This window comes from Triticum aestivum, chromosome 4B, assembly GCF_018294505.1.
Source record: "Triticum aestivum cultivar Chinese Spring chromosome 4B, IWGSC CS RefSeq v2.1, whole genome shotgun sequence".
Taxonomy (NCBI): domain Eukaryota; kingdom Viridiplantae; phylum Streptophyta; class Magnoliopsida; order Poales; family Poaceae; genus Triticum; species Triticum aestivum.
This window is the reverse complement of record NC_057804.1, coordinates 95,473,646-95,617,824: the sequence shown is the minus strand read 5'-3', so window position 1 is coordinate 95,617,824 and position 144,179 is coordinate 95,473,646. Positions and strand designations below refer to the sequence as shown.

Genomic DNA, 144,179 nt, shown 5'->3' with positions numbered 1-144,179 from the left:
GAATCAAAAGCAATAAAACATGATTACTACAGTAGCATAATCATGTGAACACACAAAAACAGTAGGTAAAAATGTTGGGTTGTCTCCCAGCAAGCGCTTTTCTTTAATGCCTTTTAGCTAGGCATGATGATTTCAATGATGCTCACATAAAAGATAAGAACTGAAACATAACAAGAGCATCATGAATCATAAGTTACTCTCTCATAATAATTTTCAGTAGCATCATGAATAGATTCGTCCATGTAACCATCACATACAACACTCTTTTAATGATGCACAAGCATAGAAGATTTATTACTCTTTATGGCATACATGTCATCATAATAATCATCATAGATAGCAACATTATTGTTATAGTCAACTGAAACCTCTTCCAAAATAGTGGATGTATCACTAAATAAAGTCATGACCTCTCCAAATTCACTTTCATCAATATTGTAATAAGATTTAACACCCTCCAAAATAGTGGGATCACTACTACCTAGAGTTGACACTCTTCCAAACCCACTTTCATCATTGTAATCATCATAAATAGGAGGAATGCTATCATCATAATAAAAAAATTATCGAAAGTAGAAGGAATCAAAAGATCACATTCATTATGCAAAGCATCTCCAATCTTAATTAGGACAATCATTATTTTTAGCAAATAAATCTTCAAACATTTTCATACTCATCAAACATAGCATCCCCAAGCTTGTGGTTTTGCATATCAAAATAATCATTCTTATCAATAGCATGAACGGAACCAATAGTATAGCAAACATTATTATCATACTCTTCCAAGCAAGTGCCAAAAAGATTTTCAAGATCATAAAAGACATCATTGTCTTCCCAAACATAATCATTACAACAAGTATTAGGCATCACAAAATCATGCTCAATATCATCATCCTCCATCAACATGTCTGATTCACTTTCACGAGGCACAATGGTGATAGGAGCAATATTACTTGGGAGAGTTACCTTTTTACCTCTACCTTTTCTTCTTTTCTTCTTCTTCTTCACCACCTCACGTGTGGTTTTAATCAATTTTTTCGAGCTTCTCGTTGAAGAGATTGATTGAATAGGAAGATCCTCCTCGTTTCCTGATTCATCATAAGAAACACTAGGAGGGTATTGGGAAATATTTTCCCTTTCATTAGTACTCTCTTCATATTCTATTTGTTTTCTTGTCTTAAGATAGTTGGCAATATAAGGATTCTCAATGCAATTTACCGCACAAAACATACAAATTTCCTCTACATCAAAATCAAGAAATCTCTTAGGGTTATACGGAATATTCTTAGTTATACGTTTCATTTTTTCATAACCCAGAAGCAAACTAAGTTCATTATGATGCGCAAGGGAAATCAAGTCATCACAATTTTTGGACACGATTCGATCATGAAACAATTTGCATTGGAGATTTAAATGACCACGTTCATTGCAAAGTTCGCAAGGATGGCAAAAAAAATTAAATTTTTCAGCACAACCATCTAGCTTCTCTTGCAACCATTTTGTTTCTAAATACTTATTCCTCTTGCAAAATCTATCATCCCTTTTTGATGTGCTTTTGCACTCCCAATTCACTCCGCAAAAATTGACATTCTTATAGGAGACATCATTATCATGACCAATGCAATCATCATTAACATCATGGATATTCAAATAATTTATACTAGTGATATTGCAATCATGCTCATCATCCAACGTTTTTGTGCCATAAATTTTGTTGAATTCTTTTTCTAGCAATTGAGCACAATTATCAGAATCCTTATTCTCAAGATAGACATTATAAAGATAACAAAAAATTTGAGGTAAATCAATCTCCATCTTTTTTAGTTTTCTTTTTATAAACCAAACTAGTGATAAAACAAGAAACTAAAAGATTCGATTGCAAGATCTAAAGATATACCTTCAAGCACTCACCTCCCCGGCAACGGCGCGAGAAAAGAGCTTGACGTCTACTATGCAACTTGTTCTTGTAGACTTGTGTTGGACCTCCAAGCGCAAAGTTTTGTAGGACAGTAGCAATTTTCCCTCAAGTGGATGACCTAAGGTTTATCAATCCGTGGGAGGCATAGGATGAAGATGGTCTCTCTCAAACAACCCCACAACCAAACAACAAAAAGTCTCTTGTGTCCCCAACACACCAAATACAATGGTAATTTGTATAGATGAACTAGTTCGGCAAAGAGATGATAATAAAAGCATAGTAATGATAGTAGATATAGATTTTTGTGATAGGAACAATAAAAAACAGCAAGGTAGCAATTGACAAAAGTGAGCACAAACGGTATTGCATTGCTTGAAAATGAGGCCTAGGGTCCGTACTTTCGCTAGTGCAATCTCTCAACAATGCTAATATAATTGGATCATATAGCCATCCCTCAACGTGCGATGAAGAATTGCTCCAAAGTTCTTATCTAGCGGAGAACATAAGAAGAAATTGTTTGTAGGGTACGAAATCAACTCAAAGCTATTCTTTCCATTCGATCTATTCAAGAGTTCGTATTAAAATAACATAAAGCTATTCTTTATATTTGATCTATCCAAGACTTCATACTAAAATAACACCATATGATACACATCAACCAACTCTAATGTCATCTAGATACTCTAATGTCACCGCGAGTATCCGTGAGTTGATTATACGATATGCATCAAACAATTTCAGATTCATAATACTCAATCTAACACAAAGGACCTCAAAAAGTGCCCCAAGATTTCTACCGGAGAAACAAAGAGGAGAACTTGCATCAACCCCTATGCATAGATTACCCCAATGTCACCTCGGGAATCCACGAGTTCAGTGCCAAAACATATCAAGTGAATCAATATGATACCGCATTGTCACCACATGTATTCATAGCAAGACATACATCAAGTGTTCTCAAATCCATAAAAGTATTCAATCCGATAAAACAAAATCTCAAAGGGAAAACTCAATTCACAACAAGATAGAGAGGGGAAAACACCATATGATTCGACTACATTAACAAAGCCCGTGATACATCAAGATCGTGACATCTCAAGAACATAAGAGAGAGAGAGACTGAACACATAGCTACTGGTACAAACCCTCAGCCCGGAGGGTGGACTACCCCCTCCTCATCATGGTGGCCGCCGAGATGGTGAAGATGGCCACAGGTGATGATCCCCCCCTCTGACGGACTGCCGAAACGGGGTCTAGATTGGTTTTTCGTGGCTACAGAGGCTTACGGTGATGGAACTTCTGATCTAGGGTCTCCGTGAGGGTTTTTGGAATATTTGAGAATTTATAGGGCGAAGAGGGGGTGCAGGAGGCCACTAAGGTGGGCACAACCCACTGGTGCGCGCCTGGGGGTCAAGGCACACCCTGGTGTGTTGTGCCCCCCTCGGGGCACCCCCTAGGTGCTGCTCTGACCCATTGGTAGTCTTCTGGTCCATAAAAATCCACAAAAAGTTTCGCGGTGTTTGGAGAACTTCCATTTCTGCATAAAAAACAACACCACAGTAGTTCTGCTGAAAACAACGTCAGTCCGGGTTATTTCCATGCAAATCATACCAAAACCATATAAAATTATTATAAACATGGCATGAATACTTCATAAATTATAGATATGTTGGAGATGTATCACTATGCAGGCATGAAAGTCAATAGTTATGCAGTTAAATTACATATTATTTGTGGTGCATTATTCGGTGTTAGTTATGCTTATTGCTCATTTATGAGATTTGTTGTTTATTGGTTGGATGCTTCTCAATCTATTTGCTAGCCTTCGTTTGTACTAAGTAGAAATACTACTTGTGCATCCAAAATCCTTAAACCCAGTTTTGCCAATGTGTTCACTATACCTACCCATATGTGGTATTTTCATGCCGTTCTAAGAAAATTTGTATGTGCCATCTCTAATTTTCAAAATGAATTTCCTTTTTTGTGCTTGTACCGCTGATGAAGCGGCAGGAGGTGGCCAATATTTTCCATGCTAGATGTGTTATTTTCAAGATGAGTGTTTATTCACTTGTCATTTCACGAGAGTATGGCGGTAATAGGGATGCCCAGTCCCGAAATGAAAAATAAATTTACTTTATGTTGTCAAATAATAAATTCCTTGGAAAGTGTTGGTATGGAAGGCACCCGTGGATACGGCTAGCCATGGATTGTGAAAGAAAGGTGGAAAAAGGAATAAACTTTATTTTCTATTTGGGAACCGCTTATGATATATCTAGCATCGAAAGTGTTGGGAATTACTTAGTCGTTTTCGTTGACGGGAAAAGTATGCCTCTCAACAAACTTTATCTCTCAATTTAATATTTGAACTCTGTCGCCTATACAAATCCCTACTTTCCTCTACGAAGGGCCTTTCTATTTACTTTATGCAATTTTTAATTTTATTTGAGACTCCACATTATCTTATAAAGCACCAACTAGGGAGCACTATGATCATACTAAGCATTGGATGTAGCTAATATGCGAGTGTGTTTCATGAATGGATCGATGATTGAGCATCATGGGCTAGGGATAACTTTCTTCAGTGTTGATATTTTAAAAGACATGGTTGCTTGTTGATATGCTTGAGTAGTGAAATCTTCATGTCAAAACTAAACTATTGATTTGAACCATATAAAAGTCCAAATGTCAGGGCTACAAAAGAAAAGAATGTGTGATTAACATGTTAGGCAGCATTCCACATCAAAATTTCTATTTTTATCATTTACCTACTCGAGGACGAGCAAGATTTAAGCTTGGGGATGCTGATACGTCTCCAACGTATCTATAATTTTTTATTGTTCCATGTTGTTGTATTATCATTCTTGGATGTTTTACAATCATTTTATAGCAACTTTATATCATTTTTTTGGACTAACCTATTGACATAGTGCCCAGTGCCAGTTGCTGTTTTTTGCTTGTTTTTTACTTCGTAGAAAATCAATACCAAACAGAGTCCAAACGTAGCGAAACATTTTGGAGATTTTTTTCTGGACCAAAAGACACCCACTGGGCCAAAGAAGTACTAGAGGGGGCTCCGAGGGGAGCACAACCCACCAGGGCGCGCCTGGAGGCCCAGGCGCACCCAGGTGGATTGTGCCCACCTCGGTGGGCTCCCGCACTACCTCTTCACCCTATAAATTCCCAAATATTCCAAAAACCCTAGGAGAGTCGATAGACCAGAAGTTCCGCCGCCGCAAGCCTCTGTATCCATGAAACACCAATCTGGAACCTATTCTGGCACCCTGCCGGAGGGGGAAATCATCACTGGTGGCCATCTTCATCATCCCGACAGCCACCATGATGAGGAGGGAGTAGTCCACCCTCGAGGCAGAGGGTTTGTACCAGTAGCTATGTGATTAATCTCTCTATCTCGTGTTCTTGAGATGGCACGATTTTGATGTACCGCGGGCTTTGTTAATATAGTTGGATCATATGGTGTTTTCCCCTCTCTACCTTGTTGTGATGAATTGAGTTTTACCTTTGAGATTTCATTCTTATCAGATTGAATACTTTTATGGATTTGAGAACACGTGATGTATGTCTTGCTATGAATACCCATGGTGACAATGGGGTATCATATTGATTCACTTGATATGTGTTTTTGCACTCAACTCGTGGACTCCCGAGGTGACATTGGGGTAATCTATGCATAGGGGTTGATGCATATTCTCGTCTTTGTTTCTCCGGTAGAAATTGATGTCTACTACACAACCTTCTTCTTGTAGACGTTGTTGGGACTCCAAGTGCAGAGGTTTGTAGGACAGTAGTGATGTCTACTATGCAACCTTCTTCTTGTAAACGTTGTTGGGCCTCCAAGTGCAGAGGTTTGTAGGACAGTAGAAAATTTCCCTCAAGTGGATGACCTAAGGTTTATCAATCTGTGGGAGGCGTAGGATGAAGATGGTCTCTCTCAAACAACCCTGCAACCAAATAACAAAGAGTCTCTTGTGTCCCCAACACACCCAATACAATGGTAAATTGTATAGGTGCACTAGTTCGGCGAAGAGATGTTGAAACAAGTGCAATATGGATAGCAGATATAGGTTTTTGTAATCTGGAATTATAAAAACAGCAAGGTAACTAATGATAAAAGTGAGCACAAATGGTATTGCAATGCTAGGAAACAAGGCCTAAGGTTCATACTTTCACTAGTGCAAGTTCTCTCAACAATAATAACATAACCCGATCATATAACTATCCCTCAACATGCAACAAAGAGTCACTCCAAAGTCACTAATAGCGGAGAACAAATGAAGAGATTATTGTAGGGTACGAAACCACCTCAAAGTTATCCTTTCTGATCGATCTATTCAAGAGTCCGTAGTAAAATAACACGAAGCTATTCTTTTCGTTCGATCTATCATAGAGTTCATACTAGAATAACACCTTAAGACACAAATCAACCAAAACCCTAATGTCACCAAGATACTCCAATGTCACCTCAAGTATCTGTGGGCATGATTATACGATATGCATCACACAATCTCAGATTCATCTTTTCAACCAACACAAAGTACTTCAAAGAGTGCCCCAAAGTTTCTACCGGAGAGTCAAGACGAAAACTTGTGCCAACCCCTATGCATAAGTTCACAAGGTCACTGAACCCGCAAGTTGATCACTAAAACGTACATCAAGTAGATCACGTAAATATCCCATTGTCACCACAGATAATCACATGCAAGACATACATCAAGTGCTCTCAAATCCTTAAAGACTCAATCCGAGAAGATAACTTCAAAGGGAAAACTCAATCCATTACAAGAGAGTAGAGGGGGAGAAACATCATAAGATCCAACTATAATAGCAAAGCTCGCGGTACATCAAGATCATGCCAAATCAAGAACATGAGAGAGAGATCAAACACATAGCTACTGGTACATACCCTCAGCCCCGAGGGTGAAATACTCCCTCCTCGTCATGGAGAGCGCCGAGATGATGAAGATGGCCACCGGAGATGGATTCCCCCTCCGGCAGGGTGCCGGAACGGGCTCCCGAGAGGTTTTTGGTGGCTACAAAGGCTTACGGCGGCGGAACTCCCGATCTATTGTGCTCCTAGATGTTTTTGGGGTATATGGATATATATAGGTGAAAGAAGTTGGTCAGCGGAGCCACGAGGGGCCCACGAGGGTGGGGCGCGCCTAGGGGGGTAGGGTGCACCCTGGACCCTCGTGGCTTCCTCGAAGCTTCCCTGACGTCTACTCCAAGTCTCCTGGATTGCGTTTGTTGCAAAAATAACTCTCCCAAAGGTTTCATTCCGTTTGGACTCCGTTTGATATTCCTTTTCTTCGAAACACTGAAATAGGAAAAAATAGCAATTTGGGTTGGGCCTCCGGTTAATAGGTTAGTCCCAAAAATAATATAGAAGTGTATAGTAAAGCCCATTAAACATCCAAAACAGGTAATATAATAGCATGGAACAATCAAAAATTATAGATACGTTGGAGACGTATCAAGTAGAAAATTTCCCTCAAGTGGATGACCTAAGGTTTATCAATCCGTGGCAGGCATAGGATGAAGATGGTCTCTCTCAAACAACCCTGCAACCAGACAACAAAGAGTCTCTTGTGTACCCAACACACCCAATACAATGGTAAGTTATATAGGTGCACTAGTTTGGAGAAGAGATGGTGATACAAGTGCAATATGGATGGTAGATATAGGTTTTTGTAATCTGAAAATATAAAAACAGCAAGGTAACTAGTAATAAAAGTGAGTGAAAACGGTTTTGCTATGCTTGGAAACAAGGCCTAGGGTTCATACTTTCACTAGTGCAAGTTCTCTCAACAATGATAACATAACTGGATCATATAACAATCCCTCAACCTGCAACAAAGGTCACTCCAAAGTCACTAATAGCAGAGAACAAACGAAGAGATTATTGTAGGGTACGAAACCACCTCAAAGTTATTCTTTCCAATCAATCAATTGGGCTATTCCTATAAGTGTCACAAACAACCCTAGAGTTCATAGTAAAATAACACCTTAAGACACACATCAACCAAAACCCTAATGTCACCTAGATACTCAATGTCACCACAACTATCTGCGGGTTTGATTATACGATATGCGTCACACAATCTCATATTCATCTATTCAACCGACACAAAGAACTTCAAAGAGTGCTCCAAAGTTTCTACCGGAGAGTCAAGACGAAAACGTGTGCCAACCCCTATGCATAAGTTCACAAGGTCACATAACCCGCAAGTTGATCACCAAAACATACATCAAGTGGATCACGTGAATATCCCATTGTCACCACAAATAAGCACATGCAAGACATATATCAAGTCTTCTCAAATCCTTAAAGACTCAATCCGATAAGATAACTTCAAAGGGAAAACTCAATCCATTACAAGAAGGTAGAGGGGGAGAAGCATCATAAGCTCCAATTATAATAACAAAGCTCATGGTACATCAAGATCGTGCCAAATCAAGAACACGAGAGAGAGAGAGAGAGAGAGAGAGAGAGATCAAACACATAGCTACTAGTACATACCCTCAGCCCTGAGGGTGAACTACTCCCTCCTCATCATGGAGAGCGCTGGGATGATGAGGATGGCCACCGGTGATGATTCCCCCTCCGGCAGGGTGCCTGAACATGGTCCCGATTGGTTTTTGGTGGCTACAGAGGCTTAGGGCAGCCGAACTCTCGATCTAGGTTCAGTTCTGGAAGTTTGGGGATATATAAGAGGTGTTGCCGTCGGGAACAAGTCAGGAGGGTCCACGAGGCAGCCACATGGTAGGGGTGCGCCCAGGGGAGTAGGGCGCGCCCTCCACCCTCGTGGTGGCCTCGGGACTCTTCTAGTCCATCTCTGATGCTTTGTGGGCTTCTTCTAGTCCAAAAACAATCTCCATAAATTTTCAGGTCAATTGGACTCCGTTTGGTATTCCTTTTCTGTAAAACTCAAAAACAAGGAAAAAATAGAAACTGGCACTGGTCTCTAGGTTAATAGGTTAGCCCCAAAAATCATATAAATGCATATAAAACATCCTAGGTGGATAATATAATAGCATGGAGCAATCAAAAATTATAGATACGTTGGAGACGTATCAAGCATCCCCAAGCTTAATTCCTGCTCGTCCTCGAGTAGGTAAATGATAAACACAGACTTTTTGATGTGGAATGCTACCTAACATATTTATCAATACAATTTTCTCTATTGTGGGAAGAATATTCAGATCCATAAGATTCAAAAAAAAAGTTTAATATTGGCATAAAAACAATAATACTTCAAGCATACTAATAGAGCAATCATGTCTTCTCAAAGGAACATGGCCAAAGAAAGCTTATCCCTACAAAATCATTTAGTCTGGCTATGCTCTATCTTCATCACACAAAATATTTAAATCATGCACAACCCCGATGACAAGCCAAGCAATTGTTTCATACTTTTGATGTTCTCAAACTTTTTCAACTTTCACGCAATACATGAGCGTGAGCCATGGATGTAGCACTATATTTGGAATAGAATATGGTGGTTGTGGAGAAGACAAAAAGAAGGAGATAGTCTCACATCAACTAGGCGTATCAACGGGCTATGGAGATGCCCAACAGTAGATATCAATGTGAGTGAGTAGGGATTGCCATGCAATGGATGTACTAGAGTTATAAGTTTATGAAAGCTCAAAAAGAAACTAAGTGGGCGTGCATCCAACTCTCTTGCTCACGAAGACCTAGGGAAATTTGAGGAAGCCCATCATTGAAATATACAAGGCAAGTTCTATAATGAAAAATTCCCACTAGTATATGAAAGTGACAACATAGGAGACTCTCTATCATGAAGATCATGGTGCTACTTTGAAGCACAAGTGTGGTAAAAGGATAGTAGCATTTCCCCTTCTCTCTTTTTCTCTCATTTTTTTGTTTTGTTTTTGTTTTTTTGGGCCCGCTTTTGTTTTGGCCTCTTTTATTTCATTTATTTTATTTTTTGTCCGGAGTCTCATCCCAACTTGTGGGGGAATCATAGTCTCCATCATCCTTTCCTCACTAGGACAATGCTCTAATAATGAAGATCATCACACTTTTATTTACTTACAACTCAAGAATTACAACTCGATACTTAGAACAAAATATGACTCTATATGAATGCCTCCGGCGGTGTACCGGGATGTGCAATGAATCAAGAGTGACATGTATGAAAGAATTATGAAAGGTGGATTTGCCACAAATACGATGTCAACTACATGATCATGCAAAGCAATATGACAATGATGAATCGTGTCATAATAAACGGAACGATGGAAAATTCCATGGCAATATATCTCGGAATGGCTATGGAAATGCCATAATAGGTAGGTATGGTGTCTGTTTTGAGGAAGGTATATGATGGGTGTATGGTACCGGCGAAAGTTGTGTGGTACTAGAGAGGCTAGCAATGGTGGAAGGGTGAGAGTGCGTATAATCCATGGACTCAACATTAGTCATAAAGAACTCACATACTTATTGCAAAAATCTATTAGTTATCAAACCAAAGTACTACGAGCATGCGCCTAGGGGGATAGACTGGTAGGAAAAGACCATTGCTCGTCCCCGACTACCACTCATAAGGAAGACAATCAAAAAATTAATCATGCTCCGACTTCATCACATAACGGTTCACCATACGTGCATGCTACAGGAATCACAAACTTTAACACAAGTATCTCTCAAATTCACAACTACTCACTAGCATGACTCTAATATCACCATCTTCATATCTCAAAACAATCATAATGAATCAAACTTCTCATAGTATTCAATGCACTTTATATGAATGTCTTTATTATATCCCTCTTAGATGCCCATCATATTAGGACTAAATTAATAACCTAAGCAAATTACCATGTTGTCTAGATACTCTCAAAATAATATAAGTGAAGCATGAGAGTTCATCAATTTCTATAAAATAAGGCTACCACCGTGCTATAAAAAGATATAAGTGAAGCATTAGAGCAAATGACAAACTACTTCGAAAGATATAAGTGAAGATCAATGAGTAGTCGAATAATTATGTAACTATGTGACGGCTCTCTAACATTTAAGAATTTCAAATCTTGAGATATTATTCAAACAACAAGCAAAACAAAATAAAACAGAATGACATTGCAAGGATAGCACATATCATGTGAGGAAGCAAAAACTTAGCCTCAACCAAAACTGACCGATAGTTGTTGAAGAAGAAAGGTGGGATGCCAACCGGGGCATCCCCAAGCTTAGATGCTTGAGACTTCTTGAAATATTAATTAAGGATGCTTTGGGCATCCCCAAGCTTGAGCTTTTGTGTCTCCTTAATTTCTTTTATATCACGGTTTCCCTAAATCTTAAAAACTTCATCCACATAAAACTCAACAAGAACTCATGAGATAAGTTAGTATAAATCAATGCAATAACCTTATTATTCTCTACTGTAGCAAATCACTAAAATTATTATTTGATATTTCCTATTAAATGCCTCTGCATATTTAACACTCCTATCCTCAAATAGAATCATTAAACAAGCAAACATATGCAAATAATGCAAACATAACAGCAATCTGTCTAAACAGGACTGTCTGTAAAGAATGCAAGAGGAATCATACCTCCCTAACTCCAAAAATTCTGAAAATTACCACACTGTAGAAAATTTGTTGTTACTCATTGTTTCAAAATTTCAAGATTTTATCATGTTTCGACTATTCACCAATATTCAAAACATAACAACGAACTTTTAGTTTTCAAAACAGCAACATATAGGCTTGTAAAATGAGCATGGTAAAGGCTATACTTGACTTTTTTATTGAACTAAAAAATATAAAACATGTCTCTAAATAGAATAAAGAAAATATAAACCAAAGAAAATGACGCTCCAAGCAAAACACATATCATGTGGTGAATAAAAATATAGCCTCAGGTAAAGTTACTAATGAACGAAGACGAAAGAGGGGATGCCATCCGGGGCATCCCCAAGCTTAGGCTCTTGGTTGTCCTTGAATATTACCTTGGGGTTTGTCCTTGAATATTACCTTGGGTTGCCTTGGGCATCCCCAAGCTTAGGCTCTTGCCACTCCTTATTTCATAGTCCATCGAAACTTCACCTAAAACTTGAAAACTTCACAACACCAACAGAAAATCTTATGACATTCGTTAGTATAAGAAAGCAAATAACCACTTAGGTACTGTTGTGAACTCATTCTAAATTCATATTGGTGTTATATATTCTTTATTACAACTTCACCATGGTTCATACCCTTCGATACTACTCATAGATTCATCAAAATAAGCAAACAACACATAAAAAACATAATCTGTTTAAAACAGAACAGTCTGTAGTAATCTGGAAACTTTCCATACTTCTGTAACTCCAAAAATTCTGAAAAATTAGGTAAATCTAGACAATGTGTATATCAATCTTGTGTCAAAAACTCAGATCAAAATCACGTTCCAGTGAATTTTCAAATTTCCTGTACTGAGCGCAAAAGTTTCTGTTTTTGCACAGAATCAAGTCAACTATCATCCATACTATCCCAAAGGCTTTACTTGGCACTTTATTGAAACAAAAGTTATAAAACATGATTACTACAGTAGCTTAATCATGTTAACACACAAAAACAGTAGGGGTAAATATTGGATTGTCTCCCAACAAGCGCTTTTCTTTAATGCCTTTCTAGCTAGGCATGATGATTTCAATGATGCTCACATAGAAGATAAGAATTGAAACACAAAGAGAGCATCATGAATAATATGACTATCACATTTAAGTCTAACCCACTTCCTATGCCTAGGGATTTTGTGAGGAAATAATTTATGGGAACAAGAATCAACCAGCATAGGAAGGTAAAACAAGCAAAACTTCAAGATTTTCAACACATAGAGAGGAAACTTGATATTATTGCAATTCCTACAAGCATATATTACTCCCTCATAATGATTTTCAGTAGAATCATGAATTAATTCAATAATATAACTATCACATAAAGCACTCTTTTCATGATGCATAAGCGTATAATTTGTATTACTCTCCACATAAGCAAAACTCTTCTCATTCGGAATAGTGAGAGTATCATAAGAAACTCGGATACTATAAATTGTTTCCACATTGAAAGAATAATGTTCAGAAAAAGGGTATTCATAATCATGACAAGTTTTATAAATATAATCATCACTACTTTTTGTAACATAAGTGTCATCACAATAATCATCATAAGTAGCAACTTTGTTCTCATCAAAATCAATTGAAACCTCTTCCAAAATAGTTGAATAATTACTAAATAAAGTCATGGCCTCTCCAAATCCACTTTCATAATTATCACAATAAGATTCAACACCCTCCAAAATAGTGGGATCATTACTTCCTAAAGTTGATACTCTTCCAAATCCATTGTCATTAGTATAATCATCATAAATATGAGGCATGCTTTCATCATAATAAATTTGCATATCAAAACTTGGGAGGCTAAAAATATCATCTTCAATAAGCATAGCATCCCCAAGCTTTGGACAAACATTAATTGCAGCAAATAAATTCTCAAACATGTCATTCTCATCAAACATAGCATCCCCAAGCTTGGGCCTTTGCATATCATAAGCATAATCACTCTCATCATTAATAGTATGGATAGCACCAATAGTATAGCAATTATTATCATCACAATGAGTAATAGGCATAACAATAATAGGAGCAAAATCATTTGGGAGGGATACCTTTTTACCTTTGCTTCTCCGTCTTTTCTTTTTCTTCTCCACATTATGTGTGGGTTTAATCCTCTTTTTGGAGCTCCTTATTAATGAGATTGGTTGAATAGAAAGCTCCTCCTCGTCACCTGATTCATCATAAGAAGGAATAGGAGGATATTGGGAAACCTCTTACCTTTCATTAGTATTCTCTTCATCTTCTATTTGTTTTCTTGTCTTTATGTAATTGGCAATATAAGGATTTTCAATGCAATTCACCACACAATACATATAAATTTCCTCTAGATCAAAATCAAGAACTTTATCAAGGACAAATTCTGGGATATCCTTAGTTATACGTTTCATTTCTTCATAACCCACAAGCAAACTAAGTTCATTATGATGCGCGAGGGAAATCAAGTCATCACAATCTTAGGACACGATTTGGTCATGAATTTTTTTTTGCATTGGAGATTTAAATGATCACGTTTATAGCAAAGTTCACAAGGATGGCAAAGAAATTTTAAATTTTCAGCACAAGCATCTAGCCTCTCTTTCAACCATTTAGTTTCTAAATACTTATGCCTCTTGAAAAATCTATCTTCCCTATTTGGGTGTGTACTTGCAAACTCTATGCACTCCACAAAAGTTGGCATGCTTATAAGAGACATTTTTATCATGACTAGTGCAATCATCATTAGTACTATGGATATTCAAATAGTTCATGCTAACAACATTGCAATCATGCTCATCATTCAAAGATTGTATGCCAAACATTTTATTGCATGCTTCTTCTAACACTCTAGCACAATTATCGGAATCCTTATTTTCACTAACGATATTAAAAAGATGAAGCATATGAGGCAACCTCAATTCCATTTTTTTGTTTCTTTTATAGACTAAACTAGTGATAAAACAAGAAACTAAAAGATTTGATTGCAAGATCTCAAGATATACCTTCAAGCACTAACCTCCCCGGCAACGGCGCCAGAAAAGAGCTTTGATGTCTACTACACAACCTTCTTCTTGTAGATGTTGTTGGGCCTCCAAGTGTAGAGGTTTGTAGGACAGTAGCAAATTTCCCTCAAGTGGATGACCTAAGGTTTATCAATCAGTGGGAGGCATGGGATGAAGATGGTCTCTCCCAAACAACCCTGCAACCAAATAACAAAGAGTCACTTGTGTCCCGAACACACCCAATACAATGGTAAATTGTATAGGTGCACTAGTTCGGCAAAGAGATGGTGATACAAGTGCAATATGGATGGTAGATATATGTTTTTGTAATCTAAAAATATAAAAACTGCAAGGTAACTAGTAATAAAAGTGAGCGAAAACAGTATTGTAATGCTTGGAAACAAGGCCTAGGGTTTATACTTTCACTAGTGCAAGTTCTCTCAACAATGATAACATAATTGGATCATATAACAATTCCTCAACGTGCAACAAAGAGTCACTCCAAAGTCACTAATAGCGGAGAACAAACAAATAGATTATTATAGGGTATGAAACCACCTCAAAGTTATTCTTTTCGTTCAATCCATTGGGCTATTCCTATAAGTGTCACAAACAGCCCTAGAGTTCGTAGTAAAATAACACCTTAAGACACACATCAACCAAAACCCTAATGTCACCTAGATACTCCAATGTCACCACATGTATCCGTGGGTTTGATTATACGATATGCATCACACAATTTCATACTCATCTATTCAAACCAACACAAAGAACTTCAAAGAGTACACCAAAGTTTCTACCGGAGAGTCAAGATGAAAACGTGTGCCAACCCCTATGCATAAGTTCACAAGGTCACATAACCCGCAAGTTGATCACCAAAACATACATCAAGTGGATCACGTGAATATCCCATTGTCACCACAGATAAGCACATGCAAGACATATATGAAGTGTTGTCAAATCCTTAAAGACTCAATACGATAAGATAACTTCAAAGGAAAAAATCAATCCATTACAAGAAGGTAGAGTGGGAGAAGCATCTTAAGATCTAACTATAATAGCAAAGCTCGCAGTGCATCAAGATCGTGCCAAATCAAGAACACGAGAGAGAGAGAGAGAGAGAGAGAGAGATCTCAAACACATACCTACTGGTACATACCCTCAGCCCCAAGGGTGAACTGCTCCCTCCTTGTCATGGAGAGCGCTAGGATGATGAGGATGGCCACCGGTGATGATTCCCCCCTCCGACAACGTGCCGGAACAGGGTCCCGATTGGTTTTTGGTGGCTACAGTGGCTTGCGTCGGTGAAACTCCCGATCTAGGTTATGTTCTGGAAGTTTGGGGATATATAAGAGGTGTTGGCATCGGGAACAAGTCAGGGGGTCCACGAGGCAACCACAAGGTAGGGGGCGCCCAGGGGGTAGGACACGCCCTCCACCCTCGTAGTGGCCTCGGGACTCTTCTGGTCCATCTTCGATGCTTCGTGGGCTTCTTCTGGTCCAAAAACAATCTCAGGTCAATTGGACTCCGTTTGGTATTCCTTTTCTGTAAAACTCAAAAACAAGGAAAAACAGAAACTCGCACTGGGCTCTAGGTTAATAGGTTAGTCCCAAAAATCATATTAAATAGCATATAAATGCATATAAAACATCCAAGGTGGATAATATAAGATGATCCCTTAGTTTATGTTTTACCGGCGCAGGGCTTCGCCTAAGCACTACGACGATAAATGGTGGCGCACCCAAAGAGGGGGGAGTCATACTCCAAGTAGGAATCGCCGCCCCTCCTTTCCTATTCCCACAAGGAGAAGGGGGGAAGGAGGAGGAGGAGAGAAGGAAGGAGGGGGGCGCCGCCCCCTCCCCTTGTCCAATTCGGACTAGGGCAAGAGGGGCGCATGCCACCTCCTGGCCGGCCCTCTCTCTTCTCCACTAAGGCCCATGAGGCCCAATAGCTTCCCGGGGGGGGGGGGGGGGTCCGGTAACCCCTGGTACTCCAATTTTATCCAAAACTTCTCCGGAACACTTCTGATGTCCGAACATAGCCGTCCAATATATCAATCTTTATTTCTTTACCTTTTCGAGACTCCTCGTCATGTCCGTGATCACATCCGGGACTTCGAACAACCTTCAGTACATCATATCACATAAACTCATAATACCAATAATCATCAAATGTTAAGCGTGCGGACTCTACGGGTTCGAGAACTATGTAGACATGACCGAGATACGTCTCCGATCAATAACCAATAGCGGAATCTGGATGCTCATATTGGTTCCTACATATTCTACGAAGATCTTTATCGGTCAAACCGCATAACAACATACGTTGTTCCCTTTGTCATCGGTATGTTACTTGCCCGAGATTCGATCGTCGGTATCATCATAACTAGTTCAATCTCGTTACTGGCAAGTCTCTTTACTCGTTCCATAATACTTCATCCCGTGACTAACTCATTAGTCACAATGCTTGCAAGGCTTATAGTGATGAGTATTACCGAGAGGGCCCAGAGATACCTCTCCAAAACACGGAGTGACAAATCCTTATCTCGATCTATGCCAACCCAACAAACACCTTCGAAGACACCTGTAGAGCACCTTTATAATCACCCATTTATGTTGTGACATTTGGTAGCACACAAAGTGTTCCTCTGGTATTCAGGAGTTGCATAATCTCATAGTCTGAGGAACTTGTATAAGTCATGAAGAAATCAGTAGCAATGAAACTGACACGATCATAATGTTAAGTTAACGAATGGGTCATGTCCATCACATCATTCTCCTAATGATGTGATCTCATTCATCAAATGACAACACATGTCTATGGTTAGGAAACATAACCATCTTTGATTAACGAGCTAGTCAAGTAGAGGCATACTAGGGACTATATGTCTGTCTATATATTCACACATGTAATAAGTTTCTGGTTAATACAATTCTAGCATGAATAAACATTTATCATGAATTAAGGAAATAAATAATAGCTTTATTATTGCCTCTAGGGCATATTTCCTTCAATATGCTACAGATGATATAGAGTGAGGGGAGCATCAGTGAGTTAATTCCTATCACCGGTCATACGATTCGTGCAACCATTGCCCATGAACTATTCAGTGGATTTGGCTGAGTCTTCTTGCAGAAGAATTACCCCAACTTACTGGTGCCTGTAAGCCAAACATGGTTATGTAGCACTTTCATGGAAGTATCCCAATTAGTTATCGCCCCAACGAAGAGCAGAGGAGAGTATTTATATTGGCATTTCTATCACACACAAAGTGTCCAATTCTTGTGTGAAGTAACTTCTTGAGCTTCTGCAAATACTATTGTTGTCCTAGTGAACGATTAACCAGACTGACTAAGATAAAAGGGTTTATGGTAATGGAGGTAAAAACTCTCAAAAGTAAATAACATAAATAAAGGTAGGAGTTGAGTTTCCTACAATGAAGAGATTAGGCGTGAAGAGAATTCATTTCATGGTAAGAATGTATCAAGTGTGCCAGTGCGATTGTAATACCAGTTACCCTATATCATATTCATAATATTTGATATATTTGTTCGGTAGGCGGATCACCCTAAATTTATGAAACTCCTCCTCTCGGGATTATATTTATTCTATGGTCCTGATTCGCCGTTGCCACAAAGTGGTCGTCTCCACAATTAAGGTCCTTGGACCGGAACCAAGCATTAAGTTTTGTGGATCAGTGTTATCTCATATTGTGTTCGGTCCTCATAGATATATCCACCTGTCACGTCAGAAGTCACATATTCCTAGAACAATATGTGTTACCTGTGAGGTCTTTAGATCATGTTGTGTGGGCCCTTAAATTGGACAACATGCATAGGGTTCACCGCAGTGTAACAACATACTAAAGAGATCATACTACTATGAATACAAATGATGACATATATATTAGGCACAGATGAATCTTACCACTCACCTACATCTCCCACACCTATAGGGGATTACTCATGCATCATAATAGAGAAACCAATCACACCAGAGATTAAACCCATGAAAACCATATCGATAATACCGTGAGGATCCACAATAAGATGAAAAGGATTATTCATATAGTGTTGACCTCCATAATGAGATTGAATAGAGTTGCAATTGTTCTCACAACTTGGAATTCCTCTTACAATAGTGAAGGGTGAGATGATGATGGAGATGAAAGGACAAAACTCAGAAGATCTCCAAAGGTTCTTCGGATCTCCTCTTCTTCTGTTCTGGACGTGGTGGCAGCGGCTAGGGTTCTCTTCTCCCCTGGGTCCCTTCATGAAAGTGTCTTGTATAGAAGCGAATGGGTTGTCGGCAGTCCATACGACCACTCATACGAGCGTTTGCAATCGTATGGAAGGTCGTCTTTTGGTCTGCTACGCCTGATGGCTTGGCTCTTGATGCGGAGCATCCTTCGGTCATCCCCATGGACCTTCCGTCGTCTCAGAAAGAACCAAGAGGACCCATGACTAGAGCACGAGCTAGAGCTCTCGAGACCGAGGTGACTTCTCTCCTTAGTGACATATCATATGATCCTCTCGAGATATGGCTACTACCTCAATCCGGAATGTTGTGCATGATTAGGTACCAAGAGAACCCTCCCGAGGATGCACATGAAGAGGGTCAAGACCCCAAGTCCAAGGAAGAAAAGAACCAATGGAAGAAGGCAAGAGCAGCCTCCAGGCACTGGACATCCGACTAGGACCCCGGACATCCGGCCCCTGGAGATCTACACGGCCAGCCCTCTGCAGAACAAACTACAGTGACCGGACATCCGGCGTCCCGCCCGGACATCCGGCCCCTCACCGGAAATCCAGCCTCCCGCCCGGATATCCGGACATGGCATACCGAATGCACTGAACCTGGTCCTGACAGCCCGGACATCCGGCCTCCCCACTGGACATCTGGCCCTTCCGGAAGCACCGGACATCCGGCCCCTCCGAGCGGACATCCGGCGCCTCACGAGACACCGGACATCCGGCCCGTCACCCATACATCCGGCGCCACCCTGCCTGCGCGCAGCTCCTTTGGGCCATGACCCATGTATCCCTTTGCCCCTTTGACTATATATACTCCCTCATCCCGTACGTTTTAGGGTTAGCATTGGTTTAGCTCATATTTGTGTGAGAGCCTTGCTCATCCACTTGGTTACTTCTCCTCGGAGCTCACGACCTCTTCGGAGAAGATTCCCCGAGCGGATTCAAGACCCCTTTAAGGGAAGACCTGATGGGGTCATGTACCTAGGGTAGGGTCACAGACCTGATCTAAGTACCCTGCCCAAGGACACCCTTAGAAGAGGTCACCTTCCAGTCGACCAATGAGGGATTCACTCGACTGACTTGAAGGACTCGACCACGAAGACTCACTCGACTACCAGGAGGTCAAAAGGCACTCTGCACTGCAACAGCCTGTAGTTAAGTAGACTTTATGATAGTTAAGACACTTTATGTGGGACGTTACCAGTAACGCCCCGGACTAAATACACCTTAAACCCTTCATTACGTGCGCTGGCTGGGGTCCTGGCGCACTCTATATAAGCCACCCCCCTCCACAGGCAGAAGGGTTCGGCACCCTGTAACTCATATACACATAATCCACTCGACCGCCTCCGGGCTCCGAGACGTAGGGCTTTTACTTCCTCCGAGAAGGGCCTGAACTCGTACATCTCTTGTGTTACAACCTCTCCATAGCTAGGACCTTGCCTCTCCATACCTACCCCCCACTCTAATGTCAGACTTAGAACCACGACAGTTGGCGCCCACCCTGGGGCAGGTGTTTTAGCGATTTTGTGGAGAAGTTGCGGTTCTTCCGAGTACTTTTATCATGATGACTGCTGGAGTTTTGGTTGAGGGTCGAGAGATCCGTCTCGGTGCTCTCACCTTCGTCGCCGACGACTCCGCCTGGCTCCAGGAGGCTCCACTCGACGTCGATGCGCTCCCCGTCCGCGGTGCGACGCATTTTCGCGCATGTGTCCGCGGCGTTCTGCTGCGGCAACCGTCGACTCCGTATCGGTCGACTCCCCCATCGACCACCCTCCCGGTCTCCCGCCAGCGCAAGCGCTCGGGCCGGTCGAGACTTCAGGGGTGGGTGAGGCACGCGGTGGCTCGCCAGACGGCCACCACCCAAGTTGCGGCAATCGAGCCCGACGAATCTCTCTATGGCCTGTTCGATCTGTCGACTGGCTCCGTAGAGACTGCATCCGAGTGCGATAGCAGTGATCCAGCGGCGGAAATCCTGATGGTCGACGGGCCCCGCATTCCCCCTGGCTTCGCCCGTGATGGTGGGGCAGGCGACGGAGGCGACCCCGCACGAGACCACGAAGAGTACCAGCCCGAGCCACTCGACTCTCTGCAAAGAGAGGAACTTCGCCGCAGGAACGTGGATGCCATGCGTACTCCCATCGCAGGAGAAACCCCCGAGGCTCGCGCCTTGGAGGAGGCACGTTTGGCCAATTTGTCCGAACGCACTCGACTGGAGAATCTTCAGCGAGCACTCGACGAGCGCGCGCGGCAACGAGTTCCCGACACCAGTCGACGTCAACTCTTCCCGCCGACTCAGGTATATCGAACCCAATCCAGAATTTAGCAGCTGCGACCCGTATAGCAGAGTCCATCCAGCCCTCTCAGTCGGAAGCTGGCAGAGGGTTGATGCAGATCAGGGATCTGCTCCGGGCAGCAGGAGATCAGAATTCGGCCGTGTCACAGTCGCACAACAGAATTCATAGTCGATCCGTCGCTGTGAATACAGTTCAGTCGGCTCACAGCCCCAGATCACCTCTGCGGCGTGAAGGGCGCGAGAATCGGCGAGACCAATATGGTGACCGACTCGACCGAGACGATAGGCGTCGAGTGCCCAATTCCCCTCCGAGGGGTGGGTCTTACGCTCCTCGGCAGCAAGATGACAGGCGTCAGCTCAGTGCGGGACGAAGAGTTCCAGTCGACCCCAGAGAACCAGGCTTTGATGCGCGATCCATTATCGTGCAAGGCTTAGTCGACCGGAACAGAGCCCATCGAGGTGGACTCGACAGAGATGCGCCCACAAGCAGTCGAGTGCATGTTTTTGGTCCTGAATGTTTCAGCAGAGCTATCAGAGCCGCAGTTATCCCTCCCAATTTCAGGTTGGCATCAGGAGTCAGCAAGTTCACTGGTGAGTCTAAGCCTGAAACTTGGCTTGAAGACTACCGAGTGGCGGTTCAGATTGGTGGTGGGAACGACGAGGTGGCCATGAAGCATTTGCCCCTCATGTTGGAAGGTTCTGCCAGGGCATGGTTGACTCAATTACCTCCTAGCAGCATTTACACTTGGGAAGATCTGTCCCGAGTGTTCATCAGAACGTTTGAAGGAACTTGCAAGCGACCGGCTGGACTGACGGAGTTGCAAGTCTGCGTGCAGAAGACCAATGAGACTCTCAGAGAGTATATTCAGAGATGGATCACTTTGCACCATACTGTGGAGAATGTGTCTGATCATCAGGCAGTCTGCGCCTTTAAGGATGGTGTCAAGAACAGAGAATTGAGTTTGAAATTTGGTCGAACCGGTGACATGACCTTGAGTCAGATGATGGAGATTGCTACCAAGTACGCCAACGGCGAAGAAGAAGACCGACTCTGAAGCGGCAAGCACAAGCCGAGTCAGTCAGAAAAGGGAAACACCAGTCGGAAACAAAAGCGGAAGGCTGAACCGGCAGCTCCTGGAGAGGCTCTGGCCGTGACTCAGGGAAAGTTTAAAGGGAAACCAAAAGGATCCTGGAACCCTAAGAAGGTGAAGGATAAAGAAGGGAACGATGTGATGGATATGCCGTGTCACATCCACACGAAGAAAGACGAAGAGGGGAATATCATCTACCCGAAGCATACCACTCGCCAATGTCGACTCCTGATCCAGCAGTTTCAGGGAAAACAGTCTAATAACAAGGAGAAGGAGTCGGACAAGGCCGAAGACAAGGAGGACAGTGAGGAAGGATATCCACATATCAACTCCACTCTGATGATCTTTGCAGATGTGGAAAGCAAGAGTCGGCTGAAAGTCATTAACCGAGAGGTGAACATGGTCGCCCCAGCAAAAGCAAATTATCTGAGATGGTCCCAAACACCCATCACATTCGACCAATCTGATCACCCGACTCATATTGCCACCCCTGGGAGGCAAGCTTTGGTGGTCGATCCAGTTGTCGAAGGCACTCGACTGACAAAAGTGCTGATGGACGGTGGTAGTGGGCTGAATTTGTTGTATGCAGACACGCTGAAAGGAATGGGCATTCCGATGTCCCGACTGAGCACCAGTAACATGAGCTTTCATGGAGTTATACCAGGGAAGAAAGCCGAGTCACTTGGCCAAATAGCTCTGGACGTGGTGTTTGGCGATTCGAAACATTTTCGCAAAGAGAAGTTGACGTTTGAGGTCATGGATTTTCAGAGTGCAAATCATGCCATTTTGGGGAGACCAGCTTATGCACGGTTCATGGCTCGACCATGTTACGTGTACCTCAAATTGAAGATGCCCGGCCCCAAAGGAGTGATCACTGTCACCGGTGATCGGAAAAAGGCAGAAGAGTGCTTTCAGAAGGGCTCAAAGATTGCCGATTCCCAGGTGACAGCGGTCGAGTTCGAAGAATACAAGCAAAACGCAGATCCGAGTGATTTGCTGCGATCCAAGAAACCCGCCACAGAATCTGCATTTCGGTCGTCCGGTGAGACAAAGTCTGTTCACATTCACCCGACCGACCCCGATGCAGCTCCGACCCACATCTCCACAACACTCGACCCGAAATAGGAAGAAGCGCTCATCCAGTTCCTCCGTGAGAACTGGGACATTTTTGCATGGAAGCCCGCTGACATGCCAGGTGTTCCCAGGGGACTGGCTGAGCATCGCCTAAGAGTCGACTCATCTGCAAAACCAGTCAAAGAGCATCTTCGGCGGTCCGCCGTCCAGAAGAGAAAAGCCATTGGTGAGGAAGTGGCTCGACTGTTGGCGGCAGGATTTATCCGAGAGATATACCACTCCGAGTGGCTCGCTAATGTCGTCATGGTTCCTAAGAAGGACAAATCACTCCGAATGTGTATTGATTTCAAGCACATCAACCGGGCCTGCCCGAAAGATCATTTTCCTCTCCCTCGCATAGATCAAATTGTTGACTCGACCGCGGGATGTGAGAGACTGTCTTTTCTGGACGCCTACTTTGGGTACCACCAGATCCGTCTGTACGGACCCGATGAGGTAAAAACAGCTTTCATCACTCCATTCGGGTGCTTCTGCTATATCACCATGCCATTCGGCCTCAAGAATGCCGGAGCCACATTTATGCGAATGATTCAGAAGTGTCTACTCACTCAAATCAGTCGGAATGTGGAAGCGTATATGGATGATATCGTCGTCAAGTCACGAAAAGGTTCCGACCTGCTCGCTGACCTCGCCGAAACATTTGCCAACCTCAGAAGGTATGATATCAAGCTCAATCCATCAAAGTGCACATTTGGAGTTCCTGGTGGCAAGTTACTCGGTTTTCTCGTTTCCGAGCGAGGAATCGACGCTAATCCAGAGAAGATCGGCACTATTCTCCGAATGAAATGCCCTGTGCGAGTGCACGATGTCCATAAGCTTACTGGATGCTTGGCCGCATTAAGTCGATTCATCTCACGACTCGGTGAAAAGGCATTGCCTCTTTACCGACTGATGAAGAAGGCAGACAAGTTCGAGTGGACTCCAGAAGCTGATGCAGCGTTTGCCGAGCTAAAAGCTCTGCTCTCCACCCAGCCGGTGCTTGCTGCTCCAATCAGCAAAGAGCCTCTGTTGCTCTATATCGCAGCCATAGGACAAGTCGTCAGTACTGTGCTTACGGTCGAGCGGGAAGAAGAAGGAAAAGCTCTCAAAGTTCAGCGCCCAGTGTACTATTTGTCTGAAGTCTTCACTCCATCCAAGCAGAGATATCCTCATTATCAGAAGCTTGTGTATGGAATATACATGACCACAAAGAAGGTTGCTCATTATTTCTCTGATCATTCCATCACAGACGTCAGCGACGCTCCACTATCAGAGATTTTGCACAACAGAGATGCAACTGGTCGAGTGGCTAAATGGGCGATTGAACTTCTTCCCCTTGATATCAAGTTTGAGGCAAAGAAAGCCATTAAGTCCCAGGCAATAGCAGATTTCCTCGCCGAGTGGATTGAACAGCAGCAGCCGACTGAAGTTCACTCGGAGCATTGGACCATGTTCTTTGATGGATCTAAGATGTTGAATGGTTCCGGTGCTGGGGTTGTCCTGGTTTCCCCCAGAGGAGATAAGCTCAGATATGTGCTCCAGATTCACTTTGATTCCTCCAACAATGAGGCAGAATATGAGGCCCTCTTATATGGGTTGCGCATGGCCATTTCACTCGGCGTCCGTCGCCTGATGGTTTATGGCGACTCGGATTTAGTGGTCAACCAAGTGATGAAGGAGTGGGACGTGAGAAGCCCAGCCATGACTGGATACTGCAGTGCAGTGAGGAAGCTGGAAAAGAAGTTCGAGGGGTTGGAGCTCCATCATTAACCAAGTGATGAATGAGATGGCAAAGGAGATAGTGGATAAGTGCGAGGGATGTCAGTTCTACTCGAATATGTCGCACAAGCCTGCATCAGCCCTGAAGACCATTCCACTCGTCTGGCCTTTCGCAGTATGGGGGTTGGACATGGTCGGTCCTTTGAGAACAGGGCGAAGTGGCTTCACGCATGTACTGGTGGCAGTCGACAAGTTCACCAAGTGGATCGAGGCTAAACCAATCAAGAACCTTGACGCCGGTGCTGCTGTTAGCTTCATCAGAGAACTAATATTCAGATATGGAGTCCCGCACAGCATCATTACGGATAATGGGTCGAACTTTGACTCGGAGGAATTCAGAGATTTCTGTAACTCTCAAGGCACACGAGTCGACTACGCTTCAGTCGCTCATCCGCAGTCGAATGGACAAGCAGAGCGAGCCAATGGCCTGATTCTCAAAGGACTGAAACCCCGACTGATGCGTGATCTCAAGCATGCAGCTGGAGCTTGGGTCGACGAACTTCCCTCGGTGCTTTGGGGGCTGAGGACCACACCTAATCGGTCGACCGGAAGAACTCCATTCTTCTTGGTCTACGGAGCTGAAGCAGTCTTGCCGAGTGATCTTCTCCACAATGCTCCTCGAGTTGAAATCTACAATGAAGCAGAAGCTGAACAAGCGCGGCAGGACGCAGTCGACCTTTTAGAGGAAGAAAGGGAGATGGCTCTGATCCGGTCGACCATCTACCAACAAGATTTGCATCGTTTCCACGCCAGAAATGTGAGAGGTCGAGCCTTCCAAGAAGGAGATTTAGTTCTCCGAGTGGATCAGAAGAAACAACACAAGCTTGCTCCTTCTTGGGAAGGACCCTTCATCGTCACCAAAGTTCTCCACAACGGGGCGTACCGTCTCTACAACATCGAGCATAATATCGACGAGCCCCGAGCTTGGAACGCGGAACTACTCCGCCCATTTTACACTTAAGTTTTATCACTCGGATTAGTTGCAATAAAGTACTTCTGTAGTTCATGGACCTCAAAATAATAGTGTCATAGTTCCTCCATAATTTTTGTCACTTTTTATTTTGTCCAATGAAATTTCCCCCCAGTGGGTGACTTAGCCGCGAATCCGTTTCGCCTAAGTTTGTAAAAATCCTACCGAGTGGTGAGCGAGACTCCCACTCGGAGGCTTAGCTGCGAATCCGTTTCGCCTAAGTTCGTAAAAATCCTACCGAGTGGTGAGCCAGACTCCCACTCGGAGGCTTAGCTTCGAACCCGTTTCGCCTAAGTTATCGAAAATCCTACCGAGTGAAGAGCAAACCTCTCACTCGGGGGCTTAGTTGTAGTCCAAGTACTCGCCTAAGTTATGAAAATCCTACCGAGTGAAGAGCAAACCTCTCACTCGGAGGCTTAGCTGCAGTCCAAGTACTCGCCTAAGTTACCGAAATCCTACCGAGTGAAGAGCAAACCTCTCACTCGGGGGCTTAGCTGCAGTCTAAGTACTCGCCTAAGTTACCGAAATCCTACCGAGTGAAGAGCAAACCTCTCACTCGGAGGCTTAGCTGCGAACCCGTTTCGCCTAAGTTATCGAAAATCCTACCGAGTGAAGAGCAAACCTCTCACTCGGGGGCTTAGCTGCAGTCCAAGTACTCGCCTAAGTTATGAAAATCCTACCGAGTGAAGAGCAAACCTCTCACTCGGGGGCTTAGCTGCAGCCCAGTGCTCGCCTAAGATATAAAAATCCTACCGAGTGAAGAGCAAACCTCTCACTCGGGGGCTTAGCTGCAGCCCAGTGCTCGCCTAAGTTATGAAAATCCTACCGAGTGAAGAGCAAACCTCTCACTCGGAGGCTTAGCTGCAGCCCAGTGCTCGCCTAAGTTATGAAAATCCTACCGAGTGAAGAGCAAACCTCTCACTCGGGGGCTTAGCTGCAGCCCAGTGCTCGCCTACGATATAAAAATCCTACCGAGTGAAGAGCAAACCTCTCACTCGGGGGCTTAGCTGCAGCCCAGTGCTCGCCTAAGATATAAAAATCCTACCGAGTGAAGAGCAAACCTCTCACTCGGGGGCTTAGCTGCAGCCCAATGCTCGCCTAAGTTATGAAAATCCTACCGAGTGAAGAGCAAACCTCTCACTCGGGGGCTTAGCTGCAGCCCGGTGCTCGCCTAAGATATAAAAATCCTACCGAGTGAATAGCAAACCTCTCACTCGGGGGCTTAGCTGCAGCCCAGTGCTCGCCTAAGTTATGAAAATCCTACCGAGTGATAAGCCAGACTTCCACTCGGAGGCTTAGCTGCAGCCCAGTGCTCGCCTAAGTTATCGAAATCCTACCGAGTGAAGGGCAAACCTCTCACTCGGGGGCTTAGCTGCAGCCCAGTGCTCGCCTAAGTTATGAAAATCCTTCCGAGTGATAAGCCAGACTTCCACTCGGAGGCTTAGCTGCAGCCCAGCGCTCACCTAAGTGGATTAAGGAATAAGTTGATTGCAGTAAGCGCCCTACTTTGAACCTGCAAAAGACATTTCGAGCCAAGAGCAATCATATTCAAACGACAAATTCAAGTTCGGATCGATACCTAAAGGAACCGGAAGTGCTCAGGCGCTAAGCCCGTTAAGGTTTATCGGTTACAATTCCACTCGGCATACCGAGGCAAATTTAAAGCGTCGAGCTTAGAAGAAGTTTTTTACCCCTCCCGTGGAGGGCTGGAAGGTGCAACAAACTCATCAAGATCAATCCCATCTGCCATCCGAGTGGCAGCCGCAAGGAAAGTTTCCATAAAGGACCTGAAGTCGTGTTTCTTGGTGTTGGCCACCCGGAGGGCCGCCAGCTTGTCTTCTCGCGCATCTTTGCAGTGAACTCGAGCCAGACATAGAGCAACATCTGCACCGCACCGAGCCGAGGATTTTTTCCACTCCTGCACTCGACCAGGGATCGTGTTCAAGCGAGCCATCAGCGACTCGAGGTCATTCTGAAGAGTCTCCCCGGGCCAGAGCGTCGAGTCGATGCGAGATGTGGCGACCTTCAGCCTTGCAACATAGTCCACGACAGCTGCAACACGGGACTCCAGTCGGAAAACATTCATGGCAGCTTCGTCGTCCATCGGAGAATTGACGGGGTCAAGGTTTGGTTCCAGCCGGCTAGTTTCTTCTTCAAAGTTTTGACAAAATTCTGCAAGGATGATCACCGAGTCAAGGCAATGGTTGAATGGAAAAACCACGGTTGGAAATGATCGCCGAGCATAGAGATTTACCTTCAAGCATAAGAAACAGCTTCTTGGCAAGACCATTCAGGAAGGCCTCCAGATCTTTTTTCTTCCCAAGAGCAGCTTTCAGATTGGCATTTTCTTGCTCAAGCTTGGCGACTGAAGCTAACTTCTTGTCAACAAGCTTGATCTTCTCAGCTAGTTCAAGGTCCTTCTTCCGTTCGGCCTCCCTCACCTTACCTGCAAGTTACAGCAAGATCAGATTTTGAAACAAATAAAGGGAAAAAGCAGTCGTCAAGGTCTCACCAAACATACCTTCGGTCTCCTCCTTTGCCTTAGTCAGATTCTCCTGAACCAGCTTCAAATTCAGCTCGAGCTGAATGTGCTTGTTTTCCAGCTCAGAGTAGCGAGCCACAAGATCACAGGAGTTCTGCGAAGAACCAATCGACTAAAATGTCAAATATAATTCACTTCCGAGTGAAAAAGGAAAAATCACGCGTTTCTAAGACTACAGCCGAATATGAGCATTCGACCATAGTCTCAAGGACTACACCCAGTGGGTGCACTCAGCGTGCCCCCACTAATCGACCAGTCGAAGACAGAGTCGACCAGTCGACCGGTTTGTGAAACCCAGTCGCCTTAGTCGAATGACGGAAAGACTGAAATTATAAAGCCTAAGGCCGACTGCCAGCAGTCGACCTTAGCCTTGGGGACTACACCCAGCGTGCCCCCACTAATCCTATTTGAAGACAGAGTCGACCAGTCGACCTCAAAAAAAAAACAAGATGTATTCTCTAAGACTGTAACCGACTGCCAGCAGTCGACCACAGTCTCGAGGAATACACCCAGTGGGTGCACTCAGCGTGCCCCCACCGATTTGAGAAATCCATTCGCCGTAGTCGAATGACGGAGAGACTGAAATTATAAAGCCTAAGGCCGACTGCCAGCAGTCGACCTTAGCCTTGGGGACTACACCCAGCGGGTGCACTCAGCGTGCCCCCGCTAACACGGAGTTTAAATCAACACACCCAGTGGGTGACTACTATAAATTCTGGAAAGAAAAGTTTTTTGATAGCATATCCTAACAAAACAAGTGGTGGTCGACTGACCTGAACATTCCTTTGAAGGGCGGAACTGGCGTCATAAGCTGCCTGGCTCGCATCCCGGATGGTCTTCAACTGCTCCATCATGATCCCTGCCTGGCGTATCACCTCCTTCGCGGCGCCAGCTTGGTCCTCTGGGACGTGGTGCGTCGTGAAGAGGGAGGGCTGCGGAGCACTCGTCAGCGGATCTGCGAAGGACACAGTGTGTCGAGTGGTGTTCTCCTCCTCCGCGACCAGAGTCTCAGGCACCGTCACATCCTGGGGCACCCTGCTGGCAGACGCTTTCCTTCTCATTCTGTGCTTTAGTGGTTCCTCGTCTTCATCGTCATCAGGGAGAGTGATAACAACATTGGATGGAGCTACAGAAAAGAATCAGAATTAGAGATCATGAGTCAGTCGACTAGAAACGGTGTTAAGAGTATAATACCAGGTTTTGAGGTTGCTGCGTCCTCCATCGCATGGTCGTCAGCCCGAGCTGAGGTCTCAGAAGTAGCAGCACTGCAACTCCAAAGAGTCAGTCGACTAACTCCAGCACCAACCAGAGATAAAGTTCACACAAAACAAGAAGACGTAAGCAATATGATTACCCTGATATGGTGGGGATGGACACCTTCATCTTCCGCAGGTGCTTGGTCGGCTTCGACGGGGCCTCCCTGGGCTGCTTCGGCGCCTTTTCAGTCGGCACCGGAGAGGTGGTCCGGGGGCGCTTGGTCGACTGAGTAACAGTCGCGACCCCCTCGCCGCGTTCAGTCGCAGGGTCATGAACAAGTTTCGACCGCCTTTCCGAGCGCGGTGGTGCGACCTCCTCCTCCTCCTCCTCTTCGCCGTCCTCATCGTCATCATCATCATCGTCATCATCATCGGCCTCGGCAGCGTCCGAGTCCCACTCCTCCTCCTGACTCTTGCCCCCGCTCGCTTCTCCCTCCTTAGTCGGAGCCTGCGCTCCGTTGGGCATTGAGTACAGTTCAGCGAGGGCCTGATGGACAACAAGACAAAGATCAGTCGACCGATTGGCAGAGAAAACAGAAATAAATACGACAAAAATACAATGGGAAGTGGAGCAGACATACCTTGTTTGGGTCACTGTGGCAGTCGAGTGGAGGAATCCTTCTGGCTCCGCGAGGGTTATCCTTGTTCCCAGTAACAGCGGCCATCCACCTTTCCAGAGTGGCATCGTCGACTGTTTCTGGGTTAACCCGAGTCACGTCCTCAGTCCCACAGTACAACCACATGCAGTGGCTCCGGAACTGAAGAGGCTGGATTCGGCGCCTAAGGAAAACTTCCAGGAGATCCATGCCCGTCACTCCCTCCTGAACCAACTGAACTACGCGCTCCATCAACATCTTCACGTCAGCTTTCTCCTCCGGAATCAGCTTCAGGGAGGAGGGCTTGTTCACTCGGTCCATGGTAAATGGAGGGAGCCCACTCGACTGCCCCGGTGTCGACTCGTCCTGGCAGTAGAACCAGGTCGACTGCCAGCCTCTGACTGACTCGGGAAATGTCATAGCTGGGAAGGTGCTCTTGTTTCTCACCTGGATCCCCAGACCTCCACACATTTGGACCACTCGGGTTCTTTCGTCGCCTGGACTCGCCTTCTTCACAGTTTGAGAGCGACATGTGAATATGTGCTTGAACAAGCCCCAGTGTGGTCGACAGCCCAGAAAACTCTCGCACATGGACACAAACGCGGCAAGATAGGCGATAGAATTCGGGGTGAAGTGGTGGAGTTGCGCTCCAAAAAAGTTCAAGAAACCACGGAAGAAAACGCTCGGCGGCAAAGAGAATCCGCGGTCGACATGGGTAGCCAGAAGCACGCACTCACCCTCTTCCGGCTGGGGCTGCCACTCTTTCCCCGGAAGCCTCGCAGCTCCATGGGGGATCAGGCCCTCGTTGGCCATGTCGAGGAGGTCCTTCTCCGTGATGGTCGACTGGATCCAATCTCCCTGGACCCAGCCTTTCGGCAGGCGGGATCTGGACGAAGACCCACCGCGGCTGGTGGATCTCCCCTTCGCCTTCTCCGTCGCCGACGCCTTCTTCGCGCGCTCCAGCGCCGCCGTCTTCTCCTTGACCATGGCTTCCGGCGGGGCGCGTGAGGAGAAGTGGTGCGGGGGCAAGAGCGAGCGCGTTGGGCGGAGACGAAGGAGGCAGAGAGAGAATGCTGAGGCACTGTTCAAAAAACCCCCGCCGGGCGCATTTATAAGATCCCTTCCGAGTGGATGACAGGTGGACCCGGCAGATCTAATCATATCCTGGAACTGTTACACGGGCGAGATACGTGGCGAAGAAAGCGGCACGAGAATCGAGGCGTCTATGTCCCGTCCCATCCGAACGCCGCAGTCCACTCCGCTTCGCGCGTTTCCCCAAATTTCGCATCCCGCGGAATCCGCTAACGGCAGATCAGTCTGTCAGGCGCGGGATTTCCTGCGATCCGTCGCTCGGAAATCGACGAAGCCCGAAAGATCACTCGACGAAAGAAAAGATTGGATCGAGTCGACTGAAGATAAGTTGCTCACTATCAACAAAGAGATTCTCTAGATTCAGGACAACGCACGACTAGTGTGCAAAGGTCAATCGGAAACAGCATCAACTCCTCCGTCACTCAAAGCCTCAATCCATTCGGGGGCTAATGATGGGGTCATGTACCTAGGGTAGGGTCACAGACCTGATCTAAGTACCCTGCCCAAGGACACCCTTAGAAGAGGTCACCTTCCAGTCGACCAACGAGGGATTCACTCGACTGACTTGAAGGACTCGACCACGAAGACTCACTCGACTACCAGGAGGTCAAAAGGCACTCTGCACTGCAACGGCCTGTAGTTAAGTAGACTTTATGATAGTTAAGACACTTTATGTGGGATGTTACCAGTAACGCCCCTGACTAAATACACCTTAAACCCTTCATTACGTGGGCTGGCTGGGGTCCTGGCGCACTCTATATAAGCCACCCCCTCCACAGGCAGAAGGGTTCGGCACCCTGTAACTCATATACACATAATCCACTCGACCGCCTCCGGGATCCGAGACGTAGGACTTTTACTTCCTCCGAGAAGGGCCTGAACTCGTACATCTCTTGTGTTACAACCTCTCCATAGCTAGGACCTTGCCTCTCCATACCTACCCCCCACTCTACTGTCAGACTTAGAACCACGACAAGACCCCCAAGACCTCCTCAGGGAGAAGATCGGTTCCCTTTGTATCCTTACCTTTGTTGATTTTGGATCATGTATTACCTTATGCTTTCGGTGATCTAGCACTCGTGTGATTGATTCCTTGTCGGTTGAGTGTTTCTCTTGTTTTCCCCCGTGATTCCCTTTGTTTTCTTCCGCTCATTCTTCGTGTCTCCCCGTAGGATCCACTCCAAACGTGAAAGATCGGCACCTAGGGTTCTGCCCTACATCATCTTGGTATCATGAGCCACGTTGATCATGTTTTTGGATCCCCTACCCCGTGTTTTCTAGCTTGATTTTGTTGATTTCCTCCTAAATCCGAAAATTCCCCACCAAAAATAGCCCCAAAATTTTTGTGATTTGTTGGTGAGTTGAGATTTTATTGGATTTGGTCCATGGATTTGTGTTGCTTGCGTGTGGATCTAACTTTCCCCACCCTCCCCACCCTTTTCCATCCACCAATTCATCCGAATTTTGCCCCGGAGTTGTGATTTTTCCCGCGGAGTTCATCGCGTTCGTCCCCGATCCAGGAGCCCGGACATCCGCCGAGTCCACCGGATATCCGGCCGCTGGCAGCAGCAACTCCACCCCCGCACCACCATCCACCATATCTTCGCCCAATTTTGCCCGGAGCCCACGCCTACTTCCGCATACCCACACCACCACCGCTAACCGCTACCTCCTATGTCGATTTTGACATGTTTTGGTCTTTGAGAGTTTTGGTTGTGGTTCCCGTATCCTATTGTGTTTCGGCTATCTAGGTACGGTTCGACTTCAACATCACCACCGCTCGTCTCCATCGACTACTCATCATCACCAAGGACGATAACCTCGACGACATCTTTGTCATACCTTGCAATTGCATTGATACCCCACATGTCCCTACTTTTGCGTAGCTTACCCATCGAGACTAGCCATTGAGTATTACCGGCAACGTGACTTGTGCACATTAGTGATCATACTCCATAGCATACATACCATACCGTAGTGGTGCATATCTTGAGATCAACTTGTGTGTTACAAAGTTGTCATCGCATACACAATTGCTATCTTGGTTCGTGAAATTTTGCATGAGAAAAGAGCTCAAAAGTGAAAGAGCCACCCAAGCTTTTAAGCAAAGAGGAAAGATAAGCAAAGAGCTTATAAGCAAGAACCATAGCATCATACAACATTAAGATTGTCATATAAGATCATCTTGGATCATACCACCGAAACACCAAACATATAGCATACTTGGGATAGAGGTCGTTGCATTTTTGCCTAGTAGGTTGTGCACAAGTTTCGTATCCGCCTATTGTGCAATCGTGCTACCGTCTCTCTAGTATTGTGCAACAAGAGCATTTTCGTGGTTTCCACATTTTGGCTCACTTTTGGTTTGCACAATCCCATCTATCTATTTGCGTGTGTGTTTCCGTGTACAACAACTTGCTTGGTCTACTTGTTGCATTTGCAAATTTGTGAATCTTTTCCAACATTATTGAAGCTCACTTACAATTGCATCAAATTTTGTGCCACCATCCTAACCAAGCTCCACCATAAGCTTCTATTTGTGTAGGTGTGAGAACCGACAAGAATCAGTACCAAAAGTGCTATTTCATTGTCCCCATTTGAGTGAACTTGATTCATCTTCAACTTCGGTCAAGGTACATTTGGTATACGTTCTTCTCCGTCTACCACTTACATTTTGTTTGGAATGATGGATAGGCCAAGTTCTTCTACCAATCCACCACTCATCGAGAACGACGATGACATGTCATCATTCGTCACCAAGAGCCACCTTTTTGGAGCTCAAAGGGCGTTGCATCAAGAGCAACAAGCAATGAGCGACCGCATCGTCAACCTCGCCACCGACTTGCGACTCTTCGAGCAATGTACAAGATACTACTTCGACAACAAATTCGACGCTCAAAAGCAAGAGAATGATGCAAGAATGGACGAGATCCGCGCCTTAATGAGGAACCGCCATCCTTCCACTTCTTCATCCTCAAGACGGAGCCGCTCAAGTGGACACTCCGACGACACCTTCTCCGACTCAAGTACACCGTCATCGAACACTCTTCGATGAGCCGCGCGTCAAGACCGCCATGCAGCTCGCAATCCGCTACATGACAAGCATTCACAAGAGCAAGTCGATGAGCATCTACCTCATCCTCCACTACATCAAGTTGCTTTTGCACAAGCTCAAGAACGACAACGTCTACATCGCCAAGAGGAAGAACGAGCGCGTCTACACCAAGAGGAACAAGACGCCGAGGCTCAACGTCTTCAACAACAAGAACGTGAAGCGCAAGCTCTTGAGGCGCACCGTGCCCTTCAAGAATCAAGTCGAGCCATCGCCAACCGCAATCGCGAAAGGTGCAATCAAGAGGAAACCCTTCGAGAAGAAATCCAAGAGAGGAACTACCACCCGCGAGTACAACGTCAAGTTCCTCAAGCCCCTCCACAAGCTCGTCAAGCTCCACTTCAACCTCAAGTTCAACAAGAGCAAGTTGATCATGGACTTCCCCCGCGCAAAGAGCAACATGAGGACGATTATCCTCAACGTCAAGGGCGTCATCATCACCATCGCCAACAGCACAATGAATAGCAATGCTATGGCAAGTCAAGTTCACAATGCCCAAGTTCAATGGAAGCAATGATCCCGAAGAGTACCTCTCATGGGCATTGAAGGTCGACAAAATTTTTCGTTTGCAAAACTATGAGGAAGAGAAGAAGATTGCAATGGCATCACTTGAGTTCCAAGACTATGTGCTCATATGGTGGGAACAAGTCATTGAGCGCCGACAAGCAAGAGGTGAACCTCCAATCACCACTTGGGCCCAAATGAAGGATGTCATGCGAGCACGCTTTGTGCCAACCTACTACAACCACGATCTTTTCAAGAAGCTACAACTCCTCAAGCAAGGAACAAAGAGCGTTGAAGAATACTACAAGGAAATGGAGATAGCCATGATTCGAGCCAATGTCACGGAAGATGATGAGCAAACTGTGGCACGTTTCTTGAATGGACTCAATCATCCCATCAATAAGATTGCCAACTTCCAACCATACTCCAACCTCATTGAGCTCGTACATCAAGCTACCAAGGCCGAATGTCAAGTGCAAGATGACTTCAAGTACGCAAAGTACTCATCCAAGACCTACGGTCTCTCCACAACCAAGCTTCAACGACTCCTCCAACATCTACTTCAACCAAACCATCTACAAGCAATGACGACAAATCAAGTTACAAGAAAACTTCAGCAAGTTCAAGTCGTCTAACTCCTACTACAAGCAACTTCGAGCCGCATGCTTCTTCATCTACTCCGACCGATGAGATCGTCAAGACAAGATCCTTCAAGTGTTTCACTTGCGGCGGCCGAGGCCACAAGTCCTATCAATGCATGAACAAGCGCACCATGATCCTCAACGATGATGGTACATATGACTCCATGAGTGATGAGGAGATGGAAGCTCTTGAGCAAGTGGCCATGCACCGGTGCGTGAATGAGGATGAAGATGATCAAGTCTTTTGTGATGAGGATTCGAGCCTCGCTCTTGTTGTCTCCAAAGTCTTGACTCTTCAACATCAACAATAAGAAGACCAACGATGCCACATCTTCCACACAAAGGCCGGCATCAATGGAAGGTTGATAACCCACAAGTATAGGGGATCGCAACAGTTTTCGAGGGTAGAGTATTCAACCCAAATTTATTGATTCGACACAAGGGGAGCCAAAGAACATTCTCAAGTATTAGCAGCTGAGTTGTCAATTCAACCACACCTGGAAACTTAGTATCTGCAGCAAAGTGTTTATTAGCAAAGTAATATGATAGTGGTGGTAACGGTAACAAAAGTAAAGACAGTAAAAGTAATGTTTTTGGTATTTTGTAGTGGTTGTAACAGTAGCAACGGAAGAGTAAATAAGCAAGAACCAGTATATGGAAAACTTGTAGGCACCGGATTAGCGATGGATAATTATGCCGGATGCGGTTCGTCATGTAACAGTCATAACATAGGGTGACACAGAACTAGATCCAGTTCATCAATGTAATGTAGGCATGTATTCCGTATATAGTCATACGTGCTTATGGAAAAGAACTTGCATGACATCTTTTGTCCTACCCTCCCATGGCAGCGGGGTCCTATTGGAAACTACGGGATATTAAGGCCTCCTTTTAATAGAGAACCGGAACAAAGCATTAGCACATAGTGAATACATGAACTCCTCAAACTATGGTCATCACCGGGAGTGGTCCTGATTATTGTCACTTAGGGGTTGCCGGATCATAACACATAGTAGGTGACTATAGACTTGCAAGATAGGATCAAGAACACACATATATTCATGAAAACATAATAGGTTCAGATCTGAAATCATGGCACTCGGGCCCTACTGACATGCATTAAGCATAGCAAAGTCATAGCAACATCAATCTCAAAACATAGTGGATATTAGGGATCAAACCCTAACAAAACTAACTCGATTACATGATAAATCTCATCCAACCCATCACCGTCCAGCGAGCCTACGATGGAATTACTCACGCACGGCGGTGAGCATCATGAAATTGGTGATGGAGGATGGTTGATTATGACGACGGCGACGAATCCCCCTCTCTGTAGCCCCGAACGGACTCCAGATCAGCCCTCCCGAGAGAGATTAGGGCTTCGCGGCGGCTCCGTATCGTAAAACGTGATGATTTCTTCTCTCTGATTGTTTTCTCCTCGAAAGCCAATATATGGAGTTGGAGTTGGCGTCGGAGGGCCACCAGGGGCCCACGAGGTAGGGGGCGCGCCCAGGGGGGCGCCCCCCACCCTCGTGGACAGGGTGTGGGCCCCCTGGTCTTCATCTTTGGAGAGGATTTGTTATTGTTTTTTCTAAGGTGTTCCGTGGAGTTTCAGGTCATTACGAGAACTTTTATTTTCTGCACATAAAACAACACCATGGCAATTCTGCTGAAAACAACGTCAGTCCGGGTTAGTTCCATTCAAATCATACAAGTTAGAGTCCAAAACAAGGGCAAAAGTGTTTGGAAAAGTAGATACGACGGAGATGTATCAAAGGTCCGTCAAGGTCATCATCGATGGAGGTAGTTTCACAACTTGGCAAGTGAAGAACTATGCTCCAAGCTTCAATTGGTCAAGAGGACGCATCCTCACCCCTACAAGGTTCAATGGCTAAGTGACTTCGGCACTATACGAGTTGAGCATACGGTCGAAGTATCCTTCAAAATTGGTGCATATGAGGACACTTTGGAGTGTGATGTGGTCCCAATGACCGTTTGCCACCTCCTTCTTGGTCGACCATGGCAATTCGACTGTGGTGTCATCCACAATGGGCGTACCAATCACTATAGCTTCAAAATGAAAGGGAAGGAATATGTGCTACGACCTATGTCCCCTAGTCAAGTGATAGCCGACAAGCAAGCCACCCATCATGGAGAGAAGAGTGAGAAAGTGATCCACCAAAAAGTGAGTGAGAGCCACAAGCCAAACTTGAGCGCCTCTTCGCCTAGAGAGAAAAACCTCATCATATTTGCCACCAAAAGTGAGATGAGAGAAGTGTGTGAGAACCCATCGAGTGTGATGCACTTTGTCCTTGTGTGCAAGGATGGAGAGCCAACAACTAACACCTCTCACGAGCTACCTTTAGTGTTTCAATCTCTTTTGCAGGAATTCCAAGATGTTTTCCCCGATGAGCTACCTCCGGGTCTACCTCCTTTACGAGGCATTAAGCATCGAATAGACCTCATCCCCGGAGCGCCACTTACAAACAAAGCTCCATACCGCGTCAAACCCGAAGAAACCAAGGAGATTCAACGACAAGTACAACAACTCATCAACAACGGTCATGTACGTGAAAGCTTAAGCCCTTGTGCCGTTCCCGTTATACTTGTGCCTAAACCCGATGGAAGTTTCCGCTTGGGTTCCGATTGTAGACCTATAAATGCTATTACCGTTCGCTATAGGCATCCCATTCCTCACTTAGATGATATGCTTGATGAACTTAGTGGAGCCAACTTTTTCTCAAAAATTGATCTTAAAAGTGGCTATTATCAAATCCGCATACAAGAGGGTGATGAATGGAAAACTGCTTTCAAAACAAAATTTGGCTTATATGAGTGGTTAGTGATGCCTATGGGTTTATCGGAGGCTCCCGGTACTTTTGTGCGTTTTATGCATTATGTGTTTCGCCCTTATATTGGAGTCTTTGTTGTGGTTTACTTCGATGATATTCTTGTGTTTAGCAAAACCATGAAAGAGCATATTAATCATGTTAGTGATGTTTTGCAAACCCTTCACAAGGAACGTCTTTATGCAAACTTGAAAAAAATGCACGTTTGGTGTTGACAAAGTGGTTTTCTTGGGTTTTGTTGTATCTTCCAAGGGTGTCCATGTTGATGAATCCAAGATTGAGGCAATTAAAACTTGGCCCCAACCAACCAATTTGCAAAAAGTGTGCAGTTTTCTTGGCCTCGCAGGATTTTATCGCCGCTTTGTGAAACACTTTAGCACAATTGCCGCTCCTTTGCATGCCTTGAGTAAGAAGAATGCTCCTTTTGTTTGGGGATCTTTGCAATCCACCGCTTTTGATGAGCTCAAGTCTTTGCTTACTCATGCTCTGATTCTTGCTTTGCCCAACTTTGAGAAAACTTTTGAGGTTCATTGTGATGCAAGTGGTACCAGAATTTGGCGGAGTTTTAATGCAAGAAAAGCAAGCCATTGCTTATTTTAGTGAAAAACTCTCCGGTGCTCAACTTAACTATCCCATCTATGACAAAGAATTATATGCTTTAGTGTGTGTGCTACATGTTTGGGAACATTACCTTATACCTCATGAATTTGTCATCCATACCAATCATGAAACGCTTAAGTACTTAAAAGGTCAAACTAAGTTGAACAAGCGTCATGCCAAATGGAGTGAATTTATTGAATCTTTCCCCTATGTGATCAAGTACATTAAGGGTAAGGAAAATGTAGTTGCGGATGCACTTTCACGCATTTCCACACTTGTCACTACACTTGAATTGAATGTTGTAGGTTTTGAGCATATAAAAGACTTGTATGAGCATGATCCTTCTTTTGCTACTCCTTATGCTAAATGTTTGACACAAACGTCTTGGGAATGATACTCAATAAAGGATGATTATCTTATGAGAGCTAACAAACTTTGCATTCCCGAGTCTTCTCTTCGTTTGCTCCTTTTGCAAGAGGCTCATGGAGGCGGACTCATGGGACACTTTGGACACGACAAGACATTCGCCACGCTCTCCAAGAACTAATTTTTGCCCAAGATGTTCCGCGACGTCTCACGCTTCACCAACCGTTGCTCTACATGTCGCAAAGCTAAGTCTAAAGCTCAATCCCATGGTCTTTACATGCCCCTTCCTATTCCTTATCAACCTTGGGAAGACATTAGCGTGGATTTTGTACTTGGTTTGCCTAGAACGCAAAACGGAAAGGATTCCGTCTTTGTTGTTGTGGACCAATTTTCTAAGATGGCACATTTCATTCCTTGCAACAAGATAGACGATGCTTCACATATTGCAAATCTCTTTTGTAGGGAAATCTTGCGACTACATGGAGTGCCAAAGACGATTGTCTCGGACCGCGATGTCAAGTTCTTGAGTTACTTTTGGAAGACGCTATGTGCCAAGCTAGGGATCAAGCTCTTGTTCTCTTCGGCATACCATCCTCAAACCGACGGCCAAATGGAGGTGAGGAACCGTACACTCTCCACTCTACTTCGTGTGTTGATCAAGAAGAACATCAAGGAGTGGGAGGCATGTCTACCCATCGCCAAGTATGCCTACAACCGTGCAAGACATTCGACGACTGGCAAGTCCCCCTTCGAGGTCGTCTACGGCTTCAACCTGTTGTCACCATTGGACATTCTACCTCTTCCTCTACAAGAGCGCACCAACCTCGACGAAAGTGCCCGTGCAAGCTACATCAAGAAGATGCATGAAGATACAAGGCACACCATCGAGCGCCAAGTACAACGACTCGTGACCAAGCTCAACGTCAACAAGCATCCCATGATATTCAACATTGGAGACCTCATGTGGCTACACCTTCGCAAGGACCGCTTCCCCAACGAACGCAAGTCCAAACTTCTCCCTCGAGCCGATGGACCCTTCAAGGTGCTAGCGCTCTACAACAACAATGCTTACCAGATCGACCTCCTGTGCGACAAGTACAACGTGAGCGACATCTTCAACGTCTCCGATCTCTCCCCGTACCATGGTGATGAGGATTTCGATCCGAGGTCGGATCTTTTACAAGGGGGGGGGGGAGATGATGCGGAGCATCCTTCGGTCATCCCCATGGACCTTCCATCGTCTCATCAAGCATCAAGAGGACCCATGACTAGAGCATGAGCTAGAGCTCTCGAGACCGAGGTGACTTCTCTCCTTAGTGACATATCATATGATCCTCTAGAGATATGGCTACTACCTCAATCTGGAATGTTGTGCATGATTAGGTACCAAGAGAACCCTCCCGGGGATGCACATGAAGAGGGTAAAGACCCCAAGTCCAAGGAAGAAAAGAACCAATGGAAGAAGGCAAGAGCAGCCTCCAGGCACTGGACATCCGGCCAGGACCCCAGACATCCGGCCCCTGGAGATCTACATGGACAACCCTTTGCAGAACAAACTACAGTGACCGGGCATCCGGCGTCCCGCCCGGACATTCGGCCCCTCACCGGAAATCCGACCTCCTGCCCGGATATCCGCCGGGATATCCGGACAAGGCGTCCCGAATGCACAGAACCTGGTCCTGACAGCCCGGACATCCAGCCTCCCCACCGGACATCCGACCCTTCCGGAAGCACCGGACATCCGGCCCCTCCGAACGGACATCCGGCGCCTCACGAGACACCAGACATACGGCCCGTCGCCCGGACATCCGGCACCACCCTGCCTGCGTGCAGCTCCTTTGGGTCGTGACCCATGTATCCCTTCGCCCCTTTGACTATATATACTCCATCATCCCATATGTTTTAGGGTTAGCATTGGTTTAGCTCATATTTGTGTGAGAGCCTTGCTCATCCACTTGGTTACTTCTACTCAGAGCTCACGACCTCTTCGGAGAAGATTCCCCAAGCGGATTCAAGACCCCTTTAAGGGAAGACCCCCAAGACCTCCTCACAGAGAAGATTGGTTCCCTTTGTATCCTTACCTTTGTTGATTTTGGATCATGTATTACCTTATGCTTTCGGTGATCTAGCACTCGTGTGATTGATTCCTTGTCGGTTGAGTGTTTCTCTCGTTTTCCCCCGTGATCCCCTTTGTTTTCTTCCGCTCGTTCTTCGTGTCTCCCCGTAGGATCCACTCCAAACGTGAAAGATCGGCACCTAGGGTTCCGCCCTACATCAGCTCTCCACATGGAAGTTGCCCCATTTGACTTTGTTTGTAGTAATCCTCTTTGGCTTCCTTCCATATATGATATTTCCTACCAAGCAATGAAAAAATAGATTTTCTTCTCTTCCGAGGGATTAGCCTAGAAATATCCGAGAAGTGGCAATGATCCGTTGAAACCAAATAAGAACCATACGGAAAACTTCACAATTTCTCGATCCATCACTTATGTACTCATATACTTCAGAGTGAAGAATATGAAAATCAAATTTCTCAGAGAGGATTTCATCAAGTGATAGTAATTTCAGTGACATAGAGGACGTGAGAAATGAACAGTTCATTTCATCATGATTAGCTTGCATCCCATCAAGCATTTTTCAGGTCTCCAACAATTTCACCAGACTTTAAATTTCGTCTGGAGACCTGACCCTGTAGAATAAATTAGTTCTTATTTACCACCCACATCTATAGGGGTGGCTGAGAAGCAATGTATCAAAGTATGCCAATTGAGAATTTAGGCATTGAAGAGAATGCATTTATCCTCACAAGGGGGTTAGAATATTTAAATGAATATGTTGAGAAATTCTTCGAAGATTTCTGAACATAATGGTACAAAGAATAATACACATATTCATCAGAACATTGATTGTTTCCCTGCGAAACAGAGGCATTAGGACGACCATAAGTTGGTCTGCGACCATTTGACGACTTTGGTCCATATGAAGAATTTGACCTGGGGTTTTTCTTCTTCATAGGTGGTGTCGTGACGACATTCACCTAAAGATTTTTTAGAATACTTTAGGGTTTTCAAATTTTCTTCATTGGAGGACCATTCCTGTAGTTAGCTCCAATAGACCTGGCAAATACTTCACCATTCTAATTTTTGAATAATTTATAGTTGGAGTTAAATGACTCATCGGCAGAAAATGAAGTACCACAGTGATAGCCAGATATTGCAGTTTTAGAAGCATTTGAACATTCAGCTGAAGAATTTGCATTATCACGTTCAAGGCATTTCAAGCAAGGTGGCACAAATTCTTCCTGAGCAGTATTGATCTATTGAGCAAGCAATGAATCATTTTCCTTTTAAAGATCATCATGCGACTCTCTGAGTTTTTGAGATATTGCTTCCTTTGAAGAAATTCATAGGAAAGCTTCTCATGATTGGTTGAGAGACCCACATGACAAATTTGAAGTTCGTCATATTTTGATTGAATACATTTAAGATCATCAGTCAAAGATTGACTACGATCTATTTGCTCGTTCAACAGGTCATCACTTTTGTCTAGTAGTTTTTGAATCTTTTCCATGGCATGTTGTTGCTTAGTTGCAACGTTGGCAGGTTTGGAATAGCTAGGTGTGAAGATTTCATCAGATTCACCATCACTAGAGGAAGATGAGGGATGCGAGAGTATCTTGACACCTCTTGCCATGAGGCATAATGTTGAAGCATTTGTATCGAGACCAGTCTTCTTAGGATTGAGGGAATTCCTAAATCATCAATCAGAGAATATTGACGAGTATAGGCTCCCTCAAAGATGTCAGAGATCCTGTCCCAGATAATTTTTGCATAGCTCAGGCTGTATTCACGAGTGAACTGTGCTTTCGATAGATGAGCACATATGATGTACTTAGCCCAAGCATCCATTCGAGTGTATATACGAATGTAAGCAACAATAGCATTTTTACAGAGCTCTAAAATGCCCTGCTTAGTGGCAGTCCACGGATCATAATATAGCTTGGATACGTTTGCACAACATAATCTTCCAGTAGGGGTAGTCCATGCCTTCGAAGATGGGGCACGCAACGGAGACTTTGATCATACCTATGGTCGACGTAACTAAAACTCCAGGTGGTTAAACCAAAATCACATAGAACAAGGGAGTACCTTGCTCCGGTACCAATTGAAAGCGCAAGTTATCTCCTGGGGTGAATAAGAGCTTTTTAGAAATTCGTCAAAGTCAGGAGATTTTGACGAAAATTAGAGAGACAAAATAGAAATAGTGGCAAAACTAAATCATCGCAGAGAAATAAAAAAAGCATACAACATAGATGTAGATGAAGAACATGCGGTCATACATACATTCAAGCATAAACATGATGAATTGAAGAATTGAGAGGCATCGTGATGAAAATCTTCAGTTCAAAGTTTTCAGAATGTAGAACGCAAATTCTCCAAGAACAAAAATACTGAAAAAAAGAGTTGAGGAATTTGAAATCAGGTTGGCTCGGTGATGACACGACAATTTTTTATACCAGTTTCAGTTGTTGTATAAACTATACGCCTGGTTGGAGCGGCTTGAGATTCAACCCAGAAGACACTTAGTCTTCATTGTATTCTCCTTGAGCTAAGGTCACTTAGACCCCGCCCAATCACTCGTGGTAGGTCTTCAGGGTAGACTTCCAAAATCCTCACAGACTTGTTCTATGGCACTCCACAAATTCTTCTTGGGTGCACAGAACTTGACGCCTAACTGTCTGGAAGAATGATAGTCTTGAAAGGTAACAGACGTCAGATCACATAGATCAATCTCTTCAGTGATGCTCAATCACTTTGGCTCTGGTTGGGTTTTTCCTCACTTGGGTTTTCTCAGGTTCGCCAGAGGATCGGTTACTCTCAAATGACAAGTGTCAATCTCTCTCTTGGAGCAGCCAACCAACTACTGGTTGGGGGGTTATTTATAGCCAGGGAAACCTGACATGATAAGACATAAATGCCCTTTGGACAAGAACGTTGTCAGGTTACGATCCACTCGACAGCTAGCACAAGTGTAGCAACGGGCGGAACGAAAAATTCATCGGTACTCTCATTTTCCTCACTGGGTAGGTGAAACATACCGACGAAACCCTAACTCTTCAGTCAGACCAATTTCATCAACGACTAGAAGAACTTCGTCTCTGTCACTGAAGAACTCGACTGCACTGCAAGAGCTTTTCACAGTCTTCACTCGAAGAAATATGTATGGTTTGGGTATGAGAATCACTTCAAAAATACGCCTATGTATCATCTAGACCCCCTTTGACAGTAAGGTGTTTCCTATGACTCAAATAAATATGAAAGAACGAGTCACCAAGGTTCCAATTCTTCACTTCAATTTCTTAAAAGGACGCACCAAATTCTTTACTTGAAGGAATACATTTTTAGTGTTCGTCTTTCGTCGGTTAAACCAAATCTTCAAGGACTATAACTCATGTGTACACTAGTAAACACATTATTACCTTAACCTATTTGACTTCAATACTCCAAAACCACTAAGGGGGCACTAGATGCACTTACAAGATATATTGCCTTCTTTCTGTTTGAGTATAAATGTGTGTGTGTGGAAGTGGAACCAGTGGTAAAATTCATGCTGGCAATTGCTAAGTAAGGCTTTGGCTGTTTTGTGCCTCTGAGTTTACTTTGAAACGAAGGCAATTTTTTTGCCTCATCCATTAATTAAGTAAAATAGAATTGTCAAGTTAATTACAGACAATCGGGAAAAAATGACTGCAAACACAAGCACATGAAGACTACTCCCACACTATAAAAGCCCACGACCACAAAGACGGTCCGACGGACACTACCAACACACTGCAACTTCAAACCACCAACACATAGATCATAACATGAAAAGCAACCCCCAGTGAGAACCCTACAACCAAGACATCGGATACCACCAAATCCATGATGACAACCAAAGCCATGACAACTGGCCAAGAGACCGAAGGTCATCCATCAAGTAATCGCGGAACATTCTGTTACGTGTATGGTGCGAGAAGTATGCACTTTCAAGAGAGACCTGACATTCCCACAACTAATTCATTCTATCGATTTGAGTTCTATGCCAGAAGTTATTTTTTTTTCTGCAAACCAGATTGAAGTATAACTATGAGTTTGCACGGTAAGAAAATGCCGAGGGGGCAACAATACAAGACCAAAACTTAGTTTCTAAGCAACTCAAGAAACATATGAAAAATAGATCGTAGTGAAGAATTAGCATGAAAATTGGACTAGGACGGGCATTTTTTTAGCAAAAACTGTAGGGAAGGTCCCTACTATAACTCTTTTTCATTATATAAGATGGAGTATTTACAAATGGGGACCATAGCATATGCTAGTTCATGTACAGATTTACATGCAATCTAGCCATGATTGCATTCGCTCCTTTAGACTTGGCTTAGATTTCTTAATTATCATAGCAAACTAATCCTTGAAGCAACTAATGCAATATTCTAGGTTTCTTTGTGTGTGGTCAAATATCATCCCTATCCATCACAAGCCGAGACCATTGATTTGACTTACATTTGGCCTCAAGATTTGAAATTGGTATACATATACTTCTTCTGTTCCAAATTATTTGAATTCTCGGTTTTTTCTAAGTCAATCTTCTTTAAATTTGACTAAGTGTACAGTTTTTTCTTCTAATATCTACAACATCAAGTATGAAAATATATTTTGTATTGAATCTAATAAGAATAATATGTGTTATAAATGCTTGCAAAATTTTCTATTAATTTGGTCAAAATTAAAGAGGTTTAACTTAGGGCTAACCTAGAATTTTAAGCATTTTGGAATGGATGGAGTATTTCATTATTCTCTTTTCAACTGCTCCCTCCGTTCCTAAATATAAGTTTTTTAGAGATTCCAATGCGGACTACATACAAAGTAAAATGATTGAATCGACAATCTAAAATATGTCTATATACATCAATTGGTAGTCTTTATTGAAATTTCTAAAAAGACTTATATTTAGGAACGGAGCGAGTACTTATTTTTCCACTTTTTAAATGTAGGGACTGCTAAAACCTCCATGGGTACACATAATTCAGGTATATTTTAGTCTTACGGATAGCATAACTACTTGACACTTGACAGGAGCCACTTGGGTGACTGGTCAAATGAGTTCCAATCAGATGACGTGCTACTCCAGTTGTTATACAGAGTTTGGACAATCCATTCTTCCATGCCGTTCCAATTGGCTTCCACCGGAGATTGATGGACACAACGAAAACGTCATCTCTATTTAAATGGTGTAAATCAAACTGACATGCGTAGTCTCTCCGTCCCCCACTCACAAGTGTTTTGTTCCACACTAACAAATGCATCATACTTTTTTTTCTGCGAAAAGGGGGAGCTCCCCGGCCTTTGCATCAGAAAGATGCATACGGCCACCTCAATAAATAAAAAGGTTCAACAAAGTCGTATAGTCTTCAACAAAATAAAAGCGAGCTCACCAAGAGCATCACAGCTAAACCAAGATAAACCACAATGGCTACAGCCGGCTGGTAAACAAAATAGGAGCACTAATAGCCTATCCTATTACATGACCGCCAACCAAACCGGTTGAAGATATTCCGCGCTACCATCTCCCACCGGACAGATCCAGTAACCAAACGCTCTCTGGCCTCCGTCGGAGTGAGTAAGGACCACATATGGATCAGTGCCGTAGCACGGAATAAAACCTACACAAAATGAATAGTAGTTATTCTGTTAAAGACCAAATCATTTCTGCAGTTCCAAATTGCCCATAACAACGCATACACTCCTACACGAATATGTCTAGCTGTTTCGGACTCTATCCCATCCAGCCACGTTCCAAATAACGACCCGATCGTACTCGGAGGAGTAATGTTAAAAGCAATTTGCACAATGCGCCACAAAATTGTCGCCAAAGGACAATCGAGGAAGAGATAGGCGAGATACATTAACAATTTCAGCACGTCCTAACAAACACCCAGCCATTTACACTTAGACAGATAGGCGAGATCTACAACAGAGGTGGTTGAGGTTTGTAGTATGCACTTGCATTTGTGTTGGGAGACCAAGGAGATCATTCAAGGATCTAATGGTCTCCATGTCCTGCCATCACAGTTTTATTCTACCCTTGTCAAGCACATGATGTGTGTTTGTAAAGTCTGTGCACTGGTCAAGCAAAGGCTTCTTGTCTGCTGCGTTGATGGTATCAGATTCTGGTCAGTGTTGGATTAGGAATGGCGCGGAGAAAATCATTAAGCTAACCACGTTGGTATTAGGCTCTGATTGCACCGCTTAGCGTAGAGTTTGTTCACAAGTGCAGTTATGGGGTCATGTGTTCTCACTTATGCTATGTTCGCATGGAGGGAACATTTATGCTATTTTTCATGTTTTGACCCACTATTTTTTCACAAAAAAACTACGAATAGACACTGTACATCCAGTTTCCCCTTTGAACTGTTGAGCAAGTAATTAAAGAGAAGTGGAATTGCTTTAACACGGCCACAAGTCTCCAACGTACATACATCAAAGATTTCTCAAACCTATATCTTGTGGAATTGCAGGTCCATACATCAAAGATTTCTCAAATCTTAACCGCTTGGAATAAGCGGGTAGCTATCTCAGAAAACATCAACAACTCAAAAGAAAAAAAGATTTCTCAAATCTTACTCATACTCAAAATGTAAGGTGCTCTCTGAAAAATGTTTATGTAGTGTTTTTTGTTTGCATGCGACCATATCCGAACAACCTTCTCGAGTGCTGATGGTCGCCGACATCCCCTATGCACTATTTCCCCTGTTTTCCCCTTCATTTACATAGGTTTCCACCAAGTCTAGTGGTGGTTGTTTTGAGATACTTCATCTGTCCCAAATTGATTGAAGTTCTAGTTTTGTCCTAAGCCAAATCTCTTTAATTTTGACAAAGTACTCCAAATTAGTTTAATTAGACTCATCATAAAATCAAATATATTTTTGTACTGTGGACATTTGCCTAAAGCTAAATGGAGACTTCTGACTTAGAATAAAGCTAAATTTTAAATTGAATGTAGAATGTAAGCTCGTATTGGTCGGTGTTCATGTGTTCATGTTATCTCTACACACGTTTGATCAGTGAATATCCGGAGCCAATTGAAAGGTTATTGCAAAAAAGGTTATTTCCTGCAAGACCTTACTTGTTGAAATATCAAAACATCTGGACTCCATTGCAAAAAAGAAAGGTCTATTTTATAGTTACAGAGATTTTTTTTTCTGTACCTCCTGGAAGCCTTTAGGCCCTCCTTGGCCTCTTCTCATTTAGGAAAGAAGAGGAGGATCATACATTGCATTAAGTATTGAAGTCTCTTCTCCGGAAAGAAAAAAGTACGAAGTCTCCAGAACCAGAACACTTGTCTGCCTAGCACATATAGAATTCACAGAGATAATAACCGGGACCATCGATGTGGTTGTGGCTAACAATTGGTGCACACTATTTTGTACAAAAAAACTGCATAGTATTTCTGCCTAACAGCTGTGTCCTGGCCACGATCCTATCCACACAGAGGGCAAAGAGACCCATAAGAACCACTCATATGCATAAATTAACACTCACATGCATATGAGCAAGCAGATTAAAAAAGGAGTATGGCTGGGACACATCACCGTCGTTGATTAATGCATGGCTTGGGCCTGATCATGGAATCCTGGATGGCGCGGTGTAGGCATGAATGATTGGCTTGCTCATCGATCCCTGCCGTGCATCCGTGGTGGTCTCCAATTGCAACAGCATGGCCACTTTCTGTAAGGCACAGCCTGTACCAGATGCACACCTTGACATGCATGCCTTCCACATAGCGCATACACAACGTGCCTCTCATCGCATCTCTCGCCAATTATTTGTTGCACAAGCAGAGTAGGGGTAGGGTAGGAGTGTGGCACCAAGATTCTAAGCTCGGATCCCAAGCATCGATCAGTGTCCAAATTGGTAGGGGTACACCTATTTCACAAAATGCCAGAGTCTTCCGCCACAAGAGTGCTCCACCTATTTCACAAAAAGCTTTGGATCACTGCGGGTGCTAGAAAGTTAGGGGACATTATATTGCGAGAATAATTGTCATGCCGTGTGTTCGGCTCTTGTAACAACTCTATCTTCTCCTTATTTAATATATGGGGCAAATCTTTTACCTCCGTTTCAAAAAAAAAAATCGTCCGACGTGGTTTTTGCTTGAATAGCTATTGTGGTAATGACGACATGACAAGAACTAGAGGATAGCACGTGCTTTTCCCTACCGTCCTTCAGTTTGGGATTAATTATATTTTTATCCCAAAGGTTATTATGGCAATTCACATTTCATGCATTAGGTGGAAGCGGTCAAGCAAACGGGGACCCCCGCAGGCACTATTGGGTTGGCCATGTAGGTCGGTCCTTGTGGTTCTGGGAAGGTTTCATTCGTTTTTTCTCTTTTGTTTTTTCCTCTACAATTTTTTACATGTTTTATTTTCCTGCTCATTTTTATATTTATTTTATTTTTCCAATTCATTAATAGTTTTCAAATTTATGGATGAATTTTCAAAGTCAGGAACATAATTTATACTCTTGAACATTTTTCCAAATTCAAAAATGTTTTCTTCAAAATTGTGAATAGTTTCTGAAAATCCATGAAGGATTTTTCATATTGGTGAACGATTATAAAATTCACATAAAATAAGTAAATACATGAATATTTTTAGTAAGTCATAAACATTTAAAAAAATTGTAATCAATAATAAAAGGTGTGAACACCTTTTAGAATTCAGGGATATTTTTTCATATTCATGACATTTTTAAATGTACAAAAAAAATCTGTTTTTTAAAACTTGAACAATAATTAAACTTGTGAGCATTTAAAAAATATGAATATTTTTCCATATTCATGAATAGTTATTAATTTTACGAACATTTTTTAATTCACAAATGTTTTTTAAAGTTTGTCAACATTTTTGAAAATTCACAAAAAGTAAAAATTTCTGAATTTTTTTTAGAAATGTTTTGGTGGAATGTCAGTTCCAATATGCCATGCAGGACCCGCGACCCGACCCGACCCTTACATATGGGGTCCACTTGAAGGAAAAAACTTTGGAGCTCTCCTAGGCCTCTATTCCTAAGGAGCTCAGTAAGTGTAATGATTCATCTGTGATTGCATGGCCCAATCGCGTTTGTAACGTGGTACACATGCACTCACTACTGCACGATGAAATACTGGTACTCCTACTAATTTGCATGCGTCATTTTTAGATTTCTGGATATTCAAGATCGTGGCTACCATGTTCTGCTACAAAGTTATCGCAAGTGTGAAGAGTAATGGAGGTAATTAATCTGTGTTTTTTATGACTAAAACACTATACAAGAAACACATTGTTTGGCCAAAAAGACACAGTTGTTTCACCTAAACATCCACATATACATTTCAGTTTAGTGACACTCTTCAAGTACCGAGAGGTGAGTTGCAGGGCGAATAATCTGAGCCTAATCTTTCATGGATGTATCTGGCAATGGTGACAAATACATGTTCTTTTCCTTGTTGGATTGCTCGGAGATTGTTGGAGAACCTAATGGCTTCTGTATATCTAAAGCAGGGTAGCCTCCTTTCTATTGTGCTTTGGATCGGCTATACATAAATCGTCTGAAAATTTATTTTGTTAAGCCGATCTTCTCGGCCATTAGATTAAGATCTGACGACCGCCCTTCTTTCTTCTTTCGCCCACCTTCTTCCTCCTCCAACGGTTCCTCCGCCAATAAATCGACTTGTCGAAATTGCAAATTCAGTAAACTTACATATAGCTATGTGCCTTTCTAAACATGTGAAGAGGAAAATGCAGGTCAAAGAAAGTGAAGAGAAATGGTGGTAACTAATCTGATTTTGTTTTTTTTTACCGTGGTACTCTATAAGAAACACATTTCTTGGCGAAAAAGCCACAATGGATTTTTACCCTACATATAATCAGCCCATAATAGAAGGCTGTACACGACATGTTAGGATGGAAAGCGTAAGCATGGAGCAAATTTGTGTGTTCACGCAGCATAAGGCACTCTCTAGATCCCAAATTTCCAATCATTCAGCACACATCTACACTTTTGAGTACAGCACAGAGGCAGAGTGATACCAAGAAGAAGAAGAAATGAGAAAAATAATACTAAAATGAAGTCACTGTGGCAGAGGCAGGGGTATATAAAGCACCAGTCCGCCACGACACCAACACATCAACATCTCAAGCTCCTTTTCTGCTCAACGCCATCTCTCCGCTGAGAAACCAAAACAACAGGAGATCACAATATGAAGAAGCCATCGACGCTTCTCCGATCTCTCTCTACACGCCTCTCTGCGCGGCTCGCGCCGTCGCCGGCGGTGGCCCCATGGCCGCCGGTGCGCTCCGCATACGACCGCTGGCTGGCCGCCGAGCTCGATGAGCTCCGCGCCGATCCGATCGCCCCGTGCACCAGCGCCGCCTGGCTCGGCCGCGCCATCGGCCTCGCCGTCGCCGCTCAGAGACAGCTCGTCGCGTCGGCGTCGGCGGCCCCGGCAGCCGGCATTGACCGCAAGACCATCGACGAGTGCGTGGAGGACACGGTGGAGCTGCTTGATGCGTGCGCCGGACTCAGGGGCCGCCTCGACCTGATCAGGAGCTACGCCTCCTCCATGTGCATCGCGCTGCACTGGCTCGAAGGCCGCGGCGAAGGGGCGACAGCGCGGCGCCGCGCGGCCGCGGCATTCGCCGAGTGCGAGGCCGTGGAGCGGCGGTGCGGCGCGGAGCTCGCCAAGTGCGGGTCCAACCTGCGCAAGCTCGGCGAGAGGGCGCTTCACACCAGGCACCCTTCCGGCGGCAGAGCGCAGTGCGAGGAGTCCCTGGCCGGCGCGCGCGCGACGGCGCTTCTTGCCGTGGGAGCCCTCGGCGTTGCGCTGGCGTTCCGGTCGCGCCGTGCCGTTCCCGGCATCGCGCACGCCGGCGGCGGCAAGGGCGGAGCGGTGCCCTGGGAGTGCGCGCTCCAGGAGGTGCAGAAGCACGTCAAGGACGAGTACGAGCGCCGCAGGAAAGAAGGTGTGCCGTGCATGGCCGAGCTCGACGCCGCGGCCGCCGACGGCCGGACGGTGAAAAGCGCACTGACCACGGGCGGCCGGCACCTGTCGGAGACCGCGGTTGCGGCGGCGAAGAGGAGGTGCGACGAGCTGGAGGACAAGGTGTCTGTGCTCGAGGAAAGCATCGGCGAGCTGCATAGGGAGCTCATAAGCGTTAGGATGGTGCTCCTGGAGTGGTCACAGAGTGCAAGAGGGCATGAGGTTCTCAGGTTGTGAAGGATTACCGAACAATCACAGAAACGATCATAGAAAATCAGTGTACATATGGATTTTGAATTTTTGAGAGATATTAGTAATCTCAATTCTGTATCCAAACTCTTGGGAGATTTTTTTTTTTTTGAAACGAGGCAAAAGACTTGCCATTTCATTGATTAAGGGAGAAAGTTTTAGACAGAAACCGCAAAGCGGTGAAAAAAGCACTACTCTCGCGGCATTACACCACCCAAATGCTTCGCTCCAGCCAAAGCCCAAAGCGATACCTCCTGCTTGATTTTGCTGATGATGGTCATGGAAGGGGCCGCTGAGTTGCGGAAGACTCTAGCATTGCGCTCCAACCAAACCTCCCAAGAGATGAGCATCATGAGGGAGGCGAGCGCCTTGGGCGAGCTGAGACGGATCTGCAGGTTAGCGTTCCACCATTCTCTGACCGAAGCCCTTGTCACCCAGGTAGACGTGGTGATGTGATGCATGCCGAGCCATGGGAGGACGTCATTCCAAATGCGCATGGTGTAGCGGCACTGGAAAAGCAGATGAGCCGCGGTTTCTTGGGTTTGCTTGCAAAGAGGGCATAGACCGCAATTAGGCCAACCACGGCGGCTCAAGCGGTCCGAAGTCCAAATCCTATCTTGAAGAACGAGCCAAGCAAAAAACTTGCACCGAGGGGGCGCCCACACCGTCCACACCGAATGGACAAGGTCCGAGGTGGTGAGGCCTTCAAATTGAGCCTTGTAAGCCGAGGATGCAGAATATATCCCATCTTTGGTGAACTTCCAAATAATTGAGTCTTCAACGTCGTCATCGAGGGCCACTGTTGCTAGTTTGTCCCAAAGGTTAGCAAACTGTTGGATGTGTTCAAGGGAGAGGCCATTGGAGCTGTCAATATTCGCAATCCATTGGTTGCTGGCCATAGCTTGCTGAACCGAGGAGTTTTTCTTGCGAGAGAGGTTGTAGAGCCCGGGAGCTATGTCACAGGGGCACAATCCTCCTAGCCAAGATGAGTTCCAGAACATCGCTGTCCTTCCATTTCCAACAGTGACTGTAGTGGCCGCCGCAAAGAAGTGACGGTCGTCATCCGTGCACGGCAGTCCCATGCCAATCCATGGCTTGCTCTTATCTTTCCACTCAAACCATAACCACCGAAGTCTCAGGGCCCTAGCAAATTTATTCAGATTAAGCACTCCCAAGCCGCCCTTGTTCTTTGGTTTGCAAGCGAGGTCCCAGTTTACCTTGCATTTCCCTCCAGAAACCTTGTCCGTGCCCGCCCAAAGATATGCACGGCGGATGCTATCAATTTTCTGAAGGACCTCCACCGGTATGTCAAGAGGAGTGAGATGATATATTGCGATGGCCGTTAGAACAGCCTTGACAAGAACCGTTCGGCCTGCAGCAGCCACATGTCTCCCTTGCCAAGAAGGGAGCTTGCCCGCGATCTTATCTTCAAGATGCTGGAAATGGATTCTCTTGAGACGCTTAACAGACAGAGGAAGGCCAAGATAACGCATCGGAAATGACGAACGGACTGCCGGAAAAGCATGGAGAATGTCGTCCAGATTTACACCATCACATCGAATAGGGGCAACAAGACTTTTAGCACAGTTGGTGACAAGACCGGTCACCTCTCCAAATGAAACCAGAGTGGCAGCCAAGAATTGTATATCCTCCTTAATTGGTTTGACAAAGATGGCAGCATCATCAGCGTAAAGCGAAGCTCGAACGGTTGGGGTTGTACCATACAGGGGATGAAGATGCCCTTGGGCAGTGGCCTTGCTAAGGAGATGATGGAGTGGATCAATGGCGAGGACAAAAAGAAGGGGAGACAGCGGGTCACCCTGCCGAAGGCCGCATCCATGCTTCAGAGGGTCTCCCAGCACCCCGTTGATCAACACTCTCGAGGTGGACGTGGACAGCAAAGCAGCGACCCAATCCCGAAATCTGACCGGGAAGCGAAGATGTTGGAGAAGATCCATGAGAAAGTCCCAACGCACAGAGTCAAATGCCTTCTTGATATCAAGCTTGAATAGGAGAGTCGGGCTGTTTTTTCGATGCAATTTTCTCGCCAAATTTCTGACATACATGAAGTTGTCGTGGATGCTTCTCTTTTTTATGAAAGCACTCTGGGCATTTGAGACAAGGTCGTGCATATGTGGAGTCATCCGGGTAGCCATCATCTTGGCAATTATCTTCGCGATAGCATGGATGAGGCTAATGGGGCGAAAGTCAGAGATGGATTCCGCCCCATCCTTCTTTGGAACGAGAGCAATGTTTGCAGAGTTGAGCCAGTGCAAATTTTTAGAGCGTAGGTTGGAGAAGTGGTTGACCATGAGCATGATATCACCTTTTATGATTTCCCAACATTCCTTGAAAAAGGCCCCTGAGAAGCCATCGGGTCCAGGCGCTTTGTCGCTGGGAAGATCAAAGATTGCCTTTTTCACCTCCTCCTCCGTGAAGGCCGCGCCAAGGTCCGCGAGGTCGCACTCAGGGGCCGGGATGTTGGCCCAGTTGAAATCGGTGTGACGCGGCTGACCGCGTTTTGTGACCTTCGCGAAGTGCTCTTGAATGATGGACTTCTTATGGTCATGGGCAGTAACCCATCCACCGTTGTGCTTGAGGCGGTGGATGAAGTTCTTCCTTCTTCTATGATTGACCCGAAGGTGGAAAAAACGAGTGTTGGCGTCTCCATCTTTGAGGTTGGTAATTCGCGAGCTTTGTCGCTTCCGCGCACGGTCCATAATGGCCAGGGCCACCACCTTCCGTTTGAGGCGTTTCCGTAAATCTCGCTCGTCAGAGCTAAGGGGCCGGAGTTCTTGAGCCACATCCAGACGAAGGATGACTTCCAGAGCCATGTGGAATTGCACCTTAGAATGCGCAAAGATCGTCTTGCTCCATCTCCTCAATTTTTGACTAGTTTCTTTTAGCTTGTGAAAAAGGATGTGGTAAGGATCAGTGTGGTTACTATCCTTATTCCAAGCTTCCTGGACAACCTCCTTGAACCCAGGCATTTTGATCCAAAAGTTTTCAAAGCGGAAGGACTTTGATCTCTTCGGGCCGTTGTCATTTGCGAGGAGGAGGGGGCAGTGATCGGACAATGAAGACGAGAGCGCGTGTAGAAGGTGAGTGCCAAAATCGAGGTCCCAATCTTCATTACAGAAGAAAGAGTCGAGCTTGCTTAAGGTGGGGTCACTCCGTTCATTACTCCAAGTGTATTTTCTGTTTTGTAAATGAATCTCTTTGAGCTCACAAGTGTTCAGTGCATTGCGGAAGCGGACAAGTCTACTCCGGTCGACGTTTGCTCTATTCTTGTCTCTGGCACGGTATATCTGATTAAAGTCACCAGAGACAAGCCACTTTGAGCCATGGGGAGGTTTTTCGCCGACCAACTCCTGGAAGAAAGCATCCTTCAGGTTGCTTCTTGTTGGTCCATAGACCGTTGTTAGCTTAAAGATTGTATTGGATTCTTTGATCGTGACGTTGCAGGAGAGGAAGAAGACTCCGATGGAAACATCCTTCACGTCCACAACATCGTTATCCCAAAGAAGCAAGATGCCACCCCGTGTACCATTAGCAGGGCGCTGGGCAAAATTCTTTAATCTTTGACCTCCCAGGTATGAAGCGATGAAAGGGTCGACAAGCTCTATCTTGGTCTCCTGCAGACAGACCAAATGACATGGAGTAGCGAGGATTGTTTCTCGGATTGTTGATCGACGGCCAGGACAATTTAGGCCTCGGACATTCCAGCTTAGAATACTAAGATTTTGATTTATCATGGGAAACTTGGGATACATCAGAAGTGAAGTAGCAGTTGGCCACAACAAAGCAAACATCAGCCTGGCACTCAACATTCAGCTCACACATACTGAAACGAGACAAACTAATCGGCACAAAAGCCTCGCCAAGGCAGCAGATAGCAGACGCCGACGTCGACGATTGCAAACAGGCGTACACACACATAAGAAGAGGGGTTGACACTATCATGGAAACTAGAGCACTTCTTCTACAGGGGCTGCAAACGCTCCAGTCACTCCGCCGAGCCGGACGCGTCCCCCATCACCGCCTGCAGCTCCGGACCCGCCTCACCACCATGAGCCACCAGGGCATCCTCGACGGCTTGCGCCAAGTCACAGTCGAGGTTGAACAACGCCCGGAGAGCTGCCACTGTGATGTCAGGGAGCTGCCCTTGGAACATGGCCACAAATTTGTCAATGGCTTCCTCTGTGACTTGTTGGCCTTCATCCACGACGCCCATGCGCTGGCATAGCAGCTTCTCCGCCATCTTCGCAATCGGCATCTTTCTCCCCTTGGCTTGGAGACGAGGGCTGGAGCGAGCAAGGTTGAAGCCTACGACTCCAGCCAGCGTCTTCCTTCTCCTTGTCGGTGGTCTTGGCCTTGGGGAGGGCGAGCTTGGTGCAGCGAGCAGGGGTGGCTGGCAGGCGACAAACAGGGGAGAGCACGGCGGTGTCCCCGCATTGCCAGCAACCGGGCTGACAGCCGGGACAAAGATCGGGGTGACCGGCTCAGCCTCAGCTTCGGAGGAAGGAGATGGAGCAGCAGCTCCACTGTCTTGCACTGCAGGAGAGGACGGGATGATCTCGATGATGTCCAGGGTCGTGGTACGAGGAGGTGTTGGCGTCGCCAGAGCAGGGCACACAGCTGCCTGTCGTTGCTTGGTGCCGAGACAGGGAGCGATCCACCGCAGCCAAGAGACCTGGCCTGGCACGGAGGTGAGCTGAATCACATCACAGGAGGTCGAGCGTGGCGAGGAAGGGGGCGAGCGGCCACGGGTGTCTTCGTTGACCGGGCTAGCAGCCTCCCCCCAGAGCGCCCAGGGCGTGTCGGGCAGTCCGCAGGGCGGCGACGGCCGCGTCTACCAGAGGCTGGGATGACGGCGCCGTCCGGGAGGCGCTGGACCAGCTTGTTGTCGATGGAGCGCGCGTCGGGGGCCTCGTGACGGCGACGTCGCCCTTGACAGCTACGGTCGTCCCGGCGGTCCTCTCTGCTGTCTCGGCGCCCATCGTCATGGCGACGCTCAGGGGCGCGAGACCTGCTCCGGAAGAAGCGCTCTCGCCAGGAGGAAGGGCGCTCCTCGCGCCCACGGCGGCCACGGGCACGGTCGTCGTCTCTTCTGTCGCGGTCGTGGTCGCGATCCCTGTCGTGGTCGCGGTCGTGGCTGTCGTGACGTCTCCCAGCTACCTCCATTCTGTCCCGCATCCTGGATTCACCATCGATGACCCCATAGCGAAAGGTGAACGGATGCGAGGAACGAGGCCGGCGGGGGATGTTGCCATTGGCGTCGGGGGTGAAATCCTCAACCAGGTTGAGGTGAACCAGGACGCGCCGCTTGAGCCCACGCCGGCCAACGGCAGCGCTTGGGCCGTTGCTGTAGCCCGCCGGCTGGTTGTTAGTGACCGTCAGCCGGAGAACCTTGGGGATGGCGGAGGGGTTGGCAGACCATGCCCAGAGGTCGAGGGAGGAGGCGTCATCTCTCTTGACTGTGGCGATGTCGAAGTAGTGCAGGAAAGTGTCGGGGCCGAGCACTTGGGTTGCCACCTCGTCGCACCATGCGTTGAGCGGCAGATTTTCAATGCACAGGTGAACATGGTAGTACGCCTCCACCAGATCAGCGTGTGCCTCCGGCCTCCATTTGGCGGTGTGGAAGTCCAGCCCGCCGTGGTTGAAGCGGCCCGGCGAGGCGGTGACTAGGTCGCGGTGGTGCTGGTGGGAGAAGAGGACGAAGAAATCCTCTGGATAGTGCGGCACCACCTTGATGAAGTTGCGGTTGATGACGAATTTGGTGGCGATGGCGTTCCTGACCTCCTCGGCGTTGATGCGTGGTCGACTCCCTCCAAGCCACACCAGCGCACCCAGGGTGGAGAGGTTGACGGCGCTGTCTTCCATGGCCTGGGTGGAGGTGATGACCACATGCCCCTCCTCAGGGCGCAACGATGGGTCTCCAACGAGCGGCATCGCGGTGGGCGGCGAGGCTTGGGTCGGTGAAGACTCTGGCGACCGAGGCGGAGCGGCACAGGTCGGTGGAGACCTCGGCGATGCGGTCGACGCAGCTGGTGAGAGCGAGGGCGAGGGGACGGGCGAGGCGTTGCAGTCACGGGCGCGGTGGCCACACTGCTTGCACGTCCGGCACCTAAAAGGATTTCGGCAGTCGATTTTGCAGTGGCCGACCTCGAGGCATCGATGGCAGGTGCGGAAGCGGTGGTGGACGAAACTTCTTCCCGTTGAAGGGGAATAAGAAGCAGAGACCCTCCTCTGCTTTGAATGCCGGTAGCTGGGCAGCGCACGCCACCAGTACGGCGCCTTGACGAGTTGCCAACCATCCTCGGAGTAGACGCCGGGAGACGCGGCAGGCTCGGGACTCGAGCGACGCGACGTCCGCGTCGGACGCCGGCAGCTCTTGAAGGCGCCTGCAGGAGCAGTCTTGAGGCATGGCCTGTGCGCGCCTTGAATGGGGAGGGGAGGAGTTGAATCCAGCACGACAGCATTCAAGGCAAAGCAAACCGAGCGCTGCAGAACCTCGCCTCCCTCCGCATCGGAGGTCGCCAGCTGGGAGTCAGCGACGTAGGAGGTATTGGAGGAAGCGGGTCACCGTGGCGGCGAACCCAGATCTGATAAGCACGGTGCCAGCAGCGGCGGACACGGGTCGGCAGGAGTGCCTCGCCACACGAGAGGCCACGGAAAGCCCGGCGGGAGGAGCGGGGACGACGGGGGGCTGGCCTGCGGGCTGATCTGGAGCGGGGCAGCAGCGGCGGCGGTGGCTGTGGCCGCCGGAGTAGCGCGCCGCAGGAGCGTGGGCGTGGGTGCGGACATCCTGGGTGCTCTCGTGTTTGTAATGTGCAATGACTTTTTTCCTCTTGGGAGATTGAAATCATAAAGTGAAAGTAACCTTCTACGCTTTCATGGAAACCTTCTACTACTTGAAAGGATGGCCATATTGAATAATGTATTGTAGAATTTATGGCCTTGTTGATTCATAGAATTCTCAAAATGCGGGAATAGGAAAAAATATAAGGTTGCAATGTCATGCTCAGTCAAATCCTATTTGATTTCATCACGAAAAAAAAGGATTCATTTCAAGAGATTTGAGTGGATGATAAATTTCCTATGGAACGACGGTACAAAGGAATCTTTAGGAAATAAAATCCAATATGTTTCGATCTTACAAATCTGTGACAAACATATGAAATTATAAGGATTCTAACCGTCCAAAATTCCTATGTAAGTATTTTATGCCAAAGGAGCCCTCGAGTTATTCACAAAAAAAAAGGAGCTATAACTCCCTAGTACACAAGCAACTTGGTTCCTTTTTTTCATTACCATTTATGGATGATTACTATAACTCCCTATTACACGAGCGACTTGGTCCCACTCACCCTTGTAGGTGGAAAAATCAATTGAACTGGGTTTTATGGAAAAAGTAAAGAGTCACAGAAAAAACCAATTCACACGGCATGTATCTACATTGTCACGAATCCCCAACCATATATATTTTGACCAGCAAAGTGCCAAGCAAAAGTTTAAATTATACTACGTACTAATGGAATCCTAATGTTAGTATTTTTAATGTTAGTATTTTCATTAGGTATTATTCACGACATAATTTGTATTTTTAAATTTCTCGGTAGAGAGAGAGAGAGAGAGAGAGAGAGAGAGAGAGAGAGAGAGATTATCAATTTTTTGTCAAATGCATAAATTGGAATGTTGCTTTGAAAAACAATTAATACGCTCAAAGGACAACTTGTTAGCATCATCATCATATTACAAATGCAACAATCTTTTGATTTTTTAAAGCAGAGACGCTTGCTCGGCCTTAAATTGAAGCCCATGAAGTTTTACAACTAATCAATCAGAATAGAAAAGGTAAATGAAACTACGATGTCAAGATAGTTCGATACATGGCCGCAGAGGAGTGCAACAAATTATTGGTTATCAGAGTTCGGGAGCGTTGGCCATGCATGCCGCTGCAATGAGAGACCACCACGGATGCACGGCCATGATGGTCGCGTTTCGGAATCAATCATTCAAGCTACACACTAACACACACAGACACACCATCCATGATTAGAATGAACCATGTACTCTTAACCATGCATCCGTGTCTCCGTGATGTGTCCCAAGGATCATGCGCTCTTGAATAGAATAGTGTTCGCTATGGTTCGGTTAACCTCTTGTGTGGACAGGACCTTAGCACTAGATAGACAGAACACACAGCTGTTTGACATAAGTTCTATGTAGCTTTGTATAAACGAGCTAAGCTAGCTAGGCACAACCAGATGGATGGTCACTGTTTTTATTGTGTGAATGAATTCTATATGTGGCAGGCAAAACCTGGAAACATCTGTAATTTAAAAGGCAATATATGACCATGTGCAATGAGAGGTGGGAAATATGTGGTTTGTTTTACTTCTGCAAGCTGGGAGTAGCTAACAGCCTAACATGCATCACATATTTTTATGCGCTGTTATTTTTAAAGAAACAAAGTATAGACGCCGACGCTCACAAACACACAATTCACCCATATAAACGCACACATGGATATTATAGATATTTCCTTAACCTATTCCCTCCACTCAGACATGACATGTGTATGTACTGCTTACGTACAAGAGCAGTGCTAATTAGCATTCAGAACCTAATACCCCGGGTTAACTGAACAACTTATTGGCATCATTTAATCCAATGCGAATTATGCAGAATCTAGTATCCTCAAGCCAAGTAGCCCGGAAGACCAACAAAATTCTTCATTTTCAATAGAAAAATAAGCAGTGATCTACGTCTTGGTTGCAGCCATTACATCTCTCAACACCTATCATGTGCCCAACATGGGATAATTAATCACACTGGCGGCAAGATGGAGACCACTAGAATTATGGATGCTCCTTGGTCTCCTAATGCCGATGCAAAAAAGCCCCAACAACCTTTTTATAGATCTCATTTAGTTCCTAATACGGGATTGTACATTGAACTGAAATCATTAACTTTAGGTGATGCATGTCTGTTTATATGACACCAACACTAAGCGAGTGGGAAACGAGGTGAACACGTATATCACTAGGTACAACATCACTATAGTATTCCCTCCGTTCATTATTATAAGATGTTCTAACTTTTTTCGGATGTATATAGACACATTTTAGTGTGTTTGTTCACTCATTTCAGTCCGTATGTAGTCAATATAAAATATCCAGAACATTTTATATTTGTGAACTGAGGGAGTAGCATTTTCTGAAAATTAATTGTGTTTTATCAGTTCTTTAGAGGAATTGTTTTAACTCTATGTACCAGCAGGGGCAATTAGTCATCTGACTGGAGTTTTAGAAAAAATTACCATGACCACAGTGAGTAGGTGAGTGAATCCTAGGCCATATGACAGAAAATCTTAACCATTAGCAGGTCGTACAACAGTATGTCACGTGTAATCAGCCGGGGGGAGCTAGATGAACAGCCACCAACAGTTTTGTAGCGACAGCAGCCGACCACCGGGGAATAACGTTAAAAGCAGACTAATCAAAATGGAGGGTATCCAACCGCACTATCGTGTGCCGATGCTTAACGAGAGGAACGTTTTGGGGCAAAGCAAATCTTATCAGCGATCCTTTTGCTGCTCTGCTGCTAGGCACATGAACGAAGTCTAGTCTTTTGGGTACGACCAACCGTCCTTTGGTGCCGTACTCTTTGGCGAGAAGGCGGAAAGTAAGATCGGGTTGGAACAAAGTAGCTGCTCAAAGTTTCCCTCAAAAAAAAAAGTAGCTGCTCAAAGCTAGTGTGTTTTTTTTATACTAGGAGGATATATCTAAGTACTACTAAATCTTAAATTATACTCTATTTGGCAAAACCATGAAAATAAAAACATAAAACGTTAAACAAAATCATCCCAATTCACCATAATAACAAGCTTATGTTGTTTAGTGACAAGCTAATTATGTGCATTAAAAAAATTGGTGAATGATCTGGAATGAAACATGATATTTATGTCATGTACACAATGTTGAGCATCAATAACTCTAGTCTTCGAGATGATAAAATACGATGACAACAAAAATAGACACAAATGCAATCAAACGAGGGCATTTGCGGCCAAAGTAGGTGGCAGCCAAACATTTTCAGTAGTAGTTCAACAAAGATATTATGACCAGCTGTTAACAATTTTTTTCACAAATGAATGGTTGTTATGGAAAAAATATATGATTTTTTTAGCCATGAGAACAAAGTTTTAAGGAATAATGAACATTTCTGAAATCCTTAATAATTAAAAAATAACAACTGTTTTAGTGAAAATTTGTTTTGTTGGATACGGCAACTACATAATCCAGAGTGAACGCAATTTTTTTGTGTGTGTATGTAAGTAAATGAAGGGGAGAAAAGAGGAACGAGAAACAAATATAGGAAAAGAAAGCGATGGCTAAAGAAAAAAAATAACAACAAACAACAAGAAGAAAACACATGAAAAAAAAGAAATAATACAAAAAGGATCAATGATAGGAAACTAAAAAATAAACTGCCGCGACAAATCATATGTATCTCGAACATCACGAGCTTGTTGTGATATTCAATCAGAAACACTAAAACGCTAGCCCATATAACCTCCATCATAATTGGGGCTTTTCTGCTTACTGTTTGTAGTAATGTTGCATATAGGCAAAAGCAACTTTATTACTAGCAGGGAGCAAAAAAAATTCCACACTTTTATATTAAATGTAAACACAGAAAATGGTAGAAAAAAGCCATGTATAAAAAGAAATAATAATAATATCATATAAGAAAAGCAAATAAATAAATAAGGAATACAACAGAAGCAGGAAAAAGAACGAACGAAAAAAGAAGAAAAAATGACTATAGCTACTAGACACCACGACTACTACTGATTTTCCTGCGTAATCTATCTTTTAGAATGACCTGCAATTTTATTCAAACTCAAAAAAAGTACATGTACAATGATACGGATCATTGATCCGAGAAACTATGAAGTAATCCGTATAATTAAGAACTATAATAAAATTTCTCAAAAATATTTTCTCCATGGTATCAATCTTGTCAACACAAAATAATGACCGGGGTACCAACACCGTCACCCATACATCTGCATGAACTTTTTTTTTTTGAACATGATCTGCATGAACTTGACTACCTTCATATGTTCAAAATGCTCTTAACTCGCCCATCTAAAGAGGAAGCAAAGTTGTGGAAGTTGAATATAGTTGTGCCGAGATGAACCCCTGGGAGTACATGCCTTAGAACCGAAGACATGTTCACCGGACCACCAAAGGACTCCAAGGCCACAACAGATCACACAAACAAAAATAACAGAACACATGAATACAAACTCATCAGACCCATATGAACAAATGTACGAGGTGGTAAACCTAGAATCTGCAAGATACATAATCTCTGCTTCGTGGCACCGCCCGGTAAGACATCACATTGCAGGAGAATAAACAGAGTACCTTTATTCAGGACGGTTCACACCCTCTGTCAGGATGTTACTAATGAAGACCATACAAATCATATTTATTTCATTTTATTTGCGAGAAATTTTTCGATCTATTATCATCAATCATGATAGTACAATAAACATCAAAAATAATAAAAATTACATCCAGATTCTTAGACCACTTAACAATTACTACAAGCAATAGAGCGAGCTGAAGACGTGCCACCATCAGCAAGTTTGATAATAGGATTTAGGGTTTCCCGTGGGGCAAAGCCTCTCCACGTCTTTCTATATATAACAATCAGCATATACAATTACATATGTACAAAGTACGTGTACATGACACGCTAGACCTATTTAACACTCCTCCTCAATCTAAACTTCTACTCTGTACAAGGTTTAAATTGGTACTAAAACGGTCTAGCATCTGTCTAGTGGCTGGTTTAGTAAACACATCAGCCAGCTGATCGTTAGAAGAAATGAACCTGACTTCAAGAGCTCCAGAAGCAACACGCTCGCGCACAAAGTGGAAATCAATCACGATGTGCTTGGTACGCGCATGAAAAACTGGGTTGGCAGTCAGATACGTAGCCCCTAAGTTATCACACCACAGAACCGGAACACGTTGCTGAGACACTCCAAGCTCTTTGAGTAGTGACTCTACCCAGATGGCTTCAGCAGCTCCATTCACCAAGGCTTTGTACTCGGCCTCTGTGCTCGATTTCGACACTGTTGGTTGTTTCTTCGAACTCCAGGGAATGAGATTTGGTCCAACAAATATGGCGAAACCTCCAGTAGATCGACGATCATCAGGACATCCTGCCCAATCTGCATCAGTGAAGATACTAATGCTAGTAGAGACATCCTTGCAAAACTTCAGCCCTGTATGAAATGTTCCTTTCACATAGCATAAAATCCGCTTAACAGCTTCCCAATGAGCATCAGTGGGCTGTGAGAGAAACTGGCACAACTTGTTCACTGCAAATGAAATATCCGGGCGAGTGAGTGTCAAATACTGCAACCCACCAACAACACTGCGATGCCGGAAAGAATCATCGGTACTGAGAGGCTGTCCAGACACTCGTGCAAGCTGATCAGAAGTAGACAGCAGTGTGGAAGTAGGCTTACAATTCTCCATGCTCACACGATGCAAAAGATCCAAAGCATACTTTCGTTGGGTCAAAGTCATCCCCCCCTGAATTGTATGACGCTTCCATACCAAGAAAGTACTCCAACGGCCCAAGGTCCTTGATAGGAAAACTGGCCGCGAGGGCATGAACAAGACCATCAACCGCACGTGGAGAAGATCCGGCAATGACAATGTCATCCACATAGACGAGCATATAGATCTGAACATCACGATAGCGGAAGAAAAACAGAGAGGTGTCTGCTTTGGAGGAGACGAAACCCAACTCGAGAAGACAGGTACTGAGCCGAGCATACCATGCACGAGGGGACTGTTTGAGTCCATAGAGAGCACGCTGAAGCTTGCACACATGCGAGGGAAAGCAAGCATCCTCGAAGCCAGGTGGCTGCTGCATATAGACATCCTCGGAGAGATACCCATGAAGAAAAGCGTTGCTGACATCAATCTGCCGAAGACTCCAACCACGAGACACAGCCAAGGCAAGAACCAGTCAAATGGTGGCCGGCTTCACAACCGGACTGAACGTATCACCATAATCAATGCCAAGCTGCTGAGTGAAACCACGAGCGACCAATCGAGCTTTGTACTTATCAACGGAGCCATTTAGACAGTGCTTGGTCTTGAAAATCCACTTGCTCCCAACAACATTGACTCCGTACGGCCGAGGCACACGAACCCAAGTCTTGTTATGGTGAAGGGCAGCGAGCTCATCAATCATTGCGGTACACTAGGCAGTCTCACGGAGAGCATCACGATGAGAGACCGGCACTGCATGAAACGCACGGCAACGGGGGTCATAGCGGATGGTCCCATCAGTCAGAACAAGGGCACGGTGAGTATGATCGCGGGTGCGGGTAACCATGGTGTGTGCAGGAGCAACTGGAGGTGTCACGGTCGAGGGAGCAGGAGTGCCCTCGATAGAAGGCGACGCGAGCTGCGGTGGCGACGGTGTAGAAGCATCCTCGAGCATCGGGCCAGACGACGGCGCGTCAGCGCGCTGCGGGGAGACCGCCACAGGGCCGGGCAAAGCGGCCGGGGCCGAAGACGGGCCGACCGAGCCGGGCGAGGCGGCAGCCGACGGGCCAGGCGACGCGGCAGCCGACAGGCCGGCCAGGTCGGGCGACGCGGTGACCGGGCCGGGCGATGCGGGAGCCGAGGGGCGGGGGGACGTGCATGTCCCATGCACGTCGATCGCCAGGGAGTGCGGCGCGACGGCCACATGGGAGCGGCTGGCAGAGGGCGTGCAAGCGCCATGCGCGTCAATTGTCGAGGATAGAGCAGCCGAAGGATCCTGCACAGAAGTAACAGGGCCTAAAATAGGCGTGTTAGTAGACAAATAGGACAAGTCGTATTTGCGCATATGGTCACCCGTAGCCGGTTCAGTGGGAGGAAAAGAGAGAACATCAACCAAAGAAGAAACATCGACGGTGACCCCAGGAGTTGCATAGGAAAAACAGACTCATCGAAAACAACGTCACGAGAGATGTAAATACGTCCCATAGAACGATCAAGACACTTGTATCCCTTAGGCATCGGACTATAGCCCAAGAAAACACACATGGTGGAATGGAAAGCAAGCTTGTGTGCATTATATTTGCGTAAACTAGGCCACCAGGCGCAACCAAAATTGCGAAGAAACTTATAATCAGGGTGCACCTTAAGGAGACGATAGATGGGTGTATCTTGTTGAAGAACAGGTGTAGGCATGCGATTAATAAGGTAGCACGCTGTAAGGAACGCTTCATCCCAAAAACGCAATGGGAGAGAAGAATGAGCTAGCAAGGCAAGACCTGTTTGACGGTGTTTGCGTTCAGCAATGCCGTTTTGCTGAGAGGTGTGCGGGCAGGACACACGATGAGAGATTCCAGTGCGTTGGAAATACCGGTGCAGTCGGTGATACTCACCACCCCAGTCTGACTGGACAACTATGATTTTAGTGCGGAGGAGACGCTCAACATGAGCCTGAAAAGCATAGAAAACTTGCTCAACGTCAGACTTGTACTTAAGGAGATAAATCCAAGAGAAGTGAGAGTAATCGTCAACAAAGCTCACATAATACTTATAGCCTCCGGAAGAGGCAATAGCAGGCCTCCAAACATCAGAATGAATTAACTCAAGAGGCATAGTGGAAGCATGATGTGATAAATTATAAGGCAATTGTCGACTTTTAGCACGCTGACAAGCATCACACACAGAAGTCTGACGTTTAGAAGAACACACTAAATCATTATTCCTAACAAGGTTTTGAACAATATTATTCGAGGGATGACTGAGACGCTGGTGCCACTGGGACAGGGTGGTCTTGATGCTGAGAGACGCTTGGTGGTTGGAGGAGGACGACGCGCGACTAAACGGGATGGGGTAGAGTCCGCCATGACATCTACCGTGAAGAAGGATTTTCTTCGTGGCCGTGTCCTTAACAAGGAAAAAGAAACAGTGAAATTCCACAAAAACATCATTATCAAGGACGAGACGATAAACGGAGAGAAGATGTTGATGAATATGTGGAAGACAAAGAATATTTCGTAAACGAAGAGATGAACCAGGTATAATGGAATGACCAATATGTGAAATAAACAAACCTGCACCATTTGCTACTTGCACTTGATCCTTCCCGTCATAGCGCTCGTGGAAGTGGAGACGATCGAGATCATTTGCCAGGTGGTCCGTCGCGCCGGTTTCCAGGATCCAGTGCGGTGGCTCATGGGAGGAGGATGTGGACGCGGAGTTGGCGGAGCAGCAGTCATGATCATAGCGGTTGCGACAGTCGCCGGTTGCGGCCGCCCCCGTTACCTCCTCCGTTGTGGTTGTTGCCGCTGTTGTTGTTGTTGCGGCCAGGGGCGTTGCCCTGGCCAGGGCCGTAGCCTCCCGAGTCGGGCGCGAGAGAGCCAGCGGAGGGACGGCCGCCGCTCGGGCAGCCAGGGTCGGGGGCGCCGGAGTTGTTGTTGTAGACCGGCCAGGACGCGACATTGGAGGAGGACTGCCAATCCTCAAGCTCCGATTGTTGTTGCTGAAGGGCCTCGTAGTGAAGAACACTGGAGTAGAAGCGGGAAATGTGATAGGTATGCCCGCGAAGTTCATCGAAGCAGCGATGGGGTTGAATGCTGAGCCGAGCCCGGTCAGCATGTAGTCGATGATCTCATCATCGCAAAGAGGAGATTCGGCGGCGGCCATCGCATCAGCGAGGGCCTTGACCTTCTGCATGTACTCGCCAGCGGGTCGATCTCCCTTGCGCGGCGCCTGGATCTGGCGCTGGAGGTTACGCACACCGGCACTGTTCTCGGGCGAACATGGTGTGGATGGTCGTCCAGGCGGCGGCAGCCGTCCTGCAGCCGATGAGCTCCGCGAAGATCTCCACGTTCATCGAACCGAGGAGATGCCCGAGAACCTTCTGATCCAGCGTCTACCACTGCTCGTACTCAGGGTTGGACATGGTGCGGGCGGCTTCGCCGGTGCCTGTCGTCAGGGTCGGCGCCGGCGCCCTGGCCGAGCCGTCGAGGAAGCCGTGGAGGCGAACTCCGGCGAAGTTGGGAAGGGCAAGGGCCCCCCATAGCATGAAGTTGCTGCGGTCGAGCGAGACCGCGATGGGCGGAAGGACGGGGGTGGGAGCCGACGCGGTGGGTGCGGCGATGACGGGGGCGATCGGGGCGGGCATAGAGAGGTGGTGAGGGCGAGCGCGGAGGAGGGAGTCATCATGGGTGACGGCACGGTGGACATCGCGGCGACCGCGAGGAGCTGCGGCGGCGGCGGAGGCGGCGGTGGGAAGGAAAGGCGACGGCAGCCAGGGTAGGCTCTGAAACCAAGTTTGAGAATAGGGTTTAGGGTTTCCCGTGGGACAAAGCCTTTTTACGTCTTTCTATATATAACAATCAGCATATACAATTACACACGTACAAGTACGTGTACATGACACGCTAGACCTATTTTAACACAGCATCCCTCCCTCGCCAGAGCCAAGCAAAACTTGTTGCAGTAGACAGTCGAAAAGCCGTCATGCCAATGAAGAGAAACGTAGATCTGAAGGATCCAATCTGAAGACACAATGACGTAAACGAATGAAGACTAGATCCAAGTGGATCCACCAAAGACAACCACCAACTGAATTCTGACCGAAGACACACTTCACACGCCCTCCGATGATGCTAGATGCACCGCCGGTAGGAGAGCTATACGGGGAGAACCTTATTCCATCTCTAGGAAGCCGCCGCCATCTCGTCTTCCTGATCAAGACACAAATCCTAAAAAATCAAAGAAATATATAAAAGTGAAACCCTTTCGCCGGCAAGGGCCGGGATCCACCGCGCCCCATGGCCCTAAGGCCACATGAGGCGACCTGGGCAGATCAATGGCACCGCCGACAGGAGGCAGAAACCATAGCCATCCTGTTCGCTTGGAGGAGAGACGAAGGGATAAGCCAATATTTTTGTTGAAAAAATCACGTATATAAAACTTCTGAATACACCTAGGAAAATCCAAGTTCCAAGGTCCCTGTCACCTCGTAGCACGGTCCATGGAGGCGAGAGGACCAACAAAATCTGTGGCATTTGACCTCCCGCAATCCCATCTTCTCAGGATATCCATTATTTTTACGTTTTTAATCACAACTATTTCCGATGACTCAAAAATGTAAAAAAGCTGCCGAGTGCGTTCAACATGTGTGCAATTCACACAAGGATCATTCGGGTAGGCCGGACCATTTAGTGCATAGAGCTGTTGGGGGGGTTGACGCTGACTACTGTAGCGAGCCGACCAATTTTTTTTTGTACTTTACAGGTTTCTAGGCGGTTTTCTATAAAAGTACCAGATGTAGTATACTTTTTTTTAAAAGAATAAGTAATTACATTGTCATTTTTTAAATCTTTTTTGAATATTTCAAAAACACTGACATTTTTGGAAAAAGATAACATTTATTGAAATTTCGAGAACAGATTTCAAAATTTGAGGACATTTTTTGCAACTTTTTAAAATACTATTTGGAATAATTTTTTTAAGTATGTGTTGTTATTTCATTTTCTGAACATTATGAAAAAACATGAACGTTTTTAAAATTGCAGGAATAGTTTTCTGGAAAAACATAAAATCCAAAAAATCAAAAAACAGCTAGTGAAAACAACAGAAAAAAGAACAAAAGAACAAAACAAAAACCCAGCCCCACAACCTTCCCAAAATCCCAATGTACGCAGCTAATTGGGTAGGCCCACATCCGCTCACTTCATCCTTGTGCATTTGGTCCGCAAACTGTTGCAGCAAGCGTTATATAGGAAAAGCCTGCAAAATTCCAATTTTTTTTGAGGGGTTGCAAAATTCGCACATAACACACATAGGGGCGTGCGCACATGGCCCAACCAATTTGTAGTAGGTATTTTTGTCGTTTCACCGGTTGGGCTTCTACGGGTTTTTATTTCTTGCTTTCTTCTCACTTCTTGTTTTTTCATTTATAACCACATGGCAAACATTTTTTAATACAAGAGGTATATTTATAATACACAATGAATTTCAAATACATGATTAATGTGGAGGAGAGGAAGGAAGCTGAAAATGTGGGTACAGGGTGGGGGCTAATTGTCGGTGTCGAAGAAGGACAAGGCTTAGAGGGGTCATCGTGGACGACAACATACTAATAGAGAGAACGACTCAGACTAGCTAGCCAAGAGCGGCTCGCAGAGTCACTACCATTGTGTGGGTGGCATGGGCCAGCAGTTAGGCCAACTCAGGCATGAGGAGGAAGATGATAGTCGACGGAAGAAGACATGTGCGAGGAGGAAGATCGACTCATAAGTAGCGACTGTGTTTGATTGGAGGCATCTAAGGCAATGATCTTAGCCCGAAGAAAAAAATCATGGATTTGCCAAAAAATGTTAATGAATTGTTTTAAGAATAAAAATGAAACATAAAAAATAAGAAAAACGAAAAACGAAAAGAAAAACGAAACCGAAAAACTCGATGGGCCCATAGTTCCGTGGTCTCCTGGGCCATTCATTGTAGCTCGTCTGCAGCTGCTTATCGGGCCGGCCGTTTGGAGCTGCGGGCATATCCGCCATGGGGCGCGCAAATTCAGTGGCGCAAAATTTGAACTCCGCGCGCAAACAGTGTGATTGCAAGGCAAGAAACCTGGTGATTGTTCACAAACATTAATCCGATCCTAATTTTCTACGCGCCTTGAGGTTTGGAAACCTAATAAAAGGTGATCGGTAATGTGCGAACCCAAACGAATTACCACGGTATCACACATTCACACCGAATCTTCACAGATTCCCCACGCAGCATGGCGAAGGGATCTGCTGCCGGCGGCAACAAGGCCTGTGGCGCCAAAGCCTCGATCCAAATCGACTGGACTATAGCAAGCCGGCCAATTTTCTATTTTGTATTTTACAAGTTTCTAGGCGGTTTTCTCTAAAAGTACCAAAAGTAGTACATTTTTTAAAAGGATAAGTAAATTAAATTGTCATTCTTAAAACATTTTTTGAATATTTTTGAAAAATCTAACATTTTTGAATAAAAATAACATTTATTGAAATTTCAAGAACATGTTTCAAAATTTGAGAACATTTTTTGAATTTTTTAAAATACTCGCTGGAATTATCATTTTTTTATAAATATGTGTTGTCATTTCATTTTTTGTACATTATGAAAAACATGACATTTTTAAAATTTCAAGAATATTTTCCTGGAAAACATAAAATCCAAAAAAATCAAAGACCGCGAGTCAAAACAACAAAAAAAGAACAAAAGAACGAAACAAAAACCCAGCCCCACAACCTTCCCAAAATCACAATGTACGCAGCTAATTGGGTAGGCCCACATCCGCTCACTTCATCCTTGCATTTGGTTGACAAACTGTTGCAGCGAGCGTTATATAGGAGAAGCCTGCAAAATTCCCACATAACACATAGGGGCGTGCGCACATGACCCAACCAATTTGCAGTAGGCATTTTTGGCGTTTCACCGGTTGGGCTTCTACGGGTTTTTATTTCTTGCTCTCTTTTTCACTTCTTGTTTTTTTATTTATAACTGCATGGCGAACATTTTTTAATACAGGAGGTATATATATAATACACAATGAATTTCAAATACATGATCAATGTGGAGGAGAGAAAGGAAGTTGAAAATGTGGGTACAGGGTGGGGGTTAATTGTCGCTGTTCTATGGGTGGCAAGGGCCAGCGGTTAGGCCAACTCAGGCATGAGGAGGAAGACGATATCTCGAGGGAAGAAGACATGTGCGGGGAGGAAGAGGACCCGACTAACTCATAGGTAGCTACTGTGTTTGATTTGAGGCCTCTAAGGCAATGATCTTAGCCCGAGGAAAATAATCATGGATTTGAAATAAAAAATGTTCGTGATTTTTTAATAATAAAATTAAAACTAAAAAAGAAGAAAAACGAAAACCGAAAAACGAAAAGAAAAGGAAAACCGAAAAACTCAGTGGGCCATTCATTTGCTACGCCCATTGAGTCTCCTGGGCCATTCATTGTAGCTCCTCTCTGCAGCTGCTTATTTGGCCGGCTATCTGGAGCTGCGGGCATATTCGCCATGTGGCGCGCAAATTCAGTGGCGCAAAATTTGAACTCCGCGCGCAAACAGTGTGATTGCAAGGCAAGAAACCCGGTGATTGTTCACAGACATTAATCCGATCCTAATTTGCTACGCGCCTTGCAAGTTTGGAAACCTAATAAAAGGTGATGGGTAATGTGCGAACCCAAACGAATTACCACGGTATCACACATTCACACCGAATCTTCACAGATTCCCGGCGCAGCATGGCGAGGGGATCTGCTGCCGGCGGCAACAAGGCCGGTGGCGCCAAACCCTCGATCGAAATCGACTGGACGGCGACGTTCGAGGGGTCTCCATCGTCAACCATCGCGGGCGGCGATGGCTCGGCGAAGAAGGACCCGAAGACGCCGACCTCCGGCGATCCGTCGAGCAACAACGCGCAGCCACCGAAGAGCGCAGCCACGCCCCCGGCTGAGGGCAATTCGTCGACCAAGCCCCCGCGGCCGGCCAAGGGTAACTCCCGGCAGCCTGCCCGCGGAGGCGGGCGTGCGAAAAAGGAGGCGCCGGCCGCACCGCCTCCTTGTCCTTTGACGGCCAGCTTTGGGGGCAAAACCAATTTGGACACCTTTGGCTGCGATCTCACCGCGGCGGCGGCGAACGCTGACCCCGTCGTTGGCCGCGAGGATGAGATCGACCGCGTGGTGTGCATCCTGTCCCGCAAGTCCAAGAACAGCGCCGTGCTCGTGGGCGCGGCCGGGGTCGGCAAGACGGCCATCGCCGAGGGCCTCGCGCAGCGCATCGCCCGCGGCGAGGTGTCCGGGGTCCTGGCCGGCGCGCGCGTCTTGGAGATCAACGTCGCCGCGATGATCTCCGGCACGAGGGCCCGCGGCACGTTCGAGGAACGGTTGACCGGCCTGATCGCCGAGGTGGAGGCCGCCGCGGCCGGGAAGGTCGTCTTGTTCATCGACGAGATACACACGCTGCTCGGCGCCGGTCTCTTTTCTGGCTGCATGGACGCGTCCAACATGCTGAAGCCGGCGCTGGCGAGGAGCCGTGTCCGGTGCCTCGGCGCCACGACGCACGCGGAGTACCACCACTACTTTCTCCAGGACAAGGCGTTGGAGCGGCGGTTCCAGAAGGTGCACGTCTCGGAGCCCAGCGAGGAGGAAACCGTAGCCATCCTCCGGCGGCTCAAGGCGGCGTACGAGGAGCATCACGGCATGGAGATCCAGGACGAGGCGCTCGTCGTCGCCGCCAAGCTTTCCGGCCGCTATATCCCAGGTAATTAACCATTAATTAATTATCTAAATAAATAATGACCACTTGCTTGACATCACAATGTCATGCGCAAACTTCATCTCAAATGCAACTATTGAATATTTTTTTTCCCTCTCAGCACGACATTTCCCGGACAAGGCGATCGATCTTGTTGATGAGGCGTGCGCGACGGCGAGGCTGGTGATGGATCGCCGGAAGAAGCAAGCCACAGGCAACGACGACAAGCCCTTGGCGCCCAAGGACGAAAACGTCGGACCGGACCACATAGCGCAGGTAAGATAAATAAAGTACCAATAGATCCGACTGAAATTTGCACTCCGACCGGTGTCATCAAATCATCTGAAATTCTGAAATACGGGAGTAGATCGTGAGCAAATGGACAGGAATCCCTGTGACTAGTCTGGGGACTGACGAGAGGAAGCGGCTACTGGAGCTGCCGAAGCGGCTGCACCGGCGCGTCATCGACCAGGACGAGGCGGTGAACGTCGTTGCCGAGGCCGTGGTGCGCTCGCGGTCGGGCCTCGGGGAGCCAAACCAGCCGTCAGGATCGTTCCTCTTCCTCGGCCCCACCGGCGTCGGCAAGACGGAGCTCGCCAAGGCCCTCGCCGAGCAGCTCTTCGGCAATGAGAAGCTGCTCGTCCGCATCGACATGTCCGAGTACATGAGCAGCAGCTCCGTCACTCGCCTCATCGGCGCATCTCCTGGGTTCGTATCATATACAGCTTCCTTCTTTGGTACAGTACACGCAAGTTAATCCGCCTCTACCGTTTACATATGGGATTGGATATGATGGCCTTTGATTTGTAGGTCGCATTTGTACGAGAAGGGCGGGCAGCTCACTGAGCTGGTGCGGCAGCGACCGTACAGCGTGGTCCTCCTGGACGAGGTGGAGAAGGCCGGCGCCTCCGTGCTCAACGTCTTCCTCCAGATCCTCGACGACGGGCGCGTCACCGACGGGCAGGGCCGCGCCGTCGACTTCACCAACACCATCATCATCATGACCTCCAACCTCGGGGCGCACCACCTCCTCGCCCGCGCAGCCAGCAAGGACACGGAAGCCACCCGCAAGCGTGTGATCGCCGACGTGCAGAGGCACTTCGGCCCCGAGCTCGTCAACCGGCTGAGCGAGATGGTGATCTTCCGCCCGCTCTCCCGCGAGCAGCTGCTGAGGGTGGCGAGGATGCAGCTCAAAGGCATCGCCGCGCGCCTCGCCGAGAAGGGCATCGGCCTCGACATCACGGACGCGGCCCTCGACGTGATCCTCTCGCGGTCCAGCGACCAGGTGCAGATGTACGGCGCGAGGCCGGTCAAACGCTGCCTGCAGAAGAACGTCATGACAAGGATATCCAAGATGGTGGTGCAGGAGGAGGTGGACGACGACTGCTACGTGTCCGTCGACGCCGACGAGGAGAAGAAGGACCTGGTGTTTGCCGTGGACAAGCAGAGTTCCAAGGAGAACGACGACCCGTCGTCCTCTTCCACCAAGAAGAGGAAGAGGCCCCCCGTGAAGCATCTGGTCGTGATTGATGAAGACGAAGAAGACGAGTGAAGTGTTTTCCGTTTCGGCCAGACCTGTTTCATTTTTTAGGTCACTGTCTTGCATTTCTTATCTACGCAGTTTTTTCTTATCTATATGAACTTTTTTTTTGAAACGTAGGGCATAAGATTTGCCCCCTTTCATTAATAAGGAGAGAGAAAAGGTCTTGCAAAGTTACAGAGGACAGGAAAATAAAAGCCCCAAGCATGGGGTGCATAGCACATCCTCACTACTCTCCCGATAGGATGTGTCTAATATTTCGCCCCGGCGGTCGCCCAAAGAATCGCCGCTTTAAAAGGCTACAGAATCAACCAAAAAAATTGCTGGATAATTTTGTCAGTTACAGTCAAACCTGGGTTGGGCTGTGGTCTGTCTTTCCTTTTCACAACAAATGTGATGCGGTTGCATTTCACCCCACTCATCGTGAAGGATCCTTTGTCCTGAGTCCTGACACACACCATGGACCATGCCCTGCTCCACGGCGGAACAAGCCAGGAGTCGCCGCTTTGAGGGTTGTATGCTCCAGAAGAAGACGGCACGTGCTGTTGCCCCGGGTGTGTGTTGTTTCCGCGTGTCGGGGCACGGAGGCGTACTACGATGTGCTGTCTGTCTCCGGTACCGGGAAACACTGGAAAAGACCCACGAGGTCATCGGGTGAGGACTTTTGTATGCTTTATCTGAGGAGGCACGCGGTGCACAATGTCTTTATCTGATCCCTGATGTGGATCTGCTGCCAGACTTCAATAATGAAAAAACAAAATGTCAGCGGCTAGCGGTCAATTAAGTTGAGCAGCCGATGGAAGTGGGCAAGTACGAACAGCCTGGGGAGCAAGTTTTCCTCGGGAAACCATGGAGGCGCAAGTGCCTAGGCCCCTCATGGTGATGGCCCTCCTCCCCTTGCGGCGGCTCATTTTCCTCCTCTGCTTCTTCTCCGCTCTGCCACGCCGCTGCCGCTTCCTCTCCGCCGAGGCGGCTCCGACGCTCGTCGCCAGCCTTCCAGGCTTCGATGGCCCCCTCCCGTTCCGACTTGAGACCGGGTACGTATTCCTCGGTCAAAAATGCTACTCTTCCGGGCAACATACGGCTGAAACTTTTGGTCCAGCAAAGTTCTTCCTCGGTCAGGCACGCACGTTCTTGGACACTCCTGCACTGCAATTGCACTCGTTTACAAGCTCTTTGTCCATGCCAGGTACGTGACCGTGGACGAGCAGAACGGCTCGGAGCTGTTCTACTACTTCATCGAGTCGGAGGGCGACCCGCGGCGTGACCCGGTCATCCGGCGGCGACCGCTGCAGCGTCCTCAGTGTGTTGCTGTTCGAGATAGGTCAGTGATTCCCTGTACGGCGACACTGGCCGACTTTACTATTTCTGTCTTGGCTGGCACTTCTAGATCTAGCTGCCTGATTGTTGTTCCCTTCTATTGGAGTGAGATATTGATTGAGTAAAGTCAACTGTGTTTCTAGGCCCGTTGAAATTAATCGGAGAGCCCTACGATGGCACCATACCGCGGCTGCGGTACCACCCCTACGCATGGACCAAAGTTGCCAGTGTCCTGTTCGTGGACTCGCCGGTCGGCGTCGGGTTCTCCTTCTCCCGGGACCCCAGGGGCTATGATGTTGGAGAAGTCTCTTCTTCGCTGCAGCTCAAAAAGTTCCTCACCAAGGTATGCAAAGGAAAACGGTCCACTTTCCTTCCCTGAAAATAGTTTCTTCTCCAACTCCGGCAAGATTACTGCCCCTGAAGTTTGTCTGCTTGGGTAGGCTGTTTTTTAAAATGGGTTCGTATCTAGTGCTAAACTCCCATCCTCGCTTCAGTAGTTCAGTTACACAAAAGCTTGCCTGACCGAGAAATCTCCAAATTGGCCCCGCCTAATTGCCTTGTTCATCGCCACCTACCGCGTCTAGACTCTAGAACACGGTTCACCACGTTGCGGCACTCGCGCAGCGGTCCATGAGGTTGACGGGGACAATGCGTTTGCGCAATTCAAAAACAATTCGTCCACGGCGGATGGTAGGGTGGAGGAAGAGGATATGGTGTCGGCGTGTAATAGGGCGAGGTCCTCAGGACAACTCCAGCGCACGACCCCATCCTGTCCGGCTGCGTCCGTTTATGAAAAACGAATGTATCAGACGGCTCATCGTGTGGACACAAACGGACTTTTGTCCGCTTTCTATCCGCTTTCAATCCATCCCCGGCCCACGTTTGGGCCGCTTTTGAGGTGAAACGGACAGCGCGCGGATGGACGGGCTGTGTGCGCTTGTCCTCCCTGGCCCGCCCGTCGGTGGCACAGGCATCCCTTTTTCTATCCACCCCTCTCCCTCCAGCCACACCCCTCCACTCTTGCCCCTCGCCGCCGCCGCCGCCGCCGCCTCTATTGCAGTTGTGCAGCTCGGACGCGCGCTCGCCCAGCCCCCTTTCCCTTGACACCCCCGAGATACCCAACCACGACCACCTGATTTTCGCACTCGGCGGCCAGATTTGGAGCGGATCCGGTCGGGCTTTAGCTAGCCCGGCTGTTGGAGGCCGCGCCGTGCCATGGACTGGTCGGGCACCGGGCCTGAAGGCCCCGGCAAAGCCGCAAGGCCGCATGCAGGTATTGACTCCGCCTGTCAGAGTAATGGGCCACGGGTAGGCTGACCCGAGCCCCAGAACCTTTCAAGACATCGGGGCAGGCCGCGCCCCTCAAAGCCGAGTCTCAGATGCCGACTCCCAGATGAACCGAGTCTCAGATGCCGACTCCCAGATGAACCGAGTCTCAGATGCCGACTCCCAGATGAACCGAGTCTCAGATGACGACTCCCAGATGAGCCGAGTCTCAGATGACGACTTCCAGATGAACCGAGTCTCAGATGCCGACTCCCAGATGGGCCGACTCATGGCCGGCGACTTCCAGAGGAGCCGGCTATAGAGAGTCGGCCCGCGACTCTACGCTCATTGCGGGTACGACCATGACGTGGCCGTCACCTCCTGCTTGCGAGGAGCCGGCGTGGCTAAAGTGTGCCGTACCGCCGGAGATCTCCGGCGTGGCCCGGCACTGTAGCCACGCCAGACCTGACCTCGGCCACAGTACGCGGCGCACTGTGGCCACGATGGCCTACCTATACGGCTCAGAGACGGCGGACCCGCCAGTCAGTGAGATCTAGAAGACGGCGGGTACGCCCCGAAGACGGCCCCGTGGGAGTCGGCTCCCCGGGGTCGGCCAACCCCTCTCACGGGTCCCACGCACCATTAACCAGACAAGATGGGGAGTAACGACAGTGATCGCCCGATAGACGGCGGCACTGTTGCCACGACCCAATGACCAAGCCTGCGTCATCAAAGGCACGGCTACAGTGCCGGACTCGTCGGCGGGGCCCGCGAGTCGGCGGGCCCCATCAGTCGGCGGAGAAGACGGCGACCTGTGAGACAGACGGCTGGGACCCGCGCCCAGCCGGATTACTATTGTATCCTCGGGGGGTAGGCCTATATAAACCCCCCGGGGCACCCATGCAAAGGGTTGGGATCCATTTAGCCTTAGACCAGTTCATATAGGAAGAAGAAGGCTAGCCTTGCCTCCTTCTACCTCTACAATACAGCTCTAGGAGCAACCTTGTAGTCGCTACGCCTTAGTGATCATGCGGAGACCCTGCAGAGCAGTAGTAGGGGTGTTATCTCCCCGGAGAGCCCCGAAGCTGGGTAAGATTCGCCGGCGTGCATGCCTTCGCCTAATCCCGTTTCCTGGCACCGGCGATGTTCTACTCGCTCCCACCATGATAAGCCATCCTTTGGCATATGTCGCACCCAACCCCCGACATTTGGCGCCCACCGTGGGGCGAGGTGCACCGTCGTCCGGAGACCTGCTTTGGACGGGAACCCTTTTCCTCCCCCACGAGCGTAGCCAGCCCGACACGCCCGATGGCGCTTGCCCCGACGCGCTGCAAAGCGTTGACGACGCCTGCGCGGCAAGATGCCTCGCTGACCTTCTCGGCGAGGTTAGCATCTCCGACGAGCCTGCATCCGATGCAGGCACGGGCGGCCCCGAGAGCCTCCTCGCGGGCCTCCTCGACCATCTCCACGTCGCTGGCGAGCCTGCCGTGGACTTGGAGTCCGTAGGCTCCACCGACCCGATGCTGGCCGACTCCGACGACGTGTCGCTCGACATGTTCCCCTCCAACATGGTGATCTACGATGAGCCGCTCCCTCGCGAGGCGAGAGGCAGAAGCGCCATCACGGAAGTGCTCGTCATCAGTCACGGCGAGCGCTCCGGTGAAGGAGCTCATGACCCGCTCGACGCGGCTCTGTGGGACCTGACGGCGCCCATTCTGGAGGATGCTGACGCCGAGACGCTGGAGGCACGCCGCCTTTAGCTTGTCGAAGGCGCGAAGAAGCTGGCAAGCATGAGACGCTTGTCGGAGGCCTACCAACGTGAGATGGATCGCGCTGTGGGCGGCTCGCCGGCGGCGACTCTGCCTAGCCGCCTAGGCGCGGTCCGACAGCGTGGCGCGTCTGTTGCCAACCTGTTCGGGGCCGATCGCCCCGTGTATGCCACGCCTGCAGAGAACATCCATGCCGCCCAGGCGGCAGCAGACGAGCTTGACAACTTCGAAGGCGAAGAGCGCTGCCTAATGACCGAGCGAGTCCAGCGACTCCTCAAAGCGGCTGTCGCACAGAACGAAGCCGGCTGTCGCATGGAGACTCCACAGCGATAGAACGACGACTTACCTCCCCGCCGAGATCAAGGCGCGACGTCTCGGACGCCGACTGGCGGAGTCCACGGAAGAAAAGAGAAGGATCCGGCTGTCAGCCACAGTCGGACTCGCATCACCATCGAGCGCGACCAAGACGGCCGCCCAAGAGCAGTGGAGCGGCAGGGCGACTACCTGCCTCCCCCACCACGAAGGGAAAGACGAGTCTCCCCACCGCCTATCGAGCATCCGACTCTCGGCGACCGCCTCGGCCGTCGAGAAGGAGTCGGAGAGAATGACGCTCGCCACCGGATCGACCGACTCCACCGATCCCTGGCGCTGGAAGAAGAAGATGAGCTGGGTCCACCCTGCTTTGGGCCCCGCATCCGAGATGAACCCTCCCCCAAAGGGTTCACGCTCCCCTGAGACACACCCAAATACACCGGCTCCGTGAAGCCGGAAGATTGGCTAGTTGACTACTCCACAGCCGTCAACATAGCAAACGGCAACAAGTGTGTTGCCGTGAAGTACGTTCCGCTAATGCTCCAAGGCACGGCCCGGACATGGTTGAACAGTTTGAAGCCCCGCAACATCAACAGTTGGGTCGACTTCACCGAAGCTTCCATCCGCAACTTCACCAGCACGTACAAGCGGCCTCCCAAGCCACGACAACTCTCCTTGTGCGTGCAAGGCCAAGACGAGTCGACACGCGATTACCTCACGCGATGGGGCGAGCTTCGGAACTCCTGCGAGGGCGTGCACGAGGTGCAGGCTATCGAGTACTTCACTGTCGGGTGCAGAGAAGGCACCCTCCTCAAGCACCGGCTCCTCTGCGACGAGCCCGAGACCCTCGACGAGTTGCTGGTCATTGCAGACAAGTATGCCACCGCCGACTCCTCCATGAAGACCGAGATTCAAGTTAGTACGACTAGCAAAGTGGCCCCTCAGGCTCCCAGAACTCCGGCTGGAGATATCAGTCGGCGACAACAGCAGAATGATCACAAGCGCAAGGCCCCGCAGCCGACTTCCAGCAGTCGGCAGGTCGCGACAGTCGAAGACCAACAGGCTGAGGGGCAGCCTCCGGCGAAGCGGCAGAAGGGTGGCAAGTCCAACTGGTTGCCGGCCTTCTCTTATGAGCAGACTTTGGATGGTCCCTGCAAGTTCCACAGTGGCGCGAAGCCATCAAATCATACCACCCGGAAATGCCACTGGCTCACTAGAATCGCCAAGGGAGACGACCTCCTTCCTCCTCCGCCTGCTGGGCCGCCGCCTCCACAGCTGCCCCAGTAGCTGGCGGCCAGGCCAGTCGGTGCCGTACAAGATGAGTACCCCGAAGAGCATGTAGCTTATGTGGTGTTCACCAGTATGGCTGATGGTCGACGCAGCAGACGGTTGCAGCAGCAAGAAGTAAATGCAGTAGCATCAGATACTCCGGAGTTTATGCATTGGTCCGAGAAGCCTATCAGTTGGAGCAGAGCAGATCACCCAGAGGTGATGCCGAATTCGGGCTCCTACGCCCTGGTTCTGAGTGCAACCTTGGCCACTGATAGGCTGGCCGCTCGCTTCTCGCGAGTGTTGATAGACGGAGGCAGCAGCATCAACATCCTGTACAAGGATACCATGGAAAAAATTAGGAATCAAGCAGAAGCAGCTTCAAAGCAGCCGAACTGTTTTCCACGGCATTGTGCCTGGCCTTTCCTGCTCCTCGATCGGCAAGATCCAGATAGACGTCCTTTTCGGGGACAAAGATCATTTTTCCCGAGAGCCAGTCTGGTTTGAAGTGGTGGACCTTGAAAGCCCATACCAAGCGCTGCTTGGCCGACCTGCCTTAGTCAAGTTCATGGCGGTTCCTCACTACGCCTACCTCAAGATGAAGATGCCGAGTTCAAAGGGGATTCTGACCATGGTGGGAGACTACAGGAAGTCATCCGCCTGCACGGTCGAGAGCAGTCGGTTGGCCGAGTCCCTGGTGATCGCAGCTGAAAGGCGGCTCCTTGACCGGGTTGTGGCTATGGCCGGCAAGCAGCCAGAGATGTCGCCCGACCCCAAGGAGTCGGAAGCTGATGGTTCGTTCAAGCCGGCTAAAGAAACAAAGAGGATACCTTTGGACCCGGAGCACCCGGAGAGGCACGCTGTCATAGGTGCAAACCTAGACAGCAAATAGGAAGGTGAGCTCATCGACTTCCTCCGTGAGAATCGAGACATCTTTGCATGGTCCCCTAAAGACATGCCAGGTGTACCGACGGAATTCGCCGAGCACAAGTTACATGTCCGATCTGATGTGAAGCCCGTTAGGCAGCCCTTGCGCCGCCTGTCAGAAGAGAAAAGAAGAGTTGTTGGAGAAGAGATAGCCCGACTCCTAGCGGCCGGCTTCATTATGGAAGTGTTTTTTCCAGAATGGCTGGCGAACCCGGTCCTAGTGTTGAAGAAGAACAAGCAGTGGCGGGTGTGTATCGACTACACAAGCCTCAACAAAGCTTGCCCAAAAGATTCATTTGCTCTGCCAAGAATTGACCAGGTGATAGACTCCATAGCCGGATTCGAGTTGTTGAGCTTCTTAGATGCATATTCAGGATATCACCAGATCAAGCTGAACCCGGCAGACAGACTGAAGACTGCTTTCATCACGCCGTTTGGAGCCTTCTGCTACCTGACTATGACGTTCGACTTGAGGAATGCTGGCTCCACCTTTCAGCGTTGCATGCAGAAGTGCCTCCTCAAGCAACTCGGCAGAAATGCCCACGTCTACGTGGATGATGTGATAGTGAAGACGGAAAAGCGGGGAATACTGTTGGAAGATCTCCAAGAAACCTTTGAGAATCTGCGCCGATTCCAGATCAAGCTCAATCCGGAGAAGTGCGTCTTCGGAGTGCCAGCTGGCCAGCTCCTTGGTTTCCTGGTCTCTGAACGCGGCATAGAGTGCAACCATGTAAAGATCAAAGCCATCGAGAGAATGGAAGTCCCCCGCCAACTGTTAGATGTGCAGAAATTCACCGGCTGCTTGGCTTAGCCGATTCATCAGTCGGCTGGGCGAGAAGGCTCTCCCTTTGTACCAATTGATGAAGAAGACCACCTTTTTTGAGTGGAATCACAAGGCGGATGAAGCATTTCTCGAGCTGAAGAAGATGTTGACTACTCCTCCTGTGCTGGCGGCTCCGACTCCCAAAGAGCCTATGCTCCTATACATTGCCGCCACCAGCCGGGTAGTCAGCACAGTTGTCGTAGTTGAGCGCAAGGAGGAAGGCAAGGCCCTCCCTGTCTAGAGACCAGTATATTACCTGAGCGAGGTACTGTCGACCTCCAAGCAGAACTACCCCCACTACCAGAAGATGTGCTACGGCGTGCATTTCGCCGCCAAGAAGTTGAAGCCTTACTTTCAAGAACATCAAATCACTGTGGTTTGCACCGCTCCACTGGCCGAGATTATCGGAAGCCGTGATGCTTCAGGCCGAGTAGCCAAGTGGGCCATAGATCTGGCTCCCTACACCATCTACTACCAGCCCCGCACCGCCATCAAGTCACAAGCACTGGCCGACTTCCTTGTCGACTGGGCTGAGACCCAGTACCTGCTGCCAGCACCCGACTCTACCCATTGGCGTATGCACTTCGATCGCTCCAAGATGCGCGCCGGCCTGGGAGCCGGCGTCGTCCCCACCTCCCCCAAAGGCGACAAGCTCAAGTACGCACTACAGATCCACTTCGCTGCCTCCAACAATGTTGCCGAATACGAGGCGCTCGTTCACGGGCTCCGGCTTGCCAAAGAACTCGGCATCCGCCGGATCCTGTGCTACGGCGACTCCGATTTGGTGGTCCAGCAGTCATCTGGCGACTGGGACGCCAAAGACGCAAACATGGCAAGCTACCGCTTCCTGGTGCAACAACTCGTCGGACATTTCGAGGGGTGTGAATTCCTTCACATTCCAAGAAATGACAATGACCAAGCGGATGCCCTGGCATGAGTCGGCTCCACCCGTCAAGCAATACCATCTGGCGTCGCCCTTCAGCGCCTCCTCAAGCCGTCTATCAAGCCTTCGCCAGAATCAGACTCCATTTTTGTGCCAGCTCCCCCCGAAGAAGTCGGATCCGACTCAAGAGCACCAGCAGACGGCTCCAAAAATATCGCAGTCAAAGACGGCCCGGAGACTTCAGAACCCGACCCGAGGACTGCGACAGTCACCCTGGGGACTGCTCCAGTCGGCCGGGGACTTCATCGACCCAGCAAGCGGCCGCGGATCCCAGCCCGCCGCCTCCCAGCCCAGCCACCCTTGTCCAAGTCGCAATAGTGGCAATCGAAGAAGTAACAGCATCCTCATGGGCCCAGCCCATCCTCAAGTTCCTAGTAAATAGAGAGCTGCCAGCTGACGAAATCCTGGCTCGGCAAGTGCAACGCCGAGCGGCAGCCTATACCATAGTCAACAGAGAGCTGGTCAGGCGCAGTGTCACTAGTGTCTACCAACGCTGTGTCGAGGCAGAACAAGGCCAACCAATTCTCAAAGACATCCATGAAGGCGAGTGTGGCCACCATGCGGCTTCAAGGGCGCTCATCGCCAAAGCCTTCTGACACGGATTCTTCTGGCTGACTGCCCTGGAAGAGGCCAAAGAATTAGTCCAAAACTGCAAAGGGTGCCAGATGTTCCGTTCCAAGCCACTCCAGCCGGCTTTAGCGCTCAAGAACATTCCCATCGCCTGGCCCTTTGCGGTTTGGGGCCTGGACATGGTGGGACCATTCAAGACGGCACGAGGCGGCCTAACTCACCTACTTGTCGCAGTGGACAAGTTCACCAAGTGGATAGAAGCAAAACCCATCAAGAAATTGAATGGTCCGACTGCAGTAACCTTCATCGCCGACATTACGACTCGGTACGGCATACCACATAGCATCATCACCGACAATGGCACAAATTTTGCCAAAGGAGCCTTGGCCCGTTTCTGCGCTACACAGGGTATCCGACTGGACTTAGCGTCCGTCGCCCATCCGCAGTCAAACGGCCAGGTAGAGCGAGCGAACAACCTCATCCTATCCGGCATCAAGCCCCGCCTGGTTGAACCACTGGAGCGCTCGATCGGCTGTTGGCTCGAGGAGCTGCCAACCGTCCTCTAGAGTCTGCGCACGACTCCAAACAAGTCAATCGGCTTCACGCCTTTCTTCCTCGTCTACGGTGTCGAAGCCGTCATCCCGACGGACATAGAATTCAACTCCCCGTGAGTCACCATGTACACCGAGGAGGAAGCAGAAGAAGCACGTCAAGACGGCGTCGATCTGCTAGAAGAGGGCCGGCTGTTGGCACTCAGTCGGTCCGGCATCTACCAACAGAGCCTGCGCCGATACTACAACAGGAAGGTCAAGCCAAGATCTTTCGAAGAGGGCGACCTTGTGCTCCGACTGATCCAGCGGACAGCCGGCCAGCATAAGCTGTCGGCACCTTGGGAAGGCCCCTTTATTGTCAGCAAGGTGTTGGCAAATGACTCCTACTACCTGATCGATGCTTAGAAGCCCCGAGCTCGCAAGAGAGACGATTACGGCAAAGAGTCGGAACGACCATGGAATGCAAACCTCCTCCGAAGGTTTTACAGTTGATTCAGTATGTATCACACTACCCCTTTGTATTAAAGTACCGAGACTTCGGGCCCCCCGAGACGAGCTCGGGGACTGCCCCGTTTGATTATCTGTATGATAAGAATTATGCCTTCAAGTATGCTACTTCTTGCTATGCCGCTTGGCGCCGGGTTCGACTAGTCGGCCCGGGGACTCGCCGTCTGGCGCTATGAAATGTTTCCTGAAGTCGGAAAATTAGTGTGCGGTGCCTAAGCCGTCTCCTGCTAGAAGCCGCAGCTCGCAGAGCGACTGTTTGGTAAGCAGGAGTAAGGATGAATGGGCGTCCACACGAAAAATGGCTAAGGACCCAAAACATCAACATAGCTTAAGCCGGCTTCCAGCCCCCTTTCTTACAAGCCGACTCGCGAGTATTCAGCTCACTGCTTTCTATCCAACTTGTTAAATAAACTCCAAAGAAAGGCAAGTACTTGCTTTCCCCAAAGTAGCCAGGCATTTGGCCCAGCGGCAGTCCACAGAGCGGTCTGCCGGCTGGCAAAGCGGCAACTAGGGGAAGGCGGCAAAGAAAAAAACCCAAAGGAGCAATGAGCAAGAAAAGATAGGACTCGGATTAATATTTACATAAGCATAGGTCCATTGGCCGAATCTTCAGACAGAAGTTTAAAATACACCCCGAGGGTGGAATTGTGCAAATTAACAAGTTCATCAAAGACCTTCTAGAACAGATAAATAAAGCCAGAACGCAGCCTAAGGAGCAGCAGACGGGTTCGAAGGGTCGGAGGAGACGGCGGTGTCAGGCACCGGGGCAGTCGGCTGGGCAGTCTCGGCTTGATCGCTGCCAGCGGCAGTTGGCCCGGTCGGACGCGGCTCATTGCTAGAGGCGCGGTCGAGCTGAGGCTGGTCGCCCGCTCCGCCTTCTGGCACCTCCGTCTCGCCTTCGTCCTCCGCCTCGCCTTCTTCCTCGGTGCTGGAGTCAATCACCTCCGCCGAGTCCTCGCCATACTCCGGGTTCATCCCGAACCACTCTGGCGGCACTTCCTCGCCGCCTTCAGCCCGCTCAGGGACGAAGACACTGGTGTCCGTGTACTTGGCGATGGCCGCTGCACGCTCGACAAGGGCGCCTTCCACAGCCTCCAGCTCGGCCTGGGCCTCTGACCGGAACGCGGCCAGACGGTCCAGGTCCAGCCCCAAATACCACGCCTTGACGAACTCCAAGGCCCGGCGCGCTCCGGCCCGGGCCGAGGAACCCTTCCAAGCTTCAAGACGGCCGGCGGCGACTTCCAGCCAGTCGGCGGTCCGACTGGCGGTGCGCAGAGCCGGCATGTCTGGCCACAAAGCGTCAACCGCCTGGGCGCCGGCACGCTGAAGCTGGCGCATCCGCCGGTGGGCCGGACGAAGACGGGCCTTGATGCTTAGAAGCTGCTCATCGACGGTCAAGGGAGCGTTGGCGGCAATCACCTCACCGTTTGCCCTTCGCGCCTCACGATCAGCCTCGATGGCCAGAGGGACTGCCTGCGAGTGGCCAGGGAAGAAGTCTGCCAAGACAAAAAAGAAGCAAGTCGAAAAATCAGAAGTCAGCCTGACACATAGTCGGAAATTCAAAGAAAGAAAGCTCACCATCGACGATATCCTTAATCTCGTGGAAGCCGGAAGTCAGCATCGCCTCCCTGTCGGTCCAGGAGGAGCGTTCGCTCTCGAACTCGGCCAGGAGAGCGGCCTCCTTCTTCTCGGCCTCGTCATGCGCCTTCTTGAGCAGCTCCTTCTGCTCGGCCAGTTGCACAGTAAGCAGATCGCGCTCCACAACGAGTTTGCTGCACTCCTCCCCCTTGGCACGCAAGTCGGTGTTAACTTCACCCAGCTGCCCCTGAAGAGTAGCGTTGGCCCCTGAAACACGAAAGAAAGAGACAAATAAGTCATCAAGAAAAGAAGGGTGCCGGGAAGATCCGGTCTGACTGCTCAACAGTCGGACCGAATCTCGGGGACTACAGCCCGCGGGTGCGCCAGCGCGCCCCCGCGAACAAGAGGGAAAGAACTTACTCCGGCTTTCCGTCAAGTCGGCAGTCCGCTTGCTCAACTCCTCAACATTGCGATTGAAGGCAGTGGCGCGGAGGTTGTGATACTCCTGCAAACAACGATGTCAGACAAAATAAGTACTTGGAACTTGCCAAAGGGAGTTCCGAGCCGCCTGCTCAGCAGCCGGCCCGAAACTCGGGGACTACATCCAGTGGGTGCGCTGGCGCGCCCCCACAGAGAAAAAGAAGAATCAAAAAGAAGAAGGAAACGTACTCGGACGGCCGTCCGCGCTGCCAGATGCGCCCTGGTGCAAGTTTGAAGGGCGTCGCCTTCAGCGCGCAGCTTCGCCTGAACGTCCAGAAGCGCTTGATTCAGCGGCCCAGTGCTGCCTCCGTGCAACCACCCGATGGGCGCGACGCTTGTTGCCTCAGCGTCTAGGGCTGCCAAGCTGGCGGCGCCGGTCTCCCAAGGTCGCGGCGCCGAGGTCGCTCTCTCAAGACGGCGGCGCACCGGCGAGGCGACTTGGAGAAGCAGCCTCGCCTCGGACTCGTCTGCGGTCGGCGGCTCCGGCGGACCCATCGGCTGTTTGCCGTGCGGTCTCCCAGACGATGGCGGAGGCGGCGGTGGCGGCACGAGAGTGTCCGACATGGAGGCCTCGCCGCTCTCCTTCTCCACAATGGGGTTCTCGGTGCCGGCCTCTCCGGTCTGCCCCGTGAACTCTAGAGGCGGCGGCGCAGAGGACAATGGGGGGACGAGCATCGCCGATCGGTGATGTGCGGCCTCCTCGGCTCGCCGACTCGTCGCAAGGGCGGCTTTGGCATCCTCCAGCTTCTTCTGGGCGGAGGCGGCCGCCTTCTCGGTCTCCGCCTTCTCCAGACGGTCGGCCTCCTCCTCGTTGCGCTTCTCCCGCGCGTTTCACTCCGTCGCCTCCCGTAGGCCGGTGGCGGGGTCGATCCATCGAGTATTGGCGGACGTCTCTGCCGACCCCATGACGGAGGGGACGGCGACTCTCTCAAGGGAAAGAGGGGCCCTGAAGAAGAATGGGAGGAGTATAAAAGAAGACTCGGACAAGATTCATCAAAGGAAAATAAAAAAGCGTAAAAACTTACGCAGAGACTAGCGGCGGCCTTCTCACTTCCCTACGGAAGCGGTTGGCCTTCGTGGCCGCCTCCTCCCATTTGGTCGCGGCGGCCGCCCCCTTGAACTTCTTCAATTTGCCGCCGGGCGCATTCGGCCCGACGTGACGCCTCTTCGCGCTGCCTTGGCCAGCCAGACCGGCGGAGGAGCCGGCGCCCGACGAGCCGACCCTCGGCTGGTGGCGCGGGGCGACTTCCCCTTCGGCGTCGTCGTCAAGCCAGTCGGCGAAGGTGGCCGAGGGCCTGAAGCCGCCTACTTCTCCTCCTCCCCCGCCTTCGGCGTCGGCTTCCATCGCCGCCGCCCCCAAGTCGGGGTCGTCGACGTTGCTGTCCGCACGATCGGGGACAAACTCGCGGGGCTGTCTCGTGGCGCCGGCTACAGGCTGCATGAGGGGGTTCTAGTTTAGAAGAAGCCAACGAGAATCAGAAACCGGATTCGGCCTCAAAGAAGACAAAGCAATAAGAAGATGCGACTTACCACTGGTGGGGGGTTGTCGCGCGAGTACGGCTCCTTGCCGAACTGCCAGTCCTGCCCGAACTCGCAGTTCGCGATATGATTCACCATGTTTGCCACTTCCGCGCGGGGCATCTCCTCAGTGCTCATCCGACTCGGGTCTTGGAGGCCGCTCATCTGACAGATCAGGTGAGGCCGACCTTGGAGCAGGAGAACTCGGCGCGCCATGAAGGCGGCCAGCAAGTCAGACCCGACGAGGCCCTCCGACTGCGTCAAGACTCGGAGTCGCGCTACGGCGGCGGCTCTGGCGGGAGTCAGCGTCTTGACCCGATGAGACCAGCTGGGGAGCCTCCCAGCTGGGGGGCTGGCTTCGTAAGCCGGCAGATTGACCCAGTCGCCGTCGGGGGCGAGGTTCTTCACGTAGAAGTATGAGCGTTGCCACATCCTCACCGACTTGATTAGCGAGATGGAAGGGAAGGGGTTGTCGGCCGTCGAGCGCCGCATCGTGATGAAGGCACCGCATTGAGCCGGCACGTCGGCGACGTGCGTGCCGAGCTTAGAAGAGAAGAATTCCCTCCACAGCTTGATGGTGGGAAGAACACTGAGGAAACCTTCACACAGAGTGGCGAAGGCGGAGAGCAGCACCACCGTGTTCGGAGTGAGGTGGTGCGGCTGGAGGCTGTGAAACTCCTAGAAGGAGCGGAAGAAGCCGCTCGCCGGCAGCCCTAGGCCACGCATGAGGTGCGAGCAGAAGATGACCCGCTCGCCCTCCTCCGGCGCCGGCGATATCTCCTTCGCCGGCGTGGTGCGGGCTCGCACGAGGTGTGCGCCGGGGAGCCGGCGCGTCTTGCGGAGGAATTCAATGAGGTCGTCGTCGACCTCCGAGCCGTCCCACGTGCCGGAACGCACGGTCGGAGCCGCGGCGGCGGAGGAGGAGCTCATCGCTGGCTGGTGCGGTGTGGTTCTGCTCGCCGGCGGCAAGAGGGAGAGAGGAAGCAAGAGGAAGCGGGGGTCGAGGGAGATGGGCGCGCGTGCTATGCCGCTCCACTCCCCCCTACTTATAGCCTTGGAGGCTGAGAAGCCGAGGGGGCGGGCGTGGGATTAACTGCGCCCAGAGCCCCACGCCGCCCCACGATTTACCCCACGAAGTTACTGCGCGCAGTAACGGCGTGGGAAGCCTAACCGTTCGCGTGGCCGCAGCGGATCCGTTCGTGTGCCGAGGCGTGGTAGTGGCGGGCCCCGCCTGACAGCCCGTCCCGTCGCGCGCGTAGGACGACAGACTGTCCCTGCCGCATGGCGCCGCGCGATAGGGCCGCGGTGGGCGGCAGCAGGGAAGCGTATCAGGCACGCCGCTTGGTCTCCCGCCACGACTTTCGAGCTCTCCACAGAGCAAGACGGCCCTCTACGAATCCGACTATGGATAGTCGGCCCATAGGAAGACGGTCAACGAAGCCCAGATTCGACCACCGAAAGAATGAAACTGTTAAGGCCCCCCAGCGAGTCACTCTCGGAGCCTCACTAGCTTCGGGGACTACTGTCGGAGTAATGGGCCATGGGTAGGCTGACCCGAGCCCCAGAACCTTTCAAGACATCGGGGCAGGCCGCGCCCCTCAAAGCCGAGTCTCAGATGCCGACTCCCAGATGAACCGAGTCTCAGATGCCGACTCCTAGATGAATCGAGTCTCAGATGATGACTCCCAGATGAACCGAGTCTCAGATGACGACTCCCAGATGGGCCGACTCATGGCCGGCGACTTCCAGAGGAGCCGGCTATAGAGAGTCGGCCCGTGACTCTACGCTCATTGCGGGTACGACCACGGCGTGGCCGTCACCTCCTGCTTGCGAGGAGCCGACGTGGCTACAGTGTGCCGTACCGCCAGAGATCTCCGGCGTGGCCCGGCACTGTAGCCACGCCAGACCTGACCTCGGCCATAGTACGCGGCGCACTGTGGCCATGATGGCCTACCTATACCGCTCAGAGACGGCGGACTCGCCAGTCAGTGAGAGCTAGAAGACGGCGGGTATGCCCCGAAGACGGCCCCGTGGGAGTCGGCTCCCCGGAGTCGGCCAGCCCCTCTCACGGGTCCCACGCACCATTAACCAGACAAGATGGGGAGTAACGATAGTGATCGCCCGATAGACGGCGGCACTGTTGCCACGACCCAATGACCAAGCCTGCGTCATCAGAGGCACGACTACAGTGCCGGACTCGTCAGCGGGGCCCGCGAGTTGGCGGGCCCCATCAGTCGGCGGAGAAGACTACGACCTGTGAGACAGACGGCTGAGACTCTATCAGGACCCCGATCCTAAGTCACACCGATCTAGCATGTAACACATCATATCACTTTGCGGCCTCACGCACGGTATTCCCACGGGTGCCACCTTACCTGGCCCGGGACCGTTTGCGCCTTTTGGCTCACATATATGATAGTGCCGCTAGCATCCATATGACAAAGAACCCGGGCTGACATGGCTAGTCGTGAACCTAAAGTGGCACTAACTTACAGGGACAGGCATACATGACCCAACAACAAACGTGTCGGTCATCAGCGAGTGAATCCAGGCTGTAGCACTGGGCTAGCAGGACTCCGGTGAACCGAGCTGTAGCGGGCTAACAGGACTCCGGAATTCATCGCGTGACATTTCCCCGAGGGGACATACACATGAACGAAGAAGGACACATGCCGGCCAGCCTAAGTGTTCCGGAGCAGTAGCAAGCTACCATGGCTCAGTGGAAACACCAGGAGACATTTCCCGGTAAGAGAGGCTATTAAGGATAAACAACTAGATAGTCAAATCCCACACATACCAAGCATTTCAATAACATACACACAATATGCTCGATATGTGCAAATACAACATGGCATCATAACATGACTCTACAACTCAAGTATTTTATTCATTAGGCTCCGAGGAGCGAGATATTACATACATGGGTCTCACGACCCAACATTCAGAGCAAACAAGTCAAGTACAAGCGGAAGCTTAATATGTCTGAGTACAAACATCTACAAAAGAAAAAGGCTGAGAAGCCTGACTATCTACCAGATCCTGCCGAGGGCACAAGATCGTAGCTGCGTTAACAAGCTAAACGTCGAAGTCCACGCGGAACTACTAGCGAGACTGAAGTCTCTCTGCAAAAACATAAATTAAGCAACGTGAGTACAAATGTACCCAGCAAGACTTACATCAGAACTAACTACATATGCATCAGTATCAACAAAGGGAGTGGTGGGGTTTAACTGCGGCAAGCCAGCTTTGACTCGGTGGCTAACCTAAACTACGACTGCAAGTAACTCTTTTGAGGTGGCGCACACGAGTCCACATATTCACCATATCAATACACCACTATGGATCTGCTCCCGTCTCCCTACGAGAACACCATCCATAGCACTCACGCTTATCTTGCGTATTTTAGAGTATCCACTTCAAGTTATCTATGAACTGTACAGGCAACCCAGAAGTCCTTTACCGCGGACACGGCTATTCGAATAGATGATGTTAACCCTGCAGGGGTGTACTTCTTCACACACGCTCTCACCACTTACCGCCGCTTACACGACATGTACTCGGCAACCTTCAAGCGGAAGCCCAGCGAGGGTGTCGGCCACGACCTGACTAACCACACAAGTCTCTCGTCCGGGTTTATCGCCTATTCGGGTTCCATCCGCAAGGAGATCCGGCCGGGGTGTCGCTCACGGCCCCAAATGATGTGTGCAGGGTTCCCAAGCCCACCTCGACGGGTAGATCTATGCTTGGTACACCGTGGCACTGTGCCTAGTCTGTCCCAAGCCCACCTGTACCGGGTGCTACTTGGTAGACCACTAACACTACCTACAAACACCAGAAACTAGTTGCAACTCCTGGACAGAGATCATGTTGATTAATAAGTCGAGAGAGTCAATTAAGGATCCCAATATGTGGTAGTAACTGTTCATGGATCACAAACACAGAACTCAGTTCCTGAGGACGGCTGCAATGAGACAACTCACCATGTACTCCTACATGGCCTCTCACCGCTACCTTTACCAAATCGTGTTCACACACTTAGCTCTCAACAGTAGGACATGTTCACACGCCTCTGATTCATCCCCGATGAATCAGACCTGACTCAACTCTAAGCAGTAGCAGGCATGACAAACAAGCATGAATGAGTAGGCACAACCGGGCTCAAACAACTCCTACTCATGCTAGTGGGTTTCATCTATTTACTGTGGCAATGACAGGTCATGCAAAGGATAAAGGGGTTCAGCTACCGCAGCAAGTAACAGATGAATCGCTGTTGTCCTAATGCAGTAAAAGAGAGCAGGAGCGAGAGAGTAGGATTGTATCGGAATGAACAAGGGGGTTTTGCTTGCCTGGCACTTCTGAAGATAATATAATTCTTCATCGGTGTCATCGATCACATCGTCGGTACACGTATATTGAGAGGGGACAAGCACCGACAAACAAAGAAGAAACATAATCAATGCAATGCAACAATATGATGCATGAATGTGACATGGCAATATGCTGTGGTTGGTGCTAATGCAACTAAAACCAGATTAAATGAAGTTGGTTTAAACCCAAGATTCAAATTCAAACTCCACATGTGGTTATTTAAATGTCATTTAATTGAATTGTCCTAAAAAGTAGTCATAAGTTGTTCTAACATGCATGAAAATGGTACTGATGGATAGATTGGATTTTTCTGATAATTTTTCATATATAAATTATTTCATTTGGATCTATAGATTAATTTCTATGATTTTTAGAAGTTTAAATCATTTTCTGGATTTTCCTGGTTATTTAGAAATAAAACAAATCCAGAAAATGACTTATTGCGTCAGCATGACGTCACTGTGGTGTCAGCGGTCAACAGGAGCCGGTCGAGTTCAAACTGACATGTGGGGCCCACTGGTCAGTGACTCAGGGCTGGCTTGAGTGAATGACAGGTGGGACCGGTCAACGATGACTGGGCCAGAGTCAAAGCTGACACGTGGGGTCCATGGCATTAACACTAATTTAACAGAAAAATTATACTAACCTAATTAAGTGCAGGGGCCCACATGGCAGTGGCTCATGGGGGTGCTTATAGTGGTCATTAGCACTAACTAACCGGCGCCACGTCAGCCCGCCGGAGTTGGCCGGCGGCGACCAAAACCGCGTCGGAAGCTCGCCGGAGGCGCTGCTCCGGCAGCGGTCCGACGTGCTAAGGGTACCAGGAGGTAGCCCTTACTCCCGCGCATCCAACGGAGGCAGCAGGGGGGCGCAGGGTCGCCGGAGTTGGCGACGGCGTTGAGCCGAGCGGCTGCCAAAGCCACGGCACGAGGCAGGCGTCGCTGCGGTGCACGGGGAGGCCAACCGAGAGCCTCAACGGCTTCCTAGGGACCTAAAGAGCACGCCGATGCTACGGAGATGAGCGGAAAAGCTCGGGAGCGCGAGGCTCGCCGGCCATGGCGATGGCCGGAACTCGATGCTCGCGGGGCGACGACTAGAGGCGTAATCGAGCTTGGGGAGAGGGGGTTCCGGCCCAGGAGCTCACGATGGTTGCAGAGGCATCGATGTGGGCTCGGGGGAGGCTCGGAGCAGACGGCACGGCGGTGGCGATCTCGGCATCCTGAGGTTGAAGAAGAGGTCGGGGATGATGCGTTGGGGCGTTCGGCGTCGTGTAAGTCGTCGAGGAGGCGTAGATGATGGAGGCGGAGCTCATGGGCACGCCAGAGGGGTGAGGGGGTGGTTGTGGCCGCGGTGGCAGCGAGCGCGGCGGCGATGGCGTTCGGTGGCTACGTGAGAGAGAGACAATGGAGGGGAGAGGAGGAGTGGACAGGCCAGAGGGGGTGGGTGGGGGGGGGTTGCGTGGCGTCTCCAGCCAGCCCCCAGCGTCGGCGGAAGCAGGAGGTGGCTCGGACGCGTGCCAGCGCGCGGCGGCCACGCGCCTCTTGTCCTTCTGGCGAGAGTTGGTGGTGACTGGCAGCGGTGGTGGGCTGGGCCGCACATGTAAGCCAGGTAACTTACAGGTAAGTTTATGTTCTTTTATTGTTTTTGTGTTTTCTGTTTTTTTATTTAATCTTTTGCCACTGTTTTGAATTCAAAACAATTCAAACAATGCCAAAAACTCCTCTGAATATTTTTATTTTGCTAGATGGACTTTTCCAAAAGCTCATAAAATATCTCAGGGGTATTTGAAATTATATTCTAATTATATGAGTATAATTCAAATTCAAATAGCTAATGATTTAAATTCAAAGTCCCAAAATCAAGTCCTTAAAAATGTGTAGTATTTTTGGTTTGGACCAGAACCCTTGCCAAAAATATCAAACATTTAAGAAGAGCATTTTGGAAACAATGAATGAGATTTTAGGGTTTTTGCCCTTCTTTTATTTAAATGTCTTGAGGCTTTCCAATTTCCTTAGTTCAGGTTTCAAAATTTAAACATGATGCAAGCAAGATGTAAACACTAGGCAGCACCAGAAGTTAGGGATGTGACAACTCACCCCCACTAAACAAGAATCTCGGCCCGAGATTCAAGCGTAGGGTTAGATGAAGGGGGGACGCAACTAACGCAATCTTCACGATCCAGGTTGCACTTGAAATGAACGTTGATTTGACCACCATCTTTGTCTCGATGTCTTGCTCTGAGAACTTTAACCAACATGGCAAAGGGGAGGGAAGGGAAAGCTCTAGAAAGATCGGTCTCCTTGGAGATCGAACAACTCAGGATCAACTCCCGGAATGAGACATAGCAACACCTCTCGAGCTGAGGCACGAGGCACACATCTAGAGGGATGGAGTGGAACAGATGATGAGGGTCTCTAGGTAGACAACAATTCCACACTTAAAAGGGTGGTGAACGGCTGTCAACGTAGCGAGGATTTGAGTTGCCATGATACCAAAATGAGACAGTTTAGAGAAGGGTGAATCGTAGAATTATCCCTTAAGTGGCAAAGAGAATTGCTTCTGATACATGGATCATCATAACTCTCTAAACCAGCCTAAGGCAGTTCACCAACAATCGTTTGGTGGAGTGCGAAGGAATGACATACTCAGATCAGAAAGGAAACTAGAGTTATAAGACAACTCGACAAACGGAAGGCACATCCCAATGGATACCGAGGATATAACCTAGTGACTGAGTGTGCCCTCAAGAACTTGAGCATTTCCATATTCATCAAGGTTTTACCAACATCCGTGCCAAGGATCCTGGCCACAATATACTACCATGATGAATGGTGATGGAGGATGCAGATGCAAAGGAAGATAACACCTTCTCAGATTTCACCTTGGCGGGCCAAGGGGACAAAATCTGGATGATCGGCCGAGAGACATTTAGCACTCCGCTTCTAATGTTCTCCTTGATGTGCTAGCGTAATCCATTTATTAAAATGGTTTGATATCTAGAGAATCAAGTAAAAGGTCGGACTTCAGGAGCACAAAAATCCATAAGGAACAACTAGGGAGTAAATCCTACGAAATCCTTATGGGGAGGTGGCCAACTTCTTCAATCAAGATACTACAATAATAGGTCTTCCGGCTGGGTGTGCTGGCCACGACATCCACTTTACCGGTTATCGAGGGACCAATATTATAGTTCTTGGGAAATGTTCCAACCATCATCTCTGCCTGAGATTCAGATCTGGTTGGTGTCAGGATATTCCAGACTCATCAAGTCTAGGAAGAAAAATGAAAGTTTGCAACACAATTCGACGAGATGACGTTGCGAGATTCTCGGGAAATGAACTACGATAGCAAGCTCCAAAACATGAGCTGGTTCTGCTACACACGTGTGAACACGCTGTCCCAGACAAACATGATCACATGGTAGTCTTATAATAAAAACACTACCGAGTTCTAGTAGGGAACCATCATCGCGGATAACGGAGTCCTTGCATAAGTCATATGATTGGCTCTTATGAAGGAACTTCTTCTCCTTGAACAAATCAATCAGTGGCTTGGTCTGCTAGGGACACATATAGAATGGAGGTAGCGAGCCTATCAAACCATAGCATACTTTGCACATGCATAACTGACTTGGGATGGTACCAAAGGAAACAAAACCAATCTTTCTCGAACTCACGGTGGCAACTTGCACCAAATGCACATGAATTTGAGGAAGTCACTTCTTCCATCCGAGCATAAGCTTCATGAACGGAACACGAAGGCGTTGCTTACAAAGTTTCCAACACTAGGTTGATGCTCAACATGAATCATGGAGGAGACAAAATGCAGCTGATGGGCTCAACAGCAACTCATCAGAATTTCCCATATCACTGGGATTCCACCATTATGTGAACAATGTGATAGTATTGGTCAGACCAAAAGATGTAATGGTGTATGCTCAAGGAACAACCACGAGTAAGACAACATTACGAATATCGTTGGTTCTAACTTGATTTGACGATAGCTCACACTCAAATCAAGGTTTGGACAAGACGATAGATTCAACAACCGATCACGAGGAACAATCGATGAAGATATGATCTCTCTTCAACACACACACAAGGATATCCTCTAGTGATGACCTAAGCTAGGCAAGTCTTTATCTTCCAACTCTCCAAGTTGTTGTTCAGCTTAACCAACTAGCTCAGGGGTATCCAACACAGGTTCTTGGAGAAGGGGTGGCTACAAGGAACCAACTTGATCACGAACTCAACATAGCGGTCAGGTGACAACCTGGTGATACTTTCGAGAAGATATTCGGCGAATCACGAACCACCGATATGCCATTAAGCTTGAGAGCAGTCTTGCTTTTCAGGGCAAGACGATATGATCAATAGAGCGAAGATTTGAAATAATCCTAACTCATCGATCCAGGAGTGCACCAGAAGAATGGACTAGGTAGCACGATCAATCTTAGAATGATGATTCCATAACCAACACACTAATAATGAGATTATCGTCCATTAATCACTATTCAACATGGTTGCTAGGAATATAGATTTCATACATCACAATTCACTTGTCGGCGTTCCAGTTGCAACAACATGGGGACCGAGAAATGAATAATGATGGAGAGAGTATCACTGTATCCAGAGTTCATAGGATGGTGTGCAATTCCCATGGCATTCTCGATATAAAGATGGTAACACTACAAGGTAGAATAGAACAAAAGCTGGGTCGGCATTTTGATCTGCGAGGTACAACTACTTGGACCCAATCCTGGATGTGGATGAGGTACTGGAGTTTGTTTCTCCTAGTCATTCCGGGATAGAATGGCTTGACGGACCACAAGAATAATAGGCATCGATGAACGAATGCATGCATACTCTTGACTATCAATTGATAGACGGGGTCGGAATACGACTGAAGAGGGACAACTCAAAGGAACACATATCTTTCTGAGTTGTGGATACATAGGTTAGTATGTCGAACAAGTTCAACATAATTCTCCCGGATAACCCATGCAGAAAGGTAGATCTGGCAGAGTCACAACATAGAATCGAGAACTCATCAGGAGCACTCTGGTGGTGACCCTTGGTTCAAAGAACTTCTGCCATAAGTGGTTCATAGTATTTGGAAGAAGGAAATACCACGAGCCTCGAGGACTATCACAAAGGTTACTAATAACCTAAAGGAACGAGCAAACACTATCAACATGAAGTGAGTAGGGTGAGTTTCGGGTTCAAGACCCACGAGTAGAATACCTACTAACTAAATTGCATCACGGGATGCTTTCGAGAATGATGGCCAGAATCATCACACTGGGAATACAAAACGTGGCTAGATTACTAGGTGATCCCCTAAGACACCTAGGGTCATAATAAGAACTCCAACATATATGTCGAGGCAATAGAATACCTCAACTCAGCAATTAGTGTGATTAATCTCGCCCAAAGAGACATCGAAACGGGAAGAAAGAATTTTGCAAACGCATCAGACTATCTGAAACCTGGGATGACTCGGACAGCATAACGACTGTAAATGCTCAAAATGATTTGAGACATCCTACAAAATGGTGGCATAACCACTCGATCATCACAAAAGCAAGGTTCCGAGACCAACTATGAACACAAGGAAGTAGTAGGAACTGAATTGAGCCTTAAATCCACCAATCTTATGAGTCTACGGATTAGTAACACGTGATCCTGATAGAAAGAAAAGAAAGTCTAGTTCCTTAACCCCGTAGGAAAGATAAGATGACTCAGATCAGAAGGCATAAAGGATAAGGAGTAAAAAGAGTCTTACGTTCCAACCCATAATCAATTTCCTTATATAACTAAAGAATTTCTAGACTCAACTTCGACCAGTTTGGCTTGGTAATCCTACAGGCGGTCAAGCTCTGATACCAAAGCTGTCAGGACCCCGATCCTAAGTCACACCGATCTAGCATGTAACACATCATATCACTTTGCGGCCTCACGCACGGTATTCCCACGGGTGCCACCTTACCTGGCCCGGGACCGTTTGCGCCTTTTGGCTCACATATATGATAGTGCCGCTAGCATCCATATGACAAAGAACCCGGGCTGACATGGCTAGTCGTGAACCCAAAGTGGCACTAACTTACAGGGACAGGCATACATGACCCAACAGCGAACGTGTCGGTCATCAGCAAGTGAATCCAGGCTGTAGCACTGGGCTAGCAGGACTCCGGTGAACCGGGCTGTAGCGGGCTAACAGGACTCTGGAATTCATCGTGTGACATTTCCCCGAGGGGACAAACACATGAACGAAGAAGGACACATGCCGGCCAGCCTAAGTGTTCCGGAGCAGTAGCAAGCTACCATGGCTCAGTGGAAACACCAGGAGACATTTTCCAGTAAGAGAGGCTACTAAGGATAAACAACTAGATAGTCAGATCCCACACATACCAAGCATTTCAATAATATACACACAATATGCTCGATATGTGCAAATACAACATGGCATCACAACATGACTCTACAACTCAAGTATTTTATTCATTAGGCTCCGAGGAGCGAGATATTACATACATGGGTCTCACGACCCAACATTCAGAGCAAACAAGTCAAGCACAAGCGGAAGCTTAATATGTCTGAGTACAGACATCTACAATAGAAAAAGGCTGAGAAGCCTGACTATCTACCAGATCCTGCCGAGGGCACAAGATCGTAGCTGAGGTAACAAGCTAAATGTCGAAGTCCATGCGGAACTACTAGCGAGACTGAAGTCTCTCTGCAAAAACATAAATTAAGCAACGTGAGTACAAATGTACCCAACAAGACTTACATCAGAACTAACTTCATATGCATCAGTATCAACAAAGGGAGTGTTGGGGTTTAACTGCAGCAAGCCAGCTTTGACTCGGTGGCTAACCTGAACTACGACTGCAAGTAACTCTTTTGAGGTGGCGCACACGAGTCCACATATTCACCATATCAATACACCACTATGGATCCGCTCCCGTCTCCCTACGAGAACGCCATCCATAGCACTCATGCTTATCTTGCGTATTTTAGAGTATCCACTTCAAGTTATCTATGAACTGTATAGGCAACCCAGAAGTCCTTTACCGCGGACACGGCTATTCGAATAGATGATGTTAACCCTGCAGGGGTGTACTTCTTCACACACGCTCTCACCACTTACCGCCGTTTACACGACATGTACTCGGCAACCTTCAAGCGGAAGCCCAGCGAGGGCGTCGGCCACGACCTGACTAACCACACAAGTCTCTCGTCCAGGTTTGTCGCCTATTCGGGTTCCATCCGCAAGGAGATCCGGCCGGGGTGTCGCTCACGGCCCCAAACGATGTGTGCAGAGTTCCCAAGCCCACCTCAACAGGTAGATCTACGCTTGGTACACCGTGGCACTGTGTCTAGTCTATCCCAAGCCCACCTGTACCGGGTGCCACTTGGTAGACTACTAACACTACATATAAACACCAGAAACTAGTTGCAACTCCTGGACAGAGATCATGTTGATTAATAAGTCGAGAGAGTCAATTAAGGATCCCAATGTGTGGTAGTAACTGTTCATGGATCACAAACACAGAACTCAGTTCTTGAGGACGGCTGCAATGAGACAACCCACCATGTACTCCTACATGGCCTCTCACCGCTACCTTTACCAAATCGTGTTCACACACTTAGCTCTCAATAGTAGGACATGTTCACACGCCTCTGATTCATCCCTGATGAATCAGACCTGACTCAACTCTAAGAAGTAGCAGGCATGACAAACAAGCATGAATGAGTAGGCACAACCGGGCTCAAACAACTCCTACTCATGCTAGTGGGTTTCATCTATTTACTGTGGCAATGACAGGTCATGCAAAGGATAAAGGGGTTCAGCTACCACATCAAGTAACAGATGAATCGGTGTTGTCCTAATGCAGTAAAAGAGAGCAGGAGAGAGAGAGTAGGATTGTATTGGAATGAACAAGGGGGTTTTGCTTGCCTGGCACTTCTGAAGATAATATAGTTCTTCATCGGTGTTATCGATCACATCGTCGGTACACGTCTACTGAGAGGGGACAAGCACCGACAAACAAAGAAGAAACACAATCAATGCAATGCAACAATATGATGCATGAATGTGACATGGCAATATGCTGTGGTTGGTGCTAATGCAACTAAAACCAGATTAAATGAAGTTGGTTTAAACCCAAGATTCAAATTCAAACTCCACATGTGGTTATTTAAATGCCATTTAATTGAATTTTCCTAAAAATTAGTCATAAGTTGTTCTAACATGCATGAAAATGGTACAGATGGATAGATTGGATTTTTCTGATAATTTTTCATATATAAATTATTTCATTTGGATCTATAGATTAATTTCTATGATTTTTAGAAGTTTAAATCATTTTCTGGATTTTCCTGGTTATTTAGAAATAAAACAAATCCAGAAAATGACTTATTGCGTCAGCATGACGTCACTGTGATGTCAGCGGTCAACAGGAGCCGGTCGAGTTCAAACTGACATGTGGGGCCCACTGGTCAGTGACTCAGGGCTGGCTTGAGTGAATGACAGGTGGGACTGATCAACGATGACTGGGCCAGAGTCAAAGCTGACACGTGGGGTCCATGGCATTAACACTAATTTAACAGAAAAATTATACTAACCTAATTAAGTGCAGGGGCCCACATGGCAGTGGCTCATGGGGGTGCTTATAGTGGTCATTAGCACTAACTAACTGGCGCCACGTCAGCCCGCTGGAGTTGGCCGGCGGCGACCAAAACCGCGGCGGAAGCTCGCCGGAGGCGCTGCTCCGATAGCGGTCCGACGTGCTAAGGGCACCAGGAGGTAGCCCTTACTCCCGCGCATCCAACGGAGGCAGCAGGGGGGCGCGGGGTCGCCGGAGTTGACGACGGCGTTGAGCCGAGCGGCTGCCGAAGCCACGGCACGAGGCAGGCGTCGCTGCGGTGCACAGTGAGGCCAATCGAGAGCCTCAACGGCTTCCTAGGGACCTAAAGAGCACGCCGGTGCTACGGAGACGAGCGGAAAAGCTCAGGAGCGCGAGGCTCGCCGGCCATGGCGATGGCCGGAACTCGATGCTCGCGGGGCGACGACTAGAAGCGTAATCGAGCTCGGGGAGAGGGGGTTCTGGCCCGGGAGCTCACGGTGGTTGCAGAGGCGTCGATGTGGGCTCGGGGGAGGCTCGGAGAAGACGGCACGGCGGTGGCGATCTCGGCATCCCGAGGTTGAAGAAGAGGTCGGGGACGATGCGTTGGGGCGTTCAGCGTCGCGTGAGTCGTCGAGGAGGCGTAGACGATGGAGGCGGAGCTCATGGGCACGTCAGAGGGGTGAGGGGGTGGTTGTGGCCGCGGTGGCAGGGAGCGCGGCGGCGATGGCGTTCGGTGGCTGCGTGAGAGAGAGACAAAGGAGGGGAGAGGAGGAGTGGACAGGCCAGAGGGGGTCGGGAGGGGAGGGGGGTGCGTGGCGTCTCCAGCCAGCCCCCAGCGTTGGCGGAAGCAGGAGGTGGCTCGAACGCGTGCCAGCGCGCGGCGGCCACGCGCCTCTCGTCCTTCTGGCGAGAGGTTGGTGGTGACTGGCAGCGGTGGTGGGCTGGGCCAGCTCCTGGGCCGGCCAGCTGCAGTGCTGGGCCGCACAGGTAAGCCAGGTAACTTATAGGTAAGTTTATGTTCTTTTATTGTTTTCTGTTTTCTGTTTTTTTAGTTAATCTTTTGCCACTGTTTTGAATTCAAAACAATTCAAACAATGCCAAAAACTCCTCTGAATATTTTTATTTTGCTAGATGGACTTTTCCAAAAGCTCATAAAATATCTCAGGGGTATTTGAAATTATATTCTAATTATATGAATATAATTTAAATTCAAATAGCTAATGATTTAAATTCAAAGTCCCAAAATTAAGTCCTTAAAAATGTGTAGTATTTTTGGTTTGGACCAGAACCCTTGCCAAAAATATCAAACATTTAAGAAGAGCATTTTGGAAACAATGAATGAGATTTTAGGGTTTTTTCCCTTCTTTTATTTAAATGTCTTGAGGCTTTCCAATTTCCTTAGTTCAGGTTTCAAAATTTAAACATGATGCAAGCAAGATGTAAACACTAGGCAGCACCAGAAGCTAGGGATGTGACAACTCACCCCCACTAAACAAGAATCTCGGCCCGAGATTCAAGCGTAGGGTGAGATGAAGGGGGGACGCAACTAACGCAATCTTCACGATCCAGGTTGCACTTGAAATGAACGTTGATTCGACCACCATCTTTGTCTCGATGTCTTGCTCTGAGAACTTTAACCAACATGGCAAAGGGGAGGGAAGGGAAAGCTCTAGAAAGATCGGTCTCCTTGGAGATCGAACAACTCAGGATCAACTCCCGGAATGAGACATAGCAACACCTCTCGAGCTGAGGCACGAGGCACACATCTAGAGGGATGGAGTGGAACAGATGGCGAGGTAGACAACAATTCCACACTTAAAAGGGTGGTGAACGGTTGTCAACGTAGCAAGGATTTGAGTTGCCATGATACCAAAATGAGACAGTTTAGAGAAGGGTGAATCGTAGAATTATCCCTTAAGTGGCAAAGAGAATTGCTTTTGATACATGGATCATCGTAACTCTCTAAACCAGCCTAAGGCAGTTCACCAACAATCTTTTGGTGGAGTGCGAAGGAATGACATACTCAGATCAGAAAGGAAACTAGAGTTATAAGACAACTCGACAAACGGAAGGCACATCCCAATGGATACCGAGGATATAACCTAGTGACTGAGTGTGCCCTCAAGAACTTGAGCATTTCCATATTCATCAAGGTTTTACCAACATCCGTGCCAAGGATCCTGGCCACAACATACTACCATGATGAATGGTGATGGAGGATGCAGATGCAAAGGAAGATAACACCTTCTCAGATTTCACCTTGGCGGGCCAAGGGGACAAAATCTGGATGATCGGCCGAGAGACATTTAGCACTCCGCTTCTAATGTTCTCCTTGATGTGCTAGCGTAATCCATTTATTAAAATGGTTTGATATCTAGAGAATCAAGTAAAAGGTCGGACTTCAGGAGCACAAAAATCCATAAGGAACAACTACGGAGTAAATCCTACGAAATCCTTATGGGGAGGTGGCCAACTTCTTCAATCAAGATACTACAATAATGGGTCTTCCGGCTGGGTGTGTTGGCCACGACATCCACTTTACCGGTTATCGAGGGACCAATATTATAGTTCTTGGGAAATGTTCCAACCATCATCTCTGCCTGAGATTCAGATCTGGTTGGTGTCAGGATATTCCAGACTCATCAAGTCTAGGAAGAAAAATGAAAGTTTGCAACACAATTCGACGAGATGATGTTGCGAGATTCTCGGGAAATGAACTATGATAGCAAGCTCCAAAACATGAGCTGGTTCTGCTACACACGTGTGAACACGCTGTCCCAGACAAACATGATCACATGGTAGTCTTATAATAAAAACACTACCGAGTTCTAGTAGGGAACCATCATCGCGGATAACGGAGTCCTTGCATAAGTCATATGATTAGCACTTATGAAGGAACTTCTTCTCCTTGAACAAATCAATCAGTGGCTTGGTGTGCTAGGGACACATATAGAATGGAGGTAGCGAGCCTATCAAACCATAGCATACTTTTCACATGCATAACTGACTTGGGATGGTACCAAAGGAAACAAAACCAATCTTTCCCGAACTCACGGTGGCAACTTGCACCAAATGCACATGAATTCGAGGAAGTCACTTCTTCCATCCAAGCATAAGCTTCATGAACGGAACACGAAGGCGTTGCTTACAAAGTTTCCAACACTAGGTTGGTGCTCAACATGAATCATGGAGGAGACAAAATGCAGCTGATGGGCTCAACAGCAACTCATCAGAATTTCCCATATCACTGGGATTCCACCATTATGTGAACAATGTGATAGTATTGGTCAGACCAAAAGATGTAATGGTGTATGCTCAAGGAACAACCACGAGTAAGACAACATTACGAATATCGTTGGTTCTAACTTGATTTGACGATAGCCCACACTCAAATCAAGGTTTGGACAAGACGATAGATTCAACAACCGATCATGAGGAACAATCGATGAAGATATCATCTCTCTTCAACACACACACACACAAGGATATCCCCTAGTGATGACCTAAGCTAGGCAAGCTTTTATCTTCCAACTCTCCAAGTTGTTGTTCAGCTTAATCAACTAGCTCAGGGGTATCCAACACAGGTTCTTGGAGAAGGGGTGGCTACAAGGAAACAACTTGATCACGAACTCAACATAGCGGTCAGGTGACAACCTGGTGATACTTCCGAGAAGATATTCGGAGAATCACGAACCACCGATATGCTATTAAGCTTGAGAGCAGTCTTGCTTTTCAGGGCAAGACGATATGATCAATAGAGCGAAGATTTGAAATAATCCTAACTCATCGATCTAGGAGTGCACCAGAAGAATGGACTAGGTAGCACGATCAATCTTAGAATGATGATTCCATAACCAACACACTAAGAATGAGATTATCGTCCATTAATCACTATTCAACATGGTTGCTAGGAATATAGATTTCATACATCATGATTCACTTGTCGGTGTTCCGGTTGCAACAACATGGGGACCGAGAAATGAATAATGATGGAGAGAGTATCACTGTATCCAGAGTTCATAGGATGGTGTGCAATTCCCATGGCATTCTCGATATAAAGATGGTAACACTACAAGGTAGAATAGAACAAAAGCTGGGTCGGCATTTTGATCTGCGAGGTACAACTACTTTGACCCAATCCTGGATGTGGATGAGGTACTGGAGTTTGTTTCTCCTAGTCATTCCGGGATAGAATGGCTTGACGGACCACAAGAATAATAGGCATCGATGAACGAATGCACGCATACTCTTGACTATCAATTGATAGACGGGGGTCGGAATACGACTGAAGAGGGACAATTCAAAGGAACACATATCTTTCTGAGTTGTGGATACATAGGTTAGTATGTCGAACAAGTTCAACATAATTCTCCCGGATAACCCATGCAGAAAGGTAGATCTGGCAGAGTGACAACATAGAATCGAGAACTCATCAGGAGTACTCTGGTGGTGAACCTTGGTTCAAAGAACTTCTGCCATAAGTGGTTCATAGTATTTGGAAGAAGGAAATACCACGAGCCTCGAGGACTATCACAAAGGTTACTAATAACCTAAAGGAACGAGCAAACACTATCAACATGAAGTGAGTAGGGTGAGTTTCGGGTTCAAGACCCAAGAGTAGAATACCTACTAACTAAATTGCATCACGGGATGCTTTCGAGAATGATGGCCATAATCATCACACTGGGAATACAAAACGTGGCTAGATTACTAGGTGATCCCCTAAGACACCTAGGGTCATAATAAGAACTCCAACATATATGTCGAGGCAATAGAATACCTCAACTCAGCAATTAGTGTGATTAATCTGGCCCAAAGAGACATCGAAACGGGAAGAAAGAATTTTGCAAACGCATCAGACTATCTGAAACCTGGGATGACTCGGACAGCATAACGACTGTAAATGCTCAAAATGATTTGAGACATCCTACAAAATGGTGGCATAACCACTCGATCATCACAAAAGCAAGGTTCCGAGACCAACTATGAACACACGGAAGTAGTAGGAACTGAACTGAGCCTTAAATCCACCAATCTTATGAGTCTACGGATTAGTAACACGTGATCCTGATAGAAAGAAAAGAAAGTCTAGTTCCTTAACCCCGTAGGAAAGATAAGATGACTCAGATCAGAAGGCATAAAGGATAAGGAGTAAAAAGAGTCTTACGTTCCAACCCATAATCAATTCCCTTATATAACTAAAGAATTTCTAGACTCAACTTCGACCAGTTTGGCTTGGTAATCCTACAGGCAGTCAAGCTCTGATACCAAAGCTGTCAGGACCCCGATCCTAAGTCACACCGATCTAGCATGTAACACATCATATCATTTTGCGGCCTCACGCACGGTATTCCCACGGGTGCCACCTTACCTGGCCCGGGACCGTTTGCGCCTTTTGGCTCACATATATGATAGTGCTGCTAGCATCCATATGACAAAAAACCCGGGCTGACATGGCTAGTCGTGAACCCAAAGTGGCACTAACTTACAGGGACAGGCATACATGACCCAACAACAAACGTGTCGGTCATCAGCGAGTGAATCCAGGCTGTAGCACTGGGCTAGCAGGACTTCGGTGAACCGGGCTGTAGCGGGCTAACAGGACTCCGGAATTCATCGCGTGACATTTCCCCGAGGGGACAGACACATGAACGAAGAATGACACATGCCGGCCAGCCTAAGTGTTCCGGAGCAGTAGCAAGCTACCATGGCTCAGTGGAAACACCAGGAGACATTTCCCAGTAAGAGGGGCTACTAAGGATAAACAACTAGATAGTCAGATCTCATACATACCAAGCATTTCAATAACATACACACAATATGCTCGATATGTGCAAATACAACATGGCATCACAACATGACTCTACAACTCAAGTATTTTATTCATTAGGCTCCGAGGAGCGAGATATTACATACATGGGTCTCACGACCCAACATTCAGAGCAAACAAGTCAAGCACAAGCGGAAGCTTAATATGTCTGAGTACAGACATCTACAAAAGAAAAGGGCTGAGAAGCCTGACTATCTACCAGATCCTGCCGAGGGCACAAGATCGTAGCTGAGGTAACAAGCTAAACATCGAAGTCCATGCAGAACTACTAGCGAGAATGAAGTCTCTCTGCAAAAACATAAATTAAGCAACGTGAGTACAAATGTACCCAGCAAGACTTACATCAGAACTAACTACATATGCATCAGTATCAACAAAGGGAGTGGTGGGGTTTAACTGCAGCAAGCCAGCTTTGACTCGGTGGCTAACCTGAACTACGACTGCAAGTAACTCTTTTGAGGTGACGCACACGAGTCCACATATTCACCATATCAATACACCACTATGGATCCGCTCCCGTCTCCCTACGAGAACGCCATCCATAGCACTCACGCTTATCTTGCGTATTTTAGAGTATCCACTTCAAGTTATCTATGAACTGTACAAGCAACCCAAAAGTCCTTTACCACGGACATGGCTATTTGAATAGATGATGTTAACCCTGCTGGGGTGTACTTCTTCACACACGCTCTCACCACTTACCGCCGTTTACACGACATGTACTCGACAACCTTCAAGCGGAAGCCAAGCGAGGGCGTCGGCCACGACCTGACTAACCACACAAGTCTCTCGTCTAGGTTTATCGCCTATTCGGGTTCCATCCGCAAGGAGATCTGGCCGGGGTGTCGCGCACGGCCCCAAACGATGTGTGCAGGGTTCCCAAGCCCACCTCAACGGGTAGATCTACGCTTGGTACACCGTGCCACTGTGCCTAGTCTGTCCCAAGCCCACCTGTACCGGGTGCCACTTGGTAGACTACTAACACTACCTACAAACACCAGAAACTAGTTGCAACTCCTGGACAGAGATCATGTTGATTAATAAGTCAAGAGAGTCAATTAAGGATCCCAATGTGTGGTAGTAACTGTTCATGGATCACAAACACAGAACTCAGTTCCTGAGGACGGCTGCAATGAGACAACCCACCATGTACTCCTACATGGCCTCTCACCGCTACCTTTACCAAATCATGTTCACACACTTAGCTCTCAACAGTAGGACATGTTCACACGCCTCTGATTCATCCCCGATGTATCAGACCTGACTCAACTCTAAGCAGTAGCAGGCATGACAAACAAGCATGAATGAGTAGGCACAACCGGGCTCAAACAACTCCTACTCATGCTAGTGGGTTTCATCTATTTACTGTGGCAATGACAGGTCATGCAAAGGATAAAGGGGTTCAGCTACCGCATCAAGTAACAGATGAATCGGTGTTGTCCTAATGCAGTAAAAGAGAGCAGGAGCGAGAGAGTAGGATTGTATCGGAATGAACAAGGGGGTTTTGCTTACCTGGCACTTCTGAAGATAATATAGTTCTTCATCGGTGTCATCGATCACATCGTCGGTACACGTCTACTGAGAGGGGACAAGCACCGACAAACAAAGAAGAAACACAATCAATGCAATGCAACAATATGATGCATGAATGTGACATGGCAATATGCTGTGGTTGGTGCTAATGCAACTAAAACCAGATTAAATGAAGTTGGTTTGAACCCAAGATTTAAATTCAAACTCCACATGTGGTTATTTAAATGCCTTTTAATTGAATTGTCCTAAAAAGTAGTCATAAGTTGTTCTAACATGCATGAAAATGGTACAGATGGATAGATTGGATTTTTTCTGATAATTTTTCATATATAAATTATTTCATTTGGAGCTATAGATTAATTTCTATGATTTTTAGAAGTTTAATCATTTTCTGGATTTTCCTGGTTATTTAGAAATAAAACAAATCCAGAAAATGACTTATTGCGTCAGCATGACATCACTGTGATGTCAGCGGTTAACAGGAGCCGGTCGAGTTCAAACTGACATGTGGGGCCCACTGGTCAGTGACTCGGGGCTGGCTTGAGTGAATGACAGGTGGGACCGGTCAAGGATGACTGGGCTAGAGTCAAAGCTGACACGTGGGGTCCATGGCATTAACACTAATTTAACAGAAAAATTATACTAACCTAATTAAGTGCAGGGGCCCACATGGCAGTGGCTCATGGGGGTGCTTATAGTGGTCATTAGCACTAACTAACCGGCACCACGTTAGCCCGCCAAAGTTGGCCGGCGGCGACCAAAACCGCGGTGGAAGCTCGCCGGAGGCGCTGCTCCGGCAGAGGTCCGATGTGCTAAGGGCACTTGGAGGTAGCCCTTACTCCAGCGCATCCAACGGAGGCAGCAGGGGGGCGCGGGGTCGCCGGAGTTGGCGACGGCGTTGAGCCGAGCGGCTGCCGAAGCCACGACACGAGGCAGGCGTCGCTGCGGTGCACGGGGAGGCCAACCAAGAGCCTCAACGGCTTCCTAGGGACCTAGAGAGCACGCCGGTGCTACGGAGACGAGCGGAAAAGCTCGGGAGCGCGAGGCTCGCCGGCCATGGCGATGGCCGGAACTCGATGCTCGCGGGGCGACGACTAGAGGCGTAATCGAGCTCGGGGAGAGGGGGTTCCGGCCCGGGAGCTCACGGTGGTTGCAGAGGCGTCGATGTGGGCTCGGGGGAGGCTCGGAGCAGACGGCACGGCGGTGGCGATCTCGGCATCCCGAGGTTGAAGAAGAGGTCGGGGACGATGCGTTGGGGCGTCCAGCGTCGCATGAGTCATCGAGGAGGCGTAGACGATGGAGGCGGAGCTCATGGGCACGTCAGAGGGGCGAGGGGGTGGTTGTGGCCGCGGTGGCAGCGAGCGCGGCGGCGATGGCGTTTGGTGGCTGCGTGAGAGAGAGACAAAGGAGGGGAGAGGAGGAGTGGACAGGCCAGAGGGGGTCGGGGGGGGTTGCGTGGCGTCTCCAGACAGCCCCTAGCGTTGGCGGAAACAGGAGGTGGCTCAGACGCGTGCCAGCGCGTGGCGGCCACGCGCCTCTCGTCCTTCTGGCGAGAGGTTGGTGGTGACTCGCAGCGGTGGTGGGCTGGGCCAGCTCCTGGGCCAGCCAGCTGCAGTGCTGGGCCGCACAGGTAAGCCAGGTAACTTACAGGTAAGTTTCTGTTCTTTTATTGTTTTCTGTTTTCTGTTTTTTATTTAATCTTTTGCCACTGTTTTGAATTCAAAACAATTCAAACAATGCCAAAAACTCCTCTGAATATTTTTATTTTGCTAGATGGACTTTTCCAAAAGCTCATAAAATATCTCAGGGGTATTTGAAATTATATTCTAATTATATGAATATAATTCAAATTCAAATAGCTAATGATTTAAATTCAAAGTCCCAAAATTAAGTCCTTAAAAATGTGCAGTATTTTTGGTTTGGACCAGAACCCTTGCCAAAAATATCAAACATTTAAGAAGAGCATTTTGGAAACAATGAATGAGATTTTAGGGTTTTTGCCCTTCTTTTATTTAAATGTCTTGAGGCTTTCCAATTTCCTCAGTTCAGGTTTCAAAATTTAAACATGATGCAAGCAAGATGTAAACACTAGGCAGCACCAGAAGCTAGGGATGTGACAGACTCGCGCCCAGCCGGATTACTATTGTATCTCCGGGGGGTAGGCCTATATAAACCCTTCGGGGCACCCATGCAAAGGGTTGGGATCCATTTAGCCTTAGACTAGTTCATATAGGAAGAAGAAGGCTAGCCTTGTCTCCTTCTACCTTCAGAATACAGCTCTAGGAGCAACCTTGTAGTCGCTACGCCTTAGTGATCATGCGGAGACCCCGCAGAGCAGTAGCAGGGGTGTTATCTCCCCGGAGAGCCCCGAAGCTGGGTAAGATTCGCCGGCGTGCATGCCTTCGCCTAATCCCGTTTCCTGGCACCGGCGACGTTCTACTCGCTCCCACCATGATAAGCCATCCTTTGGCATATGTCGCACCCAACCCCCGACACCGCCTCTAGCAGTTCGGATCTACACCGTTGGCGGTCTGCCGACAGATACATAAACGGCGATCGACCGGGCTTGGTGCTAGCCTAAAAGCTCGTCGGCGCACCATTGCCACTCATTAAGTGCAACGACTGCCCAAAGAAGGTCTTGCGACGCGTGTCTACAACGTTGGAACATCCCGGATGGGTGTTCATCAAGTGCTCAACCGATGGGGTATGTGTTACTTTAGCTTCGGTTGTGCTCTTGAATTTGACTAGTTGTGCCAACTTAAAATTTTATTGTGTAGAATGGATGCAAATTTTGGTATTAAGAAGAAGAGTATATCAATGTATTGATAGAGCGCACTTTAGTAGATGCTCGTGTACTTTTAGTTAGCATAGAGTTTAGAGATGGGACTAGTGCACTTGTTGCTAGAATAGATGCTAGACATGAGACTAGATGCGAGAAAGCAACATCTACTCATTTACACTCGAAGAAGAAAAAAGCACGCAAGATTGAGCCTTCGTAGATCAACAATGAATGCATCGAGAAGGCACTAATCTAACTTATGGGAGCAGTTATGGAAGTTAGTTATCTTCTAAAATGTATTCTTGTGATTTTTGTTTTCTTTGGTCTTGTTTTTCTAGTTAAAATTTGGTGATGTATTTTCATGTATCAAAAATTAATGATGCAAAAAATATGTGCTTGGAAAGAAAATTGTACGCGGACGGGATGCGACGGGATGCGTTTGCACGTTGGGCGCACGGCCACCACATCCTAAAAATGGCCCGGACACGACCCTATTGCTCTACCCAAACAGACAGAATTCGGGCAAAATGGATGTGCGTTTGGGGTCGTGCGCTGGAGTTGGCCTCACATTTGCCGGCGTCCGAGGCGAGATGCGAGGAAGCAGACAACCGGGACTAGAACATCAAAAACTGGCAGGAGACATAATCAGTAGTGATGCTTTTGCTTTTAATTTGACATGGATGGCGTGTGGCAGGAGGCATATCAGCAACAATCTTTGGTTAAGAGATTTTAAAGATCTTAACTTCTTTTTCAGGGGTCAAGTGATTTAGAGAAAATGACAATTTTTATGTAAATTTGTTACTATTTGCCTGAGGGGTTAAATTGATCGCTTAGTTGCAATTTTGTGTTTATCTTTTTAATCAGTGGTTCACCGAGCATCCTGATTACCTTCCAAATCCTTTCTACGTCGGAGGAGACTCATCTGGTGGAAAGATCATTCCATTTCTCGCACAGAAGATCTCAGAAGGTATGTTGCACTGGTGAGTCGTTTAATGTCCTTTGGGAAGATTGCTCGTATTAGTTTATTCATACTTGAACACTATTATGTTGTTTTCAGATATTGAAGCTGGAGTGAGGCCGTTAATTAATTTTAAGGTGCTCTAAATTTACACCATATCATTTCCTTATGTTATAATTTGGCTATCTGCAACCTCGATGTCTTGACTAGATTTTTGACATATTCCCTCCGTCTCGTTATATAAGTTACCTTACAAAAATCAAATAATACCAAAACACTTAGGCGTGGTGCATTAACTCCCACCTAGTTTCTTGTTTTTTGACATATCAATCAACAAGAGATGTTAGACATGCATGCTTTGAATGACTTGAGACTATCAAATATGACATGCAGTGGTTAGTGCATTGCATGCAGTGCTATTAATTAGCAAATAAACATTAAGTTCTCTCTGACCAACGCTGTCAGGACCCCGATTCTATGTCACACCGATCTAGCATGTAACACCTTATATCACTTTGCGGCCTCACGCACGGTATTCCCACTGGTGCCACCTTATCTGGACCGGGACCGTTCGCGCCTTTTGGTTCACGTATATGATAGTGTTGCTAGCATCCATATGACAAAGAACCCGGACTGACATGACTAGTCGTGAACCTAAAGTGGTGCTAACTTACAGGGACAGGCATACATGACCCAGCAATAAACGTGTCGATCAACATCGAATGAACCCAAGTCGTAGCAAGCTACAAGGACTTAAAGGAACACCGTGACATTTTCCGAAGGAACAAACACAGGAACGAAGAAGGACACATGTCTGCCAGTCTATGTGTTCCAGAGCAGTAGCAAGCTACCATGGCTCAATGTAAGCACTAGGAGACATTTCCCGGTAAGAGAGGCTACCAAGGATAAACAACTAGGTAGTCAGATCCCACACATACCAAGCATTTCAAATCATACACACAATATGCTCGATATGTGCAAATACAACATGTCATCACAACAAAACTCTATAACTCGAATACTTTATTTAAAAGGCTCTAGAGAGCCATACATATCATTCATACAGATAGCGGTCACATGACCCGACATTCAAGTCATACAAGCATACAAGCACAAGCAAAAGCAACTTGTTTGAGTACAGACAACTAGAAAACAAAAAGGCTTGAGGAAGCCTAACTATCTACAAGGGTCCTTCACATGCTCAGGATCACCACCTAGGCATCAAGCTACTCATCAACGTCGAGGTCTACGTAAAACCCATCAAAAGGGGCGGCATTCTCTTCTGCAACAGTAATTAAGCAAACATGAGTACAAAGGTACTCAGCAAGACTTACATCAGATCCTACATACATGCACATTATCAACTAAGGGGTAGTGGAGTTATTGCAGCAAGCCAGCTTTGACTCTTGGCTAAACTATCTTACGAGACACCAACTTGTAATTGTTTTGTGCACACGAGTCCACTACTCACCACAACAATACACTACCGCGGATCCTCTCCCGTCATCCTATGGAAGGGCCATCCACGACACTCACACTTGTCTTGAGGCTTTTAGTAGTTTCCATTTACTTGTCTATAAATTGTATAGGCAACCAAGTGGTCCTTTACCGCGAACGCGGCTATTCGAATAGATGATGTTAACCCTGCAGGGGTGTATTTCTTCACACACGCTTCCACCACTTATCGCCATTTACATGTCATGTACTCGGCAGCCTTCAAGCGGAAGCCCAACGAGGCTGTCGGCCACGGCCTGACTAAACACTCAAGTCTCTAGTCCAGGTTTATCGCCTATTCAGGTTCCATCCACAGGGAGTCTGGCCGAGATTTCCACGTACGACCCCGAACGATGTGTACAGGGTTTCGAGACACCAAACGGGCGCCCGACATACCCGGCCACGTACCTATCGGATCATAGCCCACCCTGAGGGTCAGCGCTGCGCACGGCCTCCAGTATACTACAAACACCAGAAACTACTTGCAACTCCTGGAAAGAGGACAAGGGCGGTTAATAAGCCAAGAGGGTCAATTGAGGATCCCAATGCATGGTAGTAGCTGATCTTAAATCACACATACAGATCTAAGTTCTTAGGAACGGTTCCAATGAAACAACCCACCATGTACTCCTACGTGGCCTCTCATCGATACCTCTACCAAATCGTGTTCAACACTTCACTCTCATCACCCACATGATCATTTCACTCTAGCCCATCATCCAGATGAACCAGACCTGACACGACTCTAAGCATCACAGGCATAGCAAGGTACAAAACACAAACATGGCTCAATCAACTCCTACACATGCTAGTGGGTTTCATGTAGTTACTGTGGCAATGACAGGTCATGCAGAGGAAATGGGTTCAACTACCGTAACACTCAGCAGTTTGAAATGTTGTTGTCTTAAATGCAGTAAATGAGAGCAGGAGCGAGAACATGGGATTTTATTGATATGATCAAATGGTGGTTTCTTGTCTCGCAGATCGGTAGACTGGTACTATCCTTCAGTTGGGTATTCACGGTAATCGTCCGGAACAGAACCTACCACAGAGAACACACCGGTAACACAATCAATACACGACAATATGCAACAATATGATGCATGCATATCACATGGCAAAATGAGTGTGTTAGGCTAATGCAACTACAACCAGATGGGTTTGAGCCATTTTGAACCAAAGGTTCAACCCCCAAACTCATTTTGTGATCTTAAATAGTGCTTTATCATGTTTTGCACTAAACAGTAAGGTTAAGTTGCTTAAACATGCCTGAAATCAGTACGGATGAATAGATTGGATTTTTATGATCACTTTTCATATATAAATCTTTGCATTTGGAGTTAGAGATTAATTTCTATGATTTTTAGAAGTTAGCACTATTTTCTGCATTTCCTGAATAAGAATAAATCCACAAAATGCATTACTGCGTTAGCACTGCGTCTGGGCAGTCCAGATCAAACCTGACCAGTGGGACCCACTGGTCAGTGTCATAGTTAGTTAACTAACAAATTAAGGTTAGTTTAATTGCTAACCTAGGTTTGACCAAAGGACAGGGCCCACATGTCAGTGACCCAGGGGGTCAAATCCCTGGTCAAACTGGGTCAACTCACCGGTGTTTAGCCGTCGGCGACGACCAGACGCGACGGAGGGTGCGGATTTCGCACTCCGGTGACCAAATGGACGGCGGAGGCCACCTATGGGTAGCTGGGAGCAAGCCGCGTCGAGGGCTGGTGGTGGTTGAGCTCGGGGTCGCCGGAAATGACGCCAGCAACAAGCTTGGTGGCTGCCGGAGTTTGGGCGATGTCGAACATGTCGTTGCAATGATCTTGGAGGCACGGGGCTAGCTCCTACGAGGCCTACGCGGTGCGGTGATTGTAAAGGACACATTGGTGAGGCCGTTGCATGGCCGGAGCCTCGTCAGCAACGAGCTTAGGCGGCGGCGCGTGCGGGTGTGCTCGTGCGGTTTCTACAGTGTGCGGCAGCAAGAACGGAGAGAAGGGGGAGAGGCAAGAGCTCACAGCGGTCACGGCAAGCTAGGCAGTGGTGTCAGGGACGAGCTGGAGTGAGCGAGACGGCGAGGTGGATCTCCAGCGACGCGAGACGGAGCGAGGTCGGTGCAGTGGCTTCGGGGCGAGTGAGCGCTCGAGGCTCGGTCTGCTCGATGAAGCGGAGGGTGGCGGAGCTCCTGGACACGGCGAGGCAACAAGGGGGCGACAGTGGCCGTGGTTACGACGGTGGTGCGGCTGCGGTGGTGTCGGCCATGGTGGGGAGAGAGCAAGAGAGAGGCGCAGGGGGGAGTGAGGTGTCGGGGAGGTCAGGGCAACGAGGGGGAACTCATCCACGCGTCGAGCAGCTCGGTGGCAAGCAGGTGACGGCGTGGCGAGCTCGGGCGCGCCGGCGCTCTCCTCTCTGCCTGCCTGGCGAGAGGAGTCAGCTAACTGGCCATGGGCTAGCACAGTTCTGGGTGGCCAGATGGGCCGGCAGGTAAGTGTGGCCAGGTAAGTGCTTTTCCTTTTTATTTCTGTTTTCTTTTCTTTCTATAACTTTGTGGCTTTATTTAAAATGCTAGAACAAACCCAAAAATCATGAAACTGCTCATGGCTACTGTTTAGAATATTTCCAATAGCAAACATTTTAGTTCATGATTATTTGGACATTTAAAATATTATATAGCATTTAAATGCCCAAATGCAAATAGAGTATGATTTAGTTCAGTGACCTAATGTTATCCTAAAAAATTGTGCACCATTTTTGTCAGAGGTTCTAGACCAAGGCAAAGATGCCGAACATTTTAGAAGGGCATTTTAGGTTCATTGAAAAATATTTTAGTAAACCCTAGTTTGATTAGGTGGCGTTGGAGGTTTCTGCCATCCTCATTTCAACTCTCTGTGTAAAGTAAACATGATGCAGTCACTCTAATGCATGCACTGACTAGGGTTGTGACAACTCACCCCCACTCAGAAAAATCTCGTCCCGAGATTTAGGATCCACCGGAAATAAAGTAGGGTAATCGAGTCGAAGACGATCCTCCCTTTCCCAAGTGGCTTCTTTCTTGGAATGGTGTGACCATTGAACCTTGAGAAACTTGATGTTATGGCGTCGAGTGGTACGTTCAGCTTGATCAAGGATACGAACGGGATATTCCCGATATGTGAGATTATCTTGGAAATCAAGCGTTTCATGGTCCACTCCACGGATAGGATCCGAAAAGCAACGCTTGAGTTGAGAGACGTGAAAGACATCATGAACTCTAGAGAGGTGCGGAGGTAGTTCCAATTGGTAGGCAACTTCTCCTCGTTTGGCAAGAATGCGAAAGGGTCCAATGTAGCGAGGAGCCAATTTGCCTTTGATACCGAAGCGATGGGTTCCCTTCAGAGGAGTAACCCGATGGTAAGCCTTCTCGTTAACTTCAAAGATCATGGCTTTATGTTTACGATCATATTGGCTCTTTTGACGAGATTGGGTTGTTTTCAACTTTTCACGAACAATGCGAATTTGCTCTTTTGCTTCCTGGATCATATCCGGGCCAAAGAATTGTCTTTCCCTACTTTTTGACCAGTTAAGAGGCGTTCTACACCTTCGTCCATGTAGAACTTCAAAAGGAGCTTTACACAAGCTAGATTAATAGCTATTGTTATAAGCAAATTTGACAACTGGAAGGCATTTCTCCCAATCCATTCCGAATGGGATAACAGAAGCTCGGAGCATATCTTCCAGAATTTGATTGACACGTTCTACTTGACCACTTCATTGAGGGTGGAAGGCGGTGCTAAAGGAGAGACGAGTTCCCACAGCATTTTGGAAACTTTCCCAAAATCGAGAGGTGAAGAGACTTCCACGATCTGAGTTAATCTCCAATGGAACACCATGAAGAGACACTATTCGAGAGATATATAGATTTGCTAGCTGGCTAGCGGTTATGGTCTCTTGGACAGGAAGGAAATGGGCTACTTTGAAAAGACGATCGATGACGATGAAGATAGCATTATTCCCTCTCTTGGTCCTGGGAAAACCGGTGATGAAATCCATACCGATCTTATCCCATTTCCGTTCAGGAATAGCTAAAGGTTGAAGGGTGCCAGCAGGCTGTTGATGCTCTTCTTTAACACGATGACAGACATCGCAATTAGCAATATAATGAGCATTTTCTCTCTTCATCCTAGTCCACCAGAACCTCTGGCGTAGGTCCTGATACATTTTTGTACTATCGGGATGAAATGTGAGAGGAGATTCATGAGCTTCCTTAAGGATCAATTGCCGTAGTTATTGTTTCTTGGGAACCACTAAACGGTTCTCGAAGAATACGACACCTTGATCATTCACGGTGAAACATTTAGCAACTCCTCGAGCAATGTTCTCCTTGATCCGAGATATCCCCTTGTCATACCGCTGAGTGGTTATGATATGATCCGTAAGGGTAGGTTTCGCAACAAGGTAGAAAAGAATCCTTGAGGAACAATATGAAGGTTAAGCTTCCGGAAATCCTCATGAAGAAGTGGTTGACTTTATTGTAACATCAGGTTGTTACAATAAGATTTACGACTTAGTGCATCAGTCATGACATTGGCTTTTCCCGGGGTGTAAGTTATTCCTAAGTCGTAATCTGTGATCAACTCAGCCCAACGTCTTTGCCTGAGATTCAAATCCGGTTGGGTGAATATGTATTTTAGACTTTGGTGATCGGTGATGATTTTGCAACGATTACCAAGGAGGTAATGTCGCAAGGTTTTGAGCGCATGGACTACAACTACAAGCTCTAGATCATGTGTAGGATAATTTTCCTCATGTGGATGCAACTGCCGTGAAGCATAGGCAATTACATGGCGATCTTGCATGTGTATGCAACCTAGTCCTTGTCGCGCGGTGTCGCAATAGATAACAAATTCCTTGGAGAAATCTGGTGGTACCAGTACGGGAGCAGATGTCAGGCGTCTTTTCAGTTCCTGGAAACTGTACTCGCACTGTGGGGTCCACTCAAACTTTTTATCTTTCTTGAGGAGTTCAGTTAGAGGTTTAGCAACATTGGAGAAATTCTCGACAAAGTGGCGGCAGTAGCTCGCTAAGCCAAGGAAACTCCAAACTTGCTTGACCGATTCAGGTGGAGTCCAATTAAGAAAGGCTTGAACTCGCTTGGGATTGACAGCAATACCCTTACTAGGGATTACATGGCCTAGGTAGGTCACTTCTGGCAACCAGAATTCACATTTGGAGAATTTTGCATAAAGGCGATGCTCTCGAAGTTTCGTCAATACTAGCCTTGGATGCTTGGCATGTTCTTCCTCATTTTTAGAATAGATGAGTATATCATTGAGGTATACCACGACGAATTTATCCAAGTACTCCATGAAGATCGAGTTCACTAATCGAGAGAAGGTGGCTGGGGCATTGGTTAAACCGAAGGACATGACGGTGTACTCGTATTGGCCATAACGAGTAACAAAGGCTGCTTTGGGAATGTCCCCGTTCTTGATTTTGATTTGATGGTATCCCAACCTCAAATCCATCTTATAAAAGATTGAGGATCCAGTGAGCTGGTCATACAGGTCATTGATCCTGGGGAGTGGATACTTGTTCTTTATGGTGACCAAATTTACGGGTCGATAATCTACAACCATCCGATCCGTACCATCCTTCTTCTTGACGAAGAGGGCGGGGCAAGCCCATGGAGAAGAACTAGGATGGATGAAACCCTTTTTCAAGGACTCATCGAGTTGTTTCTTGAGTTCAGCTAGTTCTAGTGGTGCCATATTATAAGGTCTCCTAGAGATTGGGACGGTTCCCGGGACAAGATCTATCACGAACTCGACATCCCTGTAAGGGGGAACACCTAGCAGTTCCTCTGGAAAGACATTCGGAAAGTCACGAACTACCGGAACGTCTTCGAGATCTGGCAAAGTACTGGCATTAAGAGAGTAGAGCTGACGCTTACACATTCGGGTCAAGACATTGACTACCTTGCCCGATGGATGTGTAAGTTGAACGGTCCTAGAGTAACAATCAATCTTAGCATGATGGGCTGTCATCCAGTCCATACCCAAGATGATATTAATGTTCGAGGATTTGAGAGCTATCAAAGACGCAAGGAAAACAAGTCTATCGACATGAATTTCATTCCCATGGCTTACTCTAGAAGTTTGCCATCTAGAACCAGGAGTAGAAATTTCCATGGTGGAGGGCATATCACAAAATGCAGTGTTGTGCAAACGAGCATAGCTCTACGATATAAATGAATGAGATGCTCCAATATCGAAAAGAACAAATGTCGGATGGCAATTAACAACAAGTGTACCAAGAACAACGTTAGGATCATCCTGAGCCTCTTCAGCTGAGACACAGTTCACATGGCCACGTGCAGAGGTGGCTAGTTTGGCTTAATACACCTTCCCTGTTGGCTTGCCACGGCCAATAGCCTTTCCGGACTGGTTGGGGTTGTTGTTTTGGGGGCACTCTTGCATGTAGTGACCCGGTTCTCCACACTTGAAACATGTCATCGTGTTGGTGCGTGGAGGAGCATTGGCGGCTGATCCACCATAAGTCTTGGGCGGTGCATATTGCTGGGTTGGATGAGGCGCCTGATAGGATGGCCTCAGAGTGAACCTGGGTGGGAGAGTTGTGTTTGGCACCCACACCTGGCGCTTCTGAGAGCCAGAACCGGATGAGGAACTAGTGTCACGGGCGTGCTTGCGTGTAGCTTCAAAGTCAGTCTGACCTGCCTCAACATTGATAGCCTTGTTCACTCGCTTCTGGAAGGAAGTGCATTCGTGCAGACGAAGATCACGGCGAAGCTCGGGGCTGAGTCCCTTGTGGAACCTCGCCTGCTTCTTAGCGTCGATGGACACTTCTTCAGGTGCATAGCGTGCTAGGTTTCCAAACTCTCTGTTGTATGCATCCACGGTTAGCCTGCCCTGGGTGAAGTTGTAGAACTCCTCCCTCTTACGATTCATAAGACCTTCCGGGATGTGGTGCTCACGGACAGCCTCATTGAAGTCTGCCCAAGTGGTATTCTGGCCAGCTGGACGCATGACCTCATAGTTTTTCCACCAAAGGCTGGCGGGGCTTTCAAGATGATAAGCGATGTAAGTGACCTTGTCAGCTTCGGCTACGTGTGCAGAACATAGCTTGTGGGTGATGCTACGGAGCCAATCATCCACATCGAAAGGCTCGACGGAATGATGGAAGGTAGGTGGATACAGCTTGATGAAGTCATTGAGAGACACCAAGTCGTTCCTCTGGTGATGTGCAGTGTTCTGCTCAATGCGTTCCAGCAGTTAATTGGTCTCACGTTTGTTCCTTTCAGCCTCCAACATGACCTCAGCTAGGGAAGGTGGATGATTTAGATTCTCATCCCTAGCTCCACTGGCTTCACCCTGCTCTTGGGCAGCAGGGGTGCTTCGGATGTTGACCATCCTAGGGAAACAAAACAATGGTTTAGACAAGGACGGCAAAACTCTGACATATGAGTGCAGAATGTAATGGATGACACAGAATGTAGAGATGTTCATCTATACGACATGGTAATACAAAAACTGCCATACATATACTATCGGTTATACACACCATACATAGTTTAGTACAAGCCCAAGCTGAAGTACAACTGTGGTGAAAGAAAGATTACATCTCATCGGAGGCATTCCAAGCTCCTATACATTATTTTTCTACACCTCTGGAATTCAATACACACTAAGTCATATTCCACAAGACGCACAGGACTATGGAGATATAACTACTACATACTACTAGTGCCATGATCCAGCTCAGTCGTCTCCGTCTCCGTAGTAATCTTCATAAAGATTACCCGCATAGCGTGGAAGTGGAATATGCGGATCTGGAAACTCCCGGTTGCGTGGGGCCTGTGGACCATAAGGACTTGGATGAGGCCTTGGTCCCATGAACGGCGGCAGACGACGCCCATGTGGAGGTGTGATGCCTCCAACGCCAGGATAGTCCATACGAGCTGGCAGACGAGTGCGTCTAGGGTACAAATCCTGCATATCAAGGTAACCAGTTTGCACGGCGGGTGCAAGCCGTGTCAGGGTGGCCCAGTGGTCCGCTCGAGTGTTGTACAACTCCATGCGGAGGGCACGGTTCTCACGGTCCCTTTCCTCCAACATCGTTGTGGTGGTACGAAGGCGCGGCTCCTCATGAGTAGCGTCAGCATAAAGGCCAGTGTAATAACCCTCCTGACTAGTGAGTGCTGCTGGCAGATAGCAGAACTCAGTGTTCTGAAGTGATGCATGCCCGGCTCGAATGATAGTGATCATGGAGTAAGCAGCATCCTGGACAGACATCCCCATGGTAACTTTGGGCCCTTAAGACCAGTGAAGGGGATCGGTAGCTCCGGGGTAGGAAGGAAATATCCTCACTGTGCAGATATACTGACTCTGATTAAAATCACGATACTGCTCTTCAACGGTATACTCTGGATACCATCGATAGCCTGTCTCTGTCATCACACGGACCAACATGGCCGTGTGCCCGGGCACGTCAATGCACCGAGTCAGACATACCACTTGGTGTGGTGTGCGAGAAGCCATCTGAAACGCGAAATAATGCAAAGGCATTAGAATTTCTAGTAGAAATCTGACAACATAACGTGTGTAAATGCTCCAAAAGGATTTTGAGACATTTTTCAAAGAATTGCATAGTCACTCAACAACATCATAACAAGGTTCTGGGTCCAACTAACAACATACCGAGGTAGTAAAACTGGACTTGACTTAGTTGGACCTAGAACCATGTTATGATGTTGTTGAGTGACTATGCAATCCTTTGCAAAATGTCTCAAAATCCTTTTTGAGCATTTACAGCTGTTATGTTGTCCGACTTCTACTAGAAATTCTAATGCCTTTGCATTATTTCATGTTTCAGATGACTTCCCGCACCACACACCAGGTGGCACGTCTGACTCGGTGCATTGACGTGCCCGGGCACACGGCCATGCTGGTCCGTGTGATGACAGAGATAGACTATCGATGGTATCCAGAATATACCGTTGAAGAGCAGTATCTAGATTTTAATCAGAGTCAGTATATCTACACAGTGAGGATATTTCCTTCCTTCCCCAGAGCTACTGACCCCCTTAATTGGTCTTACGGGCTCGGAGTTACCGTGGAGATGTCCGTACAGGATGCTGCTTACTCCATGATCACTATCATTCGAGTCGGGCATGCATTGCTTCAGAACACCGAATTCTGCTATTTGCCAGCAGCACTTACTGGTCAGGAGGGTTATTACACTGGCATTTATGCTGACGCTACTCATGAGGAGCCACGCCTTCGTACCACCACAGAGATGTTGGAGGAAAGGGACCATGAGAACCGTGCCCTTCGCATGGAGCTGTACAACACTCGAGCGGACCACTGGGCCACTCTAACATGGCTTGCACCTGTCGTGCAGACTGGTTACCTTGATATGCAGGATTTGTACCCCGTACGCACTCATCTTCTAGCTCGCATGGACTATCCTGCTGTTGGAGGTATCACACCTCCACGTGGGCGTCGTGTGCCACCGTTCGTGGGACCAAGGACTCATGCAAGTCCTTATGGTCCACAGGCCCCACGCTACTGGGAGTTTCTAGATCCGCATGTTCCGCTTTCAAGCTACGCGGATAATCTTTATGAAGATTACTACGGAAACAGAGACGACTGAGCTGGATCATGGCACTAGTAGTAATGTAGTAGTTGTAACTCTACAGTCCTGCGTGTCTTGTGGAATATGACTTAGTGTGTACTGAATTCCGGAGGTGTAGAAAAATAATGTATAGGAGTTTGGAATGCCTCCGATGAGATGTAATCTTTCTTTCACCACAGTTGTACTTCAGCTTGGGCTTGTACTAAACTATGTATGGTGTGTATGACCGATGGTATATATATGGCAGTTTCTGTATTACCATGTCGTACATATGAACATCTCTGCATTCCATGTCATCCATTACATTCTGCACTCCTATGTTAGAGTTTTGCCATCCTTGTCTAAACCATTGTTTTGTTTCCCTAGGATGGTCAACACCCGAAGCACCCTTGCTGCCCAAGAGCAGGGTGAAGCCAGTGGGGCTAGGGATGGGAATCTGCCTCATCCACCTTCCCTGGCTGAGGTCATGTTAGAGGCTGAAAGGAACAAACATGAGAACAATCGACTGCTGGAACGCATTGAGTAGAACACTGCACATCACTAGAGGAACGACTTGGTGTCTCTCAATGACTTCATCAAGCTGTATCCACCCACCTTCCATCATTCCGTTGAGCCTCTCAATGTGGATGATTGGCTCCACAGCATCACCCACAAGCTACGTTATGCACACGTAGCCGAAGCTGACAAGGTCACTTACGTCGCTTATCATCTTGAAGGCCCCGCCAGCCTTTGGTGGGAAAACTATGAGGCCATGCGCCCAGCTGGCCAGGATACCACTTGGGTAGACTTCAGTGAGGCTTTCCGTGAGCACCACATCCCGGAAGGTCTTATGGATCATAAGAGGGAGGAGTTCTGCAACTTCACCCAGGGCAGGCTAACCGTGGATGCATACAGCAGAGAGTTTGGAAACCTAGCACGCTATGCACCTGAAGAAGTGTACACCGACGCTAAGAAGCATGCGAGGTTCTGCAAGGGACTTAGCCCCGGGCTTCGCCGTGATCTTCGTCTGCACGAACGCACTTCCTTCCAGAAGCTAGTGAACAAGGCTATCAGTGCTGAGACAGGTCAGACTGACTTTGAAGCTACACGCAAGCACGCCCGTGATACTGGTTCCTCATCCAGTTCTGGCTCTCAAAAGCACCGGGTGTGGGTGCCAAACATAGCTCTACCACGCAGGTTCACTCCGAGGCCATCCTATCAGGCGCCTCGTCTAACCCATCAGTATGCATCGCCCAAGACTTATGATGGATCAGCTGCCAATGCTCCTCCACGCACCAACACTGTGACATGTTTCAAATGTGGAGAACCGGGTCACTACATGCGAGAGTGTCCCCAGAACAACAACCCCAACCCGTCTGGAATGGCCGTTGGCTGTGGCAAGCCAACAGGGAAGGTGTATTACGCCAAACTAGTCACCTCTGCACATGGCCATGTGAACTGTGTCTCAGCTGAAGAGGCTCAGGATGATCCTAACGTCGTTCTTCGTACGCTCCTTGTTAATTGCCATCCAGCATCTCTTCTTTTTGATACTGGAGCATCTCATTCATTTATATCTGAGAGCTATGCTTGTTTGCACAATGCCGCATTTTGTGATATGCCCTCCACCATAGAAATTTCTACTCCTGGTTCTAGATGGCAAACTTCTAGAGTAAGCCATGGGAATGAAATTCATGTCGATAGACTTGTTTTCCTTGCATCTTTGATAGCTCTCAAATCCTCGGACATTAATATCATCTTGGGTATGGACTGGATGATAGCCCATCATGCTAAGATTGATTACTACTCTAGGACTGTTCAACTTGCACATCCATCGGGCAAGGTAGTCAATGTCTTGACCCGAGTGTCTGAGCGTCAGCTCTTCTCTCTTAATGCCAGGCATTTTCCAGATCTCGAAGAAATCCCGGTAGTCCATGACTTTCCGGATGTCTTTTTAGAGGAACTGCCAGGTGTTCCACCTGACAGGGGTATCGAGTTCGTGATAGATCTTGTCCCGGGAACCGTCCAAATCTCTAGGAGACCTTATAAGATGGCACCACTAGAACTAGCTGAACTCAAGAATCAACTCGATGAGTCCTTGAAAAAGGGTTTCATTCGTCCTAGTTCTTCTCCACGGGCTTGCCCCATCCTCTTCGTCAAGAAGAAGGATGGTACGGATCAGATGGTTGTAGATTATCGACCCGTCAATTTGGTCATCATAAAGAACAAGTATCCGCTCCCCAGGATCAATGACCTGTATGACCAGCTCGTTGGATCCTTAGTCTTTTCTAAGATGGATTTGAGGTTGGGCTACCATCAAATCAAAATCAAGAACGGGGACATTCCCAAAACGGCCTTTGTTACTCGTTATGGCCAATACGGGTACACCGTCATGTCCTTTAGTTTAACGAATGCCCCATCCACCTTCTCTCAGTTAATGAACTCGATCTTCATGGAGTACTTGGATAAATTCGCCGTGGTATACCTCAATGATATACTCATCTATTCCAAAAATGAGGAAGAACATGCCGAGCATCTAAGGCTAGTATTGATGAAACTTCGAGAGCATCGCCTTTATGCCAAATTCTCTAAATGTGAATTCTGGTTGCCAGAAGTGACCTACCTAGGCCATGTAATCTCTGGTAAGGGTATTGTTGTCAATCTCGAGCGAGTTCAAGCCGTTCTTAATTGGACTCCACCTGAATCGGTCAAGCAAGTTTGGAGTTTCCTTGGCTTAGTGAGCTACTACCGCCGCTTTGTCGAGAATTTCTCCAAGGTTGCTAAACCTCTAACTGAACTTCTCAAGAAAGATAAAAAGTTTGAGTGGACCCCGCAGTGCGAGTACAGTTTTCAGGAACTGCAAAGACGCCTGACATCTGCTCCCGTACTGGTACCACCAGATTTCTCCAAGGACTATGTTATCTATTGCAACACCTCGCGACAAGGACTAGGTTGCATACTCATCCAAGATCGTCATGTAATTGCCTATGCTTCACGGCAGTTGCATCCACATGAGGTAAATTATCCTACACATGATTTAGTGCTTGCAGCTGTAGTCCACGCGCTCAAAACCTGGCAACATTACCTCCTCGGTAATCGTTGTGAAATCATCACCGATCACCAAAGTCTGAAATACATATTCACCCAACCAGATTTGAATCTCAGGCAAAGACGTTGGGTCGAGTGGATCACATATTACGTCTTTGGGATAACTTACACCTTGGGAAAAGCCAATGTCATGGCTTATACACTAAGTCGTAAATCTTATTGTAACAACTTGATGTTACACCAAAGTCAACCACTTCTCCATGAGAAATTTCGGAAGCTTAACCTTCATATCATTCCTCAAGGATTCCTTTCTACCTTGGTGGCGAAACCTACCCTTATGGATCATATCATAACCGCTCAGCGGTATGACAAGGGGATATCTCGGATCAAGGAGAACATTGCTAGCGGAGTTGCTAAATGTTTCACTGTGAATGATCAAGGTGTTGTCTTCTTCGAGAACCGTTTAGTGGTTCCCATGAAACGACAACTACATCAATTGATCCTTAAGGAAGCTCATGAATCTCCTCGCACAATTCATCCTGATAGTACTAAAATGTATCAGGACATACGCCAGAGGTTCTGGTGGACTAGGATGAAGAGAGAAATTGCTGAGTATATTGCTAATTGCGACGTCTATTATTGTGTTAAACCAGAGCATCAACGGCCTGCTGGCACCCTTCAACCTTTAGCTATTATTGAATGGAAATGGGATAAGATTGGTATGGATTTCATCACCGGTTTTCCCAGGACCAAGAGAGGGAATAATGCTATCTTTCTCGTCAAAGGACACATGCCGGCCAGCCTAAGTGTTCCGGACCAATAGCAAGCTACCAAGGCTCAGTGGAAGCACTAGGAGACATTTCCCGGTAAGAGAGGCTACCAAGGATAAATAACTAGGTAGTCAGGTCCCACACATACCAAGCATTTCAAATCATACACACAATATGCTCGATATGTCCAAATACAACATGGCATCACAACAAAACTCTACAACTCAAGTACTTTATTTAAAAGGCTCCAGAGAGCCATACATATCATTCATACAGATAGGGGTCACACGACCCGACATTCAAGTCATACAAGCATACAAGCACAAGCGGAAGCAACTTGTCTGAGTACATACAACTAAAAAACAAACAGGCTTGAGGAAGCCTAACTATCTACAAGGGTCCTTCACATGCTTAGGATCACCACCTGGGCATCAAGCTACTCATCAACGTCGAGGTCTACGTAAAACCCATCAGAAGGGACGACATTCTCTTCTGCAACAGTAATTAAGCAAATATGAGTACAAAGGTACTCAGCAAGACTTACATCAGATCCTACATATATGCACCTTATCAACTAAGGGGTAGTGGAGTTATTGCAGCAAGCCAGCTTTGACTCTTGGCTAACTATCTTACGAGACACCAACTTTTAATTGTTTTGTGCACACGAGTCCACTACTCACCACAACAATACACTACCACGGATCCTCTCCCATCATCCTACGGAAGGGCCATCCACGACACTTACACTTGTCTTGAGGCTTTTAGTAGTTTCCATTTACTTGTCTATGAACTATATAGGCAACCAAGTGGTCCTTTATCGCAGACGCGGCTATTCAAATAGATGATGTTAACCCTGTAGGGGTGTATTTCTTCACACACGCTTCCACCACTTATCGCCGTTTACACGACATGTACTCGACAACCTTCAAGCGGAAGCGCAACGAGGGTGTCGGCCACGGCCTGACTAAATACTCAAGTCTCTAGTCCAGGTTTATCGCCTATTCAGGTTCCATCCGCAGGGAGTCTGGCCGAGGTTTCCACATACGGCCCCGAACGATGTGTATAGGGTTCCGAGACACCAAACGGGCGTTCGGCATACCCGGCCACGTACCTAACGCATCAAAGCCCATCCGAGGGTCAACGCTGCGCACGACCTCCAGTATACTACAAACACCAGAAACTACTTGCAACTCCTGGACAAAGGACAAGGGCAGTTAATAAGCCAAGATGGTCAATTGAGGATCCCAATGCATGGTAGTAGCTGATCTTAAATCACTTCCCTCCACCTTAGTCAGGGTGCAAACCCTAAACCCTAAGATGATTTATGCACCTGGACGGAGGGAGTAGTGTTGATTAAGAGGATGGGTGTAATTGATATCATCTTGATATTAATATATTCCCTTTATCAAGAAAATATTATATTTCAATATCAGGAACAACTTTAGGTGCCATAATCCCAACCTGACCACAATTTTTATTGTCATAAAAAAATTTGACCAGGGCTATCTGGTCGGCAACCTTGCTACTGGTGAATACAATATCGATTATGGATCGAGAGTGCCATATCTTCATGGAACGAGCATAATTTCATATCAGTTGTATGAGGTGATTAATTAGAAATGCCTCCAACACCTTATCACTCACCTATGGATCTATAGTTTACTGCTTCCGCCCATATGAGGTTAGCTAATTATGTCTCCATGTGGTTGCATGTGATCGATCTTTAGATGATAATGGAGCACTGCCAAGGGGAAGATTATAGCAACCCCAAGAATGCGCTCTGCGCTCAAGCTTTGGATAGGTCCAACCAAGTAAGGATATAACCACTTGAACTTTCTCCATCTTATTTTGTATAGAAATCAAGTGAAAATTAATGATACAAATACCCTGTCTCGAGCATGCCATTCCCAGTGTTCGACTCTGTATAATAACTTACTATATGGTTTTGGTTGGCACATTAATGTGTTCCTTTCAACCAAGTAAGTGACGTTTCACTGCAGCTGTGGAATGAAATTTCACATCCACACATTTTGTATAAAAAGTGTGTCTATGCATCTCCCGGACCAAACGACGAGAGTACATAAAGAAAGATCCTAAAGGAGGAAGTAGGAATACTTAAGCATCCACCTCCTCGTCCTCCAATGGGTTGCCAAGTAAGTCCACCTGAATTGATTGTACGAATATTTTTTTATTAATTATATGAAGACCTGATTATGACCAGATGTTCGATTCGCATGGATTCTTAGATCAAATGTTGCATTAAAGTTTATAAGTGACCCACCTGGTCGGTTGTTTGTACGTGGTGTGGGCTGGTGATAAGTATGTGGTATAATTACAGAGAATTAAACTTCGTATTTTTGGAGTACTATCGGTCATTTGTACCGAGCCACCGGTTTGGTCGTATATGATATCAAATTGGAACTAAAGTTGTACTCCCTCTGTCCCATAATATAAAACGTTTTCTGACACTGATAGAAAACGGCAGTTGTTTATTATGAATATCTTTATTGAACATTAATATTTAAAGTGTTGTATCCATGGCCTAATGATGTTTACGTACGGTTATGAACATTGGTCGGTTGTTGTCCATTAGTAATAAGAACACACCAGATCTGTGGAAGGATTATATTTAGGGGCAATTATGAAGACACATCGGCTATGATATGTTCATATACTCACTACACTACACTTGTGCAAATCTATCGGTTGTTAGCATAGGTGCAATTATTAAGATCTTGCATAATCAAAAGTTGTTTTTAAATCAGGTTCATTTTTTCCCATCTACAGACCTATGGTAATTACCTATCATATTTTTGGGCTAACAACAACATCACTAGGAAAGCCCTTGGGATCAAGAAGGTAAGCTACTAATTTTTTCCTTGGGAAGAATTTTCATCTTGTTATTTACATCAAAATTTTACCTTTCTGTTTTAACTCTATACACCATTTAATTAGGGGAGCAAGGACGAATGGGTGAGGTGCCACGAACGAGATTTACCTTATTCTTTAGAGATCAAGAGCACAATAAAGTACCATCATAACATGACCTTAAAAGGTTATCGTGCACTTGTATATAGGTAAACACTATTACTGTAAAAAAGTGTATCATATCATAAATATTTGCTTTATATTACTTGTGCCTGGCACAGTTTTTTTGAACTTCAGGCACAGTTGTGCAGAACTTTATTAGCATAAATACATAAAAAGAATAGGAGGTGCTCTTATTTCCATCTCTAATAAGTTGTCAGGTTATAACCTTATTATCTATCTTTGTTATACAGTGGAGACCATGATGCTATTATACCATTTCTCGGTACACAGTCTTGGGTGCGATCACTCAATTTCCCCATTGTGGATGAGTGGAGGGCTTGGCATCTAGATGGACAGTCCGCTGGGTGAGAATTTATATATAAGAAGTTGTATCATTAGTTCCATTTCCATGGTTGCTGTTGTATTCCTATTAATCTAGCATATAGATTTTTTTTGGATAAGTGTACTAATTTGAAATATAATGTATCTGTAGATTCACCATAACATACACAAACAACTTGACATTTGCTACGGTAAAGGTAACATGATATATCTCTGTCTCCAGATGGATTTAGAGCTGTCATTGGACCGTTCAAGATTTCCTTCATGTGATTCAATTTTGACTATCATTGAAAACATAAGAACTATACATCTAAATCTAATGCACTATATAAGCATGTGAATGGTAATATGGTATAGTACTCCAATATTGCTATTTCGATTATCTATATATTAGTTCATTTCTATTTCTAGATATCTATTTCTATATATTAGTATTAGTTAGTAGTACTATTAGTTACCGATCCCGGCTCTGTGAGTTCTTTCTTCCGTGATGAACTGTCGGCACCAGTCCTAAATTTTTTTCTCTGTGGACCGAGGAGAAAGGGGGCTCAGCAGGAAGAGGATTCTACCATGAGAGAAGCATAGAGGTCAACCCGCTTCAAATATGGAACATGGATTCTGGCAATGCAACGGAGTTGGGTCCTCATATCGATCCGAATGAATCAGTCTTTCTACAGAGGTCAATCTTTGCCTATTAGGCAAGAGGATAGCAAGTTCTAAATTCTGTCTCGGTAGGACATGGATTTCTATTACTATGAAATTCATAAATGAAAATGAAGTAGTTAATGGGAGGGCTACCGTTATCCCTTTTCTTGTATGTGTTCCTAAGAGAAGTAATTTGTCCTCATGTTTTGAGGTCTGTGTCCTTGATGACTGTTTTTAGAAATAGAAATAAAAAAAGAAACAAGAACAGAGGGAATAATACTTTTTCAACAAATACTATTCATCACCCAGGATATAGAATAAGTTATTCTTCACCCGAGGTAATCTTACGATGGCTTCATAAATAAATTACGTTTAGAATACAAATAGTTACATTCATATTGATTCACCACGTAAAATTTGGTATAAGAAAACAAAAAATAGGTTATAGGACCAGAAATATCGCATTTTATGTATATATTACACTATGTTTTTACGTTCGTAATTTTATGTAACATAAAATGTTTTTTACAGTGAGTATATATTTTCTTATGTTCTCTTTTTACGTATGAAATAAGGCAACATTTACGAAACCTAAAAATATGGTGCATTTACGTCAAAAAAAGAGGGGGTGAAGAATAACTATTCCTCATCCAGGGTGACGAATAGCGCGACCCTATGTATGTATGTATGTATGTGTATGTATGTATGTATAATATATATATATATATATATATGTGTGTGTGTGTGTGTGTGTGTGTGTGTGTGTGTGTGTGTGGGTGTGGGGGGGGGGGGATCTATAGATATCAGTTGTACTATTTTTTACTCCCTCCGTCTGAAAATACTTGTCATCAAAATGGATAAAAAGAGATGTATCTAGAACTAAAATATGTCTAGATACATTCCATTTTATCCATTTTGATGATAAGTATTTCCGGACGAAGGGAGTATTATAGATCCTTTTTTGAGAGTCCGATTTGACTACAATTGAAAACATAAGATCTGTACATCTAGTCCGAAATTGCTAATGGAGCCCGAGCTCCATGGAGCCCAAAATTGGAAAATTTGAAAATTAATTTTTTAGACTTCAAAAAGTTCTGAAAAAGCACACACTATGGATGCATATCACTTGTTTGTAAAGTTTCATGGTGAAATACATAGCAAGCTACACAAAAATAACAAAATAATGTATTTCTAGCACATGTACTTTCACTATAAAAGTACATGAATTTGTTTTTTACAGCTCACACAGAAAGAGTATTTCATAATGAAATTTTACACATATAGTATACATCTATAAGAACTTTTTCAGATTATTTTAAAACTTAAAGTTGATTTTTAAATTTTTGAAAATTTTGGGCTCTATGGAGCCTGAGAGCCAAAATGCCTCACATCTTGTGCACTATTATAAGCATGTGATTAGTAGTATACTCCAGAACTGACGAGCAGTGTCACTTGGAGCCCCTTTTAGAAAAATAAAAGGCAGAGAACACATTTTAAAGTACCAAAAATTTCTAGAACTTTTTCCACAATATATATGCTCCCTTTCGTGCATGTAAAATTTCACAGATAAATATGCTTATTTGAGGGATCGATGCAAACAGAAAAGACCAATATGTGTATCTATAATAGTTGTACTGTTCACTACTATTATAGATTACCATTTTTTTTGCAGTCCTCGAATATTCACGAAAAAATACCATGATGTAAGATTATACCTATATGTACATGTGGGATTATTTCATAATTTCCTAGAACTTCTAAAAATGATTTTGTTTGTTTGTTTCAACGCCCCTCTCTCCTAACACATTTTTTAATTATATAGAACGGTGGACACACTGCACCAGAGTTCGAACCAGAGAGATGCCTCGCTATGTTCGCGCGTTGGGTTTCCCATGAGTCGCTCTGATTAATGTGTCTGATTGCCACATGCCTGTAACCTGATGTTTGGATAAAAGGACTCGTGCCAGGATGTGAATTCTTCTACAGTATTTCAGTTTTTAGATATATTGCATATATGAACTACTCGTGGCAATCGCCAAACCCAAGGAAGATTGTTAGAGCATCTCCACCCCCCCCCCCCCCCCCCCAAGTTCGTTTCATTTTTTTGCAAACCCGACGATTTTTGCAGAAACTCGGCCATACTTCATCGAAATTTATAAAAAACGTAAAAACACGTCTAACTTAAAAAACAAACTAAAGCCTAGCCGCCGCCGTCGTCGTCTACATGCCGAGAAGCCTGTAGAAGCGGGTGTAGTCGCCGCCGTCATCGTTGTCGCGCGCCTCGCCTCTAGCGCCCCTGCTGCAGCCCTGGCCGGGGTCGCCGACACGTGGCGGGGCGCTTGACGGCCCGGCCTCGCCCTCGTCGCCGCTGTCGATGACGATAACACTGTACATGGCATTTTTTTGTCTAAAAAAACGTACATGCCACTTTTTTAGTACTGTCCCGTACATGGCATGAAGAGAACAAATATGCAAAAAGTGCCTCCAGAGGCTGAGTTCCATTGAGCTCTTTATTTTCTTCCAGCAAAAATACTTGTTCTACACCTTCAAAAAATCTGAAAAAGTATACATGTATACATATATTGGTATTATGCGTGTATAAATTTCATGAACATATATACTCATATGTGATGTACACAAAAAAGACATACACATATTTAAATAGAATTTTCTTTGTTATATTCAGGCCAGATATTTGTATTTTTGTGTAGCATGCAAATAATCAAATTAGTTGGTAAAATTTTATACATACTTGAAGAATATGTGTATGTATTTGTAGAAAAAAAAAGTTGGAATTTTCTGAAACTTGTGTGTGTGTGTGTGTGTGTGTGTGTGTGTGTGTGTGTGTGTGTGTGTGTGTGTGTGTGTGTGTGTGTATTTGAAAATTTCAATCATTAATATCTTCTACGAACAAACATTTGATCGGAGGATTCGGAGGACAATGGTATCCTCAACCCACCAGAGTTTAAGTCCAAGACTTAAAACTGCTGCTCGCATTATTCCTGGATTAATAGACATTTCGATGATGTGTGTTTAATGGGAGGAGACGCTCCCGTCGACTATAAAGGCATATGTGGCGACTTCATCAATCTCAAGATGATGTGCCGGCTCAGTCTCTCGAGGTGTTCATAGGATGAGTATATGCGTATGTATGAGCGTCTGTATTGTGCTAAAAACGATTCTTATCTTCTTAACTATGACTTAGTTTTGAATTTTACATGTTTGAACTCCTAACATCAAGATGTTTAGAACAAGATTAATCTTGGATAATTTACAAACATGTTTGAATTTCAATCTTTCAATCCACTTGTTCACTCATCTATTTTAGTGTGTGAAATTGATTTTTTAAATTTCAAGAATCAACACATGTTCTAGTGAAATATGTTATTGAAATGAGTGACATCATTTTTTTGAAATTAGTGAAACTAGGTTTTAAAACGAGTGAATCTTTTTTGAATGAGTGAAATTGGTGCTTGAAATGAGTGAAATCGTTTTTAAAGGAGTGGAAATCTTTTTCTTTGAGTGAAACGGTGTTTAAAATTAAATGAAATCATTTGATTAAGTGATATTTATTTTTTTGGAATTCAGTGTTCTCTTATACGAGTGAAATCATAAAACTGTGAAACATGTGTTTCTTTTACTCTTTTCAAAAAAGTTGATTTCATTCATATGAAAGAAAATGATTTTCTTGAATATGTGGAATGGGTTGTTTCAAATATTTAAACTAATTATAGATGTTTTTGTCTCCAATCTGGTTTTAAAAACGTGTTCATTTTCAACCCTTATCAGCTGTGGTGCCAAAGAAAGAATGATCATGCACTATTGATTAAATTTGCCACCTAGAGAGTATTTTAAAAATATTTAACTGGTAAAACAACAACATATTCAGATTCTACATACTTTTCTAATCAATTTACGCGTATAACACGTTAAAAATTAGAGTTAGGGTTTAGAAGATATAAACTTTTTAAGTAAACATTTGAACTATTCATTAAGATTGCACCCTAAATAACATCTTAATAATGTTTAACATGTAACATCGTCATATTCAGATTATACACATTTTCTAATCAATTTCCATATATAACATGTCAAAATTGATGTTAGGGTTTAAAATCTATGAAAAATATGTTAAAAAGCTTATTAATCTGCAAAAAACATTATTTTTTGGATAGAATACATGTATTAACCAAAACATCGGGGTGGGGCAGGGATTCTGCAAAAACAAAAAAGTTTTATGGAATCATTTAAAACAATACTACCAATTGATTAACCGAAATATCAAGGTGTTCTCTACCAAAAGGCGAACCGTTTTTTAGTCTCACTTACAAAAGGACCACAAGTTGATTTCAAAAACTGTAGGACGTTTTCTGTAAGAATCATGATGGACAGGTAGAAATAATATTTCCTTTATTAGTAGGTATAGATTGATTGATCTGGCATGTGTAGTAGATTCGCTCGCCTCCTATACGGCGCTTGGACCGCTGCTTCGACGGCGCTTGGACAGCTGCTTGGACGCCCCTATGTCTCGCTTCTAGCGAGACCTAAGGAACGATCGCTGAAGTGGAGAGCAAGATGGACCGGCCAGACACGTGGGATGCCACAACCTTGTTTTTTCCCATCTTTTAGGTTTTTTGTTATCTTTTTTACTTTATTTTTATGTTTTAAATTATTTTAAAATATATATTGCAGAAAACACTACAAAAAACATTTGAAAAAATGTTCACCAAGCATTTAAAAAGGCTAAATGCATATAGAGAAAATGTTTATTACGTATACGGAAAATGTACAGAAAATGTATACAAAAAATAATGTGTATGAAAAAATTGATCACGTAAAAAATGATAATCGACCATTTGAAAAAATGTTGAACATGTATTTGAATTTTTTTAATCAAGCATTTGAAAAATGTTAAATGTGTATAGAAAAAATGTTGATCATGTATTAACAAATGATGAAAAAATTGATCATGCATGCAGAAATGTTAATCAAGCATTTGAACAAATGTTGAACTAGTATTTCAAGAATGTTAATCAGGCATTTGAAAAATATTAAATGTGTATAGAAACAATATTTGCCATGTATTAAAAATGTTAATCTTTATTTAAAAATGTTAATCAAGCATTCTAAAAATATATAGAAAAAATGTTGACTATGTGTTAAAGAAATGTTAATCTTGTATTTGGAAAGTATTAACACATAGTCAACACTTTTGAACAAATGTTGATGATGTATTTTTGAACATTTGCAAAATATGTAAACAAATGTTGATCATGTATTAAAATTGTTCAATTTATATCGGAAAAGTGTTAAACTTGTAATAGAAAAATGATCTTGACATATAAGAAAATGTAGAGTCAAAACTAAAAGAAACAAAGAATGATAAAAAAAGTATGGAAACCAATAAAAACTATGAAAGAAACAATGAAAAAACAAAATGAAAAACTAAGGCAAAAAAAAAACTAAAAAACCCAGAGAAAATTGAATTAAACATAAAAAATAAATAAGAGAAAAAACAGTGAAAACAGTGAAAACAAAGAAAGAAATTAAGGATGCAAAACAAAAATACAAAACCGGCTCTTGTACCCTCAACTATGTCGCGCCCTAGTAGTTTACACGAAGTACATGCTAGCCTAGTAGCTAGCAATGTTGCCTGTCAGCCAAGCGGCTCGGGATCGAACCCTAGTTTCTCCCATTTTCCTCTCCCTTTCTTTTGAACGGGCGTTAAGGGCCGGCCTAGTAGCTACAACACGAGACCATTCAATTTAGCAAGACAAACTCTATCTCACTTAGGTCGCTCGATCCAGCTCGCTGGTTGACCTTTGACCATGGCCATTCAACACCATTGACCGTTGACCATGGCCATTCACCATTAACCAGGTTATTAACTAGTTCACAAAAATTCGAAAATATGAAAAAATGTTTACAAAATTGAAAAATATTCATTAGTTTGAAAAAAATCATGAATTTGAAAATACTTTGTGGATTTAAAAATACTTCATGAGTTCATGAATTTTAAAAAGTTCACTACTTTCAAAAATTTCACATTTTTTTAAAAACTTTGCGAATCTGAGAAATAGTTCACGAATTTGAAAGGAGTTCACAATTTTTAAAATATTCATGAATTTTAAAAGAATGCAAAAAAACCTGAAAAAAGTTCACAAATTCAAAAAATGCTCCTAAATTGAAAAAAAGTTCACATATTCTCCCATTTTCTTTTCCCTTTCTTTTAAACGAGCGCTAAGGGACGGCCCAGTAGCTTCCACACGGGGCCATTCACTTTAGCAAGATAGAACTCTATCTCGCTTAGGTCGCTCGATCTAGCTCGCTGGTAGACCGTTGACCATGGCCATTCACCACCATTGACCGTTTACCATGGCCATTCGCCATTAACCAGGTTCTTAACTAGTTCACGAAAATTCATAAATATGAAAAAATGTTTACAAAATTTAAAAATATTCATTAGTTTGATATAAAATCATGAACTTGAAAATATTTGTGGGTTTAAAAAAACTTCATGAGTTCATGAATTTGAAAAAAAAATCACTACTTTGAAAAATATCACAATTTTAAAAAAAAACTACGCGAATCTGAAAAATAGTTCATGAATTTGAAAAGAGTTCACAAATTTGAAAAGATTCATGAATTTTAAAGGAATTCAGAAAACCTGAAAAGTTCACAAATTTAAAAAAATGCTCCTAAATTGAAAAATTCACATATTTAAAAATATTCAAGTATGAAAAATCATGATTATGCAAACAAAATCCATGATTTTGCAAAATAAAATCACAAATTTGAAAAAAAAAATCACTTTTTTGAAAAGTCCACCAATGTAGAAAAATTCATGGATTTGAACAAAAGTTCATCAATGTGAAATCATGCATTTGAAAATAGTACACAAATTGGAGGAAAAAACTCACGGATTTGGAGAAAGTTCATGAATTTGAAAAAATATTCGCGCATCTGAAAGTTCATTGTGAAAATGATCATTGGTTCAGAAAAATGTTAAACGAGAATAAAAAAGAGAACCGAAAAATAAAACAAAAACGAAGAAAAACCGAACAATAACCGGGGGAAACACGCAGAGAAAAAACATAGAAAGAAACAAAACTGGTGTGTAAAACTGGTAACATGATGAGCTGGCCCACTTAGGAAACATGTGTACATGCTAGGGTTGTGCGCCATTTTCCATTTTGCCTATAAGTGTAGCGGGCGCCGAATAGGAATTGGCCTCGCCTCCAGCCCTGCGGGCTCTCGCCCCCTAGTTGATTCCTCACAAGGTTGTCGCCGTCTCCTTGTCGCCCACCTCGCTACTCTCCATCAAAGCATCACGGCGTGCAACTCTTGCATTACTCCACTAGTTGCTCTCTGGTAAGAGTGGTTGAGTAACCCCTGAGTGTAAGGGAGAAGTAACCTAGCAATAAGTATTTCTCTCGATTTTAGAACTAAGGTTTATCGAACTATAGAAGAGGTTCTTCCAGCAAACAAAGTCATGGGTAAATGTGCATAAAACACAAAACGCTACTGCCCCCAACGTTTCAGGAAGGTTGTCAAGTTTCTTGTCCTGCTAATTACAAGGGTAAATTGCACAACATGGTAGCAACTAATACATAGCTAAAATAAAATAAACGGTACAACAAAGAATAGCTTTTTTCTTGATGTTTTGAGTAATGGAAAATAGACCCCTGTGCCATAGGTTTACTAGTGGCATATCTCAAGGCAGATAAGTCTGGTGTGGTACAAATTACACTTGGGCAGTGATCAAATTGCAATGTTTATATTTATGACAATGATCATTCATAGCATAATCTTGTATAGGCATTACGTCCGTGATATGTAGACCATTATCCAACTGCATCTACAACTATACTCCACCACAAGACCACTATCCAGCATGCATCTCGAAGTATTAAGTTCGTAACAAACAGAGAATTGCAATAAGCATGATGACATAATATAGACAATAAAATTATCATCTAAGTGCGATAAATAAATCATTGTTTTATACATAGTGGAAACAATACAATACATGTTCAATCCATTATTGCCACCGGGATCAAATTTACTACAAGATTGTACCCACTACTATGCACCACGTCCTCTGAAGAACTACCTATCAATCTTGGCCAGAGATAACAAATTGATCGGAAATCATACATAGCTGCTTAATTATACAACAAAGAAACTTCAAGAGATTCAATATAATTCAATGAATACTTTGACCACAAAGTGACAATTCATCTCATCCCAACAAACAAAACCTCCGATTACATCATATGGATCCCGATCATGTGAGGAAGCTCACAAAAACTTTATATTAAATCACAGGGGAGAGATGTTGGCATCTAACTACTGCTATGGACCCTAAGGTTCTTTTTTCGATAAAGGGTGGATTTTATTAACTCAAAATGAAGCATCAAGTGAATACAAACACAATGAGCTCATACCCGGCCTCTGCATAGTTAGGATGCACACAGCTAACACCAACACACACACAAAAATCACACCGGTAACTAGCAAAGTCAAACATGACCAAAGCTATGCCTTAGCGGACTAAAACAAAGAAAAAAACTCCAAAGCGATCAAATCAGTGATCAACAATCTATAACAGCAACCATATCCACACCAATCATCTTTTGACATCAGCAATGATATCGCCACCACTTTCCACGATCCCAGCAGCTACATACATAGCATGGTCATGACGTGTGGTGGCACGCAACTAAAGCCCATGCTCGCACAAGCAGACAGTCAAGCCACGACAAGAGCTGGTGGCCACCAAGAACTCCAAACAATGAAGGTCACCGTCGGACTTTGCAACAAAGATCAAGGGAGGATGGTCACCCACACCATCAAATCCCAAATCAGGAAGCTCCAACAGTTTCACGCCATCCTCATGCTTCGTCGTCCTCGTCCTTTGCGACAGAATCATGCAGCAAAACAAACTCGTCGTTGCCACCCGATCTGAAGATCCAAGATTCCCGGCCCCATCTCGGCCATCACCTAGCAGTGTAGGACCACGTCTTCGCCTATGCGCCTGAGGGGTAAACCGCCATACCATGACGCGATAGGCAGACACTGTTGCCCGCACACTTGCATATGAGATCATGGCCATCGTCGTCTCACAACCAGAGACTCTCAGCCCAGCCGAAAATCCACCGCTGCCGATGCACATCCATGTCCTCTGCATCAAGCCACTATCCATAGATCTCACTCCGAAGCAATGCTGAACAAGCTACCGCTTGCCCTGACAATTGAGTCAGCTCCAAGACAATGCCTCCAAGAAGGTCAACAACGAGGAAATCGCCGCCATTGTCTGTCCCACGAGGGAGCAAGCATTTCTCTTGAAAAAAGACCATGAGGGGAGGAGGGAAGCAATGTAGCGACGCCTTTCGACAAGGATAACGGCGCCCAAGGGCGTCGTCGTCGCCGCTCGCACGAAGCCGAGATAGGGTTTCCCAGCTTCCCTCAAGCCCTCCCCATCACATCAATCACCAAGAATGCATGCATCTTGCGCAACGAGCCGACGACAGTAGGCGAGGTCGCTAGAGAAAGGTCCGAATGACCCATCCCCAAGCGCTACCAAAGGATGTAGCATACGCCCATGAGATAACGCCCAACACGCGTGCCAACGTCCTGGACAATGCTCGTCCTGCCGGCCGCGTCCGACACGGCCGCAAATGGCGCACAATCAGCACCAGCACCGCGCCCCACCACCCTTCGCCGAGCTCCGCCGCCGCGCATCTGGACACCAAGGCACACGCGCTCCCGGAGCATCGCCAGATCCCGCGGAGAGCTGCCGCCCACGGACGCAGGGGAGCCACGAGGAGAAGCCCCGCCACCGCCGTCGGCTGCGCGGGCTTAGGCCGACGGCGTTCTCCGGCGACGGCGCAGGGGATGTGACGGCCTGGTGGTGGCGCGCTAGGGTTGGAGGTATCGCCCCCTAGTCGCCCGGGCGCAGGGGACGCGGGGAAACGGTTGGACCCACACAAGATGTAACATGAAGGACCCTAAGGTCCTAAGGAAACTACTCACACATGTCCATGGTGGCAGGAATATTGATGAAGATGGCTCCGGTTTTGGATTCCCCTCTTTGGCAGGATGCCGAAACATGGCTCCAGATTGGATCTCCTCGGAACATGAACTTGCGGAGGCGCAAAAAGTGGGAGAAAAATAGTACCAAGGGTTTCTCAATTTACAATTATAGGCGAAAATAAGTTACTCCAGAAAAAATAATAAAATTGCTATAAAAATATTTAAAAATAATCTTATAATAATATGAAATAACCGAAAATTGAAGATAGGTTTGAGAAGTATCACCCACTCACCTAGATCCTGGAGTGAGAAAAGTACGGCAAGACAAACCCTCAAGCTCTTTCAAGTGTGTGTCTTTTTTTCTCGAGAATTTGCTTCCCAAGAGACAAAAAATATGGCTGGGGTTTCAAATCTTAAAGATATCACAATTGCATATTGGATTATTGTGTTTTTACAAGAGTTGGGACTTATTCACGTTTATTTGATTTTTTAAATATTTTATGGCGATACACATTTGTTTGAGAATTGAATTATTGCGATCCTCCTACTTTGGAAGTGACTTTTCAGGTTTGTTTATCATCTTTCTTTTCCTAGTTTGGAGTATTTACGCATTACTATTTTTAAACTTTATAAAATCGACTAGTATTTCCACTGGAAGGTTTTATTTTGGTAAGTGTTTTTATCGCCAGACATTTTAATTTGCTAAGTTTGTCATTTTTTGTATAGCATTTGTCTGTTTCTTAGCATAAGTGATGAACATGTGGACACCGAATCATTTTTGTCTTGGGCCCGCCCCCGCCCCTGGTCCGGACCGAACTATCCCGACGCATTTTTCATCCAATGTGGACCTGTATATGTCCACGAACGCGTCCTCTTGTCCAAAATTCCACAAACCGGAACCAAACCTGCAGGACGTCTGCAGGTGTTCGGACATCCGTTTGGTCAATCAAAAGCCATGATTTTTCATGCATGTTGTTTCATTTTTTACAGGATTTGGCAGAAGGCTGTTGTTTCTTGTTGCTTTGTTTGGCGAAGGCGATTTTTCAGGATTAGAAGACATGGCGGAAGGTTGTGCATGAGAATCCATGTGGATGTGCATGCGCATGCATGAGCATGAGCATGGCAGAAAGTGCATGAGAAGTGGCGGAAGGCCTCGTGCATGAACAACTATTTGGCAGATGGTTGTTGTGCATGATCAACTATTTGGTGGAAGGCTAGGTTAGGTTGTTTAGCAGAAGGTTAATGCTAACTTTTTTATGTTAATAAAGACGGGCATTTGAGGTGTAGGGTTGGATGGTTGGTTCCTCTATCATGCCCACAGACGCTTTCGGACGTGGTCCGTGGACGGCTAGCGTGTCCCTTTTAAGGGTTCATGTTAGAGATGCCTTTAGGGAAATCTTGTATACATTTCCATGGTTCGGTGATTTCTTTGTGAAGGGCTGGAACATGATTTGCTACCCCTTTTTCAGGAGTAAC

General features: G+C 46.8%; 1 protein-coding gene and 1 pseudogene across 1 annotated transcript; both read left to right on the top strand.

The window, feature by feature from the left end:
• Positions 1-73,161: 73,161 nt before the first annotated feature.
• LOC123094543 (chaperone protein ClpB1-like) lies at positions 73,162-76,044 on the top strand. Its single transcript, XM_044516524.1, has 4 exons — positions 73,162-74,269; positions 74,385-74,539; positions 74,631-74,971; positions 75,074-76,044. The coding sequence occupies exons 1-4, from the start codon at positions 73,174-73,176 to the stop codon at positions 75,813-75,815; spliced, it is 2,334 nt and encodes a 777-aa protein (XP_044372459.1). The 5' UTR covers positions 73,162-73,173; the 3' UTR covers positions 75,816-76,044.
• A 485-nt stretch (positions 76,045-76,529) lies between these two features.
• Positions 76,530-132,966, top strand: LOC123091235 (serine carboxypeptidase-like 19; annotated as a pseudogene).
• Positions 132,967-144,179: the final 11,213 nt, after the last annotated feature.

Excerpts from the sequence above, each read along its gene's own strand:
- LOC123094543 (XM_044516524.1), top strand. The coding sequence starts at position 73,174 with ATGGGTAATGTGCGAACCCAAACGAATTACCACGGTATCACACATTCA. Across the intron at positions 74,270-74,384 it reads TTCCGGCCGCTATATCCCAG|CACGACATTTCCCGGACAAG; the intron begins GTAATTAACCAT and ends TTTCCCTCTCAG. Across the intron at positions 74,972-75,073 it reads CTCATCGGCGCATCTCCTGG|GTCGCATTTGTACGAGAAGG; the intron begins GTTCGTATCATA and ends TTTGATTTGTAG.